This window comes from Simochromis diagramma, unplaced genomic scaffold (genome assembly GCF_900408965.1).
Source record: "Simochromis diagramma unplaced genomic scaffold, fSimDia1.1 OVJJ01000159.1, whole genome shotgun sequence".
NCBI classification, from domain to species: domain Eukaryota; kingdom Metazoa; phylum Chordata; class Actinopteri; order Cichliformes; family Cichlidae; genus Simochromis; species Simochromis diagramma.
Window position 1 is genome coordinate 967,661 of NW_024387197.1, and position 144,179 is coordinate 1,111,839.

The 144,179-nt window shown below is 39.6% G+C and overlaps 3 protein-coding genes across 4 annotated transcripts; 2 read left to right on the forward strand and 1 right to left on the reverse strand.

The window, feature by feature from the left end:
- The first annotated feature begins 18,672 nt into the window (after positions 1 to 18,672).
- Positions 18,673 to 25,154, forward strand: LOC120745323 (T-box transcription factor TBX2-A-like). Its single transcript, XM_040050077.1, has 7 exons — positions 18,673 to 19,189; positions 19,269 to 19,536; positions 19,793 to 19,939; positions 20,035 to 20,111; positions 21,105 to 21,211; positions 21,661 to 22,106; positions 23,665 to 25,154. Exons 1-7 carry the CDS (start codon positions 18,858 to 18,860, stop codon positions 23,968 to 23,970), a joined length of 1,683 nt encoding a protein of 560 aa, XP_039906011.1. The 5' UTR covers positions 18,673 to 18,857; the 3' UTR covers positions 23,971 to 25,154.
- Positions 25,155 to 26,747: 1,593 nt separating this feature from the next.
- Positions 26,748 to 48,348, forward strand: tm2d2 (TM2 domain containing 2). Its single transcript, XM_040050079.1, has 4 exons — positions 26,748 to 27,100; positions 27,430 to 27,520; positions 27,613 to 27,728; positions 44,546 to 48,348. Exons 1-4 carry the CDS (start codon positions 26,868 to 26,870, stop codon positions 44,757 to 44,759), a joined length of 654 nt encoding a protein of 217 aa, XP_039906013.1. The 5' UTR covers positions 26,748 to 26,867; the 3' UTR covers positions 44,760 to 48,348.
- A 13,827-nt stretch (positions 48,349 to 62,175) lies between these two features.
- On the reverse strand, positions 62,176 to 81,525 carry htra4 (HtrA serine peptidase 4). 2 transcript variants are annotated; one of them, XM_040050202.1, is made up of 9 exons: positions 80,481 to 81,525; positions 73,033 to 73,132; positions 72,734 to 72,938; positions 68,897 to 69,091; positions 68,746 to 68,778; positions 68,049 to 68,163; positions 67,890 to 67,947; positions 66,914 to 67,009; positions 62,176 to 64,183 (listed from the first exon to the last, which is right to left on the reverse strand). In XM_040050202.1, exons 1-9 carry the CDS (start codon positions 80,902 to 80,904, stop codon positions 64,018 to 64,020), a joined length of 1,392 nt encoding a protein of 463 aa, XP_039906136.1. In that variant the 5' UTR covers positions 80,905 to 81,525; the 3' UTR covers positions 62,176 to 64,017. The 2 variants fall into 2 exon arrangements, with proteins under 2 accessions (XP_039906136.1, XP_039906135.1); XM_040050201.1 differs by having other exon boundaries at positions 68,037 to 68,163; positions 80,481 to 81,524.
- Between the last annotated feature and the right edge of the window lie 62,654 nt (positions 81,526 to 144,179).

Here is a 144,179-nt window from a genome sequence, read left to right on the forward strand (position 1 = left end):
ACCATCTCACACTTGTTTCTCTAACTTTGTCTCCAAACCACTTAACCTCAGATGTCCTTCTGATGAGCTGATTTCTAATCTTCTCCCTCCTGGTCAGTCCTAGCAAAAATCTTCAAACAGTGTACCTGATAATGTTGCAGCTTATACTATAAAGGCGCTGTGGTGGATAGAGGGCTGCTGTTGTATTTAACAGTTTTTCAACATTAGAAAGCATGACTTGATGTTAAATAGGTACCACATTATGTCTAAAATATTTTCTTTTTCTAGACTACTACTCTTTACAGGGTTGTTTCAGTTCATTAAGGCTTGAGGACATTTGTTTATGTGCCACATTATTTCAACTAGGTAGAGGTCTGGATTTGGCTGGGCCATCATAGCACCTTGACTTTTTTCTTTTTCAGCCATGGAGCAGAATGGCTGTTTCTCTGTTTGTCTGTTTGGGATTATTTTCCTGTCCTAATTTCAGCTGTCTTCAGCTGCCTGACAGATGGCTTGACTTTTGAATCTAGGATATTTTACTATACCTAGAACTCATGAGAAAGAGCAATTTCAATTAAATTAAATTTTATTTGTATAGTGCCAAATTCTAACAACAGTCCCCTCAAGGCGCTTTATATTGTAAGGTAGACCCTACATAATACATACAGAGAAAAACACAACAATCATATGACCCCCTATGAGCAAGCACTTTGGCGACAGTGGGAAGGAAAAACTCCCTTTTAACAGGAAGAAACCTCCGGGGCCATCTGCTGCGACCGGTTGGGGTGAGAGAAGGAAAACAGGATAAAGACATGCTGTGGAAGAGAGACAGAGATTAATAACAGGTATGATTCAACGCAGAGAAGGTCTATAAATCATTGGTTATCATTTGATTTTCCTCACACACAGGATTGCATTAAACAATCTGGTTAAAAAGTCCACTGGCCTTGCTCAAAGACATTTCCACACCTCCACAGGTATGTCATCTGGGCCAGCCGTCTTTCCATTTTTCATCCTTTTCATGGATTCAGTTCCTCACTAAACCTCTATACATTTCACTAACTGTCCTCCATCTGTCCTCTTCTCGCTCTCATTTTCGTCCTCTATCAGCTCATAGAAGATTCTGGATTTCAGTGGGACCCAATGAAGAGAAGCCAACATCAGAGAAATATGCCCTCTCTTTCTGCTTCCTGTCAGAATTATAATGACCAAATTCTATAACATTATCAGTAAGTTTAAATAAAATTTGATATGCTTCTCCTTAAATATAAAAATATATAATAGAATATAATAGAATAGAATAGAATAGAATAGAATAAAATAGAATAGAATATCTAAATAACCTATATAAGTATATAATACAAATGGGAGGAGAGGAGGGCGGTTACTTTCTAATCAAAAACTGTTAAAATGTTTAGTCACTCAGTCGACTCAAGTCAGAAGGAAGCTGCTAGACCTGACAGTGAAAGAAGTGAAAGAGAGAGAAGCCTCCAGGCTGGAAAACGTGACAAAATCTCTACAGAATCAAGGAAGACAGGTTTCTCACAACTAACTGGAAATTCATGAAATACTGTTCACACGACATGCCTGTGTGAATCCATGACTGCAGTCTCAGACCTAAATTATTAGAAATGGTACGAATCAAAATTTAAAAAACCACAATGTTTACTAAAATAAACAAACGCACACACACTGCTCTCTTAATACCCAAGATAAATGATGACCCACATCTAGCTGCATGTGTGAGCCTGAGTGTGTGTGTGTGTGGGGGGGGGGGGGAGGGGGGTATAGTTCCCCATAATCTCTGGTGGGAGGTTCTGAGTCAATTGGTAGCAGACAGCGCCATCATCTGGTAACAAAGTTCATCCTCATGCTGAATCCACAAAGGACACAAAGGAAGGAGATAACACATTTGAAGTTGGATTTATTAACACTTGGACAAACAGTGAATGTGATCAGTGTTTAATGTGAAAGAAGAGCAGATGGGTTTCTAGTGTATCGACCAACACTACATAGCAACTGCATCCTGAGTGGGATGTATATGAATGTCCATTAATGCCAGTAAGAAGTAACAGTGGTGAGGATTTTGTCATTTATAGTTCTAATGATGATTTAACAGAGTCCCATCAAGTCAATTTTGTTATTAATAAAATCAAAATTATATATTAAAAATGATTTTGTCTTTTTAAACTAATTTTTTAATTTATCTCGAGTTTCACCTTTTGGGTCAAACATTTAACTTTAATATTGTCCAAAATTTAGATTTCTTTTAATTAACAATATTTTTTATCATTCTGTTTTTTCCAATACAGCCCAAAACATAATTCGGACATTATGCATCTAATTTTTAGTGTCTTAATTTTCTTTTGTAGTAACACAATTTTGAACTTTAATGCTTGTATTTTAAAGACAATTTTTTGACATCAGCAACATTTATTTCCCTTTATTGTCATGGTCCTGGGTCGCTGACCCAGTGTTTTGAGTTTATTGTTATCATTTTCTAGTTTCTTCTGTTTTTGTATTAGTTCTTAGAGTTTGGGTCTTGTGTTTAGTGTTTCTGTTATCCCTACCTGTGTCCTCTCCCGGTGTTCTGTTCGTGTCTCTGAGTTTGTGTTTGGAAAACAGTCTGTGAATTTCCTGTTTTACTTTGAAGGTCTGTGTCTCGTGATGGCCATTAGTTCCAGCTGTGTTCCCCTCTGGTGTGTCATTCCCTCATTGCCTTGTGTGTATTTATAGGGAACTTCCTCGTCAGTTCGTCTGTGTTATTTTGTGTTTCTCTGTGTCTCTCTGCTCCTCGCCTCGTGTCCTCCCTTTGTGTTATGTTTCAGGTCAGCTTACTAGCTGTCCCAGTAGAGTTTACTTTGTAATTTTTTATCACTGCTTTGTGTCACTGTCACCCGTCATCAATAAACCTCACTCGCATCACTGCTGTTGTCTGCAACTTGGGTCCTTCCTCTCCAAACACCACACAACTGCTGCCCCAGCAGTGACATTTATTGTACCTAAATTTTCTTTTTCTCTTCATCTTTTATTTATTTTTTATTTTACTAGCTATAACAGCCTTTGACAGGACAGTAAAGTTGGAATTTAAAGGCTAATGTTTTCAAACTCATTCCATTTTTCTCAAGATTTATTTCGGAGACTCTGTATAAGATGATGTCATAATTAATGGTGAGTTTATATTAAATTAACCTTTTTAAACTCATAAAAATATCAAAGTTCTGATCCCTTCATTCATAAGGTTAGAGTATTACAATTTTACCATGCGTTTTCTCTTTTTTACTTTTAAAACCTGTAACAGGTCCACAACGAATAAGCTCTAAAGAATGAGATTTAATAGCTACTTGAGGTACTTTAGATTAATTTAAGCTCTATTTACACAACTATGCACATCCATACAGCACTTTATTTATCTTCATTAAAGGCTTCATCTAGTGTGCTAGACAGTGCAGCTGCTGTAAAACACTGTGATATTCTGGGCCTGCTTTGCTGCTTCAGGACCTGGACAGCTTTCTGTAATTGATGGAATCTTGAATTCTGCTGTCTAGAAAATCTTGAAGGAATATATTCTGCCATCAGTTTGTGCCCTGAAACTCAAGCACACTTGGATTATACAGCAGGACAATGATCTGAAACACACCAGCAAGTCTACCTCTGAATGACTGAAAGAAAGCAAGTTTTGGAGTGGCCTAGTCAAAGTCCAGACTTAAATTCCAATGAGATTCTTCAGCATGACCCTAAACAGGCTGTCCAAACTCAAACACCCTCCAACGTGCCTGAATTAGGAAAAGATCTGCAAACTGTGGGGCAAATTTCCTGACTGTGAAGGGAAAGACTCATTGCCAGTTATCGACTCATTGCCAGTTATCGCAAATACCTGATTGCAGTTCTTGCTGCCAAGAGTCACACAAACAGTTCTAAGGTTTAAGGGGCAATTACTTTTCACACAAGGCCAGGTAGGTTTGTATAGTTTTTCTCCTTTAATAAATAAAATCATCATTTAAAAATTCTATATTGTATTTATTTAGGTTGACAGTCTCTAATATTCTCTATTTATCTAATAAATCTGATCTGAAATATGTAAGTTTTATAATTAGCAAATCATAAAAACAACACTTTTTCATGGCACTATAACATAAACACAGAATGTATTAATTACTGCAACTCATCTCTTTAACCTGCTGGCTCGCTCACCCAGCCTGTTGTGTCTCACAAAAGAATGATGCTTGGTTCAATTAATACACCAAGTGAACTATTGGCAGGTGATGCTGAGCGCCAGGGTTGTATTGGGACCCTTGGAGGAATTACAGTAATGCAGCCATCTTTAGGATGATGCTATTACTCCTTAGAGACAGACAAAAAGATAGAGTGGGAATAAGATTGCAAATATAAAGGTGTTTATGATCCAGTGGTGACTTGGGGCTCTTAGTATTTCCTGTCTGTGTCCCCAGGGAAGGTATTATTCACTTCCAAGCTGCAGGATTCCAGCTGAACCTTGAAACTGGAAACATCCGCCCCTAGCATCTCTCCTGACACCCCCACATCACCATTTGTGTGTCCCATAAGCAGAGACTGACACAAAGCCTACAGCGCTGAGATGTCTGTGGGGCCATAAATTCTGCCCCAGCTTATTGAGTGGAGAGGATCGCGCGGCATGCTGCGTGCAATCGCCTCCTGCTGTGGCAGACTTGCACTCTAATCCCTGTTTGCAAGGTCACAGTGATATTTTAATATCCCTTGGCCACAGTGAGTTTCAGTGTTCCTCTTTATTAAAGCTGTCCACACCTGTTATAAACAATTGGAACCGAATGTCTCCCAGGAGGACTGAAGGCATGACTTTTACACAGTCACACACTCGGGCTTCTAGCAATGTAGCTCAAATGTGCTGTCCAGGCTTGTAAAGGAAGAAACAATATATTACACAATGCAGATGCACCAGTGTCTTTTCTGCCATGAGAATACAAAGTATAGGTTACCAAACAAGCAAAACAGTATCGGTATGAAGTTACATTATTGGTTTAAGAAATCTGGGTCAGTCACCAGACTTCCACATACAAGCTTGGTTAGTGAAGTGCATTCATAAACTATACAGGTTCCCTACACTGACACAATAAGCACTTAAGAAAAACATACAGACTAATAACTCCTTAGAATTTGACTAATCAGGCCTAAAACACAACCATGTTATAAAGTCTGTGGTACACAGCAAGTCAGTCATAGATCTCTATTTAAATGCTCCAAAAAAACCAAAAACAGCACAAATGTGTTGGCAGGCCCAGCTCAGTGGTTTACACTGGCAGCGGTGAGGCCGAGTGGACAGTTTTGGGCTCCAGTGGCTTGTTTTGGGAGTTGTTGTGAAAGATGAACTATCCATGGTGAGTATTTTTCACTGTAAATATGTTTTTTATTGCAGGTTAGTGGGACTCTTGAGGACAGCTTGTCCAAACAGACTGTGCTTCAATTTTGATGAGTGAAATACTAGTATTTTATAAACCTGTTACTTCTGAGGTTGAGTTTGATCATATTGGTGACTTATCTTTTCTATCTGACACAACATAAAAAGTGTTAGTGAAACAACACAACAAAATCTGGTTGGAAACAGCTTTATGTTCTCTGCGGCAGGAAACCCTTCTGGATTTAAGAGACAAGACATCCATGAAAATAATTCAGGATTTTACTGTGATATTATCTGAAATCTGAATCACATTTACAACCTGAGTTTGAAGCAGGAGAATATCAATGTTATGGAAAACATCCTTTCTGGTTCCTGCACCAGAGCAGTCAACACTATCAGACCAGTTGCTCTCACATTGCATGTCACGAAGGCACCAGAGACCACAGATGAGATCATCCCTCGATCCCTTGCAGTCTGAATACACACCCGATTTTGGGGTGGATGACACAACGGTCTACATGCTGCAGAGAGCTAACTGCCAGGAAAAATCAGTAATCACATCCGCCATGTCGTGGATTACTGATTACATGACAGCCTGCAATATGTGAGACGAGGCAGCTCTGCCTGATTTGGTGATATGCAGTACATCAGCTCCACAGGAGACGCTCCACAGGAGATGGTGCTGTCTTCATTCCTGTTCACCTTGTACACCCAGCCTTTCAGTACAACTCCAGGTCATACCACCTACAGGTATACTGTGATAACTCTGCAGCAATTGAAGTGATGGGCAGCAGGAGGAGTACAGAGTACTAGTTGATCATTTTTTGGAGTGGTCTGGAAGGAATTTAATTTCACTCAACTCAGTTCAGGTTTATACATCTAGTGCCAGATCAACAACAATCATCTTAAAGTGTTATATACTGTAAGGTATAATATTCTTGAAAAGTAAAAACTCCCTTGTAACAGAAACCAGGCTCAGGGAGGAGCAACCATCTGCTGTGACAGGTTGAGAGGCAATAGGAAAAAGAAATTAAAAAGAGAGTATAGGGAGACTGAATCATCTGCTTTTGAATATGAATAAGATGAGAGAGATGGTGTTCAGCTTCGGAAGGGACAGGATGGCTTCAGAATGCTGATGTGGTGGATGAGTACAAGAACCTGGGCAAGCTAAACTGACCAATACAGTCTCACACAGATGCTGCATACACAAAGGGGTGCTATTTATCCCTTAAGGAAGGTGAGATCCTTCAACATGTGCAGTAAAATGATGGAGATTTTATATCAGTTAATTGTGGCAAGCACAGTGCACACTTTGCTGTGATGTGCTTTAGCACTGGTGACACCAATCGACTGGAGAAAAATATTAGGAAAGCTGGCTCTTTGATTGGCTCCAAAATGGATACTTTTGAATCTGTGGTGTAGAGGAGCTCACTGAACAAACTGTTACCCATCACTGGTTTACCCCGATTTCTTCATCATGTCAGTGACTGTAACAAACTGTTTCCATCCCCAACTGAATGATTTCTTATGTTATTTTATCTTATTTATCTGTATGCACCTGACATACTTCATACAACATACTGCAGCTGGATTCTATAAACCAAAAAGCATATTTTGTGTTGCAGTGTCATCACAGCTATGAGCTATCAGTATCAATCATGCTGCTTTGTCTTTAATAGATGTGAGCATGCTGTCCTGCACACAGCTAACCTGACACATCCAGCCTCCTGCTTCCTGCAAAGGGAAGCAGCGAATGATTAAATAATGAGGAGACCTTAATGCTTCCTCTGGCGGGGCATTCCTCTGTTAGTAAATGACCACTTACAACAGACAATAACTGCCTGCTTAAAGAGCGCAAGCATTAAGAACAGGCAAACACCTCTGGACATAAATATTCACACTATTCAAATGAACAGGCCTGAGACAATATTGTCACATCAGTCAGCAGCAGGGTGAAATATAGTCAGACACACTTTAATGGGCACTTCACCCTCCCAACCCCCACATTTGTGCTGACAAAAAGGAAAACACATCTTCTTAATTGAAACACTCATTTCCTAGCTATTTTCTCTTTGCGATGGATTACTCTGACACGTCTACTGACTTTAATTCACAGCCTCGATGAGGGCATTTAGAAGGCCATCTCAGGGATCATATTTTCATTTATCACATATTGACGAATACATTCCTTTTTAAAAACTATTCAGTTAAACTTTAATATATAAATATTGCTGGAGAGAAAGCCTTAAAGAACGCATGATGGAGTGTTTTCAGGGGATTGACTCAGCTTTGCTGGCCGGTGTGAGACAGAGAGAGCGGGAAGTTGTTTGGTTTTACAGCAAATTTGCAAATGCAGAGGATGCGTCTTCTTAAAAAGATTGACTTTCTCACATAGTCAGGAGCTACTCCAGAAAATTAACAGTGGTCTGCCAGCTTCTGTAAATTATCCTGAAAAGTGCACTGGTGGTCAGTGTAGGGCTCTAAACTTGAACAAGCTGAGAGAAAAGACGGGCTGATGGATAGCCATGGTGTCCATCACTTAAACACTTCTGATAATTGGAGCGGCTGATGGCATTTGTCATTGTTATTTACAGATATCACATTCTTTTATGTTGCTTAGCAACACCCAACAGTTTAGTGCTCAATATAAAAATAATCATATTTAGATTGTGCTTTTGTTTTGATAATCATATTCATCCATTCTTTTCCACTTATTGTTATCAGGTTCACCTGGAGGCTCGAGCCTAAAGAAGACTGAGCAAAAAGAAGAAAGACATACAATTCCTTTGGGATTAATAAAGTATTCTGATTCTGAAAAAGATGACAACAAAACAAATGACAATTAAAACACAACATCCTTGGAGGAGGTAACTAATAAACTATACTGCCAAGAGCACAAAAAAATCTGCATTTTTCTGTTATCCTACTTTTATTCTACTGTTTTTTTTTATACAGGAGTAATTTGTGTAGCCTTTTTGTTACTATAGTTTTACATTTATCATATATAATTTATAATTTTAAACAATAGTCATGTAAAAAAGACAATTTACTCTATATACCAAAATATTCTAGTGTTAAATTCAATCAGTGATCTCTAGCACCAGCCTATTTAGAACAGAATGATATAATAATAATAATAATAATAATAATAATAATGATAATAATAATAATAATAATAATAATAATAACCCTGCGACAGACTGGCGACCTGTCCAGGGTTATGGAATATAATATTCATAATTCCCTGTACTTCTTAAACAATTTTAAATGGCATTTCACATTACCTTCCAGTAGCCTTTCATACAAATGTTAGACTCTCTTTGAAGCAGAGTCTTATTCTGTATGCCCACAGACATAAAGTGATGACGGAGAAATGTTTGGGTGGAGTTCACTTAAAGTACATCACTTGCCAGAGAGCTAATCAAGAGAGAAGCTGTTTTACAGTTACAGCTCTCTTTAATGTCCAGCTTTCAATCCATCTTTCACCTCTCAATAGTTTTAAAGTGACAAAAATTGATTTCTAGGGGCCTTCTGCCTCTTCCTTCCAAAACTCTTTCCCATTCACTTTTTTCACTTACATTCTTAGCTGATTTATGGCCCTGTTGTTTTTTCTATTTGTTTTATTCTTTTTTAACAAACCTCTCTGGTTTTGGTCAAATTTGCTGTCTGAGCAGAATGAACTGGAAGCAAATAAATACATTTGGCTTTACTTTAAATTACTTCTGCATCACTGTGTACACTCTAAGAAAAAAAAAACTATAAATGTAATATAAGTATAAATAGTAAGATCTTTTGGATGTTAGAAGTCAAGATGGGTTTAAAGACCCAGGCTTGATATGACACACCCTTGGGTTTTCCTATAATTGACAGCGGTCCACCCCATTAACATGACTCCTAGATTAGTTTAAGTTTTGTATCTACATATGTCCTATTTCATGTTAGTAACATCTTTCTTTGTGTGTCTGTGGTTGTTTCAGCTCGCTAACAAGTAACAAGGGATGACAATCCAGACAATGAGATGAGAAAAAGTATAATTAAACAGAAGACACAAGAAACAAAAAGCTACCAACTAACACAGGAAATGAACATAAAAGCTGAATTATAGAAATGCAGGAACAAGACTGAACTTCACAGAGAGGAAAATAGGGAGGATGGGACAAAAGCTTGCAGCTGTTTACAGTAAAAGCTGTAGATTAAATGACATATATACATTTTTTCACCTATTTTTTCAAATGTTTTAACCTTCAGAGAACTCACCTTAAACCTGAAGACAGAAAAAAGTGCTCATGGGTATTGTTGTTTGCCCAATGAGCAAATACATCTTAACTGTTTGACTCTTTCCAGAGAACTGAAGATCCGGGAAATGTGAAGAATGCTTCGCATCACCTTGAGAATCTTCAGCTTCAAACCCCCACACTCATCCCCACAGCCCAAAGGTTATCTGCTGCCAGACTCGTCTGCATACACAGTTCAGCTGTAAACCACACTAATGCCTGAACTAAAACTGTTGAATCATGTCCTACAGATACATCTCTAACAAATGCACGAACCAGGACTGTGACTCTTGGTCATGGACTTTAAATATACTAATGAAAAGAACATTTTCTACCCCTAAAAATGGAGTAGAAAGGAGGGAATACAGATTTATTAAATTGTTTTAGACAAGGGATATGGCAAACAGAATATGACCATGATGTTAAGGCATCATCAGTTTGACACTCATGATCCTTGAGATAGAATTTGCATGACCCTATGTACTTTGAAATTAGTGAATAGGATCAGCAAAGGTTCTGAAATTGTTTTTTAGTGAATGCAGCTCCTTTCTGCATAAATGCATTTGATCTGGACCGATCAATCCAATAATTACCCATATTTTAGCACCCATATCGAGGTACTTCACACAACTGTGAAGGCCGATCAGTCTATATATGGTTTGAGTAACACATTCTGATGTATCTATACAGGGTTTTTTTTTTGGTTTTTTTAACAGAAGTTATGTGAAACTGCAGAGAGCAGGAGAGAAAAACAGGAGGTCTCACAAAAGAAACTCAAAAAGAATCCAGCCAATATTCATTCAAAATAAAATGAATGTTTTGGTTCTGAAATGTTCCTGGTTTGATTTGAAGCTGTGCTAAGGATGGAACAGAACTGCTTCAGAGATATAATGCCACAGTCATGTAAATGGTGTATTTAAGGGGCTATGACTGAAAAGGTTCTCACAAATCCTCATTTATGGATGGTTGGGCAGGACCTTTCGTGCATACTGGGTACCTTTAAAGGTCCTGTTTAACATGCAGGGCTAATGTAACCATAATCAAAGAATAAAACAAAGCTCTAAAGTGCATGACACATGAACTGTGGTTCACTCCAACATCCTATATACACTTTTCAGCATCCTAATAGCCTGTGGGTCACCAGTGATCTGTTTAGGGTAAAGATTGGATAGTTAGGTTCACATCTTCCCCTTAATATAGAATTTTCACCTGTATGGTATACGCAAATGGAAATCTTCTAACAGAAGAACTGGGTCCAAGATAAATGTGGAAAGGCTCATCTGAAAGATAAAAATATTTTTGAAACTATGCTTGTTTAACATGTAGCAAAACAAGCAACCTAACTCCTGTTCTATGTTGTTCACTGAGGTTAAGAGGTGCCAAAAATGACACCACTTTGCTGTCTGAATATGAAATGAAGGGAGACTTGCCAAACTTGAATTTCTCATGACTCTTTTTGCCACCTTGAGACATGTGGTCACAGTGTGTTTGATATCAGCTCAGAGCCCTGTCTCTTTTAGCACCTCTGCTCCGCTGCTAAACTACATTCCTCCCACCTCCAAAGCCCAAATATGTTCACTCACACTAACCTGTTACCATTAGGCCATCCATCAACGTTCAACTGTCCAAACACGAGAGGTGTTAGGGGAGACAGTGCGGGCAGACAGGTTTGGAGGGTTTCCAGAGCTCCTGGCTGTGAGTATGTGTCAGCTAAACTTGGTCAGACTTATTCTGTCTTCATAAAACATTTTCTAAAGTTTGTCTGTGTTTATGTTTTCATTTCGCAAATATTATTTTACTCTTTTTGGCTCTCTGGGGTCCGTTTTAAAAGTACCACAACATGCTTTGTGTTTTGACATAGAAGGCTATGGTCGATTAGACAGTGTTCCTCGGGAAGTTTGCCAGTGAAGTGATCTGGAAGATCCAGCAGCCATAAGAGCTGGTCTAATGATCTAAATATTAAGGAAATGTGCTTCAGTTCTTCCTTATTAACTGTGTTAGCATAAAACACCCCAGACCATCATTTATGAAAGGACATAAGATGTTTCTGTCCCATAATTCGCAGCAATGCACCATCCTACCATCAATAAAAATAGATACCCATGGACTGATAAGTGATATATATTGTGAATGTTAATTAAAGTGAATTTTCCATTTCATGCCACAGCCTGCTGATATGACCAGTATAGAGCCAGAACCTCCTGAAGAGATTATAGATCTTGTATGGCCTGATAATGCCTCTGGATGCCGCAGAAAGAAGTGGAAACTGTGGCTGGAGTACCCTGCTTAGCCTGCTGTCATCATGACCTGACTTAGGTTAAGTGGAAGATAATGGATGAGTGGAGAGATGGATAGGATCGAAACAGGTTACACTGGTTATATGACATGTAGGCTGCCTTATCTTATTTGTGAAGGTTGTTGTCTGTACATAGCCTAAAAGGAAAACCAAAATTCTTATCTTCTTAGGCTATTGCAACATCTTCTGTATAAATTTTTTTAATGTTCTGGGCTCAGACATTTACCAGTCAGTGTGGATGGCCTTGAATTTACTCATCCAGTGAAAATTATGCCCACATTTACCATACTGGGTTCAACCTGATTTCATGAATATTTTAGCATGGGTCTTTGATCTTTGACTGCTTGATAATGTGATGATGGATGTTGCTGACATAGGTTATGGCGATTGTTTGTTTCAGCTTGCTGGTTGGATTTTGTATTTCTATGAATTAAATTCAATTTTGGTCAGTTTGGTCTGATGACTATACATACAGATCTCCTGCCACAATGTTACAATCTGTCAGATAACCCCACTGAAAACTGACCCAACCCAGGACTTAAGCTTATTGTGATGGAACTTCCTTTCCCTATTCATCAAGCTTCTCTTGCCTTATTGGCACCCAAAAGGATCCATCCAGCAATGTGGATGTTTTACTGCAGAGAGTGTGTTACTGGGCAGTGACCCAGTGGAGATCTGTGGGTTTATCCGCAGTGGCAGGTTTCACACACAACTCATGGGCCAAACCCACAAATAACACCAGCCGTCTTGTTTACCATCATTCTCTGGCCTGTTTCAGATTACTGGCTGACTCTTTGAAGTAGGCCGATGAACAGACAGGGTTTTCCCCTGCTTCCCTGATAGAAAAAGACTGGGTCATCAACAGTTCTGCCACCCACCACATATCTTGAATGACCTCTGGTTAAGATGTGTGCTTACTTAGGCATCTGATCAAAGAATCTTGGGGAAGCTGTAACAAAAGGTCCAGTGTGAGGCATTTCCTGATTTCACAGCAGAATCCTCACTGTACTACAAGCCTCAGTGTGTTGCCTTTGGAAAACTGGCCTTACCGCTTCATCAAAGGCAACAACTTGAAAGTTGTAGCACACTATCAGACACAGAATACTGAGCTTCAGGTATAGTTTATGTTCTAAGGAAAATAAACTTGCATATATCTGTTACAATTTGAAAATGCCCCAGTGATCATACACCTAGAGAGGTAAAAGTTTCCACTGAAACCTTTATATGAATGGTTTTCAGTTTAAAACGATACGGAGTGCATTCGTTAGTGTTACAAAACATCAAGTTTTGAGCCCATCTGGACCTATGCAATACTGACATAGATATTGGTTAAGTGCATCTATCTTATTATTTCTGTGGTGCATCACCTAAAATGATTGTTCAACAGTGCGGTGGAGCAGCTAGATGACACTACTATATGAAACAGTGCAGATTAACTCTTTTCATTTAAGTTCAGCCCAAAACCATCATGCAGTTCTGTGAAGCTCCAGTTGGACTTTGCCATATTGCCAGCTGTAATTCAAAGGTCACTACTGCACTGGCTGTGTTTTCTTGACCACCTTTTTAAAAACCATTAGAATTGCACAAAACAGTTCAGAGATGTAAATATGAGACGAAATGCTAGCAAAATTCCTTTAGCTCACTAAAAATATTAGAAAGGTTTTGTCAAATGGTTATTGTACATTGCCAAATTTTTTGCAACAATGCACAGCCAGCTGGGAATTGTGTAAATATAATAAAAATGCAGTTAAATGTTATTTAGTTTAATCAATACCTCATCAAAACATTAAAGAAAAACAAAATAACTGATAACCGAAATCACATGGCCATTTCCTTTGAGAAATAAGCAAAAAATATTCAAACAAAATATTGTAAATATAGGATTCAGTTACCCACTTTATTATGCTACACAGACAAAATGCCACCACATTTTTACAAATCACATATTACTCCTCACATTTGGTGTGTGTGATGGGCCGTCAGCGATGGTTGTGACTGGACACAAGCTCTCCTCTGATACAGCTGTGGTCAAATCTAATTTGGTATTTGTAAGCGTGCCATCTGTTGGGGACATCATAGGTAATGGTCAATATTCGGGACATTTAAGGTAGAATAAGGGGCGAACTAATTTTGCTCATTATATGGGATGTCCCGTAAATTGAGCAAAATAGCGGGACAGTTGGCAATCCTGTTCTACATCTAGTCAGCTGCAAGTTAATGCTAATGTATTAGTAGGCTACAGTAACTACTGAGGGCTTTTGCAAACATAATGTTACTCTCAGCGGTCTGAATTAGCCACAGTCTTTGATAGCACCAGTTGTACATTGTCAAATAGTTTGTTATTAACTTGTAGAAACATAGTGGCCTAAAACTAAGTTATATATTTGACTTAAAAGTGGAAAAAATGCCCCCAGCAAGCATTTCATCACTGAATAATGGTCAGCTGGTGGCCTTTTCTTGCTGCCTTGTCTTGGATGTCTTGCAGGTTCTGACATCAAAGATATAATGTCTCTGTCAGCTGGACATACTTCTTAAAATCCCCTTACCCTGGACTAACTGGACTTCTAGTAAAGGACATTTTCATTTTCAAGAACTTTGGTTTTAATAATGTTTCTGTTGTTGTTATTTGTATTAGGACTACATACAGTAAAATTTCACACACAACTATGTTATGTGACTTCATACTCAATGCTATCTCCTCATGCTGACATGCTGTCCAGCCTCTCCTGTGTTGTACACATGTGTGGTACAACTGTATCCCGAACCTGCCGCCCTCACTCACACAAAGTTTTCCCTGCAGTGTCATGGACCATTGAGCAATAAAAAGTCTGTAACCAAATCTAGAGTCTAATCCAGCCGGGAAAATCACTGGCTGCTTCTCCACAGAGCCGAATCCTCCCACACTGTCCCCATGCAGCACTGTATAGAGAGACCACATCAGTGGAGCAAATGAAACCACAAGGCACGGCAATGATGTGGGAAGACAGAAGGTTTGTTTGTTACACAGATTTCACTAGTGGTGCTGCTATGGTGTTTGTTACAGTGTTTATAGGAGGTGGGGAGTGGAGGTTAGGGTCCTTGAGTCGGCCAACAATATTGAGTATACCTCTATGCAAACCTAAATGCAGGATCTAAGACAGACTGTGTTATACAAAATGGACTTTATATTTTATACAATTTGACCTGAAATGAGTGAGTGAGCCCATAAACCCATTAGAGAAGAGTTTACTAAGGTCAGACCAGGGGGCTGTTTTCCCATAGACTTTTATAGGGCTGGAAGTCTTTTGCAACCACAGTTATCGTCCTCTTGGTAGACATCAAAAAGAATGCAGGTTAAAGGCACTTCCATGCTGCCTTCACTGTTCAGACCCAGAAGCTATGCCCATCTTTTATACTGTGGTTTAAACCTTTTGTTGGCGAGGGGAGACAGTTGGAAGAAAATGAGCTCGAAGGGACGAGAGCTAAAACAGTTTATTTCAGACACCTAGGCCCACTATAAGACACAACAACACACACAGCAATGATAAAAGTGTTGACTTTTTTCTTCTTAGAAACACTTCAGTGTTTTAGTGTTTTGAGCACCATTGAGCATCTGGAATATTTCCTTTTTGAAGACTAGAAGCCATGTTGTCAGTCAGTGTTTGCTTTATCAAAAGGCATTTATGATGCCATCTAGAGAGCTCCTCTCCCAACACCTTTTCACCTTCAGGGTTCACTGTCAGGACTGTGCATTCACTGGCACCTACAAAGATATTATGCAGTCCTTCATGCTCCCAGACCTGTTGAAGAAACTTCCACTGATAACCTCTATGGCATGTCTGAGGTACTTGCCTTTCTGATCAAGTAGCTCACTGTCTGTGGTGTCAATATAGGGCACCACTGTAAGGATGTGTTTCCAATTTCTCCTGAGCTATATAAAAAAAACTAAATGAAACAGCGCATAAAGCAGCAGAAAACTTGAAGAAAGCATAGATGAGTAGATGCAGGCTTTTTAGGCTTATCACTCTAAATGGTAAAAGGACTGGTTCTTTTAACACTTTTCTACACTATCTGAGCACTAAAAGCGCTTTACACAACTTACCTCAGTCACCCATTCACACACATTCACACAAGCGCTTTTTTTCTATGTTTTCTCCGTACGTGCTTCAGTCTAACATTCCTACACATCCATACTCCAATGGATGCACTGGAGACCAACTTGGGGTTAGTATCTCGTACAGATATTTGGCATGCAGACTGGAGCAGACTAGGATTGAACAACCAACCTTCTAATTAGTAGATGGATTTTACACTACAATGTAAAAAAACAAAAAGGCTGAATGGACAAATCATGGAGCTGACAAATGAAACCAATATGGAAGTACCAAAGACAAAAGAAAAAAAGGAGAGCCTCAAAAGCCTCTTTGATTGACAGGTGTCCAGATACAGGCAATTGTAGCTGGTAGCGGTCTGCTAGGCCTCACCTCCACTAATCAGGGTCACTGAACTGGACCTCTCCACTGGGTTTGTGTTGTTGGTGCCTTTTGGAGCATTTTAATGGAATACCTGAAAATAATATGGCCTGCTGCGCAGTACAGTTTTTTCAAGAAGTTTGTGCTACAGTTTTGATAAGTTCAGTTGTTGTGTTTTATTTGGCTGTTTGCACTATATGAATTCAATGATGAAGTTTTTTTATACATGAAAACATAATCAAACACAATCTGGTCCTTATCAGGTCCTCAGATAAACAAATTACACTTTGTTATTATGTATTTAACAGAAAAATTAGCAAAATGCAAAAGCAGTGAGTGAAAAACTAACTACATGTATTCCATATGAATTAAGTTAAGTATCAACCAGGAGCTGATAATCAAATGCACTTAATTAATTAATCTGTAGCAAGCGTGACCAACTTTATAAAATCAGACTTTTTGACAGTTTTCTTGTGCCTTGAAGTGGAAAACATTTAGTATAGCTGCCAATCTTCCTAGGAGTGTATGTCCCAGTGTATGAATAATGGGTGTGCTTAATCCGATTGTTAAGTGATGACGTGACGAATCCTACTTCCGGGCCTAAAGTAGTCTGCGTTTAATATGGCTTTTGTGTTGTTAACATGTTTAATGTTATGTATTTTCTTCTATTTAATCTCAAAAAGCTCCTAAAACAGTCAGTGATCACCTCCCTCGGCTTTTATTACTGCTAATCATTTATTTAAGCTCAGTTTTTAAAACCTTAGGATGTAACTACAGCCCAGCCCATGCAGCAGTATATGAATGACTAACCTCATATTGTGGATGGATTATCTCAGTTGTTCTCCTGGCTGAAGTTTGGTCCTTTTACAGCATCCTGCCATGCGATTACATTTGTTCCTGACCACCGAGAACACTCATGTTAACTTTTATTGAGTGGAAAAAAGTTAGCTTGTTTATATTATGCTAACATAGCTGTGTCGCTAGCGGTCACGTAGCACATCATTATATACCAGCTAGCCCAACTTCAGTAACCCTACAAACGTCACTGCTGTTTAGTTTCCTGTCTTCATTTATGTTGGAAGTGATAAGAAAGCTGTACGTTTTCATTTGTTTCCAAAACCCCGCAGTCAGGACATGCTATATTGTATTTAGATAGAAGCTAGCGAGCTAACTTCCTGCTAACTTCTAACTCCGTTAAATGTCATAAATTCCGTTTTCATGGATGCCTGGAAGTTAAACTCAATTGTTACACCTGGTAGAGCAGAACGCTGATCATTTTATTAAAGATGAAAGACTTTAGACAGTTTTTCAACTCTCAGTAATGCCATAGTGATCGTTTGATATATGGACCTGCAGCGGAGTTTAGGTCCAGACACGGCTAGTGACGTCAGACTGAACGACCGGATAGACAGCACGTTGTAATATATCGTTATATCATGTGTTGTTGTTCATCTGTGTGTGTGTGTGTGCTGTACCCATATAATTAGCCGATATCTAATAGCACTCCACCTTCTGGTCCAAATTTAACCAAATGTTGTATAAAACTGGTTTCTGGACTTCCATCTTGAAGTCCAGAAACCAGGTTTATACAGTCTATGGACAAATCACACCCTCAAGTACAAAACCTGTCCCAACTCAAACACAGAATGGAACAAAAGAGTTCTCTTGTAAATCAAGGTTTTATACATTTTTTGTGTGTTTGTATGCTACTTCTCATAAATGATCTTTTACAGAAGATGCGATCTCACAGATCCATTATTGGGTTCTTAACCTCTTAAGTAGTATTTTTTAACCTCGGAATTCTACAAGTTAACCCTAATACGGGAAAATGCTATGATTTAAATATAATTTTATAGAAATGATAACGTGATTAGGGTAACTGTAAATCACAAATAAATACACTCATTTTAGTGTCTTAAATACTTTTTTGCTCCTGTGTCGCAGCCGTATTTGTGTTAAAATAAGAAAATAGTATATAATAGGAAAATAATTATTTAGGGAAAAAAATGTAATTTTTAGTGACACTTTGAATAATTTCATATTTATGGCGATGTTGCATATTGGTGCTGTATTATAAATGGCAACTTAAAAAAATAATAATAATTTTAAAGTGAGCCAAGTCGGGGTTATTTGTATATCTCAGTGTTGTTCGTGTGTAATGTGCTGTTTTGTTTTGTGATTAATAAAGTTGAATTTCACTCAACTTAGGACAGCACTTTTCTCCACATAAATAAACCCCACCCACTGCCGAGTGTCACAAGGAGTTCAAACGTGTCAATAAGCAAATCGGCTTCGACACAAGCTGGGAGGCATTAGAGAGTAGTGGACCTTAGGCTGATAAACAAGTATAACAGCTGTTTCCTCTAACACGTTTTGCTGATTTTTTTTTTTTTTTATGTGCAACTGTTTTTATTTTGTATAAAAGTGTAAGGTCTTCCTAATAAAGTTTCTCTTTGGAAACCATGCGCACTTTCTCTGAGCTGTGCGTCTCAGCAGCGGTGCCTCAAACTTTTCCAGGAGGAGATCCGGCTCCCCGCGCGACTCTCCTGTCCGGATTCACTTTGTTCCCAATTGCATCCACGGGAGGACCGCCAAACCGAAGCCTGGATTCCAGCGTAGATCCGATTCTTCGCACATCTACGCCGGAGAGCTCTGCGCTATTTTCTCGGCCTCGTGAACTTGTGGAAATCGAGGAAACAGCAGAAGATGAGCCCAAACTTTATTTAGAAGCCAGTGAGCTTTGGAGACAGTTCCACAAATGCGGAACAGAAATGGTCATTACAAAATCTGGGAGGTAATTTTCTAACATTTACGCATGAATGGAAAGGTGTTGATGAATGCGTGCTTCCTGTCACGGTCTCTTCTCCTCGCAGACGTATGTTTCCGCCGCTCAGGGCCAGGTGCAGGGGGATGGACAGAAAAGCCAAATATATTCTCCTCATGGACATCGTGGCAGCTGATGACTGTAGATATAAATTCCATAACTCACGCTGGATGGTGGCGGGCAAGGCGGACCCCGAGATGCCCAAGCGCATGTACATCCACCCAGACAGTCCGGCTACGGGAGAGCAGTGGATGTCCAAAGTGGTCAACTTCCTCAAGCTGAAACTAACCAACAACATATCAGACAAGCATGGATTTGTAAGTTTTCACCTAACACCTTGTTTTAAAGGTGGCTTTGAACAACCACCATGCTGTCAAAGAGCGCATCAAGACGTGCTGTTTATGGTCTTTTAGTGAGCAATAACACAGAAATCCAGTAAATTCGCTCAATGCGTAAAGTAGCTTGGGGGTGCTGGGAAATTGTTTTCACTTAAGTGTTACTAACGCTTTCCTTTTATTTTTGCTATGCACTATGCTTCCAATTTTGAGTTTTTCTAATTCTTTTCATTTGCAGACAATTCTCAACTCGATGCACAAGTACCAGCCCAGGTTTCATATAGTAAAGGCACACGACATCCTAACGCTGCCTTACTGCACTTTTAGGACATATGTGTTCTCTGAGACTGAATTCATCGCAGTTACAGCTTACCAGAATGACAAGGTAAGGAATTCTCTTCCCTAGAACAAAGTGGAAAGGAAGGTGAAGACTTTGAGTCTGCAATCATAAAGAAATGTTTCTTTTGTATCAAATATTAGATCACACAGCTGAAAATAGACAACAATCCTTTCGCCAAGGGATTCCGAGATACTGGCAATGGAAGGAGAGAGAAGAGGCAAGTTATTTCTTATAAGTTACAAAAAAAATAAAATACTATGTACATGTTTGTTTCTATATGAAACCAAACCCTGCAGTACCTTGTTGTGGTTGTGTAGAAGTACAAAAAGGAGTAAATGAAAATTATCTCCAAAAATTATATGTATTGGTGATAACAATGATATTAAAAAATGAAACATCATGCCAATAACATGATAACATGTGCTTATATAACTGGTTTTTCTCAAACAAAGTTAAAACAATAAACAAAGTTATCAATTAATTTTACTTATAGCATTATGGACACTTTTTTTTTCACTCTTTCCTAGAGACATCTAGGAAAATACAAAACAAAACCTAAACAAAATTTCCTCAAGTGTATTTTTTATGTGTTATTTATCCCATTTTGTTTGTGCAGTTTTAATTTCTCAACTGGAAATTCAATTTCAGAGTGTTCTCTACTAAAAGAAATCTGAATCCAGGTAGCTGTGACAATTCTTTTTACTGCTAGAGGAGTCAAATGTGCATCTAAAACCTCATGAAGTAATCACAGAGTATAATTATAAACTCAGTGCTAACATTCCCACATTTCTTGAAAAAACACAGACACTTTGGCCTCAATTTGGTAACTGCAGCCATCAGTATTTGTAAAAAAAAAAAAAAAAAAAAAATTAATGTTACTTTAGAAGAACATTTTTTTTCCCAGTAAGCCACTAATCTTGTTTACAGACTATTACTATAAATTTTAGCTTCCCATTAAAAAAGGTCAAATGTGTCTTTGCATGCTTTGCTTTACAGAATGTCTCTTTTACTCTAGGACGCCAAATTTCACACACAAAATCTTTTTCTGAGCTTCTGAGTTAAAAACGAAACAAAACTGCGGAAGTTCCGATTTTTTACGACTGAACACCAAAGTAATGTCAGTTTGAACAAAACTGCCACAAGTCACTATTACTCAGCAATGATACGGGTGACCTTTTTCTTCTTATTGTGTTTTTCTTGGTTATATCAGGAAACTACAACACTCATCCCACAGCTCTAAAGAGACACAGCTGACTGACGTGAAACATGAACCTGTAAAAGACTCTCCACAGCATTCACACAATTCCAAGTCTTCAGGTGAGTGAATTCACCACTTCACCTGCACAGTATTCATAATGTCAGTGCAACCCCTACACTATAAAAAACACAAAAGCTTACAGAACTAAGAAAAGGGTTTAAAAACGTGATAGATGGCCATGATTACCGTTGACTTTTCACAGTTTTCGTAGTATTTTAATTTTGTTAATACGATATGATTGGCTCAGTATATATATATATATACACTTAATAGAAGATTAAAAAAATAAGTACACTTCAAGTTAAACATATTTTAACTTGAATTCTCTTTGCTAAACTAACTTTGTATATGAGTGACCTATATTTTTTTTTTTAACCTGTATTCAATATTTATAGGCTGTGTTAAGACAGTGATCTGACATTATCCCATACAATGGAATTTTGTTGAATTTCTGTTGTTTAAACAAGCATGAATATGTCTTGTTTCTTGTTTATTTTGGTTTTGCAAGATCCCCATGAGAGTGACAGTGATAAGGACACAAATTCTGAGGAGCTTCCTGGAGAAGAGATGTGTGAAACACACCAGGAAAAAGAACCAGAGCCAAAGGTTTCCATCACAGAAGCAACCATGCAGACTACAGCCAGGATCCACAAAGATGTGGACCTCGGACAAAGTCATGTCAGCAGCCTAACAACTGACCAAGCAAATCGCTGCCAGAAACAAGATGCAAGGACGGAACAACTGTCTGATGTCTCCACCGGTTTTGCATACAGCTGTGCTTATTCTCCAGAATTAAACAGATATCTGTGGGATCCCAGTGTTTCAAATGGCCTTTTCCACTCATCTCGGCTGAACACCTGGCACAGCTGTGCCAACGTGGACAGAGTAGTGCCATGTGGATTGAGTCCAGCACTGACTCCTCTTCCTATTAATCAACAACATGCAATGGCACAGGTACATAGCAACACAAAACACAATTTGAAAGCTATATCAAATGACTTCTGCATAACCTTAAAAAAATCCATTAGGGCACCCATAGCCTTTAAGTGCCTGTCAAAGTGAGGCATTAAGGCTCACATGATGAGACTTAGAGCATAGGAAGTAATCAAACTTAAAGAATGGTGTGTTTTAATACTTATTATGCATACTACTGTAGGTAGCATTTAATTGTTGTAAAAAGTGCAGATTTAGCCTATTTTAACTGTTAACTTATACTTTATTTACTTATCTTTTTTACTTTAATTCAACTACAGAGTAAATATGAACAGACACATGAAGCACAAATAGTGTTTTTTATAGCAAAACTTAGTGCATTTTCCATTGGTCATGTTTTTAAGGTGCTTACTACCCAGAATGCACAACAAGTCTTATATCTGTTAAAAAATGCAGTCAGCATTTCCAAAGAATGTATTTCCAAAGGCTGGAGAGAGGCGCTTTGACCCTCATGTGACTGCAACTTTTTGAAGAGTCTTTCTGACCGGTGATACATGTACAGACTGGCACACTCCACATTTAATACTAAAAGAAACACAAAGGACAAAGCACTGGTTATGTTTTAACAACATATATAGCTGGTTTGTCTGCACAGGAACCTTAAAGGTTGGAAAGGATAATTCACTGTCAACTAGTGTGTTACCTCACTGTGGTCTCATTGTTTATCCTAATTTAAGTAAATATAGCCCATTAATTAATGTAGTGAAGAGCAGAAAAGTAGGATGTCAGATTTTATTTTCAAAGTTGTAAATTTTTTATTAAAATGTCTCATAGTTGTGCATAAGTAGACATCCCACCCTCTCCCTCACCCTGCAACCCTGAAACGGATGGGTAGAAGAGAATGGATGGATGTTGTTCATAATTTTAAATTTAAAAAAAAATTATATTTTTCTACAAATCAAAAGGATTATTTTAAAGAAATTACAGCATAATTACTTGCAAGTTTAATGAAGAATGTGTCTGCTTTTTACATTCTGTAAGTACCCTCATGTTTTATTTTTAACTCATGCTATAGATAACTGAGAAAATTGTCTTCATCTGTATTTTTTGACTTCATATTGTTTGAACTACTTTTTAAGTTTCCAGAGGCTGTGGATATGCCTTAGTTTAGTATTTCAAACGGTATCCAAAGGGATTTGCAGAGTTTTATATTTTTAAAAAATGCATCTATATAGATACTCTATATAGCTGAATAGCTATAGTTGCAGAATTACCTGCATTTATGTACCCCTGGAAAAATGAGTAGACAAGTACAAGTAGGAATTCTTTGAAAAAAATTTTTTAATTAACACTAAAATGAAAGCCATTCCTATTATTACTTGATCTACTGTACTTTTAGGTTTTTAAAAATAATACACAATACAATAAATAATCATGTAATGTATTTACACTTCTAGAGCATTATGTGTGTTGTAGGTTTTTTTTCAGTCTTTCTGGACTGAAAACCACTCTTGACCTGGGCTGTTGCTGTCCATGATCCTCGGATAATCTTTTCTATCTATCTTATTCTTGTTATCAGGACCTGATGAGCCTTTCACACTTTGGAGGATTTCTGTTTTATCCTAATTCCAGCTTCTTAGCAACATCGGCCCACTACCTCAACCCACAAGGCCAGTCCGGATTGGATTTCAGAGGCTGTCCAAGCATCCGCAGTCGGGATTACTTCTCCTCTCCAGCAATATTTTCATTTGTTCCTGCAGCAAGTGGCAGTTTCAAATATCTCACCCCAGATTGGCTTACATGGCCTAAGATGGAGGAAAAGACAGAGCAGGAAGTGACTGGAGCCAGGATAAGTAAAGAACAGTGGGAGTCTACTGACCTGTGAGGGAGTTCTGCTGCTTGTTAGTGTCCCTGCATGTGGTTGTTGAGGTTGTTTCCATAACCTTCTAAATTCCTTATTTGGTGCTCTTTTAAACTCATAAGGAATGGTTGTGTATCTCACAAGTCATCAGCAACTTTGATGAACAGGTAACAAAGACTTTTCATTACAACAAAATACACCCTACAATATTCTAGGGTGTGTTTTTATAGAAACTCTGCTGTCTGATGCATTATATGCTTATCTAATGCCTCCTTAATGCAGGTTCATGTTGCTTTGTGAATGAGGTTTTGCCAAATAACGAAAGTAAAATACATCAACACAATGTCTGAAACAATGTGAGCTGTCTCCATTTGTTAGTTTTCCCCTCCAAAGAACATAAATCTAAATACATTTGTTTTGCATTTGTAATCAGAATCTGATAACCACTCGGCGCAGATCTGTATTCTCTGTCTCACCTCTTGCTCACCCCAAATGTAAGCGTACCACACTGTCTAAAAGACTTGAGCCTTTTACTGCATCTACAGTGTGTTTGGGATCCCTGTCTTGCTGAAAAACAAAGTGGTTAGCCAATTAGACCCTCTCCAATTGGTTGTGCATGGCAGATGATAATCTGAACCCTCTTTTCTGTGTTCCATCAATTTTAACATGGTCCCCTGCACCACAGGCTGAAACTGAGACCCCACTGTGTTTTACAGATAGCTGTAAACACTCACTGTTGTACCTCTGTCATTATGTTTTCTACATACTGACAAATGATGAACCAAAAATTCCAAATTTGGATTCCTCACTCCATGAGACCGTTGGCTGCTGATTTTTAGTCTAGTTTTTGTTTAATTTGGCACACCTCAGCCCTTTCTCCCGGTTTCTTTTGCTTAAGAGTACATTTTTTTGACAGCCACCCTTCCACTCGGATCACATCTGATGAAGTTTCAGAGAACAGTAGATGAATCTTATTACTTCTTTTAGACCTGCCGCTACTTCTTTTGTCTTCCACTTGTCTAGAGTCCTCAAATCACAACAGAAGCTTCCATGTACGTATGAGAAACAGTTGGTTGTAGTGGATGATGGTGATCCTTGGTGGTGCTTGTTTCATACCTGAAATCAAAATGGTAGTTGGTGTTGAGGTTTAAGGTTTTTTTTTTTTTTTTTTTTTTTAAATGTTTCGTATACATATATTTTAGTACGATTAAAAAAATGGAAGCCTAACTCGTCTTTCAACCTCATCTATTGAAAACATTACAATTTTCATAAAATTAACTTTATTTTGGACTACAACTCCATAGGACCCAATTCATTCTGATGAGTGCCTCTGAAACTGGGAATTCAGAGATGAGAGTTCTTCAGTATTTAGAAGTTCTTTGAAGATATTTTGATTTTGCCCATTTTATATGTGCAGTATACTGCTTGGTGGTAAAATCTACGTACTTTGCTAACCAACTTTGTTGGCTTTGAAACAGCTCATTTACATGTTCTTAAATACTGATTAAAATATTGAAGCTTGACTGTCCTTGCATCTAGTATTCTTGTTGTGGAAATGTAAAATGTAAATTAGTTAATAAATAACATCTTAGATCATGATTGAAATGATATGCTGTCTGATGTATTACATGAGTAATGATTTAATGACTCTATAAAGACATGCAGAACTTCTTGATGCTCACAACTTGTAATCGACCAGTCATTAGCCCAGGAGCATGCCCTGGGTAATCCATGTTTCTTACTCTAATAATGACCATAATTTATAATGTGAACTGCATTTTTTTTTTTTATTCAATAGAATATGAAACTAGCCTCTAACGTTCTGAAGGAAGTGTTTACTGAGGTCACAGAGAAAGGAAGCCAAGGATTATTTACCCACAGTGTTCACCCAGGTCTTTCTGCACAAATAGTCCTCCATGTTAAAACACTATATCACCAAGATTTACAAAATAGACTTGATTTTTTTTATTCAAAATGATTCAAGTGAGGGACTGAACTGATAAACCCAGCATGAAAGTGTTTACAGAGGTTAGGACAGAGCCACTTCGCACTAGACTTCAACAGAACCAGAAGTTTTTTTTCCACAACCACATCTATTGCCATCTGGTGGCCGTCAGATAGAATACAGGTTTAAGGGACTTCTGCATTGGCTTCCCCAATCTTCAGTTAACGTTATTCCAGGTAGTAAAGTTGTAAAAGTTGTTTAACTATAAACAATGCAATACTCGTATACAATACACACATAAAACAATTCAAGTTCACAAACCAAAAAAACCCAAACAAACAATGTAGAGCCATTCAAGCATCACTAGCAAAACAAACCAATACATTTTTTGTACTTAAAAACACAGCTGCAGCTTGTTTATAGATACGAGTTGAGGAGGCACACCAAATGAAAATTCTGACTTGGATCTGTCATGATGAGCCTGCTCTATCCATGTATGTTTTTACTGCATCTGCAGTGTGTTTGGGATCCCTTGTGTTTCATCAATTTTGACATGGTCCACTACACCACAGGCCGAAATAGAGAGCCAAACCACGACAGAGCCTCCACTGTGTTTTACAGATACAACTCACTGTTGTATCTCTGTCATTATGTTATATATATATATATATATATATATATATATATATATATATATATATATATATATATAGAAACATACACCTAAAGCTATATCGTACAATCAAGACATTCTTAATATTATCATATTAGGATATTAGGATATACACGAAGCCAATTTGATTTAAAAAAAAAAAGTAGCTCAACGGAAACGACTTTCATCTCCGACGCTCATTGATGACGCCATTCACACGAGACGGCCATCGAGATCCAAACAAACATCTTTAGCTGAATGTGGCTAGCCAAATGTTACCATGAACAGCTTTGAGGAATAGCTTAGTAGTATTTGGAGTTGACAATGATTTCGGTCAGCTATATTCTGATGTGCGGACAGTTCCTGCTGCTATTAACGGCCATATTGTTACAATGTTTGGAAGGAATCCACTCGCAAAATTCGACGACAACGGAGACTCCTGCTTCTTCTCCAGGTCCGGTTTCTACTTTGCTCTCCTCCAGCGAACCGCCCGACAGTGCAAACTATACGGATCTCGAGTACAAACCTCCGTCACCCGTTGTCCTCTGCAGTTATCTGTAAGTAACTCAGAGATGCTGTTAACTGGAAGTAGCGATTAGCATGTTAGCATTGAGCAATGCTAAGTCTAAACTGACACAGGACTACGTTTCTAAATCTGTCAAATCATGCCTACTTACGCACCAGTAACACTGAACTGGAAGCACCGCATTTCCCCTCCCAAACTTATTTTTGGTTAGAAAAACATTTGTTCATAGATTACAATATAATATCTTCAAAACTCGGGCTGTCTTTACATATTTCAATTTGGCTTGACTACACACCGTAGTTTTTTTGAACTATACCTCTGTGTCTTTTGCTTTCTTTCTAAATTCAATGTGTGGTGAAGACCGGAGGAATTCATCTACTGTCAAGACCCTGTGGATCACGCGGGCAACTCCACTGCCTATCAGGAGATGGAACATGTTGGTTGCATCGGGGTAGGTATTGTTGGTGTTTAGGACATTGTACTGTTAGTTAGTGTTGAGTAATCGAGAACATGTCTGACTTTGCGCCTTTTATCTCTACCTAGTGGGGTGGCCAGACCCAAAAAGAGGTGAACCACACACGGGTTTTCTGCACTGCACTCGATGATATAGAATGTGCCGGACCCAGAGAGTTCCTCAGAGAGAATGTACCCTGCATCAAGTAAGAGATGCCACACTGGATAAACAGCTGTTACCTCATATAAGACCATCTTAAGTTCTCTGGGTTCATTTTAGAGTGGATCTGCATCATATTTAAATGTTCAAACATTGCCTCTGTTTCCATATGCATCCAAAATATGTAGAACAAACAGATTGTTGTTCAGTGAATGTAAACATGAATCAGCTGCTTTGCTCAGTATTTCCATCACACCAGAACACATGAATCACTTGGGCTTTGATTTACAGTATGTATGTTGAAAAGAATGTCTGTCCAGGTTTTTAGTTATCCAGGTCATGGTAGTCTTGAGAACTTGAAAAACGAAGGCCGCTGCACTTCAGGTTTATGAAGAGTTTTCACCTCTCATCCAACAGGCTTCTTCAGATCTAAAACAACAAGCTGAGCGGGCCAGCTACTTAACTCTTAGTATGGTTGCACCCCTTTGGAGATGGTCTCTGAAGGGTTGTTGACTACTATTGACCTACTGTTGAGCATGTGAGTTGTCAAATGAGCCACAGTATTTAAAAGGATGTCAGTCATTTTTGTCTCCAGGTCCAATGAGTCAAACCTCTGTGAGACATTGCCACACCCCACCATCATGTGAGCTATTAAGGTCGCCTGAAGCAAGTTGCGAGTGGGGTCAAAATGCCAGGAAAGGGATCTTAAGACTTCACTGTGGGTGGCTCATAGCTTCTATACGAGGCTCCTTTACTTCTCTCAAACCATCTGTCTTCTCTGTCCAAAATGCGAACATTGGCATTCTGGAAAGAGTGACCTTTATCCTTTATATGCAGATGTACAGCTGAGCCTTGTCCTGTTGAGATGATTCTATGAATTTGTAGCTTGTGTTTGGGTGTTTTGTCTGACGGTGTTGTTAGGTCAGAAGTAGGGGTGGGCGGTAGAAACGGTATACGGTAGAAACGATATAAATTTGGCCAGCGGTAGAGATTTTGACTATACCGCTCTACCGCGATAGCACATGTTGATGGTGTCACCAAGCGGCGCCTGTTTTGGTCGAAAGCATTGCAGCGGCTGCAAACAATATCATCTGCAAATTATGCCGGGCGACAGTAGTAGCAAAGAGACGAAGCACTTTTGAAATATGGGGAAAGCCAAAAACTTTGCTTCCTCCACTTCCGTACCATTGATCCATTAATGCTAAATTCTCTCGCAGCTGCTCTATTCCCATGTCGTTGCAGTATGTTAATGACTAACCTCGTATTGTGAATGGATTATCTCAGTTGTCCTCCTGACTGAAGTTTGGTCCGTTTATAGCATCCTGCCATGCAGTTGCATTTGTCCCTAACCACCAGAAACCCTACGTTAACTTTTATCAAATGGAAAAATGTTAGCGTTCATCCTTCAGCTTCACTGTGCTAATGTTATGCTAATGTAGCTGTTTTGCTAGCAATCACGTAGGACATCATTATACACCAGCTAGTCCAACTTCAGTAATTCTACAAACATCACTGCTGTTTAGTTTTCTCTCTTCATTTATGTTGGAAGTAATAGCAGAGCTGTACGTTTAAATTTTTTCAGAAATCTCTCAGTCAGAACATGGCATATCATGTTTAGCTTACCAAAGTCGTACTAGAACATTTTTTGACAGATTTCTGCGCGCCGTGTGCTGTATAAAATCGGTTTGAGGTCAGTAAGAACAACCAGAATTCATACATAAGGCACACTGTCGATTTTTGAGAAAATTAAAGGATTTTAAGTGTGCCTTATAGTGTGTAAAATACGTTGTACAGAAGAAAAGAATATATCATGATATATATCGTTACCGCACATGCTTCAAATTATACCGTGATATGGATTTTAGGCCATATCACCCAGCCCTAGTCAGAAGTACATTGCACTGGAACCCTGTTGGGCAGCAGCATGCGAGGGAGTCATTTTTAACCCAGGGCGATCCAGTATATGAATGTGATTCTTGTTAATCTGCATGTTTGGCTTGATTTGTACGCTGGATGCCTTTCCTGACTTGCCCCTCCTGACAAGTCAGTGTCTTTGATGTAAACTATGGGTTTTAGTGGAAATCTAATAGCGACCAAAGCAATCACGAGGAGGTTTTCGTTGCATCACCTTGTTTGTGACCAGTTTCAGCACATGATTGCCAGGGTGTTGGGCAGTACTCTGTAGTCCATACATGGGTAGCATGTATTTAAATATATAAATGGCAGTCTTCCTTTAAAGCTCGCTCCGCCCCTTTTCCACCTCTTGGCTCCTTAATTAAGGGACTGGAGCAGCTGCAACTAAGGTAACTCAGAAAACAAAAGATTAATCATACATAACAGTGTAAACTAAAATGTGCGCACTTATTTTAGAATGCAGTGTTATGTGGATATGGGAATTAATTCAAAACCAAAACCAGTTATTTATTGTCCTGTAAATTAATTCCTATATTTAAAGACAGACAAATGTGAATGCAATGTTATGTAAAAGCCTCTACACCAACATGGTGGATATTACCACTGTGTGGCTATAAGGGCAGCCATCACACACTCCCCCTCTTCAGATCTCTCACTGGGACAGCGAGAGAGACAGTCTGCAGTGCAGTTATCCTTGCCGGGGATGTGGTTGATGGAGAACCGGAATGGCTGGATTGCAAGGTACCATCACGTGGTCCTTCCATTTGTGTCCTTCATTTTCTCTATCCATTGAAGAGCCTTGTGGTGTGTTTCCAATATGAACTCCCGTCCGAGAAGATAATACCTAAAGGAGTCCAGGGCGCACTTGATGGCCAGTGCCTCCTTCTCGATGGTTGAGTATCGTACTTCCCTCGGAAACAGCTTGCGGCTGATGAAGGCCACTGGATGACATTCTCCAGACGGCCCCTGTAGCAGAACAGCTCCCAATCCTCTTTCTGAGGCATCAGTCTGAAGAATGAATGTCTCTCAAAATCAGGGCTGTCCAAGACTGGGCTCTTACTCAGAGATTGTTGTAGGTCCCGAAAAGCCATCTTAGCCTCTTCTGTCCAGGTGATCTTATTGGGACTTCGGGCACCAGTCAGATCCGTCAGAAGAGCTGCCCTGGTGGAGAAATGAGGGATAATCAGAATCAGAATCGTGTTTATTGGCCAAGTATATGTGCAGACACATACAAGGAATTTGGTTCCGGTAGATGGTGGCTCTCAAGCACAGCAATGTAAAACACACACACACACACACACACACACACACACACACACACAACGCTGTGTAAACCAACTATAAATAACTAATCTAAACTTGTATACATAAAATACAGAAATAAAATGAGGTGGAATGAATACTACAGAATGTACATAAGGTGCAGTTGCAGTCTGGCAGTGGGAGCAATGTGACAGGTCAACTGTTTAGAAGGGAGATGGCGAGGGGAAAGAAACTGTTCCTATGTCGGGTGGTCCTGGTCTGCAGGCTTCTGTACCGTCTGCCAGAGGGCAGCAGATCAAAAAGTCTGTGTCCAGGGTGTGAGGGGTCTGCGATGATTTTCCCTGCCCGTTTCCTGGTTCTTGAGAGGTACAGGTCCTGGATGGAGGGCAGGGGGGCGCCGATGATCCTTTCTGCTGCCCGTACAGTCCGCTGCAGTCTGTTCCTGTCCTGTTTAGTGGCTGCACCATACCAGACTGTGATGGAGGAGCACAGGACAGACTCAGTGACCGCAGTGTAGAACTGAATCAGCAGCTCCTGTGGAAGACTGTACTTCCCCAGTTGTCTCAGGAAGTACATCCTCTGCTGGGTCTTTTTGAGGATGGAGTTGATGTTGGTCTCCCACTTCAGGTCCTGGGAGATGGTGGTACCCAGGAACTTGAAGGTCTTCACAGTTGACACAGGGCTGTCTGATATGGTGAGGGGGAGCAGAGTTGAGGGATGTCTCCTGAAGTCCACTGTCATCTCTACAGTTTTAAGAGTGTTCAGCTCCAGATTGTGCTGACTGCACCAGAGTACCAGCTGCTCAACTTCCTGCCGGTATGCAGACTCATCACCATCCTGAATGAGGCCAATGACAGTGGTGTCATCTGCAAACTTTAGGAGTTTAACAGCCGAGTTCTTGGAGGTGCAGTCGTTAGTGTAGAGGGAGAACAGTAGGGGTGAGAGGACACATCCTTGAGGGGCACCAATACTGAGGGACCGAGTTTCAGAGGTGATCTCCCCCAGCCTCACTTGTTGCTTTCTATCTGTCAGGAAGCTGGTGATCCACTGACAGGTAGCTGGTGACATGCTGAGCTGGGAGAGTTTGGAGGAGAGAAGTTCAGGCACAATGGTGTTAAAAGCCGAACTAAAGTCCACAAACAGGACCCTGGCATAAGTTCCCGGGCGGTTGAGGTGTTGCAGGATGTAATGCAGCCCCATGTTTACTGCATCATCCACCGACCTGTTTGCCCCGTAGGCAAACTGCAGAGGGTCCAGCTGGTGGCCTGTAATGTCTTTCAGATGGGCTAACACCAGTCGTTCGAAGGATTTCATGACCACAGACGTCAAGGCGACAGGTCTGTAGTCATTCAGTCCTGTGATGGTGGGTTTCTTGGGAACAGGGATGATGGTGGAGCGTTTGAAGCAGGAGGGAACTTGGCACAGCTCCAGGGATCTGTTGAAGATGTGAGTAAAGATGGGAGCCAGCTGTTCAGCACAGGTTTTGAGGCAGGAGGGTGAGACGCCGTCTGGTCCGGGGGCTTTCCTGGGCTTCTGTTTCTGGAATAGTCGGCTCACATCCTCAGTGTGTATTCTGAATTTCAGGGAGGAGGAAATGGGGTGAGAGGTGTGGTGGAGGTCGTTGAGTCTGGATTGGAGAGGGTGGTGGTGGTCGTTGAGTCTGGATTGGAGAGGGTGGTGGTGGTCGTTGAGTCTTGATTGGGGAGGGTGGTGGTGGTCGTTGGGTCTGGATTGGGGAGGGAGGGGGTGGTCATTGAGACTGGATTGGAGAGGGTGAAGGGAGGAAAGGTGGAAGGTGTGTTGGGGGTCAATGTCTGAAGCAATGTCTCTGGGGAGGGGAGGGTGAGGCGTGGGAGTCTGTCCGTCTCAAACCTGCAGTAGAAAGTGTTTAACTCATTGGCCAGGTCTTTGTTTGCTTCAATAGTGGGTGGGGGGCGTCTGTAGCTGGTGATTTCCTGCAGGCCCCTCCACACTGACGCTGGGTCGTTGGCTGAAAGCCGTTCTTCCAGCTTCTGGGAGTAGATCCTTTTAGCTGCTTTGATCTCCTTGGTCACTGTGTTCCTAGCTTGCTTGTACAGGGCCCTGTCACCACTTCTGTAGGCGTCCTCCTTGGCCTCACGAAGATGTTGGAGTTTAGAATTGAACCATGGTTTATTGTTGTTGTATGTGCAAAAGGTCTTTGTTGGCACACACACGTCTTCACAAAAACTGATGTATGATGTCACAGTGTCCGTGAGCTCATCTAGGTTCTCAGATGCAGCTTCAAAAACAGTCCAATCAGTGGAGTCAAAACAGTCCTGCAGTTCCTGCTTTGCTGCGTTAGTCCACTTCTTCACAGTTTTGACTACAGGCTTCGCACGTTTGAGTTTTTGCCTATAAACTGGAATAAGATGGACCATGCAGTGATCAGAATGTCCCAAAGCTGCCCGGGGCACAGAGCGATAGGCATCTTTTAGAGTGGTGTAACAGTGATCCAGTATGATGTTGTCCCTGGTGGGGCAGACTATATGCTGTCTGTATTTAGGGAAGTTCGTGGTTTAGGTTTGCTCTGTTAAAATCCCCAAGAATAATTGTAAAGGAGTCTGGGAATTTCCTCTCCAGGGTAGTAATCTGGTCAGCCAGCTCGCACAGTGCGTTGTTCGCGTTGGCCTGTGGAGGGATGTAAACTCCAACCAGCATGAAGGAAGAAAACTCCCGCGGTGAATAAAACGGTTTACAATTGATGAAAAAACTTTCCAAGTGTGGGCTGCAGTGTTTTTGTAACACTGTGACATCAGTACACCAACCTTCATTAATGTAGAAGCAGACTCCACCACCCTTTGTTTTCCCTGAGAGCTCTGTTTTGCGGTCCGCCCGGTGAAGTTGGAAGCCCGGCAGGTTTAAGACAGCGTCTGGGACTCGCTCACTGAGCCAGGTTTCAGTGAAGCAGAGGGCAGCAGAGCGTGCAAAGTCCTTGTTAGTCCGGTTTAAGAGCAGTAATTCGTCGACTTTGTTTGGAAGAGAGCGGAGATTCGCAAGGTGAATGGAGGGGAGTGCCGTGCGGAATCATCGCCGACGTAGTTTCACCAGCGCGACTCCCCCGTCTACGTCTTCTCCAGGAGCCACAGAGAGCTGCTGCGCCTCCAACTAAAATCTCCAAAAAAACTTTCCGGGTTTGTGAAAAATGGATAAGAACTATAGTGAGACGACTGCCTGATGTTTAGCAGTTGATCTCTGGAGAAAGTGATGTGGTCTGAGTGACCAAAAGCGCAGAAAATAAACAGAAACAAGAAAAGTGCGAGAGAGCGCAGTACCGAGGCTGCCATCCGCGGCGCCATCTTGAATAAACCGATGATAGAATCCTGCCATACCCAAAAACGATCTCAGCTGTTTTCTGGTCTTTGGCAAGGGACAGGATTCTATGGCGGTGAACTTATTGACTTGAGGTTTTATTACTCCATTTCCAATCACAAACCCAAGGTACTCAGTTTCAGCCTTGGCAATGGCACACTCCTGTAACTCATTCTCCTCACAGAAGCTCCATCTTTCAACACAATGTCATGTTCCACAATGTCCGTTCTACCAGGATTTTCACTGAACACATCTAATTTACACAGGTTTCTCACCTGAGCCTGTCTTTCCTCAGGAAGGTGGTTGAGATCCAGGTCCTGAGGAGTGGGTTTTGGCAGATGCTGATCATCCACTTCCTCCTCCTCCGAAACCTCCCGGATCAGAAAGACATCTGCTTTTGGTCTCTCCACCCATTCCTTAAGCAGGTTGATGTGCAGTACTTTGCTGGAGCGGGGCTGATCTGGAATGGCGACCTTATAGGTTGTTTTCCAAGTTTCTTTTGGATCTCGTATGGCCCTTGCCACTTCGCTAACAGCTTACTGTTGTCACTTGGAAGAAGCACCAGCACTTTCTGACCAAGGAAGGATCTTTGCTGAGCTGACTGGTCGTACCAGGCCTTCTGGTGCTGCTGTGCTTCTGCTTTGTGGGCTTGGGCCAGCTTCGTCATCTTCTCCAACCGTTCCTGCATCTGGACAACATAAGAGACAACATTGACAGCCTGTGATCTTCCTTGGTCACCCTCCCAAGTCTCCCTCAGAAGAGACAAGGGGCCTCGTACCTCATGGCCATACAATAGTTCGAAAGGTGAAAAACCTGTAGAAGCCTGGGGTACTTCTCTAAATGCAAAGAGGAGGTAGGGCAGCCGCTGATCCCAGTCTGTACCAGTTTCATTGACAAATTTGCGTAACATTTGTTTCAGGGTCTGATTGAAGCGCTCTGTTAGGCCATCTGTCTGAGGGTGGTATGGCGTTGTCCTCAGGCTCTTAATCCCAAGGAGCTGGTACACCTGCTTCAACAAAGTGGACATAAAGTTAGTGCCACGGTCAGTAAGAATCTCACAAGGAAAACCAACCCTTGAGAAGAACTGTATGAGACAGAGGGCGACTGCTTTGGTTTTTATTGATCTCAAAGGAAAGACTTCTGGATATTTTGTAGCGTAATCTGTCACAACAAGCATGTAACGGTTGCCTGCCTTGCTTCTTTCTAGAGGACCAACAATGTCCATTCATAGCCATTCAAATGGCGTGCTGATAATTGGTAGAGACTGGAGAGGAGCTCTGGAGGGGATTTTAAGATAAGACTTCTGGCACTGAGGGCAGCTTTTACAGAACAGTGTCACATCCAAGCGCACTCCAGGCCAATGAAAATATTTTCTAATGCGGGCCATGGTTTTGTGCTTTCCCAAGTAGCCAGCCCATGGAATGGAGTGTCCCAAGGAGAGCACCACCTTCTGGACTGCAATGCTGAACCCTGCTGACGATACAGAATGCCATCTTTCAGCAGAAACTCCCCCTTGCTGTTCAAATCTTGCTTAGTTCCTTGGTTCCTCTCTGCAGCTTTCTTGAACAGAGATGTTAGAGATGGATTGTCATGTTGCATTTCAATAATATTAACAGTGATTTTAAAACCCAAAGGTAACTCAGGCTCTGTGCTAGGAGCTGATCAAATACCAGTATGTAGAAACATCTCTTGCCTTCTCTGTCCACGTGACTTACGAGACTTCCCGGGTGCAGTCTCTATGTCCGCATCATAGAAGGGCAAGGCACGGAGTGGGTGTAGGGACTCCTCTTTCTTCTTAGCTTGAGCTCTTGTTACTGCAACATTGCATGTATAACTAGGATTCAGTAAGTCAAACAACACAGGCAGATCTCGACCCAGCACTACTGGAAATGGCAGATTCTCTGCAACACCAATATTTAGAATATACGTTTGTCCTTGTACCTTGATGTACAGATCTGCTGTTGGATATGACCTCTCATCTCCATGAATGCAGCAAACGGATTCTCTCCACATCATTAACTTTATTTGCGGGAACAAAGTCTCGGTGCACAAGAGTCTGAGTACCTCCTGATTCAACCAGGGCCTTTAATGGTTTCCCATCAACCTCAACTAATGTAATTTTGAAAGCATTCTCAAACTCCACTTTAGGTTCCACACTTTGTCGGGGCACAAAACACATTTGAGTTATTTTTGTAGAATTCTTCGGGCACATCGGTTTTGTGTGGCCCTCCATCCCACACAAAAAACAAATCACAGTCTTAGGTGGGGGTCTTAACGGCATATTGACAGACTGGCTCTTTGGAGGTTTATTCACCCCTGCTTTCTGGTAGTGAGGGACAGATTTTGAAACATCTCTCATTTTCCATGTTGTGTGGCTCCATGGCTGTCCTTTTCTCCGTGCCGCTTCAAACACATCAGCCAGTTCTGCAGCCGCCGCAGCAGAGTTTGGGTTGTGTTCTTTAATCCATATCTGTAACTCAGGAGACAGCATTCTCAAGTATTGTTCTAAAATTAATATTTCACCAACCTCATGCACCGTTTTTCCTTTTGGCTTTACCCACTTCTCATATAACTCTTTCAATCTTGCATATAGTTCTTTTGGATTCTCATCAAGTTTTACCTCCAGTGAATGGAATCTCAGTCTATATATCTCAGGATTAATGTCATATTTTTGAAGGATAGCTGCTTTAACTTTGTCATAGTCTAGAGAGTCATCCATATCCATATGAACATACGCACCTCTTGTTTGCCAGTGAGTAAAGGAATCAGATGAAAAACCCAGTCCATTTTTTGCCACCAGCAAACTACAGCCATGCGTTCAAATGTTGTTAAAAAATGTTCAATATCATCCTCTGTCGATCTTTCCAGCCTGGGTTCATAAAAGCAATCCTCTTCAAAGGACTCTACCTCTGGTTGTTCAGTTTCCTCCATTTGAGGCTCAGGGACCGGGGAGGTACGAGCTTGCACTTCTACCTGCAACAGCTGAAACTGATGTTGCAGTGCTCTAAAGCGCTGTTCCTGGCAGGTAAACTCCTCCTTTCTTCTTGCTTCCTGGGCCTCCTGCTGACCCATATGAGAACGAGGGATGGAAATCAGTTCTGACATTGTCGGCTCCTTACCTTGGCTCTCAGTACTATCCACCCCTCCAGAGGCTCCATTTTCCTCTCCTCCTTCTACTTGCTCTACCACTCCAACTGGCTGGTTTTGACAATCTCCTTTGCTACTCTGCCACTCCTTCCCATTCTGTGCATGCTTGATAAGTGAAGAGGGGAAAAAAGAGAAAAAAAAATCCTGTGCCTTCAACTGCTGATCCCACTTCTGACACCACTTGTGATGGACCGCGCAGTGAAGGAAACTTAGGCACAGGTTAAAGTCCAAAAAAATGATTTTTTATTTAACCCAAAAAACATAATTGGTTAACTCATGCAAAAAGAATCAAAATCTTGGGCCCATAAAATAGGTCAAAATAACAGAACTCTACTTAAAGTTGACAACACTACTGATAACTCAAACAAACTGACCTAACTTAACGTGACAAAGGGGAAACTTAAATAGTGGCTGATCAGCCCACAAAAAACACGAGAAGGGGTAAAACACACAAAACCTAACTAAACCAAACATAATGAACTCCAATTCCCCCCCATGGTCCCGAGTTATGGCATGAACCAATTTGCAGTCTTCCTTTAAAGCTCGCTCTGCCCCTTTTCCACCTCTTGGCTCCTTAATTAAGGGACTGGAACAGCTGCAACTAAGGTACTCAGAAAACAAAAGATTAATCATACATAACAGTGTAAACTAAAATGTGCGCACTTATTTTAGAATGCAGTGTTATGTGGATATGGGAATTAATTCAAAACCAAAACCAGTTATTTATTGTCCTGTAAATTAATTCCTATATTTAAAGACAGACAAATGTGAATGCAATGTTATGTATAAGCCTCTACACTAACATGGTGGATATTACCACTGTGTGGCTATAAGGGCAGCCATCACAGGCGGGGACAAAAAAAACCTGAACAAACATCAAAATCGTGTTTGTTCCTGTGCGCTTTTCCTACAATAAATGCTCGAAAACTTTTGATGAGTTGTGATAAGGACATTTATTACTTGCTTTACTGAACTTTTTACTCTTATTCATTACTTTTATTTTATTGCCTTAATGGACAACAGCCCTGTGGTAAAGTGCAAACTGCATCCAGGACAGAAATGACATCATTATGCTGCTAACACAACTTTGGTTCTTGACCCCGTACCAGCTGATCTCCCACAGACAGTGATGAGCAGTCAGGCTTATATCATTGTAGCCTCCACTTCTACACGTATATCTTTGTACAGTGGTGATCACAGTGAGGCTTCTCAGGTGGTTCTAGTCCCAATGCATTGGAGGTCATGTTTCAGAGTATCATGAAAGTAATGTAACGAGTAGTGTAATAAATTGTTTTCTTTAGTGAGTAATTAATAAGTAATGTACTGCATTACTTTTCAGAAAAGTAACATATTTTTGCAGTACTTTTTTTTTTCTATGTTTGTCTTGTGTTGCTGTTGTCTCACTGTTGGTAAATTATTTTACTTGCTCTTAATTTGTGAAGCACTTTGACTGACATTTGTTGTTTTTAAATGTGCTATATGAATAAATTTTGATTTGATTTGAACTCTGCTGGGGCTCCAAGGGATCCAAAAATGTCAACTTACTGTATACCACAGATTGGCTAGTCAGTGGCATCACTCGAGTCATGAGAGTGTCTCCCTCACAAAAATCAAAACCGCCCTTTTTGTCGTCTGGGGCTGGGCGCTCATGTATGTACCGGCTCACTCCTGGTGGCCGATTGGCGGGGCCTGGCGCCTGTGGCCCGGCTGAGCCCCTTCCGGGGGGTGGGATGCCCTCAGGCCTCTGGCCTCTGGGCCTGAAGCTCGGCCCTCTCTGGCACAGCTGGCTGCCAGCAGAGCCCGCGGGCACGCCACTGCAACCCCCTCTGGCCTCTGCTCTGTAGCTGCTGGGTGACCTCTCGTTTGGGGCTCTACTCAGCTCTTCCCAGGAGGGTGGCACGGTTACCCCCCTTTTGGTGGTCCTCCTCAGGTCCTTGTACTCTGGGGCCTCTGGATATCTGGGGCCTGGATCTCCTCCATACCTGCTTCATACCCTGGTGGACGGGGCTATGGCTCCCCACACTCCCTAGCAGATCGTTACATGGAGAAACCTTTGGAATACAAGCATGCTGATCCACACAGGTATGCACACAGGTGTACACATGGGTGTTCACAGACGCGGACTACACCTTTCTTGGCTGCTGCCTCAAAGCACATGGTGCACTGTCTATCTTGCGTGCTGCACAATATCGTTTAATATTTAGTATCTACCAGAGGCGGAGCCAGACATTTGAAACACCCGGGGCTTAGCCCTAAAGGGTAGTATGCATGTGGGATTATTATTTTAGAAATGACTGAAAGACTGAAAGATTAATAGGCTCTGTTTTGAGTTTTGTTCAAAAAAGAATGACTTCATATAGGAAAAAAATATATCACATATGCAGGACACCATAAACTAGTTTTTTAATTAAGCAGCAAGGCAGAACAAAGTCGGGCCTGTATCAAGACACGAGGACTAAACCCCAATTCAACCAGACCAAGAACTGATCTGGAATTAAAACAGGACTACAACAGTTCAAAATCAGGACTACTGAGGACTTAACCAAGACAGAACAAGAATCAGAACTAGATGATAGTAGCACTAAAAATCATCATAGACCTGCACTACATTTATTTTTTAATTCTACCAAAGTACACTATTTAGATTGAGAAAAGTTTATATAATTATTTAGCCTTGTTGTGCAAACAAGCCTGCAGAACTTAATATAGAATTTGAAAAATAACAAACCTAAAAAGAAACACTAGGTACGAGATACATGAGTACCTATGATACGGTGATACTTTTGGTAAACAACCATTTGACTAACATGTGTGTCTCACCTGCTCTTGTTCATCTCTGTTCTGTCCTCATTCTCCTCCATCTCCCTCTCTGTTCCTCTCTCTCCCTCTTTGTGCTGACAATCATCAAATATACAGATATTTACACACTCTTCAGATAAAAACACTTTTCTAATTGTAACATCAAATCAGACTAAATGTTTATTTTAAAAAACACATTTGTTAATTTTAAGAGTAAAGAGATAAACTGTCTGTATTTCTTAATTGCAAATGGCACAAAATTGTATTCAAAATTGAGCCACACTTATGGAGCTCCACAGTTCTTTTTCTGGTGTTTTGGTTGACATCTCTTGATTTTCCCATGTCAAAGAAACAGGCTCTGTGTTTTGCCTTATATGCATCCACAGGTGTGCCACCAATTTACTCACATGGACTCTACTAACCTATCAGAAGCTTCTTCAGCTCAGAATGGAATCGTCTGGAGTTTTCTTATTAATTAACAATAAACTTAGTGTATATGTGCTCCTAATTTTGATCAAAGTGATAAAAAATAGACAGCTCTGTCTCTCTTTATTCTGACATTTAACTAATTCAAAAGATATTTCAATATTTATCCAAAACAAAACAAGTTTACTCTAAATTGATGTTGTACAGTAAAAAATGTTCTTGTGTTTTCCATAAAGTGTATGTAAATATCTGGTTTAAACTGTGGATATCCTGCTGTGTACTGAAATCCCTCTTGTTTTGCATAGAAATATACTGAACAACATACAAAGCATAATATATAAAATAACATTTACCTGAGTTTTTTCTTTGAAAGAACCCTCTAATGTCCATTCTTATATTTCAGTACATAACTGAAACCGATTTAGTCGGGGAGGGTAAGAACTGAAAATATGAAATAAACACAGGTAAGCTAAGACTCTAAAAAAATTGCATTTGTTCGGCTTTTCATTTCGCCATTTGTTGATTCACTTGAAGAGGAAGTAACGTAATATTGGTCAAGTGATCAGTTTGATATCAATCTTTCGTGATTCACCGTCATATTTACATTATTTGTACGGTACGAATGATTTGCTTTGGTACCTGGTCAAACTTAAGCTCTCCTTAGTATGGCTGGCTCCGTTTCTCCAACAGCGCACACAGGCAGCAGCTGCCCCGCCCCCTCGCTCAGTCGCTTAGTGCCTGAGCTCGGATCATACCAATATCAGGGGGGATTCACGCACAGTCGTAAATTCCCTCAGTGTGCACTATGTGCTTCGAATATTGTGTGTACTTTTTGTTTTATACAGTTGTCAGCCAGGCATCTAACTATGAAAAAATTGCACTCCAAAAGACCCCGGGCTTCTGACAAAACAACCCGGGCTTAAGCCCAGTAAGCCACCCCACGCTCCGCCCCTGGTATCTACTGTTATCTACTGCTAGCTAGTTTATTGTGATGGTGCTGTTTTTTATTATGTTGTTCTTTTTTTGTTTGCTTTCTCTTCTGTTTTTTTTTCTCCATACAGATGATCCAGGTGTTTTGTTTGTTTTTCTTTCTTTCTTCCCCCCTTTCTCACCGTCTCTTTTCCCCTTTGGTTTTCTTTCTCTCCCTCTCTTTCTTTCATTCTTTCTCCCTGGCCTATCCCCCAGTCATGTCTGTCCCGTTTGTAGCAACCAAGAATAAAATAAATTCATAATTATAATAAAGGTCAATCAAATGGACCAATATGGCAAGGCCATGGTGATCCACTTGGTAAAATAAATCCGCTTGGCATCTTTCTTGGCTTTAAGACAACAATTCTTAAGGCCAAGAAAGATCCAAACGGGACACAAAAAACCCCCAAAAAACCCCGCCCTTTTTGAAACCCGGCAACGAGGGAATTGGCTGCACAAAAAACAACACCGTCGTCCCAGAATCTGACAAAAACTCATACACGACATAATGGGATATTCGACCGTGTTGCTATAACGACCCTGCGCACATTAGGTGGTACTCTATTGAAATGGAAAACAAGTTCAGCCAATCTGAGTAAGTACTAATGGAAAGGGGCTATGAGGGAAGCCAGAGGCAGGGATGATGGTTGTGCTAGACTGATGTTTTTGTATGACTAAGAGGCTCCATTTGAAAATGTAAGACTTGAAGGTGTTTGCAGCACCTGAAAGGTTGTAGCGTTGCAAAAAATCAATTGACTTCATTTCTGCTATCTGGATGATAAGGTCTGGCTGGCCTTTAGTTTCTGACAGACAGAAGGAAATTGACACACAATGGCATGACCTCAGTACCTAGCTAGGATTAACATTATCAGAAGCTTACGATTTCTTAGCAGCTGTGCGGTGGTGTTGAAGCCAGGACTGGAGCCTCAAATTGTTATTTAAATTAGACTTCAAGCCACTGATCAGGCATGATCTCTTCCTGTCAGACTTTAAGGAATGATTAACATGCTATTCACACACCTTCATATGTCCAAATCAGAGATGAAACATCTAATTAATCAGCTGACTGACAGGAAGTGAATTGGCACCTAATTTGAAGTCAGATTTTTTTCAAAAACTACTACAGGTATATTCAGCCTCCCATAAGAGAATGTTTTTCTTTTCCACATTATGAACTCTTTGGGTTATTTATTATCATGATTAAACTTGCGGCATCTAAAAATAAATGACAGATTCACAGTTGATAATTAACAGTTAGTTACAGCTCTAACCAAAATCGTATTTTGAAGGTGTAATGTAATATTTATTATCTACAGCTCTAAGTTATCTCTCAGTGAACAACCTGACCCTTAGCGCCAATATCTTGATAGTGTGGCATGAAAAGCATATATTTATATCGTTCTTTGCCACTTTAGAGATCTTCTAGCTGTGAAGCTTTGAAATCCAACATTTGTTTTAGATAACATTCTGACTAATTTAAAATTATTGTTCTAGAAATTGAATTACGCAGTCTTACACTACAGGCTACATTCACAAAGACGTTCCTACAGAACATCACACACCACCACGGATACATCGGGGCAATTTGGAGTTCAGTATCCTGTCCAAGAATGTAATGACATTCAGACTGGAATTCAAGCCGTGAATCAAACCCCTGACCTTTCGACTAGAGGATGACTCACTCTGTGCCTGGAATAACAGTTGTTTACACAGAATTAAACGGTGTCTTGAGACCTTTGTTGTGTTTCTCGGGCTATTAATGAACTTTTTAAAAATGTATGTATGCATGCATGTATGTATTTATTTATTGGTGTGTGTTTGTCATCATCTTGCTGCCGCTGAAACCAAGCAGTAACCTATGGACCTGAAAAACGAAGCCAGTACACAAGGACCAAAAAGGGCATTTTCTTCTAATGGCCACTTGAGGCTGACTCCAAAATTGAGTCGATAGCCATAGACTTCAGAGCCTGACCGATACTACACATATGTATCGACACATATGTGTAGTTATTTATTTCCTCATGTGCACTCTGCCTGACTTTGCACAGACCAGCTGGTTGTTGTGGTAGTGTTGTCTGACAAATAACATGGTCTGCTCTGTGGTAGATGTTTGTGCTGTGGTTTTGGTCAGTGAAATTGGTGTACTAGTCTATTAGCAGCTGTACGTCTCTGTATGTTATGTAGTTTGTGGATCCTGCACATATTCATTACCTTATTAGCCAGAACTCCACAATCTCACCCAGATATGGTCACTTCTTGATGTATACATTATTTTCAAAATGAATACGATCCACCTTGCCTCTTCAGTAATTTTCTCCACAGGAAGGATTTTATTAAGTCAAAATCAAGTTGCTCTCATGGATCTTTTATAGAGGAACGCATTTGTGCTTTAAAGACCTTTTCCACAGTGACAAAGCATAGGCTCACCACTAGATGGCAATGTTTAGCCATAGGATCACAACTTCTTTTTGCCCTCATAACTTCACAGCACACACAGCATTCATGAGCACATCAGGCTAATCTCTATAGTAACTGCATAGACATCAGACATTTGCAGTGAACGGGCACAATCAAAGCAGCACCTGTACAAAGACTGTGCTGCCTCCCAGGCTTCGGATAAACCAGACTCAAATGCTCAGTTTCCCCCGTGCCTCCGTCCACCAATTATACAATACAGAGCAGGTGTTTCTTTTATTCTGTCCGCTCCTTGTAGATCACAACTGCAGGTGGTCTACACCTTTTCTTTTTAATCTTGTGGCTTGTTTAATCATTATGATTAAAATATATATCTGTTTATGTGTTTGTTTATTACCTTCTTGAGCCATATGGGGCATCCACAAAGGATGAGATTGTCGTAACCAGACGCTGTGAAATGTCAGTAACTTGCTGCAACCTGAAATAAAGTGAACTGATGCCGATTTAAACTCTTTCCAACTTTGGAACCTGGCTAAGGTCCAGGTGTGTAAATGAAATACATTTTGCAACTCATCTAAATTCTTGCCATGTGTTTTACAGATACACTGGACACTACTTCATCACCACACTGCTGTATTCCTTCTTCTTGGGCTGTTTCGGGGTTGATCGTTTCTGCCTGGGCCACACAGGGACTGCGGTTGGGAAGCTGCTCACTCTGGGAGGCCTGGGAATCTGGTGGTTTGTGGACCTAATTCTGCTTATCACTGGTGGACTGATGCCCAGCGATTACAGTAACTGGTGCACATACTACTGAGAGCGACAGCAAACCGCAACTAAGGACTCCGGCCACTTTGCTGTCTGATATTTATCAGCCTAATAAGGAGGACTCCCAGGACGTGGTCTCTGCCTGAGTTGGCTTACTAGAAGTGGAATCGGGGACCTCCTGAGGGCTCCTATGGGGTTCCCAGGAGCTCCAGTGAAAAAGGAGGAATAATTTGCTATCATTAAAATAAATTCAGTTCTTGGAGAATGCATAAAACTCAAGGCTTTTACCACAGCTACAGTGATGGTGGTTTTTCCAGTTTCCTGATTTCTCAAAAAAGGTCACTTTCATGCTTGTAGTTCAGTTCATTTTGTCCGATATGAGTGGAACAATATGATTCATTGTTGCCGTTTAGTTCTGGTCTGCTGGAATTGGCTTCTGTTTTTTTTTTTTATTTTGTTGAATGTCATCCTGCATCCTGAATGTCAGTACCCACAATGGAGAGAAAGATGAGTATATTTCCAGTGTAGCTGGTTTGTTACACCCACTTTCTAATCAAGCATACAGATTCACATGGATTAGGACACAAGCACAACATGTTATATCAAAGGGTTTAGACTTGCAGCTTTCTTTAGCATTGATGCTCAGTAGATAGGCTTGATAGAAATCAGTTTGCTTTCACAGCACAGGCTGCCACCAGAGTTCATTTGGAAGCAAACGGAGGCCCCATGATCCAAAGGTTGCCTCAACACCACATCTGTCCGGGCCTGGGTAACAGTTTCTGCTGCCCGTTTGGCTCAAAAGTGTTGTTAAAGCTGGTGCAGACTGAGATTTCATGAGGAAAGGACAATTCTGGTGGAGGTGTGAAAGCAAAACTACCAAATGGAGGATTTTATGGGAGTTTGTGTTTTAGGCATGTTATACTCTCATTTAATGTACTCAAACATGCTCACAGTTTTGTGGAAATCCAGAACTTACAGCAACAGTGTGTTTGTTTTTCACGGTGCAGACAGCATGAACTCTTAATTCTGAGGACAATTCAGTTCGTTTGTGATTCACGAGTATTTCAATTTTGATGTCTTTCATTGGATGTTTGGGCCGCTTTCCTTGTTTATGCGGGTGTCTACAGTTTAAGTTTCTGGACTTGTTTATGTCATCCAGTAAAAACAATGAACCAGGCTCCTTTCTTTGTTGCTGTCGGGAGGACAAAGTAGAACTATCAGTTATGGTATTTTTGGTTCAAGCATAGCCTGTATAAAAAATTGACACGGTCAATCATGCCACCCGTTTTGAAGCCTCGAGATGAGGCTTTTTGGCCATCTTCATCTTGGTGTTTTAAAGCTGGGTGTGCGGTGTGGATCGGACAAATCACACACTTATTGGCTGCCAACTTGTTGTTAATCAATGAGCATATCTCAGATAATCCTGCTTTCTCAAACTTAGGACTAAATATGACCCAAAATGAGTGACTGATAACATAAACTCATCAGGAAAGTGTTTGACCCTCGGCCCTCACCTAGGTATTTTCCCATACACTGTTACAGGACCAGGAGTACATATGGACCCGCAGCCTTTGCCCCCTCATGTTTGCTCATCCATCTTTTATATGGCCTACAGATATAAGCCTACATCAGTCCTTCAGCAGTGTTGGGTGTATCGTGTTGTAAAGTGCAAAGTCACATATTAGAGTTGGGTACTTTCAGCTGCCCCTTATCCATTCCCAAAGCAGTACATTTTACACCCGATTTATCCGAGCTGAGGGCCAGCACTAGGAGTAGCTTGTGACCCCCCTGGCTGTGTTTGTAGCTCCTCTTCCATGTAAAGTGAAGGTGTTAACCAGTACACCACAGAGCCATTAGAGAACTACTGTTCACATTTTGAAGAAGCACCTGCAATAACCCGTCACTCTGAGGTAAATGAGGTGTGTTTCTGGTTATGTGGTAGAGCACAAGCTGCCACTATCAGCTACATTCAGAGTTACAGTAGATTACACTCCTAGATGTGTAACTAGTGTACCCAGACTAAATTCAAATAGAAAGGTTTATTTTTTTTTGAATGCAGAAATATTCTAAAGGTAATTAGTTTTCAGTTGTTAATGCTGTAATTATGCAATATAACAAGTTACTTTTAGAAGTAACATTACCCAACACTGGACCTCAGACAGAGAAAGCATAAATCGGTCTTTACAAACAAGTTAAAGCACATCAGCACCGATGACCACGTGGTGTTGATGTGTCCTCATATCCTGGAAGCCTTGTATATGCTATAAATGTCTCAGGAATAGAGAATTGAAACTTCAGTGTTGATGTATCCTAAATCTGCAAGTTCTGTGGCTCGGTTCATTTTGTTGCCTATGTGACTTACAAACTGAACAAGAATCTTCCATTCCATAAAACGCTTAGCAGGTTTCTTCTCCTGAGGGCAACATCATACACAAGTTATCACTTTTTCCCTCTGTCAAATTATTCGACAGACCAGAATTGACCCTTCACTTGCCTCTTGCACCAGAGCTGTCTGAATTCTGTATTTATATATTGCAGTTTTTTTTTTTTTTTTTTTTTTTTTTTTTTTAAATATGTTCTTTCTTTACTTGGAATGATTAACATCGGAGCTCCAAGCAAGCAGCACAGCAGGCATGGACATGCACAGCAGTCCTATTAGTCACATTTCAGATATCGATGTAGCAGTCTTCTGTATTAACTCAAGGTTCCTTACTTTTGGAAGGGAAAAAAAAAGTCTGCTGTGTGGAAGCATTTACCTCCAAAACCTCATCTCATCCGAATGTCTTAAACTAAAACAAATTTTGATCTCCATTGACTTTCAGGAGTGAGGCTCAGGTCTCACATTAAATATTCAAATCTTCATCTCCCACTTTGTTAAATTTCTAATCTTTACCAGGACCCAGGGTTTATGTGCTGTTCCATAGATAGAGCTCATTTCATTACCTAAGGATATGTGAAAACCCTCTTAGCTCTCATCGTAAAAAGTTGAAGAAGACACCATCGTCAACGTGACGACTCATCCAGCAGCAGGAGTGTGCTTTCAACAGGCAATATATTTTCAGCTGGCTAAACATCCTTTGTAGAGTGAAGCATTAAAACACTGCTTTACATAATTTAATTTTCCACTTAATTCATAGAGTGACTGTTTATATGCCACTTGAAAAAAGATCTGCACACAGTTTTTTCCAGGTACCATATCTCTCTTTTAGTGTGATGTCCTCCTTAAAGCTCTGTACACTTGCCCTACATTAATATGTTTTGAGACATATTTTCTTGAGTTTTTCAGCTTGTACAGATATAGATATTGTATATGATATGAATCCAACTGATGGAAGCATCACCTGAGCTGGGTGTTAATGTAATTTAACTTTGATCCACACATTGCTAATTTATGTTTCATCTGTTGATTTAAAAAAAAAAAAAAAAGATGAATTCATGGGAATATTATTGGTAGTGTACATTGTTGAGACCAATGTTTACTATAAGACGTATTTTTCTTTTCTGTACTCTTAAGCCTTCAAACCAGGTGTGTGCATAGGAGGTCCAATGTTCCCTTTTCTGATGGTGTTAAAAAAATCCAAACTTTCTCATGTTTTCATTGTTCACAGTCCTTATTACCCAATAAAAAGTATCTGGGACATGGTGTTCTTTACATTCATTGGAGTCTAGTTAGTGGTGGGGTAGAATGTCAGTGAAAGAGTGTGTTGCCTCCTCTCAGTACTTTGCCTTTTGACTGAGGTTATAGATTTGGCATGATTAAAAAAACATTTTTGATATTATCTATGGTTTCAGACAATTCAATTCAATTTTTCAATAAAATTTTATTTATATAGCGCCAAAACACAACAACGGTTGCCTCAAGGTGCTAGGTTTCAAACATTAGAAATACGCATTAATACTATAAAATATTACACATATAACGACATAGTACTATTTTTTTCTATCAGTGGTTTAGCACAGTGTTTCAGCAAACAGACTACAGGTACCAACATTTAAATAATTTTGTATGATCTTATTTAGTCTTGTTTTACTGTATTTGACAGGTGGTCATAAAACACTTCATCAGTTTTGCTGACTTTGGTTTTATTTATTTATTTTACTTATGAAATAACCGGATAGCCATAGATTTAAAATTTTAGATAATAAAAACTCCTCTCATCTACATCAGCCAGTGATGCTTATGTATGTACAGATTTTTATATTACACATATTACACATATTATTAGACATACGTTTTTAAAAATCTCTACCCAAACATACTTGATCCATCCATCCGCTTCCACTTATCCTTTTTCAGGGTCACGAGGGGCACTGGAGCCTATCTCGGCTGTCATACGGCGAGAGGCAGGGTACACCCTGGACAGGTCGCCAGTCTGTTGCAGGGCTAACACACAGAGAGAGACAACCATTTGCACTCACATTCACACCTATGGGCAATTTAGATTGATCAATTAACCTATCCCCACTAACTGCATGTCTTTGGACTGTGGGAAGAAACTGAAGTACCCGGGGAGAACCCACACAAACACGGTGAGAACATGCAAACTCCAAAGAAAGAAAGAAAGAAAGACCCTGGTCTGATGGTAGAAATGAACTCAGGATCTTCTTCTGTCCAGCAACAGTGCTAACCACCATGCCATCCTTGGCGGCAAGAACTGCAATCAAGTATTTGCAATAATGGTAAGTCTTCAATCAGTCCCCACTTTTGATTAGGTCACTCTTTCTTTTTTCTTTTTTTTGAGTCATTCAGAGGTGAACTTTCTGGTGCTTCAGGGCATGAACTTGATGCTCTGGTCTACTTGTCCCGTAAGTGCACAGAACATGTTGATCCCCCGATGTCTTGGGGATCAACATGATGTTGTTTTGAAAAGAATGAGATGAGCTTTTGTGTTCTTTTTAGTCAGCAGTGGTTTTCACCTTGAAACTCTCCTATGGATGTCATTTTTGCCCAGTCTCTTTATGCTGTTGAAATATGAACACTGACCTTAGCTGAGGCTACAGTTCTTCACATGTTGTTCTGGTTTCATTTGACACGTCATGGATCAGTTGTTGACACAATAATAGAATCATTTTGGTAATCCTTTAACTCCTGAGAAGGTTCTGTCTTTCAATACTGATAGATGTTAATGACTTTGTTTCCCAGCTGTTAGTTTAGATCAGGGGTGAGAAACTTTAGGCCTCAAGTGCCAGTGTCCTGCAGGTTTCCTCCCTGGGTCATCATACCTGAATCAAATGTTCATTACCAGGTTTCTGGAGGACTTCAGGGCTGTGTCCCAATCCAGCGACCGCATGCTTCGTAGTGCGCATTTGGAGACCGATTACGTCACAGCGACGCGAGGAAGGGTGTCCCAATTCGAAGTGTACTCCAAATGCGGTTGACAAATGTGCAGTTCATTTCCCCAAATTTGAAGTGTGGTCCAATGTAGACTTCGTGGTCCCATATATCCCACAATTCATAGCGTGGCGGTGGGTGTGGATATTTTGTTCGGAAGCAGGGTGGCTAAAGAGTAAACTTTCAAAAGTAAGTGCTGAATATTATGTCACTTATTTATGTGCGAATGTTTAATAATGAAGAACATTAAAACATTACTGTTGGCCACATATCGGCAAAGTTATGTGACATTAGAGATGTTTGTACTTTCAGCGTCAGCTTGGTTTTGAAGCCTTTACTTTAAAATATACGCCGTTAAATAGTTGACCTTAATCTTACAGAGAATGTGATGATTTTATGGATAATTCACAAGCAGGATTCACTGCACTGTTAATGTTAGCTATGTTATATTGCTGTCTCTGTTCGGTGGTATCGAGCCAAATGGACTTTAACGTGTGTTTGAACGAGCTGACGGTTCACTCGTTAAGCTGAAAGAAAGATGCTTTAATCACAGGAGTCACACGTGTCCACTGTACCATCTGGGAACTCTTCTTGTTTAGCACTCGTAATAACACAAACACTAAATCCTCCTTCTCTTGTGCTGTTTTGTAGCAGTGTATACACCTGAGACTGTCACCTGTCTGTCTGTCCTGCACTCTATCTCCTTCTTTCTCTCTGATTGTGTAATAAAAGTATGAACATGTATTTATAAGTCACACTTGTGTTTGAATCCTGCAGCTTATCACACATTTGATTTCCATGTGTGATGACTGCAAGTGTCCAGAGTGAGGACAGACTGAAGGACCCACTGCTGCACATCATCTGTGAGGCTTTGCACCCCTGATGATCCACCAGGACAAACTCAGCAGTGTGTGAGGAAGAAGAGGAGGAAGAGCCAGCAGCAGCTGACAGATAGACAGACTGTTCTCTGTTTGTGAAGGACTGCTAGAAAAGTTTAAAATAACTAATTGTCTGTGCTGAATCAGTCTTATTAGGTAATGTTCAAATAATTTTATCATTCCAGTGTTTTCAGTGTGGGAGAAAGTACTCAGGGCCTTCAAGTTGAACACTATGAAAGGCAGCAACCAGTTTAATGTTCAGAAACCTAAAGTATGTATCAGCAGCAGAATGGACCTAAAAATAAATGTCCATGGTTTTTTTTTTCAGTTCTATGAAGCTTTGAGTATTTTGGATTAGTAGCACTGCTGTGTTTGTTGCACCATATTGCTGTAATTGTTTATATGCTTTATATATTTTGAGGTAAGTTGATCTATAGTGTTACATGATATCCTTTAAGGATGTTATGTGTTTGTCTTTCTGCCCAGTTTGACCCATTTAGCAGAAATCAGCCTGTTTAAGGCTCTGATATCTATTCTGTATGACTTAAAGCAGTTATGACATGGTATGATTTTCTCACCCAATAAAGGAATATTTAATAGAATGAAGTCTACTCTTCATTCTATCAGAAACAGTTATCACAGCTCGTACATTTTCTTTTTACACATATATGTAAGCATTGAGCCAAATGTAATAATGCCAACATATTAAACGAACAATATTTGTCTCTTATATATAATACATCTATAAATACACTGTCAAAGATACTTGTCTTTGAGTGAAGATTTAAGGTGATAGGAAATTCAAATAAATGCAACTTGAATCTTTACTGAAGCTCAGCATTTAACACAGAGTTCAAGTTCACTGCTTTAACAAATCATAATAATCGAATAATAAATATAATATTGGCCATATTATATTTACATTACTAACGTGAGATGACTCTAAAGTCAATTAGCTTATGTTGTTCATGAGACTAATCTCATGAACAACATAAGCTAATTGTTATTTACTAACTGTCAGGGTTCCTGGATCGTTGACCCAGTGTTTTCTGTTTTGTCATGTTCAGTTTATTTTCACATCTGTGTTTTCTGTGCCAGCATACCGCCTGCGTATTGTGTTCCAGTTATTTCCATGTATCATTAGTCAGACTAAGTTCAGCTGCGTACTCACCGGTTTCTAATCATTCATCACCCAGCGTGTATTTAAGTCCTCAGTTCCATCCGATCCTTGTCGTGTCATTGATGTACATGTGATGTTCCTGTCGTCTCCCCGTATGTATGTTCAGTTAGTCAGCCAGCCATTCATCCAGTCTTTCAGTCAGCCAGTCCTTCGTTCCTGCTTTGTTCATTCACCCGCTCCAATAAATCCCCGTCATTTCTGTACCTGCGAGTCCTGCGTTTGGGTTCCTTCTTCCTCGCCTCCACACAACGCCTGACACTAACTAATCTTAAAATGACTGTTCAGTACAGAAATGAAGCCCAACAATCATGTTTTTAGAGTCCTGTGGTCTCATCCTCAGATACTTAACAAATCAAAGTGATCTCATGAAAAAAATGAATGAACAAAAAAAAATTTTTCGCCTTCATTTCTGTCAAACAATGCTGTATGAAACGTTTCTCGCAGTTAGTATCATGGTTGCTAGCGGGGGCGATTTTAGCCCATTTTTGGGGGTGCTTCAGCAAAATGGTTTGTTCCAGCTCGCCTCTCCTCTGCTCTGGCTCTAGCGCTCTTGCGCTTCCAGAGCGATGGTGGCTGAGACGCAGCGGAGCGGAAGTATAAGTGCCTGGCTTAAAACAGGACATATTAGCTGCATTTAACCTTCAGTTACTCTTTATATAGTTAGGTAGGAGTCAGACCATGTTTCTTTTTAGCTGAAAAGCATTACACCCAGGTAACCTGCAGTGTTGAAAACGTGTTTTCCGACAATGTTTGCTACCCTACAATCCGTCCTACACTGTAGTAAAATCAGCAACATTTGACCGTCCTGTTGCTCCCATTGAAATGTATACAGCCTATTTAAAATCTAAAACTTTAAATTGTCCATAGTCTACTGTTGGTTACCACTGTCCTGTTTGAAATGGATAATAACTAGCTAACTGACTGAATGCCCATTAACCTTATAACTCCTGTTGTGTGTGTGCGTGTGTGTGTGTGTGTGTGTGTGTGTGTGTTTGTGTACAGAGAGACAGCCAGGTTCATAATGGATATAAGGAAGTTTTTTCAAAAAAAGGAGCCACATTCAGGTAAAAGTGTAAAATCAAATGATCCGTTAATCAAGAATAATGTTGCATCAGTGCTTCAATGTTTATATCTTTTATTAGATGTTCATGTGGTTTGGTTATTTGCCTTTTGGTTGAAAGTAGACTGAGAGAGGACTTTTTGTTAGCGATCTTAATAATTTTTCATCTAATTGAATACAATCTATTTGTGTATGATTGTCAGTCCAAAGAGGGAGAGAGGAAAAAGGAACGTGAGGATAAAGGGCAAGGTCAGGAAGAACCAGGTAAGAAAACAGACAGGGAACAGTGACAGGCAAAACAGAAACTGTTAAACTGACAAATAGAAAAAACCTAATTTTACTCACACAATCTGGAAGTTGTGTTCTCCCTATATTAAAGCTGCTATACAGAATCTGAAAAAAAAAAAACTGGGTTGAAACATTTTTGACCCTCTTTAACAACATTCCAACATAACATTATAATTGATTGGGGAGATTAAAATTAATGATATATTTTTATGTGGTTCAGCCACAACTCTACTAAAACCTCAGTAATAGGTAGGCCAACTTTTGGACCGTCCAGTTGTCTGTATGACTGCCGCAGTACATACATCACATTTGCACACTATCAGAGAGTGCCAAACAGCCGTGGAGTGAGGAGCTGTAAAGTCCTCACTCCACTTGCCTTGAGGCGACTTTTGTTGTGATTTGGCGCTATATAAATAAAATTGAATTGAATTAAAGAGAAGCAGATGCTCTGTTTATATTCTAAAAATGTTTTAAGCTTGTTTCAAAGATTCTGTACAGCAGCTTTAAATGTTTTCCAAAAGCACACATACACTTATCAGTTTCTCAAACTTGTTACAGTGTGTACCACCTGAAAAAATGTCTTTTTATAGTTTTTATTAATATTTTGTAATAATTTATTTGTAATAATTTATTCTGTTTTGGGAGTATTTTTTATGTATCTGTATTATATTATACATACTCATTAAAAGTGAATCTCTGTCCAAAAAATGCACTCAGTTTACTTTTTACTCACTATGAGCATCATTCATATTCTCCCGCAGTAATTAAGGTTAGGATATGTATTTTTTCTATTCCAATCCATTCTTCTTTTGCAGCATTTAAATAACCTTTATCAGATTTGATGGTTTTGTTACAGACTTTTCAAAAAAGTGTTTTGCTTTTCTTTCACAAATGTGGGGATTAAATTGTTAAAATGTACAAAACAGTGATGTCATGTTTTGTGACGAGGACCCAGGCACAGAGAGACTTGATGAATTTATGAATCTTATGATTTAATAAAGAAATTTGCAGACTTGCACAGAGATGGTAAAATTATGATGACTGATAACGGAGACGAAGACAACAGACGATGAGGACAGGGAGGAACAGGGGTTTAAATGCACGTGACAGTCAGAGAGAACTCGGGACAACATTTAAGGATGCAGGGACTGACAGAGACAGGTTTATCTTGCCTAGCTGGGCAGCTCTCTGGGTGCTCAGCACCCCCAAAGCTCTGATCCTAGAATCGCCCCTGGTTGCTAGGCAACCTGAGCAGCGCGACGAAGCCCAGACCGTCCCATTTCACAAGGCTCTCACTTCCGCATTTCTCGTACTTTGTAGTACCAGCCGTACGTAGTCGGCGAAGTGTGCGTACTGTGAAACGTAAATATGAAAACAAGCAAACAAAAAAGTAAGCAATCAGGAATCTACACATGCTTTTACACAGCATCAGTTCAGCTTTTAAATTCAGTTTTTCAGGGCCACACCAGAAAAAGAACTGAGGGTCACCAGGAGCTAGTAACATACAGCTTATTGATGTGCTTTAACTTCACTGTAATATATTGGAGTTTGTCCCAAAAAAAGCCATTGGCTGGATGCTACTTTAGGTCTTGGTTGTTTTTGCAATGAGTAAAAGCATAATTTAGCGATTGCTTAAGAGCAGAAACTGTACAAAACTATACGCTGTTGAAGATTAATGTTGAGAGGTTGAAAGAACCCATTAGTAGTAAAAATTGTGTTCTGACTAAAAAGGATAGTTACTTAATGAATACTCAATCTCAAAAGTTGGGAAATTCCTGTTTTATAGCAGCCAAAACATTAAACACAACCTCCATCCTTCCATCCATGTCTTCTCTTCCACTTATATTTATCAGGGCAATAGGCTGAACCCAACCTTTGATTGTAAATATAACCTGATTTCTGAAAAAGTTGAAATGTTCTGTAAAATGTAACTAAAAACAGAATGTGTCAAGAAATTTGGGATAGAGACAACTAATAGCTGAAAAAGTAAGTGGCATCTAAAATAAACAGCTTAAGGAACATTTTGCAACTAAAAATAATAAAAATGAAATTGCAAAGATAGATAAAGATATAAAATATATCTACAGTATATAATATGATCAAAACATTCATATAACCTGGAGAAATGTCTGTACTCAACAGACAAGCTGAAAACAAGCAGCACTGTTATGATTCTGCCATTGGAAGTCACTGCAGTGGCTCAGAAACACTTCCACAATTTATTGTCTGTGAACTTAGTTTGCCATGGCATCCATAAATGCAGGCTAAAGCTCTTTTGTGTGAACATGTTCTGTCTCTTTTTTTTCTTAAAACAATATTATTGTTTTTGCAACATCATACAAAGATTTGTTTTCACAGTAATATGCAGCAGTAGAACACCCCCCCCCCTCCCACACACACACACACACACACACACACACCACCTTCCATCCCTGCTCTCTCTCAAACCTACATCAAGTAAAAACACATGAAATATGCATACATTAGTACAGTATGTGGCATTTATTGTCATGGTTTGCCAGGGCAAGCCGTGGGGATGAGGGGGAAGGAGGACCCAAATGCTGGACTCTTTGATGAAGGCAGTGCGTTTATTTACAGTGATACAAAATAATCCAAACAACAATAAATCCCCAGTGCTTTCCCGACTCCCGTGACGGGCCCCTCGGGCGCGTGGCGACATCCGGCTCGGGCTGAGCGGGGCCCTCGGGCGGCAAAGGCCCTTATTTAAGTCATTTGAAGTCAAATTAAGCCTTTGTTACAACATTTTTTCAACATTAACTCTAGAGGAGTTAACTGGGATAAGAGTTAGAAATGAAGAATCTAATCTGTAAATACTTAAAGAAATGTTTTTTGGGGATTTGAAATTTTGTATTTATGTATAAGGCCCCAACCTCCATCCATCCATTCACTTCCACTTGTCCTTTTCTGGAGCCTATCCCAGCTGTCATAGGGCATGAGGCAGGGTACACCCTGGACAAGTCGCCAATCTGTCGCAAGGCTAACACACAGAGACAGACAACCATTCGCACTCACATTCACTCCTATGAGCAATTTAGACTAACCAATTAATCTATCCCCATAAACTGCATGTCTTTTGAGGGTGGGACGAAGCCGGAGTACCCGGAGAAAACCCACGCAAACACGGGGAGAACATGCAAACTCCACACAGAAAGACCCCGGCCTGATGGTGGAATTGAACTCAGGACCTTCTTGCTGTGCGGCAACAGTGCTAACCACCATGCCCAACTGCCCCAAGGCCCCAAACTGTTCTATTAAATCCTTTACTACAGGCACAGAAGTTTTTAGTTGCTTAAAAAATAAAATGACATCATCAGCAAAAAAAAGCAATTCTATGCTCCTTTCTACCAATCTTAACCTTGTATTTGTCCACTGGTTCTAACAGCTATTGCCAAAGTTTCAATAGCTAAAAGGAATAAATGTGGAGATAATGGTGAACCCTGCGGGCACCCTCTTTTAATGTCAAATGGTTCAGAAATTTTCTCATTAGTCATAACATGAGCTACAGAATAACAGTGTAGTAGCTTGATCCAAAATGATTTACCAAACCCAAATTTAACAATGACATCAAAGAGATATGGCCATTCGATTCTATCAAACGCCTTCTCTGCGTCGAGCGAGAGAATGGCTGTATCTTCCTGTTCACTTTGATTATGAAGAATGTTGAGGACTTGCCTTACATTATGAAAACCCTGCCTATATTTAACAAATCCATTTTGATCATCTTCTATAATAACTGGAAGAACATTTTCTAATCTTTTGAAGAGAATTTTACAGAGAATTTTAGTATCTGTATTGATTAACCTTATAGAATGCATATTTTCACATTTTTTTATTTAGTTTTCAAGGTTTAGGAAGCAGTATTATCAAGGACTCCCTCAGTGAGGCAGTAAGATTACCAGTATTAAAGCATTCTATATAGACATATCTAAGAGGGGCTGTCAAGGTCAGTTGGCCGTCCTTTTGGCCAGCTGTTTTACCAGCATTTAGAGCATTTAAATTCAAATTCAGTAATATGAGTGTATATGAATTTGAATTTATTTATTTCAATCAATCAATTAATCAATCAATCAATCAAGGCTTTATTCGCCACGTGCAGGTTGCCCTGCAGTGAAATGGGACCCCCCCGACCTTACACACACAACACAGACGTCACATGGGGATAAAGGTCGGAGATCGGTAGTGTTACAGAAAAAAAACACTGAAATATACACTACAATGGGAAAGTACAAGAGGAAAAAAAGAGACCTCTACTCATGCTGGGCTCCTGTGGGAGGACAGCATGAGAACAGGAAACAAAAAAACTCCTCTGCACAAAAAAGCACATAAATGTCCACAGCACAACATTATGGAACACGTGACAAGCCACAGGGTTGGGTGGGGGGTGAGGAGTAATCCGAAGCAAACACAGCAGCCATCCTGCCCAGTGCTACCATTCCAGCGCGGGCTCAGACCCGCCGTGTTCCCAGGAGGGAACAAGCATCGAAGGCGTTTGGAAAGGGAGGGGGGATGAGTGTGTGCATATCAGTGTATATGTATGTGTGTGCGTGTCCAGAGTTCAGCTGAGACAGTGCCAGGCTAAGTAAACAGTCTTCCAGCCAACCCAGGTGGCCTTGCATGGAATGGGAAGAACAGTCTAAACACAGTCGTTATCAGGGTGTTTTTGTTCGGCTCCAGCCTTGAGACCGCAGCTGGCGCCGAAAGGGTGTCCGCATGAAGTGATGGTGTTTTTTACTTTAGTGCGAACAACTCATATGAATTTCAAAGCTGTTCTAACAGTCCAACACTGGTCTCTCAATCTCCCGTTGGAGAGCCGTGAGCTTCTCGATGATGTTATCAAACTTGCGCTCCGTGATGTTGTCATTCTTGTGCTCAAAGAGCCGATTCTGAGAACTCACGACCACAGTGAGCTTCTCCAAGATGTGATCCAATTTGCGATCAGAGGTGTTATTCCAAGAGAGCCCCTCCAAGATGTAATCCAGTTTGCACTCAGAGATCTTATTCTGAGTAATCACGGCAGCCGTAAGCTTCTCCAAGATCTTATCCGTGCTGCACTCAATGAGCCCATTTTGAGAAACTCACACCTCTTCCCATCGTTTCAATCCCAGCGGGCAGCCTTGTGGGGGTTTGAACAGCCGCTTCCGCTTTCTTAATTCTTCGATAAGTCAGGGCCAAGCCAGCTCCAATCACCAAGAACCCTGTTACCATGGTTCCCGAATAGGTAGATATCTTCAGCACTCAGGCTCACCCAAGCCCAAACTTCTCGTTGAGAAAGGGGTGTGTGGCGGAGGTGTGGTCCCGGGCGCGGCTGCAGGGGAGGAGTGGTGCAGTGGGCTGATGCCGGCAGATGCCGGTGAGAACAGCTGATGGCGATTTGGACTGATAATGGTTTCCTTCCCTTTTTATAGTGAGATGGAGAGGAGCGGAGACAGAGGGAAATCAGCTGGGACCGACAGCTGTCAGACTGTGTTCAGTCATAACCTGGGAAAATTGTAAATAAATGTGGAACCTGGTGATAAAGACCTGTGTGTGTGTGTACCTGTGTATAGTGCATTTCACAGGGTGTCAATTTAAAAGGGACAGTGCAGTTTAACATAGTCCAAGTACAAAACATGAAACTGATGTAACACACATAAGTTTATAGCTATTGCTAATTTTCAACAATTGTCCCTTGTTGGGCTTACAATCAAAATAGATACATTTTACAATGAAATATACATTTTCATAAAACCAAAATACATCATAAATAAAACTACAATTAATAGACAATAAATTAAAAAATAAAAATCATTAATTAAAATGTATATTAATTTGCCTGTCAACATTTTCTTTGACTTCCTCAGAAATTTTTGGTATATCAATTTTATCTAGAAATAAAGATTGCATTGTAGTTGCGTTGTTGTATTCAGAATTATATAATGTTTCATGAAACATTTTAAATGCATTATCTCTGATGGGTCTACTGTAATATTTTCATTTGAAATGTCAAGGTTTGTAATTGCCTTTTCAGATCCCTGCTGTTTTATACGCCAAGCCAGAAGCTTGCTGGGTTTTTCACCTTGATCATAGAATTGTTGCTTTAATCTCAATAAATTTACAGCTGCTTTTGCGCTTGTCATTTTGTTATATTGCGTTCTCAATAGTAATAATTCTTTTAAATTGTCCTCTTTATTTTGGCCTGATTGAAAGCTGGTCTCTTCTAACAGTTTTATTTTTTCTTCCAGATATTTTATCTTTTGATTTCTTTCTCTTGTTTTCTTACTAGTATAGCTTATGATTTGCCCTCTTAAGTATGCCTTGAAGCCTTCCCATCTTACACTTGCCAATGTTTGAATTGTGTTCAAAGTATTCATTAATTTGCTTGCCCCTGTGTCCTGTCTGGACCCAACTCCATTTAAAATGGTACATTTTCTCATGTTATACATTTGATCTTTTTTCTGTATACTACTGTGTGTAGAATATGAGTATATGATTTTTTAAAATGAATTTGTATGCTGAATAAGAATATAGCTCAATGACTAACAAGTAACAGAGGTCATGTAAATTAATACTGTGTTTTTAATGTTACAATAATAATAAAATAAATAAGTGATAGTAGAAAATATCACTTCAGAACAAGGTGAACAGATATTACTAAATACAACCATTTAATTTTAATTTTAATTTTTATTAAAAACACCTGCATTGGAAATGAAGTTAACTGTACAGCACATTGTCCACTTTCATATAACCTGCATGACAAGGACTGTGTTATTTCATGTAGAGGTGAAGAATCTAAAAAGTGCTTCTTGTAGTCTGTCTTCTGGGATGTTTAGCTTCAAAACATCAGACTCCTGTCAGAAACATCCAGTGTCACATTATTAAGCAGTCTGAGCACAGCAATTATGAATTTTCCTTCCTATCTTTCCTTGACCTCAAGATGTCTTCTGTTGAGGTCAAGAGAAAGTAATTAGTAACGTTTGGGCCTTTGAGATACATATGTAAGAAATCACGTTGTTATTTGTTTTTTTTAACAAACTTTTTATTAATTTATTGTACACAAAAGATATTAATCAGCACCAAAGCTGAAAATGTAGAATTAATATATAAACAAAGTACATAGATTTGTGTAATAACACAGTGTATACACAAGGGGACAGGACTTTACTTCCTGTCAGATTTTACTGTTTTAGCTAGACTGCGGTATTTTTGTTATTCTGTTTTCTTAGTATTAAAATCGTTCAACTCAGAGGGTAGTTTGAAAAAATGTTAAAAACAGCACATAAATGCCATATTGTATGTTCAATAGAAATTGTAATAGCATGTATAAATGAACAGTTCTGGATGGTAGTTTATCCAACCAGACTTTTGGTCCAGCTACTTGTTGATAACAGTGCATCCACCTCAGCACAATAAACAACTGGGAAATTCTCTATTTATCAAAATAATGTCATTGTGTTTCAACTCTTTTAAAGTGGCTCATTATGCTCCCTACAAATCTATTCATGTAGTACACATTCTTGACTTGTGCCATTTACCATGTTTTCTTTCAAATGCGGTCCTAGTTGCTGTATTTTGTAGACATTTACAATCTTTCCTGCCTCTGATAATAAATAATAATATATTTAAAAAAAAAACGTATACAAGCATGAGACAAATGCCCAACAGAACGGGTTTTTCTGTGATGCCTAACAGTTCTCCCGGTGTTAGCTAGTTAACAGGACTGGCCCCATCATCTGTGCTAACACAGTATTCTCCTTCTGTCTGAAATAAAAGTTTGACACTTACTGTGAAACCTGGAAGTGCTAAAACCTTTTGACTGTTACAAATACACCATCCAGATACTTATGGAGCACTTCACGTACCTGTGCTCAGTGTTGGGAAGGTTACTTTTAAAATGTATTCCATTACAGATTACAGAATACATGCCCCAAAATGTATTCTGTAACGTATTCCGTTACGTTACTCGATGAGAGTAACGTATTCTGAATACTTTGGATTACTTAATATATGCTGTTTACAACTACGTGAATGTATTATTGCTGTGATTTATTACTGTTACTGATGGTCCGCGGCTCCGAACCGTAGTAAAGGGACCTCTGACTAATACGGTGGGTTCCGTGTCGGGCTCGTAGCCGAAAACTAGCTTTACTTTGTTGTCTGGGTCAACTTTGCTAGCCAGAGACAGAGAGAGGCGTTGAAAGGCTGCTCCAACGGAACTTATTGTTTCGGAGGAAAACACCAACACAGTGTACAGTCGAGTCTTAATAGCTTACTTACAACTGGGCTCGTCAGGCTCTCTTCTTGGCTGCAGTGGTTATTATTATATTTACATGCTTCCAGCTCCCGTTTTTGCTCGATGACAACTCATACTTTTCCTTTTTCTCCCTCCCTCGCTCACAGACACATAACGTGTATGGCAGTCCATTCTCCCTGCAGCACTGACTACACTGCGTATGATGCTACATTCTTTAGAGCTATACCTGTAACACTCTGCCTATTAGCTTAGCACAACAACAACAACAAAAAGGCGCTCTCTCACCCAGGAAACAGCAGAGAGAGCGTCACCCTGTAACCATGGCAACCGTAACACTGCCGCCTGGAACAACAGAACATAGCTGTCAAACAAAACCCAAACAGTCCTGACCCACCACATTATGAAACAGGAAAATACCGCCGTGTAATCCATTTATTTCAACAAAGTAACTGTATTCTAAATACCACCTTTTTTAAACGGTAACTTTAACGGAATACAGTTACTCATATTTTGTATTTTAAATACGTAACGGGGGTACATGTATTCCGTTACTCCCCAACACTGCCTGTGCTTGATAGTTTGAATGCACTTATTCACCCACAATGATTACCATGGAAAGGGTGGGACCATACAACAGCTGACCTGAAGACAATATATTTATTGTCAGGAGTGATGGTAATGAAACTTCTAGCTATCTAGTTGTCAGCTACACTGACATAATAGGCAACGAGTCCTATTATTTATAAATGTTAAACTATAATTTTCAGTGTAATTTTTTTAATGTGTGTTCAAAAGCTCTACAAAATGTATATGTCATAATTCAGACACCACATAGAAGTGTGCAAATGCAAATGTTGGCTCACTGCAATGTGTGGTACACAGTATACCCACCTTGTCAGGGAAGTTTACTTGCTGAATATTCATGGCATTCAAGAATTTCTTCTACATTTTTTATTTCAGGGAATTCATGAATCTGAATGATTTTAATATAAGTAAATAAAACAACTAAAATAGCACAATTTTGATAAGATGGTGCCCCTGACAACTGTGTCAACACCTACACATTCTGACAGTGATTCAGGTCCTCTGCCAACATTGACACAGCTATTTATTATATTTCATTTTGCTGTAACATTTCTGAGGAAAATTTGCCTACAAAGTAGAGCAGGAAATGATGTTAATGATACCCATGACACCTTACAGAGAGTTTAGTGTGAAACTGACTTGGAACACACAAAATTTAATGGGGTATGGGCTGATAATCCAAAAAAAAAAACCCCAGCATCCTTATTACTCTGAAGAAATCCAAGAACACACTGTCAAGAGCACTTCTAAATCTTCACAGTGATGTCTGTGGATTATCCAGAGTAAAAGTTACGCTGTCTGCATGTGCAAAAACAATTTTTTTTTTAATTTGAGGAGCACAAATGGAATGGACTACATAAACATGTTTCTAAATTTCTGGGAAAGAAATCCAGACCTCCCTGTATGGACTGGGATTAATTTGAACACACCTGTTTTGGCAAATTTAACTTTAGCTGTCTATTTCCTTCTTACAGCTTTCTATTAAACAGCTGGATCTAACCAGACATGTGTACTGTCAATTAAATCAAATTATTTTTTACAGAATTCACCTGCTTGCTGCATACAAATCTACTACTGCACATTCACCTAATGTATATAATATATAATGTTGTTCTTCTCTCCCCCTTTTGCACAAGTCGAGGAGCGTATCAGGTTACATTTCACTGCGTGTTATACTTGTATAACTATGCATGTGATGAATAAAGAATCTTGAATCTTGAATTATGAGCAGTGTGCTCATAACTTCATAACTTGAGACTGGAAATATTCATTTGTACCTCTGATGATTTAATTGAATTTCTGTACTTTCTGTGTGACTAATGAACAGCTGAAGAAAAAAAAAGGCATAGATCTTTATAAATGCTACTATGGTGTTTTGAACATGTTACATCATTGAAAGATCTTATGGTGTCACTGGTGCTAATTTCCAACTTGTGGCAGATATCCAACTGTTTGCTCTTCTGGACTTGTGAATTGTTTCAGAATTCTGACAATTTTGAAAGCAAAGTAAAACAGGCAAAGATTCATTACACTGTAACTGAGAACCAAAATGCCAAAAAACATCTTCTTTTCTATGATGAGGAAACTGTAACCCTCCTAAAAGGGAACCATAAAACTAAGGTAATAGCATGTTGGGGCATTTTGGCACTGCTAATTCTTATACTTCTGCTTTTTGGAAATGCACAGTACAATTGGATGGAAACCCAGCTACTTGCAGACAGACAGTGGTATCAGTCAGTTTCTTCAGGGATGATCATTAGCGTAACATCCCCATCCTTTCTCCTCACCAAAACAAAGACTGAGGTGCTGTGCTTGACGGCATCGCTCACTTCCTGAGTGGTGTGGACAGGGTGTCCATTGATGCCAATGATGACGTCATGATCAGTCATACCTCCCCTGCAGAGATATCAACACCATACCATCAATCACAAGCTGAAAAGGTGTCAAACTCTAAGGAAAACACCAGTAACTTTCACACAAGACAAGCCTGCTCCTGTGTCAGCCCCCCCCCAAAACCCCTTCACTGATTGGAAATCTCTTCACTGGCAGATATTTGCATGTTAGGTATGGACATTTGCTGATCGTCTTGCTGTTGGCAGGATGACAGTAGGTTAGTAGGTTACTAGACTGGCAATCCAAGTTGTCACTGTGAATTGACAGGCTGTGCTGTAATGCTTGGATGTTAGTCAACTGCTGTGTTCTGTGCAAAGCATAAGGCTTCAATGTCATGGACAATTAAGAATATAGAGTCTAAAGAAAGAGAGAAGGATTCTGTCTTCCATAAAAAAGATGTCAGCATTGCCTTTGGGAAGTGCAAGAATAATGAGTTTAATCTAAAGCCTTGAGAACTGCAAGAAATTTCTTAATCCACCCAGAAAGGCCTCCAAATGCCAGTTCACAGCAGATATTGTTACACTCTGTAAACCAGTACCAAAACAAGTCCCAACTGTGCAGCTTTGCAATAAAAATAAGAAAATACATAAATAAATGAAGCCCACAGCTGTGGTATCCAACTTTGAAAAGATTTAATCTGTAAAACAGTGTAGCATTTAGGATAACAATAGGAAAGTGTCTACAATAATCTCTACAATGTAGACTTAAAATACAGCAAACAAAACCCATAACATTAAAGCTGCACCGGATATTATATTGAAGAAGCAATGCCTTTCCTGTGTAGTTTATAATGGGAAAGTTACACTCAAATGAATCCCCAGGAAATGTATCACTCAACTCTAAAGACTATGTTAGTATCTTTTAGTAAACTTAGCACAATAGTGAGTAAGAAAACTATCACCTGTGATGAATCATAACACAATATGATAATCAAACTTCTGATAATCAAAGATAATCAGAAGTCATCAAGGTGGATGTGTGTGCATGCATACAAAAAAAGACCTGTTGGCTGAAAAATAGCCATCAACAAGATTCTGGAATAAGTATGGTTATATATGTGACTATTTTTCTCTTCAGAATTGGTAGAGTTCATTTCAATCTGTTGGTTTTCTGGCACAGACCCAGTTTTTAAGCATAGTCCACAATTTTTTTTGTCAGGTTGGAGCTGGGTCTAATGTTAGCCTGCTTTATCCATGGATGTGTGTTTGAGAGCACTGACAAGTCAAAACACTGAATTGTGTCCAAGTTTTAACTGTCAAACTATTGATTTAAGGTGAATCTGAAGAACTTGGATTTATTAAATATTCCACCTACTCTGTGCAATGTTCCAGTGTATGCAGCGGATACAGTGGAAGCTTAGCTGCACTGTACTGGCAGCTAAACAGCAATGTTCTCAAGTTTGAAAGCTCTTCAATTTTGGAGCTGTTCTTTCTTGGTTGACACCCCCTCAGTCGGTGTGATGTAACACTCGCTTCACTGTTGACAGTGACACTAGTGTTCCAGCCATTTCTAGTTCATGGCAGGCTCAAGCCTTAGTAATTCCTGGGTCTTAAATAATTTTCTCTTATCTGAGGAAGACAGTTTGGGTCTTCTTCCAGACCTTGGCAAACTGGAGACACATACAAATAACTTGTACTTATTTACAGTTGTTTGACTGATGATTCTAAGCTTGAATCTAAGTTTGTGGGATGGCCATTTCAACCCTTTTGAAAATTTCTGGACTAGCCAAGTCAATCAATTTAAATTAACTCTAAAATTCTGCCAAGAAAGTGGTCAAATATCCTACCAGAAGCTTATTGATGGCTACTAATAATATCTGGTTAAATCGCAACTTACCAAGGGATATTTAACCAACTATTAGTGGAGGTGAATATATACTTTTCTAACTTATTATAATCATTTTTTTCCAAGGTGGAATGATTGTACAGCATACATCTTGAAAGACTTGAAAACAAGAACTGGGTGCATAACTTCCATGCCCAGGTTTTAGCATTAAAGTACATACTTGTTGATATTTTGCTTTGACATAATGATCTGAGATCTTTTATAAGGAATCATAAGAGTTTCAGAGTGAGACACAGAGCATTGTCAAGTTGACACACTTTGGGAGGAGAAAGAAGAGAGAGGGTGCTGCTATTTGGGCCTGACATCACTCCGAACAGCATTCCTGATGTGATGTTTACAATATGATAATTGCCCTCAATATCAGGGGATAGCAGGAAATACCCACAGATCAGAGATATGCATGAATCTCCGGGGTGTCAGAGATGGAAGCCATAACTTATAACAATAAACATTTTGAAGCACTGAAAGCACTAATGGCTCTAAAACAAGTGTGTGTCCAAGGCAGCGCCATCTTTTGCCCCTATATTTGTCACATAAGCAACACGAGGCAACTCCTTCTCCACTATTCTCACATCGCCTTTTTGTGCTGGAAGTTCTTTAGATGTTTGGCTACCACCAGATTAGCCTGCTTTGCAACCCAGCAGCTGGAGTCTCTGTTTTTTTAAATGTAGATTGTCAGACCTACACTAAACAACAATGGAAGCTAACAGGTACAGGTGTTAAGTTGAATATGCTGCATGGATCCTTGACTATGATCTTACTATTCGGGCAGGTTGGTCAGGCAGAAATCTGACGCTTTTCAGAAAATACCCTACCTATTAATTTTCAAGCTACATGAAATCTCAGTTTTTCCACAAAAGAATAAATGTATTGCAGCACAATTCTTACCTGGATGCAGCTGTTCCAGGTATTACCTCATAGATGTAAACACCTGAGCTCACATCTGGAAATTCTGGCTCACGTTCCTTGAGATCTCGGATTAAACTGGACAATCACACAACAACAGAGAAACAGGTTATCCCATTGGTTGAAATTTGTTTCATATCTCATCAAACATCTACATTTTATTTTGAAATGACAAAAGTAATTATAGTTTTATGCAGTATTAAACACATGCCTATATATTTCAAAAGGGCAATAATTAGTACAAAAGGTGTAGTTCAGCTAAACCTCTGAGTGGTAGTACTACTGAAATTCAGTGTACAAGACAACATACAGGAACACCAGATAAGAAATTTGTGTTTTTTTTTAAAATAAAATTGGTCAAAACCATGCATCTATCTTTTTACTTTTATCTGGTTATTTTACTGTTTCTTCATATCTTTGATATCTATATTGTGATATTTACTGATCGATAGGTAATGGTAACTGCACATGCTACCTTTTTTTAAACTATAATTCCTATGAAGATGCTCCTTGCTAATTGGCCACTTATTTGATAATATAGACATTTGATATAATATTTGTGATTTTCAAAGTAAAAAAAAGGAACTTTTTCCTACTCAGAGTTTTTTTGTGTGATTTTAGATCCGTATGACAAAATGAAAACAAACTGTAAATTCATACATGTGAAGTTGTGCTGAAAAGAATGATGTCAAACAAGGCAACGTAAATAGTCTTCAAAGGTGAAATATAAAGATAAAATCAAAAGTAGTCAAAAACAGCCAATTATACCCTCCAGAGGCTTAAAGATATGCTATCCACAAATAGAAGCAGGTTGTTACTTCAGCATTTTACATGAATCTGCACTTTTGTAGTCAGAGTCTGCTGGCCATTTAAAAAAAACAGGAAGGTTTAAGGCACTGGTACTAGCTTCATTTAAAATGCAGGACAATTTAGGAAAAATGAATTTTCCTTTACTTACGATGGTGTCAGTTGTACCATCCGGACACCTATGAATTTCTTTTTTGGTAGTGAATTTCCTGAGGGGAAATAAACACATATATATTACTTTATCACTGAATAAATGTTATCATGAACTGAATTCCTGGATGCTGTGACAAAAACATACGATTCTGCTCACTGCTCGCTTGTCTGTTGTAGGAGTTGGCAAGAAACTGACGTATTCTGTCCACAGGGATGGCAAAAGAAATTCCAGCAGCCACTTTCAGAGTATTTATGCCTATTACATCTCCATCCTGTTAAAAGCACAAAATAGAGGGGCAGCTGTGTCTGTGGTCTTCATTGATTTCACAGTTTTGCCTCATGTAGAGAAAGAAACAGCAGTACTGTGTCCTTTTCTTCCACTGCACATAACACAACTCAGTGTCTATTAAGTGTTCTTTTTACCCACAATGCAAATCATCAGTCTTGGTTATTGTCATAACTTATCTGTGTTTTCACAGCAAAGGACAATTTAAAAAATGCATGCTCGGTATGGCAACTATTCTCCTTTAGAAAAAAGCTGCAATTTTCGGGAAGGCAGGCTGGAGGCAGCAACCTTGATAAATGAATATACAATCTGTATCATTTTATTCCATAGTAACAATGCAAAGACCTCCATAATCGGGTCTTGTCCTAAAATATTTTGTGGAAGGCTTAATTTTGAACCTGAGGGAGTAGAGTGAAGATACTGGGTATTAAATAAAACAATATCATGACCTTAGTCCACACAGTCATAAATAAAACAAGAAAATCGCCTACATAGCAGCAAGCATAACAAACATGCAAATGGCCTGGTCTTATCTCTTTACACGTGACAGCACTATAAATCCTCTTACCAAGTTGACAAGCGGTCCACCGGAGTTTCCATACTATGAATAATACAAAAAAACAAAAACATTTTCTTACCCATTGTTCATTAAGAATAAAAACAAATAAAGGCAGTTAAAATGAAAGGCATCAATAGGTTTATAATGCTTATTCACTCACATTTATAATGGCATCAGTTTGGATGTAGTCCATGTCAGAGTCCTTAAAGCCCAGCTCTAGGCTGTTGCGATTGGCAGTGCTGACAATGCCAGTGGTGACAGTGTTCTGCAGAGAGAAAGGGCTTCCTACTGCCACCACAAATTCACCTGGACGCAGGTCTGAGGACTGGCTGAGACGCAGCACGGGCAAGGGACCCTGCGAGTGAGCCACAAAGAGACATGACATGGTTCCAGATGAAACTACAGGCTACGTATTACTGTCACATCTGCAATGATTCATCACCTGGCACGTTTTTGCACATGTTTTGGGACTTTCCTGTGGTATCCGATTTTTTTAGTCTTTGTGAACTCTGTGTTATCTGAGGTACTGGAAGTTTTCTATGTTCCCAATCCTGGTCTTTGTCTCCTTAATGATACCTCTGAAATCTCCTTAAAACAAATGCAATGCAAAATGTTGTTCGCTGGATTTACATCCGCAAAGAAGACTATTACAAAGCAATGGTTCTGTCCTGACATTTGTATGGAATCATTCTGGAGACGATGTCTTATCCGTGTTATTGGTTTTGAACATACCACAGCAAAATTAAATAAAGCTCGACCCACGACTGTTGACGCTTGGAAAATCTTCTCATCCAGAGTTATCTCCTGGAAGAGGCAATAATTGGTTTTAACTTTGTGTTTTTGTGTCTTTTCTTTGCTGTCCCTATGCCTTGTTTGCTAATGTTTGCTTTGCTACTGCAGTTTACAGTTGTGCTGTATATGTCTGTACCCCCCCCAACCCCGTTTTAAATCAATAAAATGTTGATCACAAAAAAAAGAGACATGACAGGACCGGCCTAAGGACCACCTTGAACTTAAAAAGCTGGGGAGCCATATACAGGCACTGTCATAGCAGAGGGGTTTGATCCAAACAGAGGGTGAAAGGGCAGTCCAGGAGGGTAACAGCTTAAAAGAGGGGTGGGGGAACTCCAGGCCTCAAGGGCCAGTGTCCTGCAGGTTTTAGATGTGTCCTTGATCCAACATAGCTGATTTAAATGGCTAAATTAGCTCCTTGACATGTCTTAAAGTTCTCCAGAGGCCTGGTAATGAACTAATCATTTGATTCAGGTGTGCTTACCTAGGGTGAGATCTAAAACATGGTTCGAATCCTATCTCTGGCTTTTCTGTTTGGAATTTGCATCTTCTCCCTGTGTAGGTTTCTTCTGGGTGATCCAGCTTCCTCTCAAAGTCAAGAGAGAGGTTAATTGGCCATGGATGAAAGGTGAATAAATTGCTGTATGAATATCTAGAGACTGGGCTATGATTGGGAGAAATAACCTGCATAATGTGAACTTGAGTGGTGTTTTGTGATTGGACTTCTGTGCTAACCACATATTTTGGGCATAAGTGTCATTAGTGCATATTGCACCAGGACAGCCTGGGTCACAGGTCGATCATTTTTGTAATTCTACAGGGTGGGCCATTTATATGGATACACCATAATAACATGGGAATGGTTGGTGATATTAAAGTCCTGTTTGTGGCACATAAGTATATGTGAGGGGAGTTGTGAAAGTTTTCCATTTAAATAAAGCCTGCAGACGAGCGGTGAGCGGTAGCTAACATTCTTTAAAATCCAAACACACAAAAAACAGACAACCAAGCTTGTGGAGAGCCTGCATGACCGCGGGGCAGACGGTCAGCAGAGTCTCACTGAGCCTAGCATGGCTCTCAGTTAAATACCTTCTTCATGAACAAAAGGCAGTACACAGCTGTTTCACACCTTAGGGTTCACACTCCCTTGCTACCTCCCAGAGTCCTCGAAGAGACAAAATACTCTTCCTGTGTGGAAGAGTGGAGTGGTCTGCTTCCCCCAACTTCCTCACTACACCCCCACCATTTGTCTTATAGTGTGAGTGTGGAACATGTTTAAATCCAGTGGCACCAAGGCATTATAAAATAAAATAATGTGATTAATACATAAATAAAAGAAATTCCTATACAGGGGGCAAACTCCTCAAGATGGGTGGTGACCATGGTGGTCGTTTAGAAGTCGGCCATCTTGGATACAACTTTTGTTTGTTTTTCTTTCTTTCTTCCCCCCTTTCTCACGTCTCGTCTCCCCTTTGGTTTTCTTTCTCTCCCTCTCTTTCTTTCATTCTTTCTCCCTGTCCTATCCCCCAGTCATGTCTGTCCCTTTTGTAGCAACCGAAAATAAAATAAATTCATAATTATAATAAAGGTCAATCAAATGGACCAATATGGCAAGGCCATGATGATCCACTTGGTAAAATAAATCCGCTTGGCATCTTTCTTGGCCTTAAGACAACAATTCTGATGGCTAAAGATCCAAACGGGACACAAAAAAAAAAAAAAATGGACTGTTTGGAAGTGAGAACTTGGTTGCATTGACGACAATGAGTTGGACTTGTTTCTAGTGGCTGTTGGACTTTGCTGGGGCTGCCCTTTGACACAAATTCTGTTTGTAACTTTTATAGACAGAATTTGTAGGTGGATTTTGTCTCTGCTTTTTGTGTTTATGTTGGCTTTACCAGGTGGTGGCCTCCAGCTTGCAGTGGAACAGTTCATTGCTGAAGTAGCAGGAATGAGAATCAGCACCTCCGAGCAGGAGTTTAAGTATGGGTCCGGCAAGAAACCGTGAAGGAGACACAGCAAATGGACCATAGCAGATTCTAATGCTAGCTTCTGCAATAGCCTCAGAAGATATGAGTTGCCCACTAAACCTGAGATAAACCAGTAATAAAACTGTTATACTTTTTTGTAAGGTTTCCATTGGTGAAACGATCCTTCCTCTGTGAAATTCAACTCATTCAGAGACCAGCTGTTTATGGTCTCTCAAAACTAGTCCTGCAAGCAAAAATCATGTTGCTGAATTTTAGAAAATCTTCCACTGCATAACTTGTTCCAGTCACTCACTTGTTCAAACATTATTATTAGCAGTTTTTTTCTTTTTCTGTTGAGATTTCTGTTGATGTTGATGAAGGTTAACTGTCACTGGTTGGAAAAGGTTGCCAAAGCCCTACGGTGGAAATGAGTGTTTAAAGTGCATTTTTTAAATACAAAAACATTTAGTTGTACACCAAACTAAAATATGCTTCAACTTGACTCTGCCTGGTTCCTCCTTTGCCAGGCTCACGCCATTTATCTCTAGTGGGAATTGTAATGCTTAATTTAATTTATAGCTGCACCTCCCGGGGTATGGGCTCTTATGTCACAACAAATATGCCTTTTAGGCAAGCTTTAGAACCCCTTATGCAAAGAATGTATCACAGAGTGTTAAAGCATTGTACAACTGTCACCACTCCCAGGTTTTTAAAAAGAGAAAACTCCTTCAGCTTTAAAGCAGTTAAATCCAGTGATGCTTCTGGTTAACTTCTGCTGATCTTGAGGTGTTCCTGTATTCAGATCAGCCCTAAAGATGTTAATCATGTGCTTCACACTGAGTGCCGTCTGACTGAAGTGGTTGGGAATAGAGCACCTGCTACCATACAAAGCAGCCAGTTCTGTATGAGCAAGTCTAAGTTGGAACATGTTTTATTCAAAACCGCTCTTGTAAGTATACACACAAAAAATAGCTGGGGCTTTGAATTCATGATACATGAACAAATAGCACCCCAAAGGAATTCAGTCTGCAAATTGGCCATGTTAAGGAACAGAGTCTAATTTTGGTAGGCAAAGGCCCTTGATGACTCTCTCCCTGGATTTCTCACTGCTTTGTGTGCAGGATTAATACACTTTGATGTTAGCCTCTGATGACAAGCTACTCAGCAAGAGGAAACGCACCACTGATTTTGCCTTAAACCCTTGGGGAGCCCCACAAAAACAGCAGGACACTCACATCTGGATCGATTTTGATGAGAGCGATGTCCATCTTCTGATCCACATCCCTGACCGCAGCTTCATAATGCACGCCACTTTTCAACTCAACTTTTATCCGCTGTTTGTTGGTAAGCACGTGAGCATTTGTGACAATCCAGCCATCCTCTGACACTATAAACCCAGAGCCACTCGACACAGAGACCTCCTCACTGGAAAATGGCACTCTGGCAGTAAAAAAAGATTAATAGCAAAGGTCATTTTGCATCTAAAAGAGCATTTTGAAATGCTACTTCATTTTTCTGCTTTGGTTTGGTTTACCTTTGAAAAAGCTCCAGGTGTACCACAGCTGGGACAATCTTATCCACCACATCTGCAATGAAGTTAAACTTGTAGCGTATACTTCCCGGATGCTGTGCCCCTTTTAGTATAAAAGAAAAGGCATAAAAGTTTTTAAAAAAATTTCTTTAATAGAAAAATGAAATCTTAAAACTTAAACAGACTTTATTTCCAAAACAGTCATGTATCGTTTAAAAGAAAGTGGGGCTGTAAAAATGGCTCCTTAGTCCATTAGTCAATTTTGGTCAACATCAAGCAACTTGTATAAATTTGTGCTGTAGCTATCATCTCTGGGAAATGAATCCTGTTGACTTTGGTGTTCTCCATCTTCCCATCTCCGTTTTGCCAACTTCACACTGGTTAGGCAGATTTTACAAAAGCTAACAATGATTATATGACTAAGGGTTGAAGCAAATATATATACAAAAATCCTCATAATGAATGGTAGCACACTGTTTAATGTTAACCATGTTATAACCTAGATAAGATATTTAGGTTTGTCACAAAATCAACCCAGACACCAAGCCAGCCAGTATGACAAAAACACAATAGGAAGGGGAAGGACTAACTGGTTAACAGCAACTTAACTTTCAAAAGAACTCCAGAAATTGTCTGCTGGTAAACTAATCATGCATGGTTCTCGTAGACAGGTGAAATAAATAAATAACTACTAAGCAACTCAGAATCTAGATGCTTCTATTAGTCAATCATCAGATACTTCATCTCATAGTTAAAAGACTCATACAAAGAGCTGGAAGCAACAAACATCTTCAGCTTCTGTTAATGTTTGGTCGAACCTAGTTATTACTAGGTTAAGTTCATTACTGGCTTGTCTTATTAATGAAGCCTTTTATAGATTTTTCATTTGAGCAGTAAAGCTTTTTTATGAGTATTATTTTTAGGGTTTTGTCATTTTAGAGAGGTCTTAACTAGATCGAATGCAGTCATTTACTTGTTATTAAGTTGACTGCACTTTTGCTGCCATTAGAGAAGCCAAGATGGGAGAAAAGGACATTATCTGCCCTGCAGTTGTTTTGCTGTGTCCATGTTTCCTGGCCCTCCGCCAGAACACCTACACCTGTATGCACTAGTTTACTCAGTCTCCTATTCAGAATTCAAACATTTATATCAACACTTTTGCTTTGCGTGTCTCTGAATCTGTGTATCATGTGACATGAAGATAATAGTTTCATTTACAATTCTTTCCTTATCAGACTTACAGAATACTTATCAGGCAAGTACTGGCACATTATTACTCCACTCAGAGCTTGTATGGTTTTTAATATTAGTGGGATCACAGGCTTACTGCAAACACAAACATCTTCATTGGTTTATACAAAAGCACACACAATACCCACCCATATGTTTTTGCTAGTATAGATTAGAAGCTTCCTATTAATCTGACATGAAATAAGTCTGATGCTTGAGTGCTCATGAAAGGAAATGGAATTTACCCTGCTTTGGAAAACAGTATTTTCCTCACTTGGGGGCAATATCTCCCAAGTTCTCCTTAGCTCGGTAAACAAACTTGTTGGTCTGAAGCTGCCAGGTTCTTGAGCTGACGCCGTGTTCGTTTGCACAAACAAACTTGTCTGTGCAGAAATGGTCTTAAATGCAAATGACAGTCTGTGTTTTTGCCAAAAGCTACTTTGGCAAAATGCCAACTATTTCTGCCTCTGAAAGCTCTTCCAACAAATCAAGAGTGAGCTCTGCATTGACAGGATAAATTTGTAGCTTTCAGTATCCTCTCAATTACACAAATGACACACAGCATTGCCAGCTTGCATGTCCCTCCATCTTCCATCAAATGAATACAGCGTTTGATGCTAATCTGCTATTAAATTTTCATATTGTCATCACACATTAAATTCAACATTTCTATTAAGAATTTATACCGTAAATTATGTTTGTTAAACTTTTTGGGGGCCTTTTTATGGATTTGTTTTTGATAGGGATGGTGAAGGCTAACAGGAAAGCGGAGCAAAGACATGGGGGGTCGGACTCGAACCAGCTGCTCTCAGCCGTGCGGCATATGGTCTCCTGCTCATCCCAGTGAGCTAAACCAGCGCCCAGTAAATTATATTTTGTTTTGTTTTTAGCAAGTGTTCTTAGGCACTTCAAAAAAGTTGTACAGTGAAAATTACATGCATTACCTGATGAATAGGGTGATATAACCAGAATCTCATATCCCGATAAAAGACATTTCTCATCCCAACAACGATGTATATGGCAAAATAGTGCTTTTTCTGTAAATTCTGCCACTCTCGGGCAGCTCAACTTGTGTGAAGTGTTTTCAGCTGGACATTGTGTACCTGGAGTCGAGTGTTTTGACCGATGCATGAAACTATGCATTGTTAAATATAAGTTGTAACTTCCGCAATTTTCTTTGTGAGTATTTATTACATGGTGTGCTGCGGGGAAAAGCCTGTTCTAACGTTTGAGTGTAAGGTTTATTTTGAGCACCTGACGGCTCTTCTTTTGCGTCTCATCCGTAAACTCTCTCCATACTCTTTCATGTGATTTTTGCGTATGTGGTAGAAGAGGTTTATCATGTTTGACTCTGTGGTGGGGACTAGTTTAGGAATAAGGTCCTTGATTTGTTTTGCCTGGTCCTTCTGTTTGGAGCTACCTGTTTCTGCCTCATCTTTAATGGCTATGCTGGTATTCTCTGTGCCTGCACCCATGTGATGACCATCCAAACAATGAAAAAAATTAAATAAACAGTGTATCCAATATATTTCATCATATCGCGCAGCCCTACTGATGAAGTAGTTTAACCTTTTGTTAGACCTGAAATATACAAATGAAAATGAAAACAATGTAAATTTAAAATAGCTTCCATCTAGAAATTTGGATCCATAGTGTTGGGGCCATTATGCTGGCATAGTTTTACAAGATTGCAGCAAATCACTGCAAAGATCTCATCCTTCACTCACATGCTATGACCTAAGCAATTACAAATCTCAACCCAACTGAACGATGTTTTAGATGGCACTCTCTATTGTAGTCATTATCAGCAAAACATCAAATGACAAAGTAGCTTGAAGGGATGTGATTCCATCCTCCAGTTTCAGTCATGTTTTATTCATGTAACTTAAGGTGCTTTATAAGCCACTGAAGATATGCTCCTCTGTAAATAACGCCCATATTACCTGGTATTCTACACACAGCCAGTAAGGAACACAAATAGTTCAAGAGTCAACTGAGCACTTTCTGTTTAGTTTATGCTCTTTCTCTCTCTCTCACATACACACACACAATCTTCATCTTGTATCAACAGAAATAGCAGCCGTAAATATGCCAACATTTCTCGCCTGTCTGTTTCCTGATCACCTTGTTTACAGCAGAGGAAGGTGATGAAATGTAACGACAGGACTCCCGACATACACACTGTTATCTACAAGGCATAGGGCAGCACTGTCCTCATTTTATCTTATGTAGACTGCTAGCAGTGAGGTTATCAGCAATTTCTGATATAAACTTTAAATTCACTTCACATTTTACTTTACCCAAGTGCTAGTTACTATCAGCATATTCAATTTAATATATTAGCTAAGTCCTAGTACTAGTCCCTAATCTGTGCTTATGATCAAGTGGCATATTTGGCATTTTATATTAATGATTAGAGCAAAAGAGAAGGCATAGACTGTATAGAAAAGATGGATGTAACTTCGAGGTCTGAAGTCTGAAACCAAAGTACAATTGACTTAAACCTGCTTTCTTTATAATGGCCAGTAGGGGGCCACATTTGTTGTTGCAAAAAAACCTTGCAGAAAATTCTTCAACTAGTAGTTTCAATTCTTATTAAAAACAAAATTAATTACATTCATTTGATAATGTTGTCATCAACGTCATGTGCCACCTACAGGTTGTATTAATGGGACTTATAGGCAGCACGAAGGTGCAGTAGTTAGCAATGTCACTTCCCAAAAAGAGAAGCTCCACCAATCAGTGGAATTACTGACTCTAAGAGATATTGTGAGGCTGAGGATTCCTTCTTGGAACGGTTATGCCCTCAAATTGCTATGACTGATGCAGAGACTTGTTCATCACAATACAGGGCAAAAATGTATTTCTAAGGAATGATCTGTGTTACAGAATCAGAGTCCAAAGCCAGCTTTGCAAAAATCAAGAGTGAATATATATACTTATGAACACTTCGGGTCAGATTTATGCTATAATAGTTTGTCAGCTACAGTTAATTCCAAATGCAGACTTGCCTTTATCAGCTCACCTCACTCCACAGAAATTACATAAATCCAAACCTAAATTTTCAGATATGTATTTTAAGTGTGGTTGACAAGCTACATTAGTCTGTTTTGTATTGGAGCATTCTGGTATGCATGAGAGTCTAAATAAAGATTTTAATAAGATAAACGGTAGCTTAAGGCTAGATCAGTCCTGATGCTGGAAATATAACAACAGAAGTCATCCAGTGTGCTAACATATACATGTTTAGATTGCGTAAGAATCATTTTATTTTGAAATATTATTGCGACAGCTATACAGAGGTTTGCAGGAATTATCATCGCAAAGTTCATTCACTGGTGTAGCTGGCTTTTGAAAAGACAGACCTTTCACTGGGCAGCAGTTGGTAGTAGTGACACATAAAGAAATCTAGTGATAGTAGGCCAACATAGACAGTGAAGCCTTTGCTAAAGAAAAAGTTCTACTTAAGACTACATGTAAATTTCTGGGGAAGTTTAAGCGTGGCTGTACTACACCATGGTAACAAAGAATAAAACAGTGATGGCTCGTCCACAGCCGCTTTCATCAAAGGCACATTACTTGCTGCACTGACAGTGAACATTAAATACTGAATGTAGACTGAAAGTGTGGGAACATCTTAAAGGAATTGCTTGGGATACTAAGTTGTCTATTTAGAAAGGTCTTCCGGTTTAAACCCACAAGACAAAAGATTTAAATTTGAGATATACAGACAGGTGAAAAAGGAAAAGACTCAACTAGGGTAGTTGAGTCTTTGCAGTTTTGTTCCATGCTATGCACAAGACCTTTTGATGCAGGCAACTGCAAGCGACAAATAAAGGCATTCATTCATTCATTCATCTCTGCTTAGCATTTTGTTACATTTCATGATGCATGCTGGGGAAAACTGAGTGTCCCCATCTCCACTTCTTCCATTAAATAAATGGCAGATACCAGACACAAGAGTTTCCTCTGTTTAGGGTAAATCTAATTGGATGTGAATGGATTACTTTGTGCTGTGCAGCCTTCCTTTGTGATATATTCTGATTTATACCGTTCTACTCACATACCGCAAAGGAGGTCACATATCTATGATGCCAGTATCTGAGCAAAGTGAAGGCTATATTTAATCCTTCTGACAGGGATATTCCCATCTCCTTTTTGCTATATTTTATATTTTACGGCCTCATCTACATTGTCAGTGCTCAGGGATTTGCATAAACCAGCTTGCATAGGCAAGCAGTTGGAGGTCTAATGCATGATGTATTCTCTCACCTCTTTGGAAGGCTGTGATAAAACGTGCAACTGAAAATGGATAGGACAGGAAGGGAAAATGAAGAGGATATATTTGGGTGGCAGTGTGGTGCTGGGTTTCTCTCAGGAGAACGAAAAGCCATCAGTGGAGAATTTGAGAATGCACTGTTTTATGTCGCATGAATATGCAGAACATTATGAGGCTCCCTATATCAGCATATTCCAGGAAGACAACTTTTCCCAAGGTAGATGATTTTGAGTCCGACACGTTCTGGGGAATGACTTATTAGCTTTATGAGTGAAATTAAAAAGCACAGGTGATGATGAGTAGCCACGAACCACAGAAGTAGAAAAATCTGAGATTTACAGCAATCTTCAGCGTCACAGGAGCAGCATCAGACCAGCTGAGGCTTAACATTTGAATAAATCCAAGAAATGTGAATCCTATACCCCCCATAATGCAACAGCAGTCACTGCTTTTCTTTAGATGACTTTGCCAGATGTCTATTTAACGCTTGCTAAGAAGATACCACCCTCTCCCCCTATATTTGGTTAAAAAGTGAAGGAAAATTGTTGCTTCCTCAACACCTCTGCAAACTCCTTTGACAATTTATGGATTAGAACTCAGAATCTTCTTGCTAGGCAGCAGCAGTACTAACCATTGTGTCATCACTAGTATGTGGGAACAGTATGTTTTGATTGTCCACAGGGCCATACAAATAATATCACCAGGCAACACACAATGAGAAGACCTACCATCCCAGGAGAGACAAGAGTTTTGTAGTTATGTAAGCACCTAAGTGGACCTCCCACATACATTTTCCCCAGAAATATTTATTAAATCACAGCATTTCTGTCTGTCTAACTAATTTAAAAAAATCTCAGCAGTAAGTGGGCATAATTTTATCCTCCAGTGCATTTGATCTGCCACTCATTTTTGAAAGTTCCAACTCCGAACCCAGTTTAAACTGATTTTAGCCCTGATGTTTATACAGTAGACCATTTTGACATCTAGTCAGCAGAAACTGGCTCAGTGGGTTACTGAACCGTTTTCTGAGGTTGAGTCGTTAATTCGGGCTCCATCATTCTTTATGATCAACATGCTTGATTTGGCCAAGAATGTACACCAAATGCCCTTCCTAACACAACACTCCCCATTTACCCTGGCTTAGGACTGGCACTAGGAGTTCACTGGCTTGTTGCCCTCCTGTTCTTGGGTTTATCAGAAGATGGATACACTGTGGTCATAAATGGATGGTTGGTGGTAAGAGGCTTGTCCAGAAAATTTCACCAAAAACTCAACATGGTGCTAAATTGGGTGACATCACTGTATTCATCTTTTATACACAGTGTATAATAGCAGCAGAACTTGTGCATTGTCAGAAACACTGGTGTTAAGGAAAGATATGCTGTTCAACATCATTACCTTTTAAAAGTCTAGAGACCTCAACTGTGTACTTGTAAGAAAAGTCCCCAAGTTCATATGTGAAAAATGATTGCTATTACACAGCTATAGCATTGCTTATACTACTCTATTAACGCCACTGTATAATTTAGTTCATCTTTATCAAACTATTAACCCTTAATTAGCAGAAAAGTATAACATAAAGAGAAACAGAAGTATGAGGATGCATTTTTAATTTGGTTCATTATCGATTTTATGTAAAAAAACAACAACAAAAAAAAAAAACCTTTGTGCAGCAGAAGTACATAATACCCCCTTTGTTTAGAGGCTACGGTGTCATCACGCGTCAGGACATGCACTCTGGCTTCTCTCACTTATATGTTAATTTACCTGCTCCACAGAAAATGTTGTCATAAGATCATTCTTCAGTATTATTCACAGTTTTAACTTTAACAATTGCTGTTTCATATCAGTTATCAGTTATCTATTTTTAAAGAAAAAAGGAAAGAAAGAGGAAAACAACAAAGATGGGATATTAGACCAAAGCTAATATCCCACAGCTTACCAGAGTCACACCGACCCCTCTGGATTAAAAACACTGGGGAGGTCTCTCCGAGCTCGGCTCTCCTGTTCTCGGCTCTCAGGCGGCAGATGCTGGGGTACGTCCTGCCGTCGCTGCCACACACCGGGCCGGAGGAGGCACACACGCACAGGCTGTGGAACCCTCCGGCTTTCCCCGGGCCTGAGTCGCACCGTAGCCCGTTACCGCAGGACAGGTGGCCGCTGCTGCGCTTCCCGCACGCTTCACCTTCCCCGGCCGCACACACCACGCAGCAGCCGCAGGCGTCCTTTACCTGGCCGTAGTAACACGCGTGCGGTGGGGCAGGACACTGAGAGGTGGCACACACCTGTGGGCAGGTTTGTCTTTCTCTTAGCAGGCCTGTATGGACTGCAGAGAACACAAGCGTGAGGTAAGCGAGGCTCTTCATCGTGTGAAGAATCAGTTTGCAGCAGTCTCTGTGCTCTTAAAGAGGCTGCAGGTGTAATGCACCTAAACGGAGCTGGTCTTCTTACAGCCCCCAACACTGATGGCAGTGAGGTTCGAGTTGCAGCATGTTGCTCCTGGCTTCTACTTCGTATTGCTGCATGCTGTATCACATTAAAGGACAATGGAATGCAGCTGCTGCACGGTTCATGGTACATGTACGCGGCTTTTGTGTGAGAAAGCAAGGGTGGTGTAGGGCCTCCAATTAATGGAGATAGAAATGCATATGATGATAAATGGTTTTTGTCTTTAGTCTGTGGTGTATAATTAGAGCGCAGGATTTTAATACTGCAGCGAGCCAGAAGGCCGAACAGATCAGAACTCACAATTACAAGTAAATGCATCATTTAATCATTTGTTTTATCACTTGTCACACTTTCCATGTCAATGTGTGTATCCTGGGAATTTCTAACAGTGAACATTAAGCTGCAGCATGTGGACGCTTTAAGGCTATAGTCCCCAAAATTTGTGTATTTTTTAAAAATGGATTTTACTTAAGGTCCACATGAAAAACACACAAAAGTAATGACATGCACAGTCAAAAGCACGCCAGAGCAACAGGTGGTGTAACCCTAGTCACTGTCTAAGTAAGTAATGTTTATTTATTGAGCGCTTTGCACAGACATAAAGTCAGAAAGCGGCGTACAACAAAAGTAAAAACTAGGAATAATCGCAAACACAGTTAATAGCAATACAAACAATGTTCAAATGAAATAACAATAATAAAAAATAAAAATAATAACCAGATAATAAAAAACAGATCAAGTAATGATAATAAAAGAATCTCAACAGAAGGCCAGAGTTCACAGAGTCAGTTGAATGTAGCAGGAGAAGTAGACTGATCCAAAGTCCCGGTGCCACAGACCTGTTTACCCCTAGTCTTTAAAATTTGTATGAGGAGCAACTAATAGATTTTGAGCCCGTGAACAAAGGCTGCGGACAGCAGTGTATTAAACAAGCTTTTGAAATAAGCAGTCTGGATTGTGTCCATTTAGTGCTCTGTGTGTAAGTATGAGAATTTTAAAACAAATTCTGAGGTCAGTTGGAAGCCAGTGTAAAAATATTTAATAGGATTAATGTGAGCTTGAACACTAGAACATGTAAGAAGTCTGCATTTTCCACTTTCATTTTGAAAAATATCTCTGTCCACATAAAAACACAGAAAATCGAAACAAGAAGTCAAGAGCAACAGGTATCGGTATAACTTTCATCCATCCATTCTCTTCTATTTAGCCTTATCAGGCTTGTGGGGGGGACTGGAGCCTACCCCAGCTGCCACTGGGCTAGAGGTGGGGCACACCCTAAACAGATCACCAGTCTGATGCAGGGTCAGCACAGAGAGACAGAAACAGACAACCATTCACACTCACATTCACACCTATAGGCATATTAGAGTTACCAATAAACCTAACCCCACATGTCTTAAGACTGTGGGAGGAAGCCAGAACCCAAGTGGTTCCATTTTGAAGCCTGAAGATGAACATTTTTGCCATCCCCATCTTGGTGTTATGAAACTGAATGAGAGGTGGAGGGAGAGATTATGATTATAAGTTTGATTATGAGACTGCATGCTCATTGCTTACCGTCTTATGAGTGACAAGTCGGTAGGCCATCAGTATATCCTGGGTAATCCTTCTTTCTGACACTTTAGATGAACAAAATTTACAAAATGGGCTTAAAGCTTTAAATAACATTCCCTGCACTGAGCAACTGAGACCATAAGTGAGGAGCAAAGTGTTTATAGAGGTTAGAGAGCCATTTTCCCATGTGCGTGCAACCACAGATAACGCCCCCTGCTGGCCTTTAAAAAGAATGCAGGTTTAAGGCACATATTAGATTAGATTAGATAAAACTTTATTAATCCCTTGGGTGGGTTCCTCCAGGAAATTCAGTTTACACTAGCACAGCACCAACAGAAGTTCCATGTTACAGAGTTGGACTACCAAAAAATAAAATAGGGATAAATAGGATAAATAGGAATATCTGTAAAATATACCCATTGATGAGATGTAGACAGCCCAAGTCTATTGCACATTTCAACTATTGTAAATATATTGCACAGTGATTGTTGCACAGTCAAATATAAAAAAATATTGCACAGTGAAAAGCACTACAGTTTAGTTGTTCTCTCCCTCCTTTGTCCCCTCCCTTTCCCCTCCAGTGAGGAGTTAAACAGTAGACTTTGGAAGAAGCAAAGCACGCTGAGCAGACTCCTCTGGCTGTTTATGACCATATGCAGAGGATGCCCAGCATTGTCCATAATGTCCAGCAGTTTCTTTAATGTCCTCTTCTCTGCCACTGCCACCAGTGTCCAGCTTCATGCCAACCACAGAGCTAACCTTCCTGCTAGATTTTACATGTACATATAAAGTGTCGCAAAGCATAATTTAGTTTCATGTATGAGACTTATTTAGTTACATTCTGACTGTTAAAGCATCTGTCCCAAGCCAAGCATCAGTCTTTGAATAAATATGAAACTGTTTTTCATGGCTTGAGGGTAGCCCAAGGATAAAGCATTAACAGCCCCAAACAAGAGGCAAAGTACTTGAGGTAGGTTCTCAAGGCCCTCCATTAAAATACCTCCTTCAAAAAGAATGTTAGTAGACTCTGGTTTGAGGTGGAGAGGATTTGAAGAAATGGGCACTGCTTCATCAGAGACAGTCAGCACTCCCAACAGACTTTCCTCACTCGCACAATCCTGTTTTAAAGCAAAAAAAAAAAAAAAAAAAAAAGATTAGTTATTAGAAAACTGTTCCCGTTTTGAATAAAAAAACTCCTCCCTGTCTTTACACCAGGTGGAAATACTGAAGTGCTTTATAAAAATTAAAAGAAAAAGAAAGAGAAAGAGTATACAATCAGCATTAATCTCTCAATTTAAGGCTTGGTAAAATCTCCATATCAAAAGGAAATTTTTCCCACTACTATGTGGGTTCCCTTAAGATGCATCTATAAAAAAGGTTATTATCACAGTGAGGTTTTACAGTACAAGGCTGCACATTCTTGTCACATCTGATCTGAACTGAATACTGGACAAACAGAGTACGCCATTATTAAAAACATTCAGAAGTCATTAAACAAACAAGTATTTATAAAGACAATAAAAATAACACCATATCTGGCAGTACAGACAACACTTACTGACTGGAGAAGGAAAAATCCCTGTTTTTTTAACTATCTATCTATCTCAGTAAGATGGCCATGAACGTCTGCATGCTCAGTGAATACCTCAGGCAGCAGAAACCCAAGAAAGAGAAGGAACCATCATGGAGGGACAGGCCCCTGCATGGTATGTACCACCGGCAGATAGATGAAGTGGCTGATATCCAGAAATCCTGCAGTGGCTAGACAAAGCTGGACTGAAAGACAGCACAGAGGCACTAATCATGGCAGCACAGTAACAAGCTCTGAGCACAAGATCCATAGAGTCTGGGATTTACCACACCAGGCAAGATTTCCAGATACAGACGGATAGGCTAACCAACCTGACATAGTGGTGGTGGACAAACAGAGGAAGACGGAACAGTGATAGACGTAGTGATACTGAATAACAGCAATATCAGGAAGAAGAAACACAGGAAGCTGGAGAAGTACCAAGGGCTCAGTGAAGAGCTCGAGAGGATGTGGAGGGTGAAGGTAACGGTGGTCCCAGTAGTAACTGGAGCGCTCAGTGCAGTGACCCCCAAGCTAGGCGATTGGCTCTAGCAGACCCCAGGAACAACATCTGAGATCTCTGTCCAGAAGAGCACAGTCCTAGGAACAGCAAAGATACTGCGCAGGGCCCTCAAGCTCCCAGGCCTCTGGTAGAGGACCCGAGCTGGAAGGATAAAGACTGCCCACAGGGGCGAGAGAGAATTTTTTTTTATATATGCACTTTGATGGTCTTGACTTACTGTATGCTACACAGATAAAGCCACATACACTGGATTTGCGGTGACCTGGTGACCAGAAATAAGGCAAACCGAATGATGAAGTGACTACGGATGAAATAACCGATGGTAACAAATGGTATGATAAATCTTTTATATTTGATTTAAATTTTTATAATAGTTGTTAGATTTGGACATTTCATTTTGTTGGAATTATTGAAATTCATTGTTTACTTGTCTTAAAAAAGTTTCCTTTGAATGTCTGCAGCGGTTTCAGCACTGACTAAACCTTTTAAGCACACAAATGTCACACAATTACTAATTCAGTTGCGCTGGTTCCCAGTTAACTTTGGATTCCACTTTAATATTCTAGTTTGGATTTTCAGAGCTCTGTATGGGCAACCCCAGCATACACCAGTGCACTTACAACCCCAGCAGGTTCCCTGCCCACAAAAAACTACTTCCTTTTGCATAACTCATTGTCTTTATGCTTTTAATATTTTGTTCTCAAGCACTTTGTATTATTTATGTTAAAAGGTATGGTACAAAGAAAATGTTTGTTTACTTTTACTTACTTTATTTACTTAACCAAACTGACGTAGACCTGCAAACACTAGGCAATCAGAACATGCACTTTTTGTTTTAATTAAACTGTTCTACTGAGTCTTGGAAGTCAGGGAACAAAGAAAATAATCATACTCCATCACACAAAACAAAAAAACTATTCACATTTTATCTCAAAAGGTATGTTTTGGCCTTTTCCAAAATATGGTTAGAGTAGAGCTAGGGTGACTTAATCTGTGATGACTTCTTAAACATTTTTCCAATTTTTTGCAATTATTGATATCTAACTTGTTAATAATAATAACAAAAATAATTTCAGAGTTAACATGTTATAGCAAAACAGCACTGAGCATAGCTTTATAACTAATCAGTTATGATTTTATCTTGCAAAAACTTGACTTGAGCTCAAAGACAGGCTGTCCAATTTTTTTTCTTTTAAATAAATAATGCTGTTCAATCTTTTGTTCACACTTGTGCTTGATATTCAAGTCGGCTTCTTTCAAACGATGCAGGTTTCATTCTAATTTGCTTTGCCCATGATGTTCTTTCTTCGGGTTTTTCGGCCTCATAACTAACTGTCTGCTCTTGTTGTGACTGAGAGAATAGCTCTGTATCCATCAGAGGCTCCGTATTTCTCTCACTTAAATTACACCTGTTGGAGGACCAGTGCCTCCGTTTGATCCGAAGGTAGAACCTATTTGACACTGTTCCTTAAAACTAGTTAAATTTTAACTCTAGGTGACACACTCATGTCATGTGGAAGGGCTTCTCAGAACGATCCCAAGTGCCCTTTGATGCACTCATAGCATGATAATGTAGAATGGACACCAGCTCGAAGCCTCTTTGTCCGGTTCATGTTGTGGTTCTTGGTTCTTTTGAACCTGCATTTTGTGTTTCTTGTGTTTTTTATGACCTTTTGTGTTATGGTTTATTATTCTTAGTGGGAATCCTGAGTTTATTCAATGTTAACCTATGTACCTTTATTCTCCCCTCATGTCTTTGTGTTTAGGTGTGTTAGTCCTTGTGCCTTATCTCCATTTTCTGTGCCCATGTTCCCTTCCTTGTGTGCGTCATTCCATGTTTCTATGTTTATCTCCTTAGACCTTCTTGTTTTCCCGAGCATTTGTGTCCTCCCAGTCTCTGTTGGGGAGTAACAGAATACATGTACCGGCGTTACGTATTTAAAATACAAAATATGAGTAACTGTATTCCGTTACAGTTACCGTTTAAAAAGGTGGTATTCAGAATACAGTTACTTTGTTGAAATAAATGGATTACACGGTGGTCTTATCCTGTTTCATATGTTAGGCTGTCCCCTCTCTATTTTTGGTAATTCCAGACCGATGGAAACCCAAACAAAACACGCATTAAGAGGCTCTGATGCCTGTGTCTCAATCTCGCGGCCCATGTCACCTCTACTTGCGGCCCGCATAATGGCGTGAAGAAATATTATTAAAAATTATTATTCAAAAAATGATTTAATATGAAGGCAATAGGCAGAGTGTTATAGGCATAACCCTAAAGTATGTAGCCTCATGGGCAGTGTAGTCCATGCTGCAGGGAGAATGGACTGCCATACCCGTCATGTATCTGTGAGCGCCAGGGAGGGAGAAAAAGGACAGTCGAAAATTAAGAGTTGTCACCGACCAGAAACGAGAGATGGAAGCATGTAAATATAATAATAACCACTGCAGCCAAAAAGAGTGCCTGACGAGCCCAGTTGTAAGTAAGCTATTAAGACTCGACTGTACACTGTGTTCATGTTTTCCTCCAATACAATACGTTCTGTTGGAGCAGCCTTTCAACACCCCTCTCTGTCTCTCGTTCGCAAAGTTGACCCAGACAACAAAGTAAACCTAGTTTTCGGTTACGAGCCCGACACGGTACCCGACGTATTAGCCAGAGGGCCCTTTACTACGGTTCGGAGCCGCGGACCTGTTTTATATATATTATTATTGTATTTTATATTTGTATTATATATCTTTGTTGATCTAGAAAAAGCATATTACAGGGTGCTAAGAGAGGAACTTTGGTGCTGCATAGGAAGATCAGGGGTGGCAGAGTAGTATGTGAGGGTGGTGGCAGACATGTATGAGCACAGGTAGACAGTGGTGAGGTGTGTGGTAGGAGTGAAAGATGGATTCAAGGCACAGGTAGTATGGCACTAGGGATGGACTCTGAACTCCATGGACTATGATGTTTGCAGATGGCATTGTGATCTGTGTAGTGATAGGAGAGAGCCTGGAGAAGTGAAGGTATGCAGTGGAAAGAAGTGGAATGAACAGAGGAAAAGGTGAACATGCAGGAAAATAGTGTTGGTAGGCGAGTTTAATGGCATGAACAATACAAAGCAACATACAGTGTCCATGAGAGGTGAGGAAGAGAGTGCAAGCAAGGTAGAGTGGGTGCAAATAATCATCAGTGATGATTTGTGACAGAAAGACAGCAGCTATTTTGTATAATTTGGAGATAGTAGCACTAACCTAAAGGCAGGAGATGGAGCGGGAGGTGCCAGAGCTAAAGATGACAAGATTTTTCCTAGGAGTGACCAGAATGGAGAGTATTAGAAATGAGTGTATCAGAGGGTGTCATGATTCTGGGTCATTTGGTCCAGCATTTTGAGTTTAGTTTTATTTGTGAGTTTCATATTATAAAGATGGTTTAATTTCAAGTTTTACAGTTTCCTTGTCTTTGCAGTTTATAGTTTGTTCTCTATTAGGTTCCCTTTGTGTCCTAGAGTCCCCCACTCATTATGCCTTGTCTCACTTTTCAGTTTACGTGCTCTTCTCCTTGTGTTTCGTTTCATGTCTCCCCTGTCTGTCATGTGCGTTCATTTATGTTCTCTGTGTCCTTCTCTCTCTCTCTCTCAACAATGTAATTGTTTTTGTCCCCTGTTCCTATTTCTGTTTCTTCCCTGGTCTGTGCGTTTCCTTTTTTATTTTGATAGTCTCTCGTACCCATGTACAGTTTTGCTTCCTCTTGTGCCATTAGGTCTATTCTTCCCAGCTGTGTTCCCCATGTGTTTTCGCTTCCCTCCTCAGACCTCTGTGTAAGTGTTTGAATTTTCTGTCATTCGTTGTCAGGTCATTTGTTTACCATGTATCATGTTCCAGGTATTCATGTTTCTCAACTCCAGGTTTTCATGGTTTTAGTTTACCCAGTCTAGGTTACTGTTTAGTTTAGTTTCGGTCCGCCTTTGTCCTTTGTTTTGTATTTTTTCACCGGCCTTATTAAACAGCTAGCTTTCTGTTAAAACCAGGTTTTGCTTTACGTGTCTGCTTTTTTGGTCTACAACACTAACTCCAATCAGTCTGCAGGATCAGACTCTAACAGAAGGAGAGCTCAGGTTGAGCAGTTTGGAGACAGAGGGAAGGCTGAGATGGTTTGGAATTCATACATGCACTGGAGCCATCGACCTCACACAATACCAGCAGAAACAAATTTTCTCCATCCCATTTTTGGCCTCGGGTGCTTTTCAACATTTTTCAGGCTGTTTTCTTTTCGCAGCCTTAAAAAGTGGAGTTCACAGCAAAATGGCTGAAGAGTGGACAAACTTCCACAATTTTTGGTTTTAAGAATGAACACAGCAACCTTTTATAAGGAATCGAGACATTATATATTTACACAGGAATAATCCTCAAAATTTGTTATTTTTTCTTCGGTCTTGGACGTTTTATGTGATGAGCATGTTGGTCACAGGGACAGAATTAATAATTTAAATAAGCACGAATGAGGTATTGTGAATCCTATAGATTATTTGTAACAGTTAACGTACGTTTAATGTTTAATGTTTAATGTTTAATGTAGAGCTATTGTTTTTAATTGTATTGTTTTCTTGTTTATGGGTCTTTTTTGTCTTTCATGTTCATGAAAGAGTAGCAACTCTATTGCAGGAGCTAATGCAGCTCTTAATAAACTAAACTAAACTAAACTAATCATTTATGGACGTCAGAGACAGGGAGTCTTAAAAGCAGCTCATTTTTTTTATTTTAATGATTTGATTTGTTCTAATATCATGAAGAAGGTCTTTGTTTTTGTTCGGACAGTGCATTTACATTAATAAACTTTAAAAACAAACAAACTAATTATTATTAGTTTTATTGATGTGTGTGTTTGTTTTCAAAACAAAGAGAAGTAGAAGGCAGACATTTAACACAAATGAGATTTATTCTTTATACAGTGTAATTTGTGTTAATCCACTACTTCTTTTTTTTTTTTTTTTGCCTGTCCCATTTGGTTCTTTAGCCATCAGAATTGTTGTCTGAGGACCAACAAGGATACCCAGTGGATTTACTTTGCCAAATGGATCATCACGGCCTTGCTGTATTGGTCCATTTGATCAACCTTTGTTGTTATTATTTATTTTATTTTGTTTTCAGTTGTTACAGACGGGACAGACATGACTGAGGGATAGGAAAGGGAGAAAGAAAGATGAAGGAAAAGAAGAACAGAAGGGAAGAGGGACAGTGAGAAAGGGCACTTAAAAAGAGAAAGAAGAGAAAAAAATCTCCTGGATCACCTGTTGAGAGAAAAAGAAGAGAAAACAAGCAAAAAAAACCCCAAACAGAGCAACATACTAAACACAACACCATCATGTTAATCTAGCTAAGTGTAAACAGCAGTAAATATTAAATATTGAATGTTGTTGTGCAGCACGTAGGACCGACAGCGCACAATGTGCCCGAGGGCCTCCTTTGCCCCAGGAGAGGCCTGACCGAGTAACAGGCACCAGGCCCCGCCAAGTAGTCACCGGGAGTGAGCTGGTACATACCTGAGCGCCCAGCCCCGGACACCAAGAACCACCAACGCACCGACCCCTGAGGGCATCAGTTACCGGCAGGGAGTGTGGTGAGGGGAGATAGGCCTTTGGAGGGCCTGGGACTACTAAAAGAACTTTTGTGCTACAGCACAGCTCATGAGGTGTTGGCCAGAGGGGCCGATGGCGCGATATGGCAGCCTCGCTTCTGTCAGTCTGCCCCAGGGCAGCTGTGGCTACAACCGTAGCTTGCCTCCACCGGTGTGTGAATGTGAGAGTGAATGAATAGTGGCATTGTAAAGCGCTTTGGGTGCCTTGAAAAGCGCTATATAAATCCAATCCATTATTATTATGAGATCACACTGTGCTGTCCATGGTCCTGAAATTATAATATAACCTTATTAAAGAGAGTTCTTCTTTCCCAGTGTTGCCAAGTGTTCTCTCATACAGGTTGGGGTTTTCTCTCTTGTAATGTAGGGACTTACCTTACAATATCAAGCACACTAAGGTGACTGCTGTGAACATACACTTCATAAGTAAAACTGAAGTGAACTAAACAGTGATTCAGGAAGTGGCTGTGTACAGTATTTGTGAAGCAGTCCTGGTTGTTGAAATGACATTTGTTCGTTTTTGCTTCTTTTGTAAGCTCACTTTTTGAGTCAAAATTTTTCTCACTTGTAATGGTAATGATATGATTTGGTAGCAGCCGCTCAATAGCGTTTAGACGATTCTATTTACTTAGTGTTGATTGGAAAACATAGATGTCCATCGGTGTATTTATTTTCTCAGTGTCAGTCAGACTGTGATTGCACACAGTTTAAATTCTTTTGCTCTTCTCATTCTGCACAGCAAAAGAGATCTTGATAACAGCTCGATAGTCTCTGACAAGCAGCCAGGCTCTATAAAAGCATCAACCTGTCTGTGATGTGAGCAGCAGTATATTTAACTGGTGGCTCTTTGACTCCGCTTACTGTCTCCTCAGTGTTGTAAATTTTTTGGTCTAATGATTTTTGCTTAGTTATGAATCAAAATATGCTGGATTTTGACACGAGAGTGTGTGTACAGGGGTGTCATCAAATATAAGTCACGCTGTGACTGAGATGGCTTTTATACTAGGATGCCATTAGAAAATAACCCTAGTTTATAATAATCTTATAATATATAATAATAATAATATAATAATCTTACTTTAATTTATGATAGACTTAAAAACTCTTTAGTAAAAGGAATGAACAAACAATGAGGGAACACAATTAGAAGTAATTTATAGTGTTCACATAAAGACACATGGTGAGGTAAACGATCTAAGCTGGAAGGGGAGTTGTTCCTGTGCTGTAGATTACTCTCTAGTATGAAATTTTAATACATTTATTGATATCCAGATATTCTGCTTTTATTTGACCCTGTGAGGTCTAATTCCTCATCAGTACTGAGACGTCTGATTGTAAGTTATGAAGATAAACAGCTAGTATTTTTTTTCAAACAAGATCTGATTTGTGTTCTTTGTTAAATCATTATAGCTAGTAAGAGTCTGCCAACTGTTGTTCAACTTTCCTGAACAAGCTGTGTGGGAAAAAGAAGAAGCAAGCCTCTGCAAGAACATATATGTAACCAAAAGCTCTATAAATAATCCTACATTGCAAATGTGGCTCCATGTTAAAGTTGTAGTATATACATCACTTGATGAAAGCCAAAAGTCAAAATGTGTTGGTCATTGAAGTTCTACGGGTGTCCTACCGTCCTCCTCAGTGGTCCAGCAATACATCTTCTCTGTTTAGCTGATGGAGTGATGCTGAAGTAGGTGAAATATGTTTCTGTACATGTAAGAGTCAAGAGTCTATTGGCAGTATTTTCAGCCATCTGCTGTAATCCAGTCTGGATGCAAGAAAAGCATGGACAACCTCTCAAAGTCGTTAAAACAAAGCGGTTTACCCTTTTCCAAAAGTCTTTATTGAAAAAATAAAAGACTTTGAACACAGATCTTTCAAAACAAAATAAAAACAAGGTTCCTACATGAGATTTACAGTATTATGCACAGATCTGAGGTATGAAGTAATGCTCTGGAATGAAACCAGCTGGTTGGCAGCAAGTGGGAATAACAACCAAGTTTTCTGTTTGATCTGAGTGAGGAAATTTTTGCACAGTTACTCACTTACAACACATCATGGCCAGTGAGCAGCACTGCAATTATGGATGTGTTTAAATATTTTAAGATGAGATATTTCTACTTCAACTGGCTTAAGAAACTTTGTTTGTTTTCAATGATTTGAAAGGTTACACTGGCTGGTGTAACATGAAAACATATGTTGCACATACAGCAACTTATGCTCCTATCCAGACAACATCTTTTTAAGGCAAGGCCCTGTATATTTCAGCAAGGTAATGTTAAACCACACTCTTCAGCTCTTACAACAGCACAACTTCATAGTAGAGGAGTCCTTGTCCTGAACCGACGGCCAGCTGTCAAGACTTTTCACCACCTAAAACATTTAACACATCGTGAAATAAAAAAATATGACAATGAGGATTCCCAGAGATCCCCCTATATTTTTTTCTTAAAGTGTTACAAACATTTTGATTTTTTCTGTCGATCTACAGATAGGTAACAGAAAAACAGGGAAAATACCCTGCTGTTCTTGCTTTTTAAAAAAAAATTCAGACCTAACATATGTCAAGTCATATGTCATTAAAAAAATGGTATGATCCACATCTAGCTCAGATGCACCTCGGGGGTGGACTTTGTGATAGTAATTGGACAGGCTGATTAAAACATATGGAGGCATGATGGCTTTAATGAGCCCTTGATGATAATGCTACAGTTTGGGTAAAAGTAATGATACTGGCATTACAACTGGCTCACCCGTTGGCTGGAGCTCAATCACATGGTACGATATGATGTGTTGACTGCCTTCCAGGTTCCATTATATGGTGATAGAGAGCAGATGAACCAACCAGGAGCATCTGCCAGGGTTCATTCCGCCTGTAACAGTTTGTATTTGTGCCGAAAACACTTTTTTGCCAACCACATATCATCCTCATTTGAAGGAAAAAAAGAACTAATACAAATTTAACATGAAGGGATCACTGATAAACTGTAAGTGTGTTTGTGGCTGATGTAGATAATGTTTTTATCTAGATTGTATTTTATTTAATATGCTCAGAAGCAGAGTCCGTTGTGCTTTCGTGGTGAAAACTGTAAAATCGGCACAGACCTTTCAAAGAATGACACATTGCATTTCTCCCTCCCAGCTCACTGTGTAATTGTCAAAGACATAATAATGACTGACTGGGATGGAATTTAATTTCCTGATTATTTTGTTATTATTATAATTACAGTATGTCCGCACAGTAAATGGATTACATTTAACATAGTGCAGCTAAGAAGCGTTACATGAGAGGCAAAAGAAGTGACCTGACATTTCTATAATGGCTTACTGTTACTGTGTGAGTCTTTTTTTTCTTTTCTTTTTTTCATTTATTGCGGCTGTCATTCCAGTGACTCCTTCAGCATACAAATCCCCCTTTTTCCCCTGGAAAACTCATAATTCCTAAGCTCACTACAAAGGGTGTGAATTGAAGAAGCTGCTGTGTGTCCTTTGTGAAATTTCCCCAATCAGGAGTGGCCTAGTTTTGAAAGTCAGGAACAGTTTCTAAAACCATTCAGTCTCCTAACTTCTAGAGATTCTTTAGGTGACTTTGAAAGAAGTCAGTTTGTACTCATGTGTTCGGAAGTCTAGTTCACTCAAAGTGCTTGTTCACAGGACTTTCAGCATTTGTCATGTCATGTGTTGTGCTGTGAGCCAAGCCTCTGCAACTTTCCACCTTTTCCAGAGTCCTGTCTTTTAAGCCATCAGTGCAACATTTGATCATCACCTTGTGCTGCTGCTGTTGGTCTCTGGTATACCGGTTTCTTACCAGTAGGGGGCAGGAGTGATCCAGATTTGATGCTATGTGCTGTCTAGTGGCTTCTATCTAATTTGGGGCAGGAGGTGTAGCAGGGAGGATGCTTTTAAGCTCCACTTCCTCTATAGACCCAGATGCATGCAGGGAAAGTCTGCTGCTCCCAAGGTCAGCCATCTGAGGACCGGCAGTGACCGCAGCTCCATCTCCTCTTCCACTGATGACCGCTGGACTAATTGGCTATAGGTTGCCTCTGCGACACTGAAAATGAAACTGAAGCGAAATGACAGCCCCTCTGGATTATCTGAGATGCAGCTGTTTAAAGGTCCCATATGGCAATTGTCACAGGCAAGGCTGTTTGAGGGGAACTCTCCATATCCTATTTCATTAGCCTTGTCTGCTGTTGTGGATGAGATGTAATGTGGTGGAAAAGTGCATCTCAACATCCCTTTCTCCGATGGTTGCTGTCATATCACCACCAGGGCAAATAAGCTTAGTCATGGGTATTGAGCTTACTCCCTCACTTGCTTTTGTGTGTGCTGATTGATGGTGCGTAATCTATTAAGAGGATTTGGTGCTAGTTTGAAATTGAGGGCACAAGTGTCTGGGAATTAGCTTTCTTAATGTCAGGAAGTTCTACAGGAACAAGAGGTGAGGGCGACTTCAGTGGTGATCTGGGAGAAACTCATTAGCTGGGAAAGCTGTTTAGTACCAACAAACAGTCTATGTGTCCTCAGATAAGGAAAGCATAGAGGGTACATTTTGATTCATTACCAAACTATAGAAGAAGTCGATATTTTATCACTCCCCAACTTCAGCATTTAGTTATGTAAGAGTGTAAGAGCCATAGAAAACAGGAACTTCTTTTATCAAACCTACCACCCCCAAAGGTTGGAACACTTCCAAATTACTACAAATGTTTCATACAATTCATAGCATATTATGCAATGTATGGCTTTATGTCCACATACAGCTTATGTAAGTGGTTAGAGTTAGTCTAAATGATCTCAAATCATTTAGACTGCTAATAGGTAATGAGGAAAATGGTAGTAGGGTGGCACAGCGGTTAGTACTGTTGCCACACAGCAAGAATGTCCTGAGTTCAAGTCTACCATCAGGCCAGTGTCTTTCTGTGTTTTCGCGTTCTTCCTGGGTACTCTGGCTTCCTCCCGCAGTCTAAGACATGCACTTAGTGGGGATAGGTTAACTGATCAGTCTAAATGGTGTACCCTGCCTCTTGCCCTATGACCGCTGGGATAGGCTCCAGCGCCCCCTGCAACCCTGAAAAGGATAAGCAAATGGATGGAGCATGTACTGGTGGCATGCAGTAAGCTTTACAGAAAGGCAAGCAGATGATGTGATGCTTATAGATTCTAATCTGAAAGTGCCGCCATCTGAGCCTTCACATCCATTTGTTGTTGCTAGGTGTTTCCATACATGTCACCACAAGAAGGTTTATTTTGTCTCCCAGCACAGTCTCAAGAGTGTGAAAAAGCTACCAGGAGACAAGCCATTACATGAGAAGACCTGGCCAGGGCTGTAGAAGGGTGTAGTAATAATTAAATAATGGAATGCGGAAGAACAGAAGGAGCACTGCCGAAAACTTCCAAAGTGGCCTTCACCTGCCTGTTCTTGTGCATTCTTCTAACCGAACTGTTGGAAACAGACTCCATGAGCATGGTACAAGATCCCAAAATCCTTTAGTTGGATCACTAGTCATAGCCCAAGACCATAGAGCTCCACTCGCATTCGTAAGAGAGAACACCAGAACTGGGAGATCCTGTTCTCTTCACAGCGGAGCCCCCCAGGGTACATTCTCCTAAGGAGTATGCCCAAATTTCTTTGGGTATGCAAACAGGTACATGAGGTCCACACACACCACTGAGCCACATTATGACCAAAGTTAGATCAGCCTATGATTTATAGTTGAAGTTGACTGTCATTTTATACTCAGGAGATTCATAAGAGATTTATAAGAGCAGAGATTTTCAAACTGAATATTTTGTTAATCAAGATCCAATGTTTGATTTAAGCATGCTGTTAATTTTTGGAGCAGTGCATTTACATACATGTGAACAAACAAATGTGTATTTTTACTTTTTTTTTTCTTCATTTAATACATTCCCCAACTGCTTCTCCTGAGATCTCCTTTTTTCAGTTAACATTTTTTGGGTGTTTTTCTGTATCCAAAGGGGTGATTTGAGAAGAAAGGCTGTTATATGCTTGGCAAATTGTAAAGCCCCTTAAGGCAAATAACAAAGACTCAGTCGTTCCAAATAAAGCTGTCAGTGCCACCATTGTTTTACTTTCTATGAAGTCACTTGGCTGAAATGGTTTCTATGCAGGTAGTCGGCACCATTCAGAAAGCAGGATCAAAGTAACTAAGATTTTACTGTTGAGTCCCCTCACCTTTGGAGCTTGTCATGCCTTATGATTGAGAGAATGCTAGTTATCAGGGAATTCTGAAGAAGAAACATAAAGAAAAGAAACAGAGCTAAGTAAGGGGTATACAGTGTCTACATAGAAAGGTGATATGCTTGAAGGGAAATTTGCTTTTCAATGATTTGTTCAACAGCAGTGTAAATAATGCCAGTTACAACTACAGCAGACTACAACATTTCACAGGTAGTACAGGAAGCTTCACTAAAAAACCACTAAAAAATCTGGTTGTTTTTCTGTGCCACGAGCTGTTGTAAGGCAGGACGATACAATATGAACAATAATTAGGAAAAAATTATTTCCTTGATAAAAAAAAAATGAGTCACGGTTAACATAAAGTTGATAGAACTCAGTCCATCCATGTTTTTACAGACACCATGAAAGGCCAGTGATAATAAAAAATAGCACCAAGGCAAACTAGTCATGGAGGTAGTATAGAGTTAGATGCTTGTCCACTTAGGCTGACACACACACAGCATAGAGAAAAAGCAGAGCAGTTAGCAGCAGCACATGTGGTAATGTGTTAGGAGAAAAAAGAGAAAAGTACCACCGAAAATGTTAGCAAAAACTCAAGCAATCAGTGTTACACAACAAGACAGGCCAACGAATGCAGCCCAAGGCTCAAAAGACAAGGATGTCACTGAAATAAATGGTCAGAGGATTCAGTAATGTCAAGATAACTTCCCTATTTACAGTCCAACAAAGAAACAGAGTAGCATGCATTTCAAATTGTGCCAAAAGCACGTTTCCAGGTGACACCACAAACCATAATGGAAGACCACAGTGGTTTCTCCAGTGTAGTGACTTATCACAACAAATGAAGAAACACACTGATATCATGAATGCAATGGCCTACTTTAGTGTAAAAGATATGATCCCAGCAAGAGCAATCAAAAATGTTGCATTTAACAAGCAGATTAAATAGAGTGACCCTTGTTACCAACTCCCAGGCCATAAATATTTCTCTCAGATGGCACCAGCTGTATACATAGTGTAGAGAAACAGTTGAATACCTGTTTCATACTTTGTACTACATTGGATTTGTGTTCAAGTCACAAATCTCATATGAACATTTCTTTGAGACAGTGCTGTATTTCTTGTGAGGTTCTTACCACTTTCCAGTGAATGTGTGTGAATCTATAAAAAATAAATAACAGAGTATAAAAGATTTTTTTTATTTTTTTTTATTTATATAGCCCCATTTCACAACAATGAGCTCTTATATTGGTAAAGACCATACAATATTAGAGAAAGAAATCCAACAATCACACAACTCTGTATAAGCAAGGACTTGGGAACAATGGAAAGCAAAAACTCAATTTTAACAGTTAGAAAAACCTCCAGGAGAACCACGCTCAAGGAAGCGGCAGACATGGGGGCGAAGGGAAAGAGAAGAGCGCACAGAGAGACAGGACAAAAAGACACACGATGGGAGAAAAAGCCAGAGTTAAATAATTACTCATAATTAAATATAGTAGTGGTTGATAAACGTGAAAAAGAGATGAATAAAGAAAGTACAACAGGAGGCTTTATTATTAATTATATGTAATTTATCTAAAAGAAATTTTAAAAGTTTCCTAATGTCCTACAGTGATAGAAAATAAATAATATTTAAAGCAAAATTAACCTTGTGATGTCTTCATTGTGAGTTCAATTCCACCTTTCTGTGTGGAGTTTGCATGTTCTCTAAGTGTCTGTCTGGGTACTTCAGCTTCCTTCCATAGACATGCAGATTGTTGAGTTAGGTTACTTACCGATTCTAAATTGGCCCTATGTGGGAATGTTATCTGTTTCTGTGTTTTAGCCCTACGACTGCTGCTGGGATAGGCTCCAGCCACACCCACAATCCTGAAAAGAATGCAATAAGGAGGCCTGGCTTGCAGTTTCCATTCTAATCCATGTGTTCTATATGGTTGAGGTCAGGACTCTGTGCTGGCCAAGTCAAGTTCTTCCACACCAAACCCGTTCGTCCATGTCTTAATGGACCTTGCTTTGTGCACTGGTACATACAGTGGGGCAAAAAAAGTATTTAGTCAGCCACCAATTGTGCAAGTTCCCCCACCTAAAATGATGACAGAGGTCAGTAATTTGCACCAGAGGTACACTTCAACTGTGAGAGACAGAATGTGAAAAAAAATCCATGAATTCACATGGTAGGATTTGTAAAGAATTTATTCGTAAATTAGGGTGGAAAATAAGGATTTGGTCACCTTGGGGTCAAAATGATCATGAGAACGGTGAGCAAAGATCCCAGAACCACACGGGGGGACCTGGTGAATGACCTGCAGAGAGCTGGGACCAAAGTAACAAAGGTCACCATCAGTAACACACTACAACGGCAGGGAATCAAATCCCGCAGTGCCAGACGTGTTCCGCTGCTGAAGCCAGTGCATGTCCAGGCCCGTCTGAAGTTTGCCAGAGAGCACATGGATGATACAGCAGAGGATTGGGAGAATGTCATGTGGTCAGATGAAACCAAAGTAGAACTTTTTGGTATAAACTCAACTCGTCGTGTTTGGAGGAAGAAGAATACTGAGTTGCATCCCAAGAACACCATACCTACTGTGAAGCATGGGGGTGGAAACATCATGCTATGGGGCTGTTTTTCTGCCAAGGGGACAGGACGACTGATCCGTGTTAAGGACAGAATGAATGGGGCCATGTATCGTGAGATTTTGAGCCAAAACCTCCTTCCATCAGTGAGAACTTTGAAGATGAAACGAGGCTGGGTCTTCCAACATGACAATGATCCAAAACACACCGCCCGGGCAACAAAGGAGTGGCTCCGTAAGAAGCATTTGAAAGTCCTGGAGTGGCCTAGCCAGTCTCCAGACCTCAACCCCATAGAAAATCTGTGGCGGGAGTTGAAAGTCCGTGTTGCTCGGCGACAGCCCCAAAACATCACTGCTCTCGAGAAGATCTGCATGGAGGAATGGGCCAAAATACCAGCTACTGTGTGTGCAAACCTGGTAAAGACCTATAGTAAACGTTTGACCTCTGTTATTGCCAACAAAGGTTATGTTACAAAGTATTGAGTTGTATTTTTGTTATTGACCAAATACTTATTTTCCACCCTAATTTACGAATAAATTCTTTACAAATCCTACCATGTGGATTCATGGATTTTTTTTTCACATTCTGTCTCTCACAGTTGAAGTGTACCTCTGGTGCAAATTACTGACCTCTGTCATCATTTTAGGTGGGGGAACTTGCACAATCGGTGGCTGACTAAATACTTTTTTGCCCCACTGTAGTCATATTGCACCAGGAATGAGGCCATCTCCAAACTTTTCCCATAATGTTGGGAGCATGAAATTGTCAAAAATATCTTGGTATGCTGAAGCACTAAGAGTTCCTTTCACTGAAACTAAGTGGCTGAGCCCAACTCCTGAAAAACAAATCACCACAATCCCACCCCTACACCAAACTTTACCCTTGTCACAAAGCAGTCAGACTACTCACCGAACCCAGACTCATTCACCGAATTGCCAGACAGAAAAGCCCGATTCCTCATTCCTTCACATTGGAAATCGAAACTAAAGGGTCTAGGTAATGACGCTTAAGGGCATGTCTTCAGTTAAAATATGATGAGAAGGGGTGACAAACTGAGAGTGAGAAATGTTCTAAAAAAATGAGTGAGTTGTCGCTCTGCAACTCTATTTGTGAAGAAAAAAACTATGTGAAAATGTGCACACCTTATGCATCTATCCGACCATGTGCACACTAGAGATGGACCGATCCGATATTACGTATCGGTATCGGTCCGATACTGACGTAAATTACTGGATCGGATATCGGAGAGAAATAAAAAATGTAATCCGACCCATTAAATATCAAAAAAGCACCTCACAAAACTTGCAACACGGCGTAACTCTCCTCATAACCGTAGCACGTCGGAGCAGTGTGCTCACGTGATAGAGCGGCTGTGTGTATTTGTAGCTTCGCTACCAAACCAGCATTTCATCTCCGAGGACGTGATCCCAGAGAGAAGTAAAGCAAGTGTGTAAGTTCCTCTCTGAATGTTTGTAAAGCATTCCTGCGTTAAGCTTAACAACCGATATATGGAGCGACTGCCTCTTCTCTCCCCCTCCCTCTCCTGCTGCTACTTCAATCATGAAACTGATCAGTGATCAGCTGATCGGCTTTTCTGTCGCGAGTCCGTCTCTCTTGTTTGTTTATCTCCCACTTTGCACCAGAAAGAGGAAACCAGCGGCTGAATAACAGCAGAACGTTTAAGCTTGACAATCTGTTGTTAGAATTTATTTAATATTACTTTCTACACCAGGATCCTTTTCTACGTAGCTGACGGCTGGTAACTGTGCAGGGGCGGATCTAGCAAAGTTTAGCCAGGGGGGCTGATAGGGCATGAACAGGGAGAAGGGGGCACAAAGACATACTTTTCTTTCTTATTCTCATTTAAAATGTCTAGCTTTTATTAAATAATTATCTGAATCTTACACCCAAAGTTTTAATCTGATGTAAAATGAATAAAAGTCCATTATTGTATATAGTAACTGTTAAGTCTAATATACCCTAGTAAGCTATAGTACTTTTTCCTTTGGGAAGGTACCATCTGTGCAGTCTGCAGTTCTGTTGAAGAAAGATGTTGAATCTATTTAATTATTCTTGAAAAATAATTTATTTCTGGGCATTTTTTTTCACACTGCATCAAATTAAAGTTGATTACGTCGATTAAGGATCATGAGGTGGGGGGTGGTTCCCTATTTTTTTTTTTTTTTTTTTTTTTTTTTTTTGCTGGGAGTTTTAGAGCCCTATTAGTTAGGTTGCTTACTCTTTAAAATACCAGAATAGGGAGGATGGAGTAGGTTTAAGTTTATTAGATTGATCAGTATTGCTGAACTATGAAATATTTTGGGTGCAGTGCATTTTTTGCATACAGGTATAACAGAATAGCTTTAGTGTTTTTTTGTTTTTATTTTTTTAGCTTGAGTGTTAACTTATACAAAAAGCAGCAAGATATTAAAAAAACAGCTTTATTGATTAAAAAACACACTATATCGGATTCATATCGGTATCGGCCGATATCCAAATTTATGATATCGATATCGGACATAAAAAAGTGGTATCGTGACATCTCACAAGCGTTCGCTTTATTTTGATACAAAGACTGTTTACACAGTTTTATAATTGCAGAGAAATACATTTACTTTGGTCATTTCATTTTCGAGCAGAAAGCTCACCCTTCTTGTTATACCTTTTAGATGAATACAGAGTTTTTTTTAAATTAAATACATATTCTTTAAATAATGTTCCCTTTTATAAAAAGTAGGATAATTATAAAAAAATTATTATAGCTCTATTACATAGGAAAAAACTGTCTTTTTTTCTGTTGTCTCTTATTTAACATTAGGGACGTTTGTGGTAATAAATTTCTTAATCAACTAAACAGGTCACTTAAGAAATATTAAGTTAAATTTGAAAACGGTTTTAAAAAAAATATCCCCATTCCAAAATGTCATGTGACAATCTGATTGGCTTAGGAGTGATGATGTCATATGGATCTTTGATCCTTTGAAGTTTTTCCTTAAGTAGGGGTGAGAAACAGCAATTTTTAGTTCGTTTCTTCGCAGCCTTTGTGTTTGCAGCCTTTCAAACGTTCACTACAGAAACATTCGGAAACCTGTCAGAGTCATCGGATACAAACGCCAACATGTATCCAAGATTACGGCAACCAAGACAAAGAGATTACGCCGCCTCTCCTTCCACGCGTGGCCGGCCAATTTCTCCAAATGGCCTCTTATCCATCCAAAGGGCATTACAGGAGAGTAGGAATGAAAACAACCATCTCCAGAACAAAATTCAACAAACTGAAAAAGAAAAACTTCACCTGGAGAAGAAGTGCTTACAAATGGAAGCACAAAACAAACACCTGGAAGAAACACTACAGCGCCAGCCCGACATCAACATTATTAATGAGGGCTGGGGGATCAAGTTTGCTCAAGCCAGAGAGCAGATTGTATTCCTCATCAAAGAAAACAAGAAAAAGAGCGCTGAAGTTAAAGAAATGTCCGAGCAGCTTCAAGGCAGGAAAGCGACGATTGATAAGATAGAGTGGGATCTCCAATACATGGACCAAAAGAATCACCTGCTCCAAAGAAAGCTTGATGAAGCTGAAGAAAAAAATAAAGAAGTCCTCCAACAGAAGGAAGAACAGGACAAAAAGCAAAAAGACCTGCAGCGCGAACTCCAAGGCATGCAGGAAAAGTACACAATGGTGAAGGTAAGGTTGGATCAAACACTGCGCCAAAATAAAGACCTCCTTCAAGAGAAAGAGCAACAGCAAGAAAGACTGACAGAAGAAAAGTGCATTATCAAGGACTTTGAGAGTAAAAATCAAAAAAATGCAAGAATTCTGTAATGAACTGAAGGTCAAAACAAGTGAGCTGGAGGGAGAAAAGGAAACACTGGAAAAACGATGCTCACAGATGCAGAAAAGGATGGATCAAATGGCAAAAAACAACTCAGAGCTCATTAAGGGGATATTGTTGGAATTCAACAACTTGAAGCGGGAAAACACAGAAATGCAGGCCCAAAAGCAAAAGCAAGACAAAACGCATGAAGACCTGCAGTGTACGCTCCACGACATCCAGAAAAGAAATGAGCAGCTAGAAGGCATGCACAAAGAAGATCAACTGAGAAATGCAGACCTGCAGAAGGCAAAGCTAACACAGGAGGCAACATCCAAAGACCTCAAAGAAAAGCTTGAAGAAACACAAGCAACATTAGAACAGGTGGAACAAACATGCAAGAAACTTGAGAAGCAAAACACAGAAACCATTGATGAGTTGAGAACCCTCATCCTGGAGAAAAAGGCACTCGTGGAAAAGTCCATGAAAAAGAAGAAAACATTCTTCAGCTTTTTTCGGAAGAGGGACAATACTGCTTCTTCAACTGATGTAGCCTCGTCTTGCTCCACCTCTGTTCACCCCCCCCAATCAGTCCCGGCAGTTGACTGCCCCCTCCTGAGCCTGGTTCTGCCGGAGGTTTCTGCCCGTTTAAAGGCAGTTTTTCCTCCCCACTGTCGCCTAGTGCTTGCTCAGAGGGGATTGTTGGGGTTTTCTCTCCTCTACCCTGTTTCTTTATTTACTTGTTAACTTTTTATTCTTATCTCATTTAACCTTGTTTCTTTATTTACTTGTTAACTTTTTTGCTCTTACTTCGTTTTACCTTGTTTCTCTATTTACTTGCTTGTTTAAATTTTTGTTCAACTTATCTAACAAAATAAACCAGTTGAATTTATCCTTTGAGTATTGTTCATCTAATCTTTACAGAATTTCTCCAAAACACTTTCAAACATTCAGATCTGTCTTTCATTTTCTTCTTGAAACCTCATGAATGGTGAACTAAAAACTCTGGAACATGGTTTGAAACACTGAAATTGTTTCAGCTGAAACTGGCAAAGTCATACATGCGTATGTGAGTGTCACAGGTGATATGGTGTCATTAGTCAGGTCATCATGTTTAGGCTCATTCACGCCAAAATTATTTAGGCTAAATCTTTAAAACGGTGTCATTGCACACATATTTTCAATTAATTTCAATCACATAAATGCAGAAATAATTATTTGCAATATCTTCTCTGATTTATTATGAGAATGTCATGCCTGATCATTTGCACCCACAACATCAAAAATGGGGGGGAAAGGGAGGAGATCGCGTTTAATCGATTATAAGACGAGGTCAGAAATATAAGTGCTGACATGAGTAGTGTCCACAGAAACCTCTGAATCTCAGCTAAAAGCTCATGTAAACCATGTCTACAAACACCAAACAAAGCAAAGACACCAGACAGTTAAAAGAGCAGTTACATCACCATGAATCTGTGGACAGGTAATATCCATATTTTGATTTATGATTTTCTGGAGTTAAATGTGAACCGAAGAATATTTTCAAAGGTTTTATATGCTATAAAATACTTTAAAATAAATTAGGTGAGGGAAATAAAAAATCAAATATTTCTATGTTTGAGTCACAGCAACTTTGACAGTAACATCTGCAGTAATATTCACATCTCTAATAGAGATGGACCGATCCGATATTATGTATCGGTATCGGTCCGATACTGATGTAAATTACTGGATCGGATATCGGAGAAAAATACAAAATGTAATCCGATCCATTAAATATCAAAAAAACACCTCACAAAAACTTTTGACACAGCGTAACTCTCCTCATAGCACATTGGAGCAGTGTGCTCACGTGATAGAGCGGCTGTGTGTATTTGTAACCTCGCTACCAATCCGGCATTTCATCTCCGAGGAAGTGATCCCAGAGAGAAGTAAAGCAAGTGTGTAAGTTCCTCTCTGAATGTTTGTAAAGCATTCCTGCGTTAAGCTTAACAACCGATATATGGAGCGACTGCCTCTTCTCTCCCCCTCCCTCTCCTGCTGCTACTTCAATCATGAAACTGATCAGTGATCAGCTGATCGGCTTTTCTGTCGCGAGTCCGTCTCTCTTGTTTGTTTATCTCCCACTTTGCACCAGAAAGAGGAAACCAGCGGCTGAATAACAGCAGAACGTTTAAGCTTGACAATCTGTTGTTAGAATTTATTTAATATTACTTTCTACACCAGGATCCTTTTCTACGTAGCTGACGGCTGGTAACTGTGCAGGGGCGGATCTAGCAAAGTTTAGCCAGGGGGGCCGATAGGGCATGAACAGGGAGAAGGGGGCACAAAGACATACTATTCTTTCTTATTCTCATTTAAAATGTCTAGCTTTTATTAAATAATTATCTGAATCTTACACCCAAAGTTTTAATCTGATGTAAAATGAATAGAAGTCCATTATTGTATATAGTAACTGTTAAGTCTAATATACCCTAGTAAGCTATAGTACTTTTTCCTTTGGGAAGGTACCATCTGTGCAGTCTGCAGTTCTGTTGAAGAAAGATGTTGAATCTATTTAATTATTCTTGAAAAATAATTTATTTCTGGGCATTTTTTTTCACACTGCATCAAATTAAAGTTGATTACGTCGATTAAGGATCATGAGGTGGGGGGTGGTTCCCTATTTTTTTTTTTTTTTTTTTTTTTTTTTTTGCTGGGAGTTTTAGAGCCCTATTAGTTAGGTTGCTTACTCTTTAAAATACCAGAATAGGGAGGATGGAGTAGGTTTAAGTTTATTAGATTGATCAGTATTGCTGAACTATGAAATATTTTGGGTGCAGTGCATTTTTTGCATACAGGTATAACAGAATAGCTTTAGTGCTTTTGTTTTTTTTTAGCTTGAGTGTTAACTTATACAAAAAGCAGCAAGATATTAAAAAAACAGCTTTATTGATTAAAAAACACACTATATCGGATTCGTATCGGTATCGGCCGATATCCAAATTTATGGTATCGGTATCGGACATAAAAAAGTGGTATTGTGCCATCTCTAGTGCACACACATATTTTTATAACAGCCTGATACGTGAGTACAGCTACAGTACATCCATTTGAAAGGCAAGGATTGAGTGGCTCAGTCTCATGCATGTACACCAAATTCTGATTGACATTCATTAGAAAGGATGGGTTTATAATTTTACCACAACCAATGCATATATACTCTGCTGCTTTTGTGCTTACACACATGTTTATGCCATCTGTTTATTGGCTGTAATATTTTTCCTGGCACACCTCCCATGAAGTTAAATCCTTTTCCAGGCTCACTGACATTTGCAACCTTTTTCTAAAGACCTTAGAGAGCTCTTTAGATCTTGGCAGGATGACACTACAGACTGGAATATCAAAGAAAAAACAAACTCTAGATTTCAGAAGTACGTTGTCAGAGTAAATGTCACCACAGACTATTGTCGATGTTGCAGTGCTTTGTTTAATCATTTCTGTCAAATATCTGTGTAATTTTGACTGCTACTGAATGTGGAAGTTTCATTTAATCTTTGCTATATTTTTAGTAGAAACCAAAGAGGACTGTACATGAAATATAATTTCTACCACAGGCAGCAGAGTTCTGAATGAGTTCTTGTATTATTGCCCGCTTGACCAAGGCCAAGTAAGAAATGCTGGGCTTATGACTTACAGCTTGCCTTCAGAAATTTGAAGAGAATTAATATTCAAAATCATCTTGATCAGACAAGTCTGAGAGAAGATTCGTCATTGTTGTCGTTCTTCGTATTAGATTTCACTTTGTTTTATGTGAAAAAGTTCTGAACTGTTGGCTTTAAAGAGTTTGGTGACCATTTGATAAGAGAGCAATGATATGATTTGGCGGTGGATTTGCCCCTTGGGAGCAGAGGCAGCAGTGACAGCTTGGAAAGGACGAGACTGTGCGCCTCAGTATGGACATGGTGAATGTCAGGCAGATGTAGAGGGAGACCCATCAAAGTGGAGCTGAATTAGTTGTTATTTATGCCCTCACACTAACTTTCCCCAAAACTTTTTTGAGTGTGGCTCCTTTATGGCATATCTTATCTATGGCAACAAGATAAATCAATACTTTGAATACTTTTTTTGTTATTAATCTTTGCAGCTTGGAATAGTGAGGCATAACATTGCCCAACATTAATTAATGTTAGTATTATTGATCTATATTAACTTCATTTATATAGGGCTATGATGCTAATTATGAGGCAAAGGCAGAACAGCCTATGTGTATTACTGAAGACACAGTAGGTCGGTTTATACATGGTAAGAGTCATTTCAGTCTATAGTCTGTAATGAACGTAAACAGGCAGATATTGGCTAAATAGGTTATATAATGTCAAGTTTCATGGTTGCTTATTTTGTTTTTGTAAATTTACTGGCTATTATATACAAGTTTTCTACTCTGCTTAAGGAATCAAGGCTTATTCACCTGGAAGCAGGAAACAGTTGATCACACAATTACACACAGGTGAGAGTTAATCATCCCAGGAGGCCTGACATGTCCGCTTTCCCTTAGTTGTCCACCTTAAATTCAAAGTCAGTATTTGCAGTGGTTATTATCAGTATTATAGTCATAATACTGACTATATAGTCATGACCTTGATATCTTTCATATGTATATGATATAAAATAATATAAACAGCATTTAGAATATTTCATTCAATTCAGTTTAGTTCAGTTTTATTTATATAGCGATTAGGTGACCCTGAACCCCACTGCAGAAAGCGTTTCTTCTTCACTCACCCTTTTTTCAATCTCTGTGTTTCTGTACACCACTTTGCATTTAATCATTAGTTATTATTCATCTCTGGCTCTCCCCCATGTTGTTTCTCTTTTCCAGTCTCCCTCTCCTCACAGATGGCTGCCCTCCTTTAACCTGGCTCCACTGGAGGTTTTTGCCTGTTTAAAAGGGAGTTTTTCCTTCCCACTGTTGCCAAGTGCTTGCTCATAAGGAGTCATCTGATTGTTGGGATTTTCTCTCTATTGTTGTAAAGGTTTATCTTACACTATAAAGCATCTTGAGGCAACTGTTGTTGTGATTTAGTGATATATAAATAAAAAAAAGTGAATTGAATTGAAGAAAGATAGTATATTACATGTGGACATGTTTAGGGAATCTTAATGTGTTAATGGGCAACAAAGACAGCAGACTTGCATTTGAATAATTTAGGTATAACAGTTACTTTGCCACCTAAATAGACACCTACAGTGCTGGACTTTTTAAAGGTCCATTTCACCCAAATGACCAATACCCTACCCATCTCTGTTTCTGTTCATCCTACCTCTCCCTCAGTGTCACTGCAACTTCTGTTTGAAAAATGGCAGCCATGTAAGTTTGTCACCAGGAACTCTTTTCACATTACTCCTGGTTGTTTGACCTATTGTTCACAAAACTATAATAATTGGTGCAGCTTTTAGCTGACCTGAATGGCTACATCGATCGATATTATCCACACTAGTTACCACATAAGTTTTCTTTCTTTTTTTCTTGCCCCTTTTGCTAACCTTGAATTCACTATCCTTATTCATTTTTAACAAGGGAAACAGCCATTAAAAAATATTTAAACTGCTGAAAAAAAGACGTGACAGTTCAGATATCTAAAAACGAGCTAGGCGTGGAAGGAAACTATTGTTTAAATGCATTTTAAGGGGAATTTCCTTTCATAATTAAGCTGTCAGGGTTGTTATGTTGTATCATTATGTGGTTGCTCAGAGATATACACCAATCAATAATAATCTTTTTGTAGTAAAATTAGTTACAATTACACAATAAATGTCGTCTTCTAAAAAACATTACCCATTATTGGAAGTGAAATAAAAACGCTAATTATCATCCATTTCTACTAGAATTATCATATGTGAGAAAATGAGTGTTTACAGCTATTCCAAAGCAGAACAATTGCTTAATTAAAGTAGCAGGTGTTTAAACCTACCTGACTGTTTTAGAGAACCATAAGAAGAAAACAAAGAGAAGTAATTTGTTAACGTAATGTCTTACTGTCCTGATACTGGTGGAATATATTTGTCATTTGCTATGTAGTTTGCTCGGGATATAGAGCCATGAATATTTCATGTAATCTTTACAGGTCAGGATGCAGACATTGTAATGTACACTCTGGTTTCTGGAGTCCATGAGGCTTTTGGTCACTCTTGTTATTTATTAATTTTTTTCTGAAACAGGATTTTTCGTAAAGTTCTTAAGCCTTATTAGGCTTGACATTAAGTGGTAAGCTTAAGCTAATGATCAATGGTTAAACTTCTGTATGCAGTACATTTTGTTATTCTTTTCTTGAACATGATTTTACTTCAGAGTTTGATTTTTACTTTTTGACTTGGGTTTAAGTTTTAGCCATAGACTGTTTATAAAAGATGTACATAGTCACAGAGACACAACATCATCCATTAGTTAATGATAGCCTTGAATTGAATGATTTCAGCATTGCCATCTTGGTGTTTTCATGCCTGATTTGACCTGACGTAACCAGCAAGAGGAGGATCTGTCTGAGAAGACATGTTAATTGGATAACAACTCAACATACTCTGATTTACAATGGTTTCCTGATTCTAATAATGATTTCCGACTTTGGTCAAGAAAATCATCTATTACAAAATAAGCTTTGTGTTTTAGTCGACATCATTTAAAATGATAATAAACACATAAAGAAAGTGTTTATTGAGGTTTTAAAGCAAAGCAATGGAGGCACTTTTCCTATAGATGTCTATACAACTTGCAACCAGAGAAGTCACTTTATCTTGGCCATAGAAAAAGATGGGTTTAAGGCATATTTGTACTAGCTTCATTTTTCAGACTCTTTCTTTCTTTCTTTCTTTCTTTGTGACTTAATTGCAATTTTAACATACCCTTCTGTACGTGACACATTATGAAAGTAAACAGAAAATATATACATGTAATTTATTAATGATCAAATGCTCAACTCGTTCTTACACATTTTAAACCTTCCACATAATGGAGAGGTTTAGATTTATATAATCACCCAAAAACAAAACAAAACAGAGGAACAGGGGATGTCTGTGTACACTGCTATGTGTCATGCATTTCCCATCAGAGTGTAACAGACTGTGAGGGGCTCTGCTTAAGGCTTTGCTCTGGATATGAAGTCATGAATATTTCATGGTTCATACCTTTACTTTTTACCGATCTCTGCTGGCAGAGCCCATTGGTTACCTTGCCACATGCAAAGTGCAGATAGACAAGAGGGAGGTTTTTTTTTTTTGACAGTTTGTTTGTATAGGGACATCGTAACGACAATCCAGTCTGCCTCAGCATGACGTTAATACATGAAAAGGCATGGTGACGGTGCAGTGCAGAGAAGCCAATTCACGCAGGTTGACATGCTGTTTACCGGCAAAAAAAAGCAAATATAAGGGTGTTGGCCAGATAGTCACAGAACAGAGAAACAGATGCTGTGCAGACAAAGGATTCGTGTATGTCTGAGTGTCTGCCTCCAGCTTTCTCTACATGTGTTTGGAAAGGTGAAGGGAAAGAAACACTACATGCTGTGCTCAGCAGGGTGCAAACTGAGCTTCCAATACAATTCTTAGCTGTTTGCACACTTTGCAGCCTTCAACTTATTTATGAAAAACTGCACAGATCTTGTAAGGTTCAGATGACAACCGTAGTTACAGTTATGTTACTAAGTCTTTGATGTACAGAGGCTTTGCGTACGTGCAATAGCTTGCAATCTAATTAGTGAACACTGGCTGCTTACGGCACCTTAAACATATTCATCTGTGCAGAGGGAACTAGTCAAATGCCTAATGTGCAGGGAACATATGTTGAAATCATATCACATGGTAGTAATGTTCTTGGCTTCAAATAGGTTGGAACATTACTACCATATCTACCTTTTCATAGATATTAGTATCCTTTGTTCTGATTTCTTATTTCTAGTTTAGATTTTCCTCCATAGGTTGGGTAAACACAGCCTTAGAGCTTTAGAAATAGGGTGAGGGACTCCATAAGGGGCATGGATAGAGCCGTTTAGCATTCCCAGTCAATGGAGATATCTAGGCTTGTTAGGGCAATCTGATCAGGATCTGTCCAGAACAACTATGAAGGGACACTGTGGTGGACCTAGAACTTGCTAGGGAGATCAAATATCTCATCTTTTCTTGTCTCCCAGGAAGAACTGGGAAATGTTGCTGGGGGTAGAGGACATCTGAAATAGCCTGTTAGCCTGCTGCCAACGCAACCTGACTTAAAAAAAAAAAAAAAGATAGCTTAAGGTCGGCATAGTCTTAATTGGAACCTAACCAAATAGTACATATCAGCATTTTGTCATTGCTTGGTCTTTGTGTCAAACTAAAATCGAATAACTTCAGAAATAAAAATACCCAGAGCACTGCATTATAAGAATTATGTAATTCAGTCAGACTGGTGTAATGTTGTGGCCATGAATCCATACAATTAACATACAAGATATTTAGATTAAATTTCAGTCTTTTCAAAAACATTTTTAGTATATGCAGTCTTATGCATATACTAAAAATGATGTTTTTGTATGTCTTAGAACCTTCTTAGTTAAGAATGTCCTAGTCTAGTTCTCTGCCCTTGAAGTTGAACACAGAGAGCGCTGTGCATTCAAGTTAGTTTAAAGAAAGAAAGAAAAAAAGAAAACACAACATAATCACACACTCAGGTGCATTTTTTCATGAAAAAGCAGTGAGCCAGGAATTACATTTGGATTCTAAATGTCCTTTTCTTCCTGTTCCTTGTACCTGTATACCAGGCAGGACATTTTTTCAAATATATCCAAAGGATACTTGATGAGTATAATTTTTTTCTTATTATTGGGCAGAAGACTCATACTTCCAATCCTTCTCCTGCAGCACTTAACATGAGGAGGCAGCAGATTAGCAGAGGTCATCTTTCTGTCCAGCCATATATCTCTTTGCATGTCTGCCTTGTTAAGCCTTGTTAATAATTAGCCCATGATGGTGCAGAAGGCCTAAATCATCAGAGAGCGAGTGAGAGCAACAGATTGTGATTGATGGGTGTCGTGCCTGCTGAGACGTGGGTGGAGGAGCCAGTAATGGCACAGACAGCACGTCAGCAGATGGCTGCTGATATAGAGCTGTAGCCTTGCTGCAGATAGGTTAATTAGCCTGATGAGTAAAAAATGTGTTGGATTTGGAACCTTGTGTGCACCTGGTCTTTCATATGGTCACTACTTATATCAACATGCAGAACGCTGCATACGAGGACTCCTTTTTACTCCACCAAGAGCCAAACTGTCAGTGCCTGCATGAGTAGGTGAGGTCAGCGCCTCTGGTCTGTTCACTGGTGACCAGTATTGGGGAGTAACGGAATACATGTACCGCCGTTACGTATTTAAAATACAAAATGTGGGTAACTGTATTCTGTTAGAGTTACCGTTTAAAAAGGTGGTATTCAGAATACAGTTACTTTGTTGAAATGAATGGATTACATGGGGGTATTTTCCTGTTTCATATGTTAGGCTATGCCCTCTCTATTTTTAGTTTCCATGCCAGTGGAAACCCAAACAAAACACGCATTAAGAGGCTCTGATGTCTGTGTCTCAATCTCGCGGCCCATGTCACCTCTACTTGCAGCCCGCATAATGACGTGAAGAAATATTTTAAAAAGATTATTCACAAAAATGATTTAATATGAAGGCAATAGGCAGAGTGTTACAGGCATAACCCTAAAGAATGTAGCTTTAGGGTAGTCTGTGCTGCAGGGATTTCTGTTTAACCCACCCGATGGATTAATAGTTTTATTTAATCTAATAATCTAATAACTTTGATCTCAGCCAAACCGATTTACTCCGGAACAAATAAAACACCGAAAAAAGCCAAACAATTACATTATTAAGTTATCCGAGTGACTTATATATCATGTTTTACCTGAGTAGCGAAAGACAGGGTCTGAAAACGATGAAGCTGGGAGTCTGCTGCTATCGCTGGCTTGAGTGACCATTGAACCCCCCGGCTAGCTATCGTGCGGGTGGGTAACAGACGTCTCCGAAAACGTCAGCACACTTTTGCAAATATGCGATGTCTTGATAAACCAAGCAGATATTTGAAGTTTACACAGCTACTTTCTCGCCTGAAAATATGTTAAAAGTTTATTTTGTGACCCAGAAAGAGTAATAAGAGTAATTTTAAAACTTAGTAGCGGCCGCCATTGTTGGAAACTGAAATTGGCTGGGCCGCGCTATGAATTCTGGGATATGGTGGGCCACAAAGGACACGCCCGATCCATCCTTCAAATTCGGGGAAATGAAGGACGCATTTGTCGGCCGCATTTGAAGGAGTCGACGAATTGGGACAGCCTTCGTCGCCTGGCTGTGATGTAATCGGCCTTCAAATGCGGCCTCCGAAGGATGCAGCCGACGTTTTGGGACACAGCCATAGAGACCACACTCGCAGTAGACTATAAACATGTTTATTTTTGCTCTAAAATTTGGCATTTTAACACAGCAGCCTCAGGGGATTGACTCACTTTTAGAGCCAGCCTCAAGTGGCCATTAGAGGAACTCCAGTTTTTGTCTCTTGTCCAGAGGCTTCGTCTTTCACCCACAGAGTCAGAATTAAAGGGTCAAATTGGAGTTGTGCACTTTATCTTGAGATTCTCGTATCATTTGCGATTAGTGACAGCCAGCTTCATCTGCTGAGGCAGAGCTCAGCACATCATGTTTGAGACTAAAATCTTTTATTATAGCCTCAAGGTACATTTTACAGTTATGTAACTGCTAGTGGTTGTGTATGTCAGTGCATGTAAAATGTGGTGAAACTCAGTTTTCACTAGATCTAGAAAATTTATCTTGTTGTACAAGGGTGTGTGTTTTTTTAACCCAAACTATAATCATGTTAGCCCTGCAGCTCTGAGCGGCATGGTGACTTGAGAATTTAATTTTGTGCTCAATTAATTTAGTACCAGAGCCAATGACACGGAAGTTGTGCCATTTGTCCAAATACACTACTTAAGGGTCTGAAACATGGAAACAATTAAATAAGTTGGTTACGGTATGACAAAAAAGCAAAAACAGAGTCACAATATTAATCATCTACTGGATGATAATAAGTAAGTATAAGACAAAAGGGGAGAAGCTATGGGCACTTACACAAACCTCATTTTTCAAAGACAGTAGGGCTGGAGCGTAACAGAGCAGCAGCATCTGGTGAATCTGCAGTAACAGTATCATGTTCGCAGTTGTTGTTTCTGCAGTTTAAACTTTCTTCGGCGCCCCCGCTGGCATCACATCAAATCCTGCCAGAGCCTCCGCTGCCGCCCTGTCTGCCTTCCCGCTGCTGCAGGAGAAACAGCAGACTTTCCTTGCTCCTTTAAACAAATTTGTCAAAGGTGAGCAAGCAACATAAAAAGTAGAATTGACCCTCTTTGTGCTGAATGCCGAGCAAGTTTATATAATACTGTGGCCAGCAAGCAGAAGGTATTTCATTAAGACACGCTTATTCCCTAATACCTGCTGGCAACGTGGTATCACCGGCTTCTAATTTGCATATAAATGTATTCTACTTTATTGGTGTATTGTGAGGAGGATTTTTTTATGAGCTGCTCAGCATACAGACTTAAACACAGTCTGGCTCTATTATGACATCGCTCTCATCAAAGACGAGGCTCTATTATTATGACCTCAACTACCAGAGCTCAACGCACCTGAATAACAGATTAGGCAACTAGGTTTGATGGTGTATAAGGCACTTCAAACATTTACTTGGGCCTCATGTAAACAAAATGCTGCTTGTTCAAAGGATATTAGGGAAGGGGAAACCTGTTCGTGGAGCCGAATAATACGAGGTGCTGAGAATGATCACAGCCTGCACAAAAATCAAAACACATTTTGTTGCGTGCAGCATGATGTGTGCCCTCAGCTCAACATGCCCTATTTTTTGTTTTATTACTTCTTGTAAAAGAAAAACAACAAGGTGTAGTGGCTGAACTCTGTGCTGTTGAAGGCATCAAAAGGTAAGGAATAGCAGAAGTAGACAAGGTGCCCCATCTGTTGCTCTGTGCACACCATTTTTGTTCAGCTTCAGTGTTAGCAGATATGTAACTTCGGTCGCAAATGTACAGTACACACAGCCTCAGAGCTTTGTGGAGACCTTTGGTAGGTAAAACAGGTTGTAGGCAGGAAGCAGGAGATGCCATGCTGAAAGCCTAACATTCAGCCTGGTATCATGAATTGGTGTGAGTGTGTATTTTCCTGTTTCTGTTTTTGGTGTGATGTTAGCAGCCTCACAGAGGTCGTAAAGTCTGCCAGTTAATCCAGAAATGAAATCTAGTGGAGAATTCTGCAACAGCAAAGATGCCTGATGTTGTCTCACACCCTAACCCAAAAAACAAACAAACCACTCCCCAAACAATAAAGTTAATTGTCTGTTTCATAAAAGCCAAACTGAGGAAAATATAAGCACATTAGGTTGTTGGACTAGCTATAGCATGAGTCTGACCTTCTCTCACCCCAACCGGTCGCAGCAGATGGCCGTCCCTCCCTGAGCCTGGTTCTGCCGGAGGTTTCTTCCTGTTAAAAGGGAGTTTTTCCTTCCCACTGTCGCCAAAGTGCTTGCTCATAGGGGGTCATATGATTGTTGGGTTTTTTTCTGTATGTATTATGTAGGGTCTACTTTACAATATAAAGCGCCTTGAGGCGACTGTTGTTGGGATTTGGCGCTGTATAAATAAAATTGAATTGATCTGAAATTGACTGTGCACCATGGACCCTGGACTAAGCTATAAAATAAGCTGTAATGCTGGTAAACTGTACGCATGTGATGTAAATTTAACCTGTGAAAAAAAAATGAATTCTTTAAAATCTTATTTTGAAGTAAAGTCAGTAAAAATTGTGTTTTTGTGTTTTGTGGTTTTTTTTGTGCGTGTTTTTTTTTTTCATTCAGATTTGTCTGTTGATTCTACAAATGCAGCATTCAGGCCATTCTTTAATGTAGAGGGTTATTAACCTCAAACACTGCTTACTATGGGCTCTCAATCCTGTCTCACATTACTGTCTCTCACAGTCACTCAAAGCAAAGCAAAGAACAAAGTAAGGTTCCTGATTTTGTTTATTTTGTTGGTTAACTCGGGCGATTTCATATGCAGTGACACATTTTCCTCTTACATGCCTTTTAAATCTACTAATTACTTAACACTTACTTAACTATTAAGTTATGGCAGCCTCGCTTCTGTCAGTCTGCCCCAGGGCAGCTGTGGCTACAACCGTAGCTTGCCTCCACCAGTGTGTGAATGTGAGAGTGAATGAATAGTGGCATTGTAAAGCGCTTTGGGTGCCTTGAAAAGCGCTATATAAATCCAATCCATTATTATTATTATTATTATTATTATTATTAACACAGAGCTGTTGTTGAGGAAGTATTTCAGTTCTGTGATTAGTGACTACACTACATGCATTGTCACTTGAAAAGATGTGGGCACTGCACATTTATCTGCACCTTGACATGGGGGCAGTGATCACACAATTTTAAATAAACTGGACTTTGTGGGTCAAATGTGCAGAGACAGTGTACATATCTGCCTAATGCGAGCAAATCTTAAATGCCTAAAGGCGTTACCAAGATAGCCACTGAGAGGCAAGTTTACATTTACACATGGGAACAAAAGTATATATACAGACTCAAAAATGCAAATGTTTTAAAAAGTGGTGATTACTGGTAATAATTGGTAGTTTCAAGTTCTTGACCAATACTCAGAACAATGGGAAAGTCGAAGGAACTCAGTGAAGATCTAAGAAGGAGAATCATTCCACCCTGGAAAAAGAACCGTTATTCTATACCCAAAGAGAGGATTAAAATAATGTGGCACTGTTCTGCAAAAAAATCAGTCTCCTCACACCTACACAATAATTCGCCTTTATCTAAATGTTGCATATTTATGATAATTTTGACTGCACGACCTATTGTACTTTTTACTAGTTAATTTAATTTGGTTTCAAATGTTTGTTTCCAAATCAGCTTTGCTGAAGTTATTCCTCAGAGTGGGTTTGCTCATCTGTCGTGTTTAGTTTCAGTTTATTTTTATTTTGTTTTATATGATATTGTTCTGTCACACTGTATATTCAGAAGATCACTATATTGCAATAGAAGAATACAAACACTTGACAACCAGTCCCGAAGGCACTAAAGCCTCACCAAGAAAATTTGACCGATTTCACAAGGACATTTCCTTTTTCCTCCTTTTACTATACTTTCCTATATAGTTAGTTTAATAAGGGTTAGCTGTGGCTCAGCAGGCAGAGCGGGTGATCTACCGATCGGAAGAACAGTGGTTTGATTCCCAGCTCCTTTATTCTCCATTACGAAGATACCGAACCCCAAGTTACCTTGACACTTCTGTGTGAGCATGTGAATGTTGGGTTAAATGCACCTACTGTATTTGAATATGTATATGGGGTTTCTAGTAAAGAAAGATGTGATAAATCTGTCAGAGAACTGTTGTCATGTCATTCTGAACAGTGTTGACGAGCGTTCAGAGTGCAACATTTCCACACTCTGATTAAGATGAAGGCACTGCAACTTGCTGTGACAACTGTAAGCAATTGTGTCTTTGCATGTAGCGCGGCCAGAGCTCAAAACTTCCACATTCTGGCAGCCCTCTCATCTCACTTTATGTCTAAAAGCTCTGTGAGGATTCTTTAATGAATATTGTAGTTTAATGGACAAATTGATAGTAGTGGTGGGATTTCCGGCTCTTTTTAGAGAACCGGCTCTTTCGGCTCGGCTCACTAAAAAGAGCCGGCTCTTTCAGCTCCGAACCAGCTCTTCAGGTTGTTTTGTTGCTTTAATTAATTTATTATTAACAATAATATAAAATTATGCACACAAGGAATTACTAATGTAAAAAAAAAAGTGGTTTTATTTATATATGTTTATATATAAATATATGCGGTGGCCCCTAGAGACAAAGCATGTACAAATTCCAAAACACAAACAAACTCCAAAACACATTTCTAGCATTAACTGAACTTCCAAAACAGAGCTACCTAGATCACTTAAATTACACAATTGAAAGCATATGTGTATTGTTTGTGTATTTATACACAAGTATGGAGTGCCAGGACTGCCATAATGCATTAATTAAATACACCATTAAATAATTAATTAAATGTGGCAATAATTAATTAAAATTGGAATTAATTAATTAAATAAATAGTTATGACACATGTAATTAATTAATTATTGACACGTTTAATTAACTATTTATGTATTTCACATTTTAATTAATTATTGACACATTTAATTAATTAATTATTGACACATTTAATTAATTATTTATGTATTTCACATTTTAATTAATTATTGACACATTTAAATAATTATTGACACATTTAATTAATTATTTAATGATATATTTATTTATTTCATTTTGGCAGTCATGGCGCCTGGCTCTCATCATGAAATAATTTTATCTGTCAGCCTCACCCATCAAACTCAGGGGGCGGGGTTAACGCTGATCGAGTCAAAACCATTGCTTTGGCCTGGTGGCCATTGTTTCTAGCACACAACAACCGGCATGTGGAAGCTAACAGAACTGAACTTTGAAAAACCCTGTTTGTGTGTCACCAAATACTGTTTTAATATTTTTTTAGCCGAGAATGTAGTGGTTTAATCTTCATGTGTCTGGTCGGTTTGTCAAGATACAGCCTCTTTGCAAAAGTGCTTCGATGATTTCGGAGATGTCTGCCCAGTCTCACGGCAAAGCGTGGGATAGACCCGCTCGCCTCGCAAGCAATCCCACCGACAAAGCGCAGGCCCCGGTACACAGCTGTAGTAACCCCCGCTGACTTCTTTTACTGAGGTTATATTTATCGGGGTTTTATTTCCTGATGTTCGTATGTGTCCTACGTGTTTCAGTATAATTCTGAATTATAACTAACATTAAAAACATGTTTAAGGAGGAGAGAGAGCAAATAAATCTGTTTAACATCTGATCTTTGGGTTTTTGTTCAGTAATCAGCGTGACCTGTGTATAAACGCATAAAAGAGATAACGTTGGTGTTTCTGTCATGTAGTAACTGCTGGCTTTAACTGTACAAAGGTTGTTCGACACTATGAAACACATACAGACTTCATGATGTTCGGCTAATATTTTTATAGTGAATATTAATCATGAGGGTAAACGGCCCTGTACACCACGGAGCGAGGTCAGCATATCCACGATATCCACGATATCCTCAGCTCCATGAGTTAACACAAAGTTTCCCAGCTGACTATCTAACTGCCAACTATTCCAGAGACGTGAAAATATACAGCATAAAGAAAAGTGTAAGAGACTCGGCAGCAGATTAGAATAACAGTTATACATTTAATAAATCACCAAATGAATCCAAGAAACGAGCAAACCTGTTCCGACAATTTGAGTTTGTATTCCCTCAGCCGCAGACTCGCTGCTGTTTAAATGTTTGAAAAGGAAGATTAGATATAAAAAACGTCAAACATAGACTCAGTCTGCCTTCACATTTGATATGAGGCCAGCACGTATAGTGGCTGTGTCCTGTTTTAAGATCATACATGTAAAATTGTTGTCTGACCTCCGTCGATCCAGCCGCTCAGAGTCCGTGGTTACCATGGTTACTGCATAAGCAGCTATAATGTTAACAGCTGGCACTGAGGAAACCTACCGGCAGCATGGGTGTTTATATTTTTCATTGCAAAACAACTGTCTGAATGGTTAACTGAAGTTAACTTGGATAAATTATAGTTAAGGAGTATCACAGATAACGCCTACGTGAGCGACTGTTCACCTGAAATCAGCAGGCTATTACTGAAATACACGTGCTATATCATAAACTATGATATAAATAGGGAGGTCCTATTAACATGTTTAGTTTTAAAGGACACCTTCCTGCCTTAATTAGTCTCCTTCATGAGCAGTATTAGTTTTCTTCTAACATCCAGAAGTCTGCACCATGTGTTTCATAGTTTGTAACAAGCCTTTGACAGGTAAACATAACATGACCGAAAAAGAAAAAAAAAAGAAAAAAAAAGAGAGAGAGTGTTGACATAAGAAGAGAAAATGCTCTCAATTATGGAGACAGGCAAATGGTTCATTTATGTTTGATGTGTGTTTATTCCTCCCTAAATATCGTCGGTGAAGTTTGCCATGCACGTCAGATTGTCCTGCGCATTTTTTATACCTCTGCCAACAGAGAGAGAGAAAAATCACATTCTAACAGACAGCTGGTGCTTAGAATACAGTTGAATAACTATTAAAAAACAGATGATATTTAGATGATAGTTCAGTCTAACACATGTGCCAGTGAACTATTAAACGTCTGTGAAACTATGCAGTTATGAAACGTAACTTTAACCTCAGCCAAACCGATTTGCTCAGTTGTAAATAAAACAGCGAAGTAAACGTGACCCGACAGACAGAACCTGAGTGAATGAAGTCCAGCGTTTAACCACTGAGAGCTAAAACTCAGCTGAGGTTTCAAAGCTGTGTGCCGGTGATTGGACATCAGCCGCTGATGAAGCTGCTTCGCCTATAAAGTGCTCTGTAAGGAAACAAGCTCCAGCAGCTCTGCGCTCGGGGAAAACACTATATTTACTTATCTTGTGCAGAAAAATGCGCTGACATTGCTTTATATCAAGTACTGGCTGCCCGGTTAAACTGTGACTATCACCAGGTAACGTAGGCGTGTTTCTTGAATTAGCAGCAGGTGTTAAACAGCTGACAGATGAGGAGGAGGGTGCATGCAGGTAAACTGAGGGTCTGTTGAGCTGATCGCTGGTTTCGTGAGAAAAATGTCAGCTCGTTATTTATGTTACAGAAGCACAGAGACACAAGACCAGGCGGAAAGAGACGATCGTTCGGTGAAAATGAGAATCTGCGAATGCAACATGTGGAACACGGAGAGTGGAATATGTAAACAAACCGGTTAACGTAACCCCCTGGGTGCACTCTGCATGCTGACTGTTAGCAGAGCTAGTGAAATCTCTGAAAACATCTGAGCACTTTTGCAAACATGTTCTATGTTGACAACCTGACCAGACATACGTCGCGACATTCGCGGCTAAAACACTGTTAAAAGTGTAGCTGGTGACAGAAAAACGGGGTATTTTAAAACTACACCACCACCATTGCTGCCTGTGATTTGATCTGCATTCTGGGATACCTGGCTGCCCCAAGTCTACACAAGCAATCGATTATCTAGGATCGACCTGTTTTGACTTACTTTGCACGGCAACCAATCAAATGTTAGAGAAGCTGCATGGGCAGCGTTAACCCCGCCCCCTGAGTTTGATGGGTGAGGCTGACAGATAAAATTATTTCATGATGAGAGCCAGGCGCCATGACTGCCAAAATGAAATAAATAAATATATCATTAAATAATTAATTAAATGTGTCAATAATTATTTAAATGTGTCAATAATTAATTAAAATGTGAAATACATAAATAATTAATTAAATGTGTCAATAATTAATTAATTACATGTGTCATAACTATTTATTTAATTAATTAATTCCAATTTTAATTAATTATTGCCACATTTAATTAATTATTTAATGGTGTATTTAATTAATGCATTATGGCAGTCCTGGCACTCCATACACAAGCACTCATATATATTCAAATAATATAAAAAAAAAAAAATGTTCATTTACCTGTTACTACCACACACCAAATCACATTGGTACTTGCTGGCTTGTGTAGCCACTAGGTAACAAAAGCTCAACACTGTGCCTAGCATCCTGGAGCACTTGTGTTGTGTTTTGTACGTGTTTTGAGTTTTTATGTGCTTCTGAGTTTTTACGTGCTTTGGAGTTTTTATGTGTTTTGAAGTTTTTATGTGTTTTTTCTGTAGGGGCCACTGTAAATATACTTTTATTTATTCACTCCACAGAAAATGTAATAAATAAATCATATAATACAAAAACCAACTATTCACATTTCAACTTTTAACTATTTAAATTTTCAGCTTTTTCCTTTTAAACAAATTTAAAGTGAAACAACAGAAAACACTGCAAACCACAACACAATTAAATATAAATTAAAATATGAAAACTAAAAGAAGATGCATATTCTCTGTCATATGGGCCTGCATGACAAAACTTCTGAATCCTTTGCATTATCATCTGTCATCTGCAACTAAAAATAGTTGTGGATGATTACTATACCTTTCTAATGTGACGTTGCTGTCCCTTGCTCTTTCTCTCTCTCTCCCTCCTGCTCTGTTCCTGTGCTACTGCGAGTGTAACTACCGCCCCTCCCCCCTCTTCCCAGCGCAAAACACATATGGCTCACGTGCTGAGTGAAGCGGAAAAAAGTGCCAGAGAGAGGGTGAGAGAAAGAAAAAAAACAAAAAACCCACGGCTCGCGATAAGGAGCCGGCTCGCGTCGTTCACGTCAAAGATCCGGCTCTAAGAGTCAACAGAACTTCTGGCACAGGACAGCTGTGATGAAAGAAAGGGAAGAAGTTTCTCCAAACCTCTGGACCCAGGAAACCCAGCTTGGTCCTGATGGTCTCTCTCACTAGTTTCTCTCCAGGGTGAATGTAGCTGTTGATATAATATGGACTCTATTATTAAATGAAAAGAACAAATTAGACTACACTACTGAAACCTTCTGCTGCTGTTTTTAAAGTTTCCATGTTACCAGGCTGTAGAGGGCTCTGAAGATTTAAACAGTTTTAGATCCATTACACTCACAGTCTTATGTTAAAATCTCAAAGGACAGCATTATATTTTTGATATTAACAGTAACTGGGCCTCTGTGGATCTCATTGCTGTCTAAAAATGGATAAAAAAAAACATAAGAAGTGCTGAATCCTTCAATAACACAGACTATTACAGTATTAGGTGTGTAGCATCGCTAACTAGCTAGCAACAAGCCTCCAACAGAGTGTGTATGCTAGCGGCTAATCTAGCAAACAAATTAACAACAGAGTGATTTTAGAACTATAAGATGATAAGCTGTGTGTCTTTTTTTATAACAGTGACATGGTTGTATTTACCTTAATTAAACGAGTCGTCAGTCGCGGTAAACCAGCAAAAAAACTCGAGCAGCCGGGCTACGTAAAAAGTGTAGAGGGGCGTGTTTGCGGTCACGTCCAGCGGGTGTGTGGGCAGGAGCGTTACACCTCAAGTCACTACTGCGCAGACTCTGGCTCCAAATTTGCAAGATGGCAACCTCCAGAAGCGGGATATTTTGGCTTCATTTTTGCACAATCAGGCAGCACGGTGGCACGGTGGTTAGCACTGTTGCCGCACAGCAAGAAGGTCCTGAGTTCAATTCCCCATCAGGCCGGGGTCTTTCTGTGTGGAGTTTGCATGTTCTCCCCGTGTTTGCGTGGGTTCTCTCCGGGTACTCCGGCTTCCTCCCACCGTCCAAAGACATGCAGCTTGTGGGGATAGGTTAATTGGATAATCCAAATTGCCACTAGGTGTGAATGTGCGAGTGAATGTGAGTGTGAATGGTTGTCTGTCCTTGTGTGTTAGCCCTGCGACAGACTGGCGACCTGTCCAGGGTGTACCCTGCCTCTCGCCCTATGACAGCTGGGATAGGCTCCAGCGCCCCCCGCGACCCTGAAAAGGATAAGCGGAAGCCGATGGATGGATGGATTTTGCACAATGGTAGGAGGCGGTGTCACGTCGTCCATCTTTTCTATAGTCAATGAACTTGATAAACAGTAACAGGGCTTTTTCAACATCGCTAAATTGTTGGCATACAGCCCCTCAAAGCAACTTTTGGAAGTGTCAAAGGAAAATCGTGAGCGCCACCTTGATAGCAACTGACAGCTGCAAACTAAACATTAAAAAAAAAAAAAAAAAAAAAAAAGAATATAAGGAATGTTATTGTTGTTGCTTTTCGACAATAGCAGTTGCGAAAGAAAAAAAAAAACACTTAAACTACACAACTTTTTTGGTTCTGTCACAGGCTGGCAGAGGCAGACTGTATGTGTTGCAAAAAAAGGACTCAAATGCAGACCGAAACAGAATGTGATGTGGATTAACAGAAAACGAGCAGTTTATTATGGTTGGCAAAATAAATACAAAGGGCATGGGTGAAACTAAACAATAACCTAAACTGGGTGAACTAAAACATAAAAAAACCTTAAACATGGAGAACTGGCATGGATACCTGGAGACACGACGTGAAAACACAGACGATCTGACAAGGAATGACTGATAACACACGGACTAAATATACACAGGAGGATAATGAGGGAAATGGAAACATATGGGGAAACAGCTGACAAACATGAACATAACGATGTCACAAGAGGAGAGTAATGGGGTGTCCAAATTCATGGGCTGCATCCTCCTGAGGCCGCATTTGTAGGCCGATTACGTCACAGTGACGCGACGAAGGCTGTCCAAATTTAATGACGCCTCCGAATGCAGCCAACAAATGCGTCCTCCATTTCACCGAATTTGAAGGATGGGTCGGGTGTATCCTTTGTGGTCCACCATATCCCAGAATTCATAGCACGGCCCAGCCAATTCCAGTTTTCAACAATGGCGGCCGCTACTAAGTTTTTAATATTACTCTTATTACTCTTTCTGGGTCACAAAATAAACTTTTAACATATTTTCAGGCGAGAATGTAGCTGTGCAAACTTCAAATATCTGCTCAAATATCTGCTCACATATTTGCAAAAGTGCTCCGACGTTTTCAGAGACGTCTGTTACCCACCAGCTCGATAGCTAGCCGGGAGCTCGAGGGTCACTAGAGCCAGTGAGAACGGCAAACTCCCGGCACATCAGTTTCAGATCACCGCGCTCTTTCACTACTCAGGTTAAACGTAATATATACTTAGATAACCTAAAAATGTTATTGTTTGGCTTTTTTCAGTGTTTTATTTGTTTGTGAGTAAATCGGTTTGGCTGAGATTAAAATTATTAGATTAGATTAGATTAAAAAAAACTTTATTAATCCCCCGGGTGGGTTCCTCCTTGGTTTTCACACAGCTGAATAAACATCAAACAGAAAACTGATTAAACAGAAGTGTGAGATGGTCGAGAATTTACACCAGTGTCCTGTTATATTTTAGATAGCAAGGAGCAGAAAGCTGAGTTTATTAAACTCCACCAAGACAGCGGTGACGCTAATCTGAAATCTAGACTGTCCAATTTCACAGCCTCGCACTTCCGGCCTACCCGACCTTCTGAGGACCCGGTCCACGTAGACCACGAAAGCCGGGTCCTCAGGAGGATGCAGCCATGAATTTGGACACGACCTAAAACTAAACACAGAACACAGGACCTCTTCAAAATAAATGAGGAAACATAATGAGACGCAGACATGAGAACATGAACTTGACAACTTAAGACACACAGACAGACACACAGACATGAAACACATGATGGGCAAGGGAGACTTAACAGGGGTTGAAAACACAAGGGGAAACTAATAAGCAAATGAACTTAGATAAACTAATGACTTAAACATAAACCATAAACATCAAAATAAACTAAAACTCAAAATGCTGGGTCAAAAGACCCAGGATTGTGACAGGTTTGCAGGCACTGTGTTTTTAGTTATAGTCCAGACACTCTAGTTTGCTGGTTTGAAATTATTACTTAAGTCAATCCAGAGGTCAGCCAGATCTCTGGATGTCCCCCACCCCCAAATGTTTATTACATGTTTTCGTGTTCAGTTTCAAGCACCGCATTGAGCACCAAAACTACTTCATATCTTGCACCCCCGGTGACCAAGGAACTGAGGACATAATGGAATAATTTCATTTCTAATAGCAATGGCACCACAGTAGGGAAACCAATATATGCTTAGTCTAACACTGCCCAAAGATAAAGTGGCTAATCTTACATTTGTTTGCATCTGTGCTGTTATTTTCATTCATATTGGCTGAATTTTAATAAGGAAGACTTCATATTAAAACTATTTGACAATGCCACTGTTTACAAAGTCACAACTGTTCTCTGATTTTGGCTGTATTCGCTCAAGCCTAACAGGTGCTAAAAGGCAAATTTAAAGGTGAAGTGATCTTGTTAGAGCTAGCCAAAAATATGTTTGGCGACCTGTCTATCTGGAGCATAACCTTTTATGTTGTGTGTTTGATAATTGTGTAAAAAAGTTGTAGATGATCCAAGAAAAACAAAATCTTGTAACAGGGAGTACTGCTCCCTTCAGCTCTGGTTTTTACCACCTCAGCTGACAGGTTCCATTTAATCAAGCTGCCAACTGAGACGTCTGCTTCATATACCAGCATCTCCCACTTCTCTTTCTCCTCTGATTAGAGCCACTTTGAACGTGGAGTAGTTCAGTTCAATCCAATTCAGTTTTATTTATATAGCACCAAATCACAACAAAAGTCACCTCAAAGCATTTCATATTGTAAGGTAAAGACCCCACAATACTAAAAGTACACACCACTGTATGAAATCTTAAATTGTTGGGTTTTTGTTTTTGTTTTTTTTGTGGTTTTTTTTTTTTTGGGGGGGGGGGGGGGTCTTCCATTAAGTGTGTGTGTATTTAGTTTGCCTTTTATAGTACGGTGCAGAAGCTTTGAGCCATCTCTCATTTCCTTATATTTTATTAGGAAAGTGATTTATCAAAATATGTACAAATGCACATGCAAATAAGTCAGAAAGAGCATTTCAAGCTATTACAAACACAGGTTTCTAAATACTCTGAATTCTCGAAGGAATGAGCAGGGAATAAGGAATAAGTCTCCAGTTCTTCAGTTCAATTGGACAAGGCACTCTAAGATCTGTTGCCACTGATTTTCACTCCAGATCATGTGTAATTTTAATTAATACCTCAGCAAATTCTCCCTGTATCCTTTCATTAAGAACTGCTTCTTGACAGCCACCCTTACAAGTCTCTGATGAGGCTTTAGTTAACAGTACATGGATCAACTGAAGAGCCATATGCATCTCTCTGGTCCTGTGTCAGGTGTGTCACTCCTTTTTTTTTTTGTCTTACATTTGGCAAATTTTAAGGTTACACATTATTGTGCCAATATGCAAGGTCCTCAAGGTGATTCCTCATTCAAACAAAAATAATTTTTAATGATGTCAAACTGTGTTATCTTTGGCATTTTTGTAGATTCAATATACGGAATGGGAACAAATTATGTTATTTCAACAGTCTGCTAGTAACCAAGTGCCAAAAGATATAATTGTATGCACTTTGCTAAGTTGTTTGTTATGTGTACACACAACATCAGTAAGTTAGCTTCCTCTGTTATGCTTGAATTGAATTAAGTGGCTTAAGAAAAGAAATGCTCTCTGAAAATGCCGAACTTTGCTTTGTAGTGTAGTATATAATCGCTCCTGAAATGAAATGGAAATAGAAGACAAGTGAAAAGGACTATATTTGTTTGTGACTATTACGATAAAATGTTTAGATGTAAAGAATCTGCAAATCAGGAAAACTGGAGATAGCATGTTCCCACATACCAGCACGTTTCCAGCGCGTTTTGATGGGATACACTTGTCCTGAAACCAAATCATCTTATCATAAAAGACACAAATCTAGACTATGTGTAGGCCCACAAGTAGAATTGCGGCAGAGTGTCATCCAGCATAGTTAAAAGATCCACTCATCAATGTCATTCTCTTAGTGCTGCTGCTGCTGAGCCTAGTGTCGTCTGACTGTCGCCTGATGGGGGAATGATATTCCTGGGCACAAGCCTGGTTCACAGATCAATACCAGAGCCCAGTGAATCTTCTCAGATGAATCAGCAGCAGCAGGCACTGCAACTCTCCAGGATGTATTACTTTGTGCTGATGAACAGGACGGACCAACACAACGACAACAACTGCTCTCTTGAGTCATGCTGCAGAAAAAGGCCAGCCTTAGGTGCAGGGTGATAACCTCCATCTTTGCAAAACAGGGCCAATATTTAAACCTGTCCTGATCCCTCGTGTTTGGTGTTCCATATTTGTGCAAATTACAGGCCTGGGTATCGATGGGTGATTTGTCAAACTGCCATGTGGGGATTGGTTTTGTATTCCAGTGGGAGTGCTATGTAACTGCCCTGGAGCTGAACGCTCACAATGCCACAAAGGGTTGGAGTGCGCCTGTCAAAGTGTCAGCCTGGCTTTTTGAGTCGCAGCACAGGTGTCACCAAAGCCTAGAATTCACAGCAGAATAAAAAACAGCAGAAGAAGGTTTGCTGTTGAACTTGGAGTTGTTTCCTGCAGATGGTGCACCGAGTTTCTCTGCACATCTTTTTCAAGTAAGCAATATTTATCATCCGTGAGTTCAGAGCTGGGTTAACATGGGTAATGTTTTCTGTTTCATGTGCATTTTGCATTCAGGGCAGCACAATAGTACAGTGTCACTTTAAGCTCATTGGGGTCATTAAGCATAATGATTATGATAATTCAGTAATCTTTATTTAAAGAGCACATTGTTGCAAAGTCTTTCATGGGGCAACAAAATAACGAAAGTATCTAACTATGATTAACACAGAAGTCCAATAAGTAAACACCGCTCAGATTCAGATTTTGGAGCCCCAACCAGGTCACATTGTCATTGCCTATGTGAGCGTTGAAATCCCAGAGTAGGAAGTTGGACGGCCTAAATGGACCTCCTATCTAAGTAAATACTCTGGTCAAACTTCAAGTAAGACAGATACTCTGAACAGCCATTTGGCACATACACACAAGTAAGAGTGAGGTATTGTTCCGTGACCTTAAAGCCCATGGAAGAAACTCAGTCACTGACCAGGGAAAATACCACCATACCGGAGGAATACAACTATACCAAGTCCTGCTCGTGCAAGAGGCAACTTCAGAGTGAAACAGAGTTCAGCCTTTCTCCAAGAGACTGGTCTGTTAAATATCCCAATTCTTTGATCTTTGGGCTGAAGGAAGAACAACACTCGGTGTATAAATGCTCAATCAACAATTTCTTTATTCCATACAATTCCCATTATTCCATACAACACTTTGAGCATAAACGTCCGGACGGGAGATGTGGACAGGAGGGTGTCCGCCAGATCTCGAAATATCTGACCGTTTCTCGCATTCTTATAGCTTCAGCCCCCCTCCACACTAAGCATTCACATTCTTTCTCTCTTATGGCGCCTAAGGGACGGCCTTGGCTTCCTGTTTTATCTCCTCCTGATGAGATGGGGCAGAAAACCTCTACGGTATGTTCTGTTCTCTTTGTAATCTGAAAAGGACGGCCATGATTCTACACAAACAGCATTTCTTATAACTCAGCAGTATAATGCATCATAAAACAGTGTAATGATTTAATGATCTTAATCCAAGGCATAATGTGGCCTATAACCGTATCAATTCAATTCAGTTTTATTTATATAGTGCCAAATCACAACAACAGTTGCCTCAGGGTCCTTTATATTATATGGTAAAGAACCTTAAGGGTCAACTAGAGGTCAACAATTCTTTGATTAGAAGTATAAGGCGGCATAAGATAGTATAATAATCTCACAGGTCCCAGAAGCTGAACTGTGCAATGAAGTAAGTCGGACTACATCTAATCAATATCTTTCAACCTCATGTACTAGCTGAAGCTCCTTCCCCAGCAGAGAGCTGACATTCCATGTCCCACAAGACAGTTTTAAAGGCTTGGTATCCAACTGCCAAGGCCTCTACCTCTCACCACCACACAATCCATTGAACCCCTATGACACGGAGGCCTGTACTGAAACTGGACCTAAGTGCAGAACCAGGTGCGGAGTTGGCTGAATTCGTTTAAACAGACTTTCTTTTCTTCGCGCCAAACACAGAGTAATAACTTGGTATAGAAACGTGGCGAACTTTGCTAGATGAGGGCTTTGGGCCTGGGAGCACTAGCGAGAAGGACTGAGTGGTTGCAGGTAAGGAGAGTGTTCTTAAAACTCCTCCAGGTGAATGTGGATCTTAACAGAGGGAGTAGCTTATGTTGCAGGTGGAGGTACTTTGAGAAAGGAGGTGAGATTCCAGGTGGGCTGAGCAGAGAGAGATGGCTGACCTGCGTTCCAAGAGATCCTGTGATCAATGGTGGCAGGAGGGCAGGCAGGTGTGGAGCAGGAAGCTTTCCAACAGGTGGAGCGTGAACAATAGTGTCTATGACCAGGAATCTGAGGAATGAGCAAAACTGAAGATTGGAAGCGATACATGAGAATAAAGTAAGTACAAGGACTAGAGACAATAGTTTGGAGCATGAGAGCCTGTTACCAATATGGGTTAGTTGACGAACTGGTGATGAAGAGACGGCAACACAGGTCTTATGTATCAAAGGTTGATACTTAAGGCAGTTCCTTCATCATGTTTATGCAAATTCTCATGACCACTGATCAATGGCCATGTTCCTTCAGTGGGCTGGTTTCAGTCATTATGCAAAAGTACTGTTTATAAGATTGGGGAAACCTGCAGTCAGCTGAGACTGAAGAAGTCACCCGGATGAGTGAAGAAACGTTTCTCCCACTGAATATGCTTCGTCCAGATGAACAGAATCAACCTTTGGAGACTCCTTAGATAACCTTACTTTCTGGTGCTTAGAAATAACCTTAAGGTTCTTTACCATACAATATAAAGGACCCTGAGGCAACTGTTGTTGTGATTTGGCACTATATAAATAAAACTGAATTGAACTCAACCTTTGCAAAATGGATGAGTTTTATTTAGTTAAGATCAGTTATTGTCTCCCACTTTCTCTCTGTGGCTGAGTTTCCTGCCCAGGCACACTGAATATGGCACTCTAAAAACAAACACAAAAATCTCTCTCACGCGCACACACACACACACACACACACACACACACACACACACACACACACACACACACACACACACACACACACACACACACACACCCCAACATGAAACTGACAATGAAAACAGGCAATTTAACAGTGAGAGCACTGAGAAGTATGTGTTTGGCCTTGTGTTTTTTATTCAGTAGTGAGAGCAACTCTATGAAAAGGGAATATAATGAAACATATAAAGAGAGCACACTCCAACTTTGACATTTCCAGTGGGTGATGTGTGAAGCCTGTCAGGTTTAGCTTTAGCAAATTGTCTTTATTTACATTAGTACTGCTAAACAATCCATTGTAAACCTATTTTGTGAGGCTACTGGATATATACTGCAAAGGCCTCTGCAGTATATACATCCAAGTATATATCCAGCAAGGCATTTTAATTGGTTTAGACAAAGTAAAGTCTTCACAGGTGATTGAAATATAGTATTCCCTGGAGGGAAAATTGAGTTTTCTCACCTAAAGCATAGAACATTTTACGATGTCCTCTCTTAGCAATATTTACCTTGATCAGACACATTTGGCTTCAATTGAAACATCCACTAGTCGTGCACATCATATATGCAACAAGACACAAAATGGCTTTGAGATAAAAACCCTCTCGAAATCTATATCCATCACTGTCTGTTCTGCCGTCTTTTATCACAGAATGCTCAGGGCAATGGTAACACTGTTCTTGAATTTCACAGACTCAGATTCCTATTGATCTGTTAGAGCCCATGAGCTGATACTGCAGAGATTTTGATGTTGTGGACACTGCAACATCTTACATGATGATAATCATTGCTCTTATTGTTATTATAATGGCTGTACTGCAGGGGTAACTCTTCTGACCTGTGGTTGAACCCACTGCAGAGATCAAACTTTATTTCAAGCAGAAATAAAATTTATGAAATAATTATAGAATTTTACAGATGGTAGCACACACAGTTTTTATTTTTAAGCATTTGGGCAATGATACAGTCTTTGTAATTTTGCTTTTGTACACCATCACATATCATTTTAAATCAAACATGCAATTGAAGTGCATGTTTTATTTCAAGAGCTTAAAAAAACTATTGCCATGACTATTCTGGAGTCACACACATGTATATACATTGTCCCCCATTTTTAGAGGGTCAGCAGTAATTGGACTCAAAAGCAATTTTGTGGTCAGGTAAAGTTACCTCATTATCCCATAAAAAATAAGTAGAAGGAAAATCTGGAATTGATTCCAAGTGTTGAACTAGCATTTGGTAACTGTTCACTAAAGCTGTCAATTTGAGGTTAAAAGAGATGTCATTGGAACTGAGGGAAGCCACCATTAGGTCGAAAATATAGCAAGAAAATTAGGACTGAAGAAATCTATGATCTGGTGCAATCTTTGTCCTTTGCTTGGTTAGGAAAAATTCCTAACCACAACATCTAACTAGGTCAAGAACACTGTTGAGGAGGCAGGCATATCATTTGTCCACAATAAAACAACAACTTCATACATATAAATGCACAGAGGGTTAACAACACTCAATTCAATTCAATTTTATTTATATAGCGCCAAATCACAACAAACACTCTAACATTAAAGAGCAGGAAGGCCAGATTAGATGTAAAAAAATATCTAAAACAATGTCCCTAGCTCTAACAAAAAAATATTTGGACCAATAAAACCAAGATTGACTTGTACTGGAATGATGGGAAGAAAAAAGATTGGACAAGGAAAGGAACATATGGCACAAGAATATCACATCATCTGTTAAACATGGTAGAGGCATGTTATGGGATGGGCATCTAACACTGCAGATGGAACTGGGTTGTTAGTGTTTATTGATGGTGTGACTGCTAGTAGAAGTGTACAAGGCTTCACTGCCAGAGGATAAACTGACCAAAGGTGCTTCATAATACAAAAGTTTTTCTCAAAGAAAAGAAATTGGATATTCTTTAATAGCCAACTCAGTCAGCTAATTTCAACTCAATAAATCATGCTGTGTAGGCAGACAGACCCACAAACAGTAAGCAGCAATGGTTACAGTAAAGACTTTGAGGAGCATCTCAAGGAAGGATGTGTTTGAGTTTTAGATTTCAAGCAGTCACCGATCGCTATGGAAAGGTTAAAAACCCTAGAGTCAGTTGAATTATGATCGTAGTCACACCATGGAAAGGGACAAAGTTTAACACGACCAGACTTTCTTTGCTTTAGCTGGCTTGACAAAACCTGAAACCCAAGCAGGAGATTACAGATATCACAGCAGTGGTTATCAACTTTCTCTGTTAAACTGTACTTTCTGGCTTCAGGAGTTCAACACGTGAATGTACGTACACAATTACCCCTATTAATGCCACCTCTTCCAATCAGAGATGTTATCAGATGATGATGATGACAAAATGGTTGTTAAAAATCTATAAAGAACATAGAAAATGTTTACAAGTAACATCACAGATTAATGCTCCAGAAAATCATTAATCTTGGGATTTAGTGCATAGAGCGGCAAAGTAAACATTTTAAGTCGAGTTAATTGTTTTAATGCTGAGTGCATTCTCAGTGCTCCTCTTTATATCTAGGATGAGGTCTACACATTAGAGCTCTGAAACTTTCAAATAGATACATTTAAACATTAAAACTTACTGTCCAATAGCCTGTTAAAGAAAATGTAGAAATTACTTTGTCAGCTGATTAAAAGTGACACTAATTTTGATTGACTAGGCATAAAGTGTGTCTTCTGTGTTTTAGTACTGGCAATTCCAGCAGTTTACAAGAGGCTTAAGAGGAGATTAGAATCATGTATTAATATTTATACATTTTCTGCATCACTGAAATGGATACACTCACATTCTAGTAACAATGCAACACACAGTTTGCACATCATTCAGTGGTTGTAGTAAGGTACAGCTTAATAACTTGCACATATAAAATGTATCCACACAGCAAAAAAAAAAAAAAAAATCTATATTGCATTTAAAACATGCTGTAAACGGACAAATCAGTGAAAACGTGCCACTTCCTTTTGCAACAGTTAAGTTCGACACAGCTCACTAAGCCATTAATATTGCTTTGTAGTACACCGTCAGAGCCAGAGGTGGTTCTGTCTAAGAAAACAAAGGACAGTGTGAGCTCACAATTACAAGGTTAGCCTGACCTATAGCATGCCCTGGGTTTTTTGGCCATCAACATGCATTTAGTTACATCATGAAAATATTTATTAGCATCATAGATCAAAGGACTCAAGGGCAACCCAAAATGTTAATGCAGACTTTAAAACCAGTGGATGATGACACTGTGCCTACCTCCATCTTCACTTCAGCATTGAAGAACAAACTCCTACACAGGGAGAAATCTTTAAGAAAAAAGGTTTGATGTTCACTTTGTGTATACATGTTGGCTAAAAACACTGCAGGCACTTGATGACACGCCCCATTATTCACCAAGAGATGATGAAAAAGAAAAACTTAGTGTTGCCATTTTTCTCTTGCAACATTTGTATGAATCAAGTAAACATGATATTGTGTAAGATTAGAATGAGAAAGCAACCACTTTTATGAGTGAATCACAGTATCAGACATACTGATACTGTATCAGTATGTCTATTCCTATTGGAAGCAAAGGAGAAGGTAATGTTTTAACCTATACAAGTTTACTGCTTTTCTTTTCATCTAGGTAGGTAGTCACATTTGGATGCATAACTTTGCTTATATATCATCGTCTGAGCAAAATGGCCTCTCTGGGGTTGGTGGTTTATGTGTAGGAAACATCACAAATCACCAATTAAAGGAGCAAACGTGTCTGCTAGAATTTACATTTTTATCTTGCTAATTTGTCAAACATGTCTGAAAGGACAGCTTAATTTTTTCTTGATTATATATTGTATTAGGCAACATTTTTATGGTCATAAATGATCTATGGGTATGTACTACAAAGGAATCTTTGGGAGTTTTAGAAATGCGGGCATATAAAAGCATTGGGGCTTTGGGTATAAGACGCGGAGGACCTTCAGAAAACAAAGCACACTACTTGGATAATACAAAGCACAGACTTCATTCCTACAATGCACAGAACATAAGTTGTTACAAGGATCAGAGACTATGAAAATGCAAATATTTAATCAGCCAATTACGGCAGTGTAGACTTTCTGAGATTAACCTTTTAACATTGAGTGTGTCATTGGTAACCTATCTATGGTCAGTAGGGTTTAGCACGAGTTAACATCCTCCCCTATTTTTGCATGTTTGGAACACCAAGATGACAGTACTTATATATAATAATAAAAATTGCTGATCGTCCCTTCTATTCATAAATCTGGTATTTTGCACCTTGTTGTAAAGCCTCCTAAATTTACATTCATGAAGTTGATGAGGGTTAACTGTAAACTTTGGGAGTGATATGCCTACAGTGGCTCTTTCTGTGTGTTCTTTATTGTGAGGGGGCTTACTTTACCAACTGAAAGAATTGGGCCATCATCCACTCCAGTTATCTTACATGTTCTTTCAGGCATTTAAGTGTTGTTGAGCTCATCAGTGCATTCCTTCTATTTAAGAATGTACCAAACTGTTCTCAAAGGTTTGCTGTCTTCAGCCTAATGATTCACTTGCATCAAGACCTTGTTGCACCTTATACTGAGAGCAATCACGAACAGCTGTGAAAATGGAGATAGAATATAAAAGATGCACGTGACTCCTAATGGATAATTCAGGCTTTTATTATTATTTTTTACATCCCTCGAAAAAACACTTTTTGTTGCATAATCAATTGTGGTAGTGTACAGAAGAAAACAAAAATTGGGTCACTGTCCAAATGTCTATGACCTTGGTTGCATCTTCTAACCAGTGCTCCCTGTTAATTTTAATTTAATTTTTACTTCAGCGTAAATAGGCTGCTGCTACTGAAGGAGTTAGACATGTTAAAGTGGCTGACTGAAGCTGAAATAGCAGATGAGAAAAAAAGAAGCCTGATAGAAGGGGAGAAAACAAAAACTTGATTTTGATTTGCTCCTCAACTGCAGAAAGCAGAGCTCCACTCCTGCCTCTTCACTTGCTCTTCAAAAGTCAAGACACTGTTAAAAATCACCTCGAGGTTTTCGCTCACTGACTTCATACTGGAGTACACACTGCTGCCGAGATGATTTAAAATACAAAATCTGCCATGACAGTGTTATCGCTCCCTCGTTCCTTAGTGAGGAAGCTGCACTAGATCAGACAGAAACTACATTAGCTGACTTGTCTCTTGGCAGCTTCACTGGCCTCTTATGCTACATTTATGTGATGCAGAATTCACACTAAAACACCAACTGGGAGTAAAAAAAGGGAAACCTATACATTGGGACATTTTTTGTAGGTACAGCTGCACCTTTTTACACAACTTGGCGTATAGTAAGTAACGTCAGTCAAGGCATTAGCCACACAGTGTTCAGGGGTGTGTGACATCTGAGATTTGTGTGTTTTAAGTCCTGTAACACAAAATCCACCTATTACAAAAACAAATCTGATAAAAATCTGTATAACCTAGTCATGCTGTTTTAAAGATTCTTCTCTCTAGCTCATCTTGCCTCAACCTCCATGGGCTTCCGCCCTGTAGAACATGCCCAAAACACCTCAGCTAGAAGGCACCAAGGAGACAGCGATTCTTTGATCTGGATGAATAGCTGCTGTGCTCCAAGCTCTTCCCAAATGATATAGATCACCCCATCTCTAAAGGAGAGCCCAGGATGAAGCTTATTTCCACAGTCTCATTCTTTTTTCAGGATCCATAGGTTGGATTCATAGGCCATTGAGCAGGAGTGTAGACTAATGAATAAATTGAAAGCTTTGCTTCAGATATTGCCAGGTTGATTTGAACATCACTTTTCCCTTAAGAAATGAAATAATTTAAATAATTTAAAAACTGCAGTTTTATTACTCAGATTATCATTTTCTAATAATTAAAATTTGTTTGATGAACAAAACCATGTAAGTGTGACAATTACTCAAAAATTCAAGATCAGGAAGTGGAAAAATATTTTTTCATAGCACTATACGTAGTATGGTTAAATGTAAACAAATGATTTTGTCAAAGTTTTGTTCAAAGCTTTGTAAATTAATGGTATTTTAAAGATGTTGCAAACTTTAACTAGTGCTTTAGCTTTCCAGATACATCTACAAGAGGTTGAACAAAGGACAAGAACAGCTTCCATATTCCATAAAAATATGAAATCAATTCTTGCATTATTAAAAAAAAGTCATTACATTGTCAAATACCATAAAATACTGCAAAAATAGTCCAGGTTTGTTTATTTATCTTTTTAAAAAGTGTTTGTGTTAAATACTTTTGAGCCGGTTTAAGTTTTAATGAACCAATAATGCGTTAATAATTCTTGCTTTAATTTTTCCCTTCATCTTTACATAGGGGAGATCTCTAAATAATCCCTTCAGGCTTCTTTCTGCTCCTGCACTGTAATTATTGGCTTTTGTATTGTAGGCAATTTGCATAGTTTTTGTGTGTGTGTGTGTGTGGAAATGAACTAAACTAAACTAAAATTTTTAAGTCACCAACGACAATTATGTCTCATGGGGGTGGTTCAAATGAGAACTTACCCTCAAATTAGCCTCTGCTAGTCAGGCTCAGTAAGTGATTGCATGTATTATGGCCTCGAGAGTGACTCCAATTTTATTGAAGAGTCTGTGCAAACATTTTGTTAAAGGGACTGACAATTTAGACATTAGTTGTGTAGTTATGTATTTTCACACAATAAATTTTTGAAATTATATCATTTGATAGATCCCTCTTTATTTTGACTGGCATACATGGTACACTTTTTAAATACAGATCAGAGACTGGATACACATTACTGCTGGATCCAGCACACTCAAATGCTGGTTGGCCTTTTAGGGCCAATTGCAAAAGTAGATTTGATACATGCATCACATTTTCTCATATTTAAAATTTCCACCTACTTATGTGTTTGCATTTCTGTATTTCTTAAATACACCAAGATACACCCTTGTGATAAAAAAGGTTTTTAGTTAGAGCGTACTTAGTTTTTTACAGGTCTGCACAAAGTCCTGTGAAAAACAAAGTACACTTGTTTTTTACCTGACTAACACATTCAAAGGCTTCAAAGGCTTATATTGACAATTACATTAAGTTTATGTAGAGTCAAAATTGACAATGTAGGCTGTTGTTTTTCAAGACCTCTTCAGTTCATCCTGTCATGCAGTTAATCAATTTCTAGCCCAAATCCTGACTGATGGCAGTAATGAATGCTTGACTTTGTCAGAATTCGTGGGTTATCGTTGATCCACCAGCCACTTGAGAATTGACCCTCATATTGGCTATTGGCTGCTGAGGATACCATTTTTTATTCCTGGCTGTATTCTTGGACAAAATTGTTCGTGAACCCACTCCATTGGAATGAAAAGCAACCCCACACACGAATTGTGCCAGGATCAATACTGCCCTAGTCCTGAAGCTGAATGTCTTTAGGTGATGGTCCTAGCACTTGGTGGACTTATGTTGGTTGTTCAGTTGTTGTGAAGACTTCTACAGAACACCTGTCCTTGAGGTTCTTGATGATCTGACAATTGGCTGATTTAGGTGCAATCTTGTGCCAGAAATATCTTTCCCTGTAAAGCCCTTTTTATGCAAAGCAAAGATGACTCCACATGTTTCCTTGCAAGTAACCATGATCAACAGAGTAAGAACATTTATTTCAAGCATCAAACATCCAGTTGCTATTCTACCTCAGTCAGCATGACAGAGTGTTCTTCAGCCTCATCCTCATCAACACTCTGACCTGCGTTAATGAGAGGATCACTCAAATGATTTCAGCAGCTCTTTTTGTGAGAATGCTGAAATGCACTGGAAATGGGGTTTTTTTTTGGGATTAACTTGCTTTTCACGGCGAAGAGGGACTTTGCAATTAATTGCAATTCATCTTCATAACATTCTCAAATATTTGCTAATTCCCATCATAAAGACTGAAGCAGCAAACTTTGTAAAAACCAAGGTTTTCTGCTTGGTAGGTGGCAGTCAGTTTAATACTCCTTGCCAAATCCAAAATATCTGAAAACAAGAGATAGGTTACTTGTCTATTATATTGGTGAATTTTGGGAAGACTATAAAAGATTAGGGTTAGTAGGTACTGATTAATTAAATAAGCATACTCCTTTCTAAAATTAAATGAAAATATGCATTTTTAGTTCATTTAAGTGACACTGTTTAAATGTATTTTTGTAATGGTAAAATTCACTTTTTACCAGTTATGAAGACGAGAGAAAAAAAAAGAAAGAGTTATTTCATGAATATTCTCTGAATGGCAGTGACTACCACCAAAAGACATCTCATTTAGTAATCTATATTTTCCATCATTCGTTTGATATTTTTTGATTACTACTCTCAACTTTTGTTCCTTTCTGAACAAAAAAACTGACAAATGTTACTGCCACCTTTCATTTTGCTCATAACGACACTGTGAATGAAAGCTGACGGTAATAAAACTGCACTTGCACTTGAATCAATAACTGAGAAAACTATCTATCATAAGACCGTACAATTACCCAGTACACTACATGAATATGCATTAAATAAGAACTACTGCTGTCTACATAAATTGCAGAAGCAGAGCAACCAAAATGATTGACACCTTACTCAGACTTCACGTGGGGACTGTGGTGAACAATGATTGGTAGTTGTTGAAAACGTGAAATACTGATATAGGGGGGATTTCCTAGTTTCATTGTCCTACTATACTGACACCTGTGAGTTAATTCTTAAGCAGCTGATGTGAAAACTTTGTCACTTTGTTTTAAGACAAAGAAGTGAAGTACAAATTAGCACACCAAAGTGTCAGACTGCAGCTTTTATGATGAGACTTGAACAAGCTCTCATTGTAAGCTGGAAACAGAGACAGTTCAACATCCCAGCAGCAGTTGCATCTTTTTTCTACACCAAAATAAACTGAAAAAATAATGAACATAAATCACAGGGTGTGCCTAAACTGCTGCACAGTCATGTTTGTGTCACTGTTCAACAACTGACTGCCTGTGAGTGTGACCGCTTGAGTGCTGTGAGTATCGTGATTCAGATATGTTTGGAATGACTCAGTCATTCATTCAGTATTTGTCTGTTACTTGGGTGAACATTAAAGCCAGTGGTGGTGCGACCCGTGATTAATCTGACTCAGAGTTTATTTGTCTTCAATATGAACTTTATTGCAGTGGTTCCGTTGTCATGACAACAACATCAACCTAGCCATTAAAAATCCAATAATTTTCTCATTGCACATCACATTGCAGTGGACAGTTAGTTGCTAGCAGCTATTCCAGACTCCAGTTGCCTAGGTAACCGTGTAAAGCATTTCCCACCTTGTTGTGTGTCAGTCACTGAAGCAACTACCAATGAGAGGCAGGATACCAACCACTTGGCTTGAAGTTGAGAAATGTTTAACCCATAAAGGAACCAATTCACAATGCAGGTGTGTCAGTCACTTTCTCTTTTATTTCTAGTTGCCATGTCACTGCAAGTCACTTCTTGCATATACTTAAAAGAAATCCACATAAATGGAATAAACAAGCTTTCTTTCTTTCTTTCTTTCTTTCTTCTTAAAGAGTTAAATATGTGTTTAAAATCTTGGATGTCATCAAGATAATCAGCAGTGTTTTTCACCTTGGAACTCTACTGTGAGTGTTATTTTTGTCAGTGTCTTCATTATTGCTGAATTACAACCATGACTGTAACTGAGGCAAGTGAGGCCTGCCTTCTTTAGATGTTGTTCTGGGTCCTTCTGTGACCTCTTGGATGAGTAGCTGATGCGCTCTGAGTGTAATGGTGGTAGGCCAGTCACACCTAGCGAGGTTCACCATTATTCCAAGTTTTCTCTATTTGTGAATAATGGCTCTCACTGTGGCTCACTATAGTCCCAAAACCTAAGAAATTACTTCTAGAATGATGGCTGTCAGTGCCTTTGATTCTCATTTGTTTTTTCAGATATTGGCATGATGTGTGGGTTTTTAAGATCTTGTTACTTCTCTTTGTCAGAGAGGGGTTTTTTTTTAATTAAAGTGATATATTGATTCCAAAGGTCTGGCAGTAATCATGCCAGAGTGTTGCCAATGAAATTGAACTTAGCTTTCACAAATATGTGGTAATTAGGTTGGTTTCAAACCGAATGGGACATCCCATTTGAGTAACAATCCGATCGTTCAGTCTGACGTCACTAGCCGTGTCTGGGCCTAAACTCTGCTGCAGGTCCATATATCAAATGATCACTGTGGCATTACTGTGGCATTACTGAGAGTTAAAACACTGTCTTAAGTCTTTCATCTTTAATAAAATGATCAGCGTTCTGCTCTACCAGGTGTAACAACTGAGTTTAACATCCAGGCATCCATGAAAACGGAATTTATGACATTTAACGGAGTTAGAAGTTAGCAGGAAGTTAGCTCGCTAGCTTCTATCTAAATACAATATAGCATATCCTGACTGCGGGGTTTTGGAAACAAATTAAAACGTACAGCTTTCTTATCACTTCCAACATAAATTAAGACAGAAAACTAAACAGCAGTGACGTTTGTAGGGTTACTGAAGTTTGGCTAGCTGGTATATAATGATGTGCTACGTGACCGCTAGCGACACAGCTATGTTAGCATAATATAAACAAGCTAACTTTTTTTTCCACTCAATAAAAGTTAACGTGAGGGTTCTCAGTGGTCAGGAACAAATGTAATCGCATGGCAAGATGCTGTAAAAGGACCAAACTTCAGCCAGGAGAACAACTGAGATAATCCATCCACAACACGAGGTTAGTCATTCATATACTGCTGCATGGGCTGTGCTGTAGTTACATCATACGTTTTTAAAAACTGAGCTTAAATAAATGATTAGCGGTAATAAAAGCCGAGGGAGGTCAACAGTGATCACTGACTGTTTTAGGAGCTTTTTGAGATTACATAGAAGAAAATACAAAGCATTAAACATGTTAACAACACAAAAGCCATATTAAATGCACACTACTTTAGGCCCGGGAGTAGGATTCGTCACGTCATCACTTAATAATTGGATAGGATATCACTTAAATTCATTTGTGTGAAGGTAGACAAGTGTATCTGTAGTCTTCTGAGTTTTGTAGTTTGAGTGTTTTCCTTTTCCAAGTGCTTCCTGTGTTCCCCTTTTGTGTCTAACTATTGTCTGTGTGTGTTTGTGTGTGTGTTTGGCCTTTTGTCCACCCATCCACTTTGCTTCCTGTTTTAAAAGTTAGAACCTCACGTGGCTTTTAGTTTTCTTACTTACCCACTTTGTTCTTTTTCTTGCACTCATTAGTGTCTGATTGAGGTCACTTGCTCCTTATTAGCCTCTACTCCATGTTGTGTATTTACTGTGTGTTTATTCCTTTGGTTTTTTGTCAGGCTGTTGTCTCTACTCTCCCTTATTCCAGAATCTCTGTTGTTGTTGGATTTTGAATTAGCATGTCTAATGTGGTGCTTTTTCTATTTTTAAGAAATTCCTTTTTTTCCCTAGCCATCTCTCATCAGCGTTGTGAGTCCTATTGAGAGCATTTCAGAATTTGAGAAGTGTGACATAATTATTTCCACCACCTGTATATCATTCATTAAAATTGCATATATCCAACATGACAACATGTAATTTATTTCATCCCCTGCTGAATTTGTAAGTTTGCTCACTTACAAAGAAAATTCTATTGCAGTTTTGGTTTAATAGAGAAAGAATATATATATTAAAAGTCCAGAAATACAATCTGCTTAAGAGTTTTAAATTGATATCATTACATGAAATAAGTAGTTGATCCACAACCACGTTCCTTGTTCGTGTATTCAAGGCAGAGTCAATGAGTCAAAGCTCTAGTTCAAGGTTCAAGGTTCTTTATTTGTCACATGCATAGTTATACAAGTATAACACACAGTGAAATGTAGCCTGACACGCTCCTCGACATGTGCAAAAATTGGGGGGGGGGTGTAGAGGAAGAACATTATATATATATATATACAGACATAGTATATACACTGGGTGAATGTGCAGTAGTAGCAGCAAGCAGGTGAATTCTGTACATTAATATGATAGACATCTGACTATTTACAGGATAGACAATATAAACATATTTAAAATTAAAGGAATTGAAATGTACATTGTGCCTTGGTTTAGAGTGTCTGGAAGAGAGTCCTGTCTCAGTCAATTATAGATGATGTGAGAGGGCGGGTGTGTGTGTTTAGGGCACGGATGGCTTGGGGATAGAAGCTCCTCTTGAGTCTCTCTGTCCTTGCCCGGAAGATGCGGAACCCTACCAGATTGCAGAAGTTGGAACAGTTTGTTGCCAGGATGGGACGGGTCCTTCAGTATCTGCGCTGCTCTAGTCCGGCATCTCCTGGTGTAGGTGTCCTGAAGCGGGGGGAGAGCAATCCTGCAGCAGCGTTCTGCTGTACGGATCACTCTCTGGAGAGCTTTTTGGTCCTTCACACAGCTGTTCCCAAACCACGATGTCATGTTCTGTGTGAGGATGCTCTCCACAGCGCCTGTATAGAAAATCCTGAGGATCTTTGGAGAGACCCTGAACTTCCTCAGTTGTCGTAGGTGATACAGGCGCTGCCTAGCCTTTCTGGTCTGGACCTGAATGTGGGCAGCCCATGTCAGGTCTGAGGAGATGTGGACACCAAGATACTTGAAGGACTGCACCCTCTCCACTGGAGCTCCATTGATGATGATGGGCTTGTAGTCTCTGTGCTGACCCCTTCTGAAGTCCACCACCAGCTCCTTGGTCTTGCTGACGTTCAGCTGGAGGTGGTTGTCCTGGCACCACGATGCCATATTCTTCACTTCATCCATGTAGGCCGCCTCATCGTTGTTGGAGATGGCACCCAACACCACTGTGTCGTCAGCAAACTTCACAATGGTGTTGGAGCCATGGGTGGCCACACAGTCTGAAGTGTAGAGGGAGTAGAGCAGTGGCGAGAGGACACATCCCTGAGGTGCTCCTGTGTTGATGGTGATGCTGTTGGAGAAGCACCTGCCCACCCTCACCACCTGAGTTCTGCCAGTGAGGAAGTCCAACACCCATGCACACAGACGGCTGTTAAGTCCCAGATCCCTCAGCTTTGTGAACAGTCTGCAGGGCACTATTGTGTTAAACGCGGAACTGTAATCAACAAACAGCATTCGCACATAGTTACCCTGTTTCTTGTCCACGTGGCTGAGAGTGGTGTGTAGGACGTGGGCGATGGCATCCTCTGTGGATCTGTTGGATCTGTAGGCGAACTGCAGCGGATCTGTGGTGTCTGGGATGGAGGAGGAGATGGAGATCTCCTCCTCTAGCAGTATATCACTTGACTTACTTGGCGCTGGCACGGCTGGCAGCCTTAACCCAATTTCCCTCGGGATGAATAAAGTATGATCAATCAATCAATCATTCTCGAGCATTCTTTGCCCTTTCCTCCATGTGTATGTAGTGCATTGTTCTGTTACATAAATCTGGGGTGGCTGTAGCTCAGGTGGTAGAGCAGGTCATCTACTGATCGGAAGGTTGGTGGTTCGATTCCTAGCTTCCCCTACGTGCCAAATATCCTTGGGCAAGATACTAACCCTAAATTGCTCTCCGATGCATCCATCGGAGTATTTGTGTGTGAATGTTAGCTATGAAGCACTTAGAAA

Bases quoted from the DNA above. Each gene is read 5' to 3' on its own strand.
- tm2d2 (XM_040050079.1), top strand. From the start codon at position 26,868: ATGATTTCGGTCAGCTATATTCTGATGTGCGGACAGTTCCTGCTGCTA. The intron at 27,101-27,429 runs GTAAGTAACTCA...TGTGTGGTGAAG, and splicing joins GTTGTCCTCTGCAGTTATCT to ACCGGAGGAATTCATCTACT. The intron at 27,521-27,612 runs GTAGGTATTGTT...ATCTCTACCTAG, and splicing joins AACATGTTGGTTGCATCGGG to TGGGGTGGCCAGACCCAAAA.
- LOC120745323 (XM_040050077.1), top strand. From the start codon at position 18,858: ATGCGCACTTTCTCTGAGCTGTGCGTCTCAGCAGCGGTGCCTCAAACT. The intron at 19,190-19,268 runs GTAATTTTCTAA...TTCTCCTCGCAG, and splicing joins GTCATTACAAAATCTGGGAG to ACGTATGTTTCCGCCGCTCA. The intron at 19,537-19,792 runs GTAAGTTTTCAC...TTTCATTTGCAG, and splicing joins TATCAGACAAGCATGGATTT to ACAATTCTCAACTCGATGCA.
- htra4 (XM_040050201.1), bottom strand. From the start codon at position 80,904: ATGAAGAGCCTCGCTTACCTCACGCTTGTGTTCTCTGCAGTCCATACA. The intron at 72,939-73,032 runs GTAAACCAAACC...TTTTACTGCCAG, and splicing joins CACCTGGAGCTTTTTCAAAG to AGTGCCATTTTCCAGTGAGG. The intron at 67,010-67,889 runs GTAAGTAAAGGA...GTGATTGTCCAG, and splicing joins ATGGTACAACTGACACCATC to TTTAATCCGAGATCTCAAGG.